The sequence below is a fragment of the Pogona vitticeps genome, chromosome 3 (assembly GCF_051106095.1).
Source record: "Pogona vitticeps strain Pit_001003342236 chromosome 3, PviZW2.1, whole genome shotgun sequence".
Classification (NCBI taxonomy): Eukaryota; Metazoa; Chordata; class Lepidosauria; order Squamata; family Agamidae; genus Pogona; species Pogona vitticeps.
Genome location: NC_135785.1, coordinates 11,976,196 through 12,120,374, shown reverse-complemented (window position 1 = coordinate 12,120,374; position 144,179 = coordinate 11,976,196). Strand labels below are relative to the sequence as shown.

The 144,179-nt window shown below is 41.5% G+C and overlaps 2 protein-coding genes across 2 annotated transcripts; one reads left to right on the top strand and one right to left on the bottom strand.

The window, feature by feature from the left end:
* Positions 1–49,920: 49,920 nt before the first annotated feature.
* ZMAT3 (zinc finger matrin-type 3) lies at positions 49,921–74,915 on the bottom strand. The gene is made up of 6 exons (XM_020799044.3): positions 74,627–74,915; positions 72,039–72,369; positions 66,810–66,929; positions 60,032–60,198; positions 59,824–59,927; positions 49,921–51,773 (listed from the first exon to the last, which is right to left on the bottom strand). Exons 2-6 carry the CDS (start codon positions 72,312–72,314, stop codon positions 51,562–51,564), a joined length of 879 nt encoding a protein of 292 aa, XP_020654703.3. The 5' UTR covers positions 72,315–72,369; positions 74,627–74,915; the 3' UTR covers positions 49,921–51,561.
* A 6,820-nt stretch (positions 74,916–81,735) lies between these two features.
* On the top strand, positions 81,736–142,971 carry PIK3CA (phosphatidylinositol-4,5-bisphosphate 3-kinase catalytic subunit alpha). The gene is made up of 22 exons (XM_020799047.3): positions 81,736–82,010; positions 97,595–97,890; positions 103,391–103,811; positions 111,753–111,962; positions 112,600–112,850; positions 117,412–117,657; positions 118,581–118,666; positions 121,401–121,506; positions 121,737–121,889; positions 122,183–122,317; positions 126,033–126,157; positions 126,667–126,748; positions 127,639–127,803; positions 129,550–129,653; positions 131,540–131,711; positions 131,955–132,061; positions 132,432–132,553; positions 132,745–132,823; positions 133,495–133,665; positions 137,092–137,209; positions 137,857–138,008; positions 140,378–142,971. Exons 3-22 carry the CDS (start codon positions 103,460–103,462, stop codon positions 140,646–140,648), a joined length of 3,207 nt encoding a protein of 1,068 aa, XP_020654706.3. The 5' UTR covers positions 81,736–82,010; positions 97,595–97,890; positions 103,391–103,459; the 3' UTR covers positions 140,649–142,971.
* The last annotated feature ends 1,208 nt before the right edge of the window (positions 142,972–144,179 follow it).

Here is a 144,179-nt window from a genome sequence, read left to right as displayed (position 1 = left end):
GAATTTTGAGGCAAAATTGGAAATAAATGTTCACATTTAAATCCCACATAGTCTTGCTGTCCCCCATTTAGCAGTGCAAAATGTCCAGCCTGCTCATAAACATTAGCCAGTATCCTGTTGATCATCCTCTGAGCATAAAGTCCCATCAGCTCTGTAATGACCATATCTTGATGGGGGGGGCCCTCCCTACTCTTGTCCACGCGCTCGTAATCTCGAGATTAAACCATTGTAATGCACTCTATGTGGGGCTGTCTTTGGTATTGATGTGGAAACTTCAAATGGTGCAAAATGCGGCAGCCAGGCTCCTTAGTGGGGTGAGGAAATATCAGCATATCTCCCCCACCCTGGCTGCTTTGCATTGGTTGCCCATTCGTTTCTGTATTGATTTCAAAGTTTTAATGATGATGTATAAAGCCCTAAACGGTTTGGGACCTCGATACCTGGCAGATCGCCTTCTCCCACCCAGGTCTACTCAAATCATGCAACAAAGCCAGCAGGGACGGCTGAGGGCCTTACGCCGAGAAAGCCCCGGAAAGAAAGAACCAGAAACTGGGCCTTCTCGGCAGTGGCCCCTCGGCTGTGGAATAATCTACCAACGAAAATCCGCCTGGCTCCCTCGCCGGGTGTTTTTAAAAGCCATTTAAAACCTTGGCTCTTTAGGCAGGCCTTCTCTCCAGTCAATTAACAGTTTCGTTTCTTTAATTTCCCATCTTGATAATGTATATATCCACTAGTTAATTGTTGTATTATTAGGTTTTAGTAATTATATTATTCTATTGTATTTTATCATTTTTTTGTAAGCCGCCCCGAGAAGACTTGGTCTAGAGGGGCAGGGTATAAATCTAAATAAAGTAAAAGTAAAGTAATGTGGGATAACACCACTTCTGGAAAACATTGCCATTGCAGAAATAAAGGTGGATTTTTTTTTCATAGACATCATTGTGTGCACAGTAGCAAATAACCATGTCTTATGGTCACATAGAGTGGGCTGCTGTCTAGCAACCTAGCTCTTATCCGACTGGCAAGTTCTGAGAACTTCTCCGAGCTGGGCAATTTTTGTAGGCTGCCCACTGAAGTGACTGTTCCACAAAGGAGGCAATTTTGCCAGATGAGAAAATGAACAATGGCCTGCCTGAGAGGTTCTAAGAGCCCAGTGTTTAGAAAACAACTCCAGACAGCTGACCAACACAGTGGCAGTTCTCCAGAGTCACCGCTCTTGGTGTTCCCTTGCCTAGGAAAGCCACCTCAGTTTGGCTAATGGCACAGCCAGCACTGAGAGCAGCTAACACTAAATAATTTTTGTAGTCCTTAAGGTTCCACAAAACTCTTTGTTACAAATCCCAGGGATTCTCTAGAATAATACCATGACATTTATTTATATTTATTTATTTATTTATTTATTGGACTTATATACCGCCCCATAGCGCTACAAGCACTCTCCGGGCGGTTTACAATTTTTAATTATACAGGCTACACATTGCCCCCCCAGCAAGCTGGGTACTCATTTTACCGACCTCGGAAGGATGGAAGGCTGAGTCAACCTTGAGCCGGCTACCCGGGATTTGAACCCCAGGTCGTGAGCACAGTTTTAGCTGCAGTACAGCGTTTTAACCACTGCGCCACGAGGCTCATTTAGTGGTATCGAACTGCCATAGCCATTTGGTATAGATATGTACATTTGATGTATGAAAGAATGTCCTCAGAAGCAGCAAGTGGAATATTCCTGGACCTTTGATTCTTAAATTGCAAATGTGCATGCAAGTTTTAAGCTTAAAATTTGCATGCACATTCGCAATTTGAGAATCAAATTGTCTGTTATGATGGCGGATGGACAAATTGTCTATTATGATAGACAAATCAGTTTGTCTGTTATGATGTCAGACAGAAAATGGATGGATAAATACTGCCTTCACGAGGTGTTCTGTAAAGATATTTTCCTCAAAGAACTCAAAAGGGGAGCCCGTTCTCTGCATGCAGTGCTGAAGGTGGGTGTCTGGGAAATGCCACCTCTGAACTGGTAATTTTTCATTGTGATTTTTCATGTTTCAGGCTTTCTGTATTATAGATACCAAGAAGCACTGGGAGAGAATCCGTCCACAAGCATTTGGCTTAACTTCTTAATCCTCATTCCCAAAACAGCAGCAAAGCTTATTGGGTTTGTAACTGCATTTGTCCCAAAGGATGGCCTGAAGATGCAGCCACGTGTCTGAAAAGATGAAGAGATGTTCTTTATTTTGTTTTTCAGTTCTGAAATTCTGTGATTGAATACCCAGTGCAGCATAGTGGATCTAGGGATGCACTAGGTCTGGGTTCAGATCCATGATCTGCCATGGAAACTCGCTGGAGGTTTGAAACTGGTAAAACCACTCCTTAAATATCTCACTTATCTTGAAAGCCCTATTACGGCTGCTATAAGTCGGTTTTGCCTTGACAGCACATAACAACAACAATTCTATGATTAACTGTCTCATTTTGCAAGCATAGCAGAGATGCTGACAGGACTGGAGGCATCAATCAAGTAACCAGTGCAAGAAAAAGCCAACTTATTAATCTTCATGCTTGACGATTAAGAGGGTGACCTTTCATTGACTCTTTTAATTAGCAATCAACACAAGAGCTCTGCTCAATCAGTCTTAAGAGCCAAATGCTTACTCAGTGGCCTTTGAGGAGGTGCAGGATTGATGGTCAGGTCAGGCAGCCAACCATGGGCCTCCAAATCCACTCTCCAGGAGTAGTTGGTGTGGCGTTCGCCCTCGTGGCCCCTGGTTGTCTCCCCAAACACAGAGCTCACGAAGGTAAACCAAAACCTCTCTTCACGCTGCCACCAGTTGATCTCTTTGTCAACTTATTTTACTTAGCAAAGATGAAGGTCCATTCAGTACTGACTTATTAATAAAACAGGTTTATTGATTACAGATGATTTCTAGCATATTCTTTCAGTTTCACCAAGCATCAATATTAATCTTCTATATTAAATATCACAGGTTACTAATCACTCCTCAGACCCCAAACCATCCTTCTCTCCCTGATTCCAGACACAGACTCTACTGAACTGACTTCAGCTAACTTCCTTAGACTTCCAGGCTCCGCCTTTTAACATCTCTTGTGGCCCCCACCTCTCAACCACATTAGCATATATCTCATGAATATTACAGTAAATATCTTCTTGCATAACTTAGGGTGAACGCTACAGTTGGTTATAGGAATCACCCCCTGGACAGCTCAGCTGGTAGTTTCACTTTTGGAAGGGCCAGCATGAGAAGACGCTTAGCTAGCTTGTCCTCTTCCCATGTCTGCCCTCTTACTGTTCCCTCCCCAATCCATCTCATGATGAGCAGCACCCTGTCTCATGTTCCCACAAATGAGACACTCATTTAGCCAGCCACTAAAGATCACTCTCAGGGACCTGTTTGGGGGACTATAACTCTGATGTCTCAAATCCAATCTTCACCAAATTTGAAGGGGGTGGGGAGGAGAGTGAGTTGAAGACAGGCTGCAAGGTTGGCACCTCTAACTCTGTTCTACTGCTCCAGGAAATCCTAAATCACACAAACCACAAAATGGTTCCTTTCATCAGAAAGCTCGCGAACGTCTGCGGTTCATGAACAGCAATTAACAACGAACCGTCACGAATCGACATTTCCCCAGTTCTTGCCTATCTGTAATCTGCAGCTAACTAGTCTTTTCTGGGCTGTGTTTAAAGCAGGGGTGTCCAACCTTTCACCTTCCCTGGGCCACATTAGATGATGAAAATTTGGTTTGGGTCGCACATGCATTTGGTTTGGGCCACATGGGGGGGGCAGCCCTAGCCTTCCTCCGCAGCCCCACTCCAAGTGCGCTTACCGGCAGCTGCGATCTCAGACAGCAGAGGCTGTCAGCTTGAATCCGGCGGCTTTATGGGGCCGAGAAGGGGGTCCACCTATTGATGGGGATGGCACAATGCAGTCACGCAGCCCCCCTGTCCCCTCCCCTCCCACTCCTTCTTTCCTTCCCTCTCTCCCCCTCTACTGTTGTGACATGCCCCGGCCACATTCCGGCCGCAAGTGCTGGCAGTGTAACTTGAAACTTTGGAATTTCTTTAAAAATAAAAAATTGCACTGGGCCGCATTACGAGCTGACCGGGGCCGCATGCGGCCCTCGGGCCGCAGGTTGGACAAGCCTGGTTTAAAGGATTCTCCTCCTGAGGTTTTTTTTTCCTAAGCCTTCTTGTTTAACTTCCATGAATTTTGGGGTTCCTGCAAGCTTCTGGGTTGTGAAAACAGCACCGTTCTAAGAAGCCTCACAGGAAAACCATAGGGACTAGAACTCAAAGAAGGAGTTCCTTGACAACATATGGCAACCTTCTCCAAACTGGTTATCTCTAGATGTTTTGGGATTTCAACTTTCATGTCCTCTTGTGGAAGGTCGAGTCAAAAACACCTGGAAAGCAACACTATTAATGGCCCAAAGCTTGAGGGGGGGGGAATCGGGTCTGCTACCTTTGGTGACTAAGAAAGCAAAAAGAAGTGATCGCTGCCCCTGGCATTTCATACTACTTAAAAATAACAGCATTAAGAATTGAGACTGGTCCTTAGATGTCATTTGCTAGCTGTCAAAAAAAACAGTGCCACAGCATCTATTAACAAGTACAGTGGTGCCTCGCTTAACAAGCGCACCGTTTAACGACGAATCTGCATAGCAATGCGGATTTTGGGATCATTTTTGTGATCGCATTGCAATGTTTTAATAGGTAAAACATCACACTGCGATGATCGATAAGCATTTCGCTTACCGATCTTCGCATTGCGATGTTTGGGAAACAGCTGATCGGCGGTTCCAAAATGGCCACTGGATCAACAAAATGGCTGCCCACAGCGTTTTCGCGCCAATTCCTCGCTTACCGAGGTGGCGAAAATGGTGGCCCTATGGAGGATTCCCGCGTAGCGGTGAGTTTATCCCCCATAGGAACGCATTAAATGGAGTTTAATTCATTCCTATGGGGTTTTTCTTTCCGTATAGCGATGTTTCCGGATAGCGACAATATATCCAGAACGGATTATCGTCACTATGCGGGGCACCACTGTACCAACTTCCAAGTCTAAGACCTGGTATTTTAATTGCCTGTCCGTCTAACAGTAGGCAAGTAACTTTGGTTCCAGTTGCTTGGGTCTCACTGTCTGCCATTCTTGCTTCAGTGGGTATATTTGATGCTCTGATAGCATCTTGGCTGCCTGATTGCCTTCCATATGTTCACAGATTTGAGTGGCAGGCGGCCAGCAGTTCTTACAGGGAGATCACTTTCTCCCCCTGTGGTTGAAAGGAAAGGTGAAGATAACATTGTTGATGCCCAACCTGCCTGTGAGAGATCTCTAGTGGTACAAGCTCTGTGTGATTGTACTACTTGGATTTCAGAAAAGGTCCCGCTCCTTTCTGGCACAGCACTAGGGAAGCAAATTTATTCAGCACAATTCAGAGTGCTCCAAATTATCTCATTGCGTAGCCTGTGTGGTTGGTTAATCTGTTCCAAATAGAGTGGTGAGCAGTGCTCTCTGTGGTGACCACCTTGTGGCTTGTGGCTTTAAAAAGGATGATGGAGAAACCCCTTTCTCTGTTTTTGTCTTCTCTGACTTATAGCTTTAATATTCCCCTAACTGAGACAGCACAATTCAAGAAACACTGGAGAGGTCCTTTGTTGGAAAATGAAATCCATAAACATCAGCAGAGCTTCAACAAAAAAGAAGAAAGTCTGAAACTGAACAAGGCCTGGCTCCCAGCACTGGAAAATATAGCCTGCAGAAGGTCAACGAACTCTACCCAGCCACAAGGACCAGGGATCATGGCACAAAAAAGACCTGCTAAAGACACCCATCAACCACAGTGACAGGTAATCTCTCCCACTTATCACAACAATACATTCACAACAAAAACACGCTGATCACCCTATCTCCTGAAAAGGACAAAAGGTGTTCCCACAACTATAAATACTCATCTATCCAACAAACAGCAACAGAGCATGGACAGATTTCCTACTCCAGTCCTCTGAAGATGCCGGCCACAGAGGCTGGCAAAACGTCAGGAAGAACAACCTTCAGAACACGGCCAAAGAGCCCGAAAAACCCACAACAACCATGAGATCCCGGCCATGAAAGCCTTTGAGAATACACTATGAGTTTATCCTATTCAACATGTGTTTTACATGGTAAACATTATTTACTGTTTTTAATAAAGACCAAGTGATCATTTTATTTATTTTCAGCTGCTGGCACAAGCACTCACAAGGGTAAATACAATTTTTACTTTCCATGAGCTTGTTTTGTTTTGTTTTGTTTATCATAATGGCTGAAACTGCTTTGGGCAAACTCTGTCAGTTACTTTTTATATTATTTTAAAACCTGACCAACAGAAGGTTACACTAGCCCAAATCAACAAAAAACCTTCAGTACTTATCTTGTATTTGTTGGGAAGAACTTTTTTTAAAGGGGGGGGAGTCGCCACAGCTGGTGGGCAACAATAGGCAGGAAAGGGAGTGAAAAGGATTTAGTGGTAAATTTTCACATGAAGGGGCACCTCATGAGAATCCCCAGAGCTATACCCCACATTGCTCCACAAACCAGTCCCAGAAGTCTTCCTGTCCAACAGGAGATCTTTTGTTAAGCTCATGTATCTTAATTCCCCATAAAAAAAAGGTAAAGGTTCCCCTTGACAATTTTTGTCAAGTCATGTTTGACTCTAGGGGGCGGTGCTCATCCCCGTTTCCAAGCCATAGAGCCAGCGTTTTGTCCGAAGACAATCTTCCGTGGTCACATGGCCAGTGCGACTTAGACACGGAACGCTGTTACCTTCCCACCGAGGTGGTCCCTATTTATCTACTTGCATTTTGCATGCTTTCAAACCGCTAGGTTGGCGGGAGCTGGGACAAGCGACGGGAGCTCACTCCATCGCGTGGATTTGATCTTACGACTGCTGGTCTTCTGACCCTGCAGCACAGGCTTCTGCGGTTTAGCCCGCAGCGCCACCACGTCCCTCATGGATCTTAATTCCCCATTCAAGTCCAAAAATCCTTCGTCCATCACCACCTCAAAAAAGAGACTTTGAATACTAACAAATGGGAGGTACACCCCCAGTTGGTGTGTGAAGATGGCAAGGGAACAGGGAAGAGCATGGAAGATTGGCAGACGACCTCCATGTCCCTGATAATCAAAATCATTGTCCTTGCTCATCGAAAAGTCATGGGTCTTCTCCCGGCGAGCCCTTCGTACACCGCATGAGTCCAGCTGGTAGCAGCCGTGACAGAGGGGGTCGCGGGCACTCAGCCAGATCTGGAAGCTGCTCCTTTAATTTCCCACAATCCCATTCCACACAGAACAGATGATCATTCCGGAGCACTGTTAGAAAGAGGATCCCAAACCAGTATCATTCATGGGCTCTTCTGAAAGACTTATATCCTGCCAGTTGCCCCAGGCTGTCTCCTGGCTTACTCAGATATATCCACCATGACATATCAAAGCTTCTGCTGCATAAGAGAAACCCATCCTGGAAAAGTGATTGGGAGGGATAACAACCCCCCAGAATCTCCCAGAGCGAGGGCTGGAGATGTCTGAGAAATGCAATAAACTTTCCCAGCTCTGCACCAGCTACATCTCTGCTCCATGTTGCCGGATGTGTGATTTCACATATACTTTCCCTTAGGAAGCCTCCATGAAAGTGAAATGTCTTTTAAAAACTGAAATGAAACCAATGTCTGTATCTTCCTACCCTTGTGAACAGAAACTCCTGGGAGAACTAAGAGAGGTTATTAAAGGAACAATGAAGAAGCTCTTTGTCACTAATCTCCTACATACACTCATCAAAAAATAAGTCCCCAAAGGGGGGGGGAACACCCCTTGATTTAAAGCCAAAATGTTATGGGTGAAGCAGTGTTCCCCCAAAGGTAAAGCAATCTGGAAAACCAGAAATCACACACATACATGCTTATCTCTCAACAAATGGACACATGAATCTACATTCTGAATGTCCCTACATTTGGTGGGACCAACGTCAACTCCTGCTTTAAACCAGTGGTTCTTAACCTTTGTTACTCAGGTGTTTTTGAACTGCAACTCCCAGAAACCTCAGCCAGTAGAGCTGATGGTGAAGGCTTCTGGGAGTTGCAGTCCAAAAACATCTGAGTAATAAAGGTTAAGAACCAGTGCTTTAAACCAAAGGTGTGCTTAGGATATCCTTCCCTCTTTTTTTGATATTTTCCTGCCTTTTAAAAACATGGGGACATATAGATATTAAAGAAAGTCTAGCTTGACCGAACAATTATAGGTGTTTTAAGCCACTATCAATTACAGTACGGGTGTTTTTAAGCCACTATCTAAAAATAAATAAATAAGTGAACAGTCAACAGCAAAGCACCGGTTTCCATCCCCGCCCCCAACCACCTGCATTGCTAAGGAAGCCAAAACATCCACCAGCTAAGCAGATGGAGTTCGTATTTATGTTTCTTTTTTCAAACAGACTCATCCAAACATACTACAAGGTATTACTCAGAGGGTGTTACTCAGAGTCCTTCCCCCTCCAGAAACACATTCCAGAATCAGGTACGTCTACTAAAACTGAGTCCCACTCAAGGATGTGGAAAGCCAGCATTCTGTTCTAAATTGTCCATTTGGGTGAAAGAAACAAATAAAGACTTCAAGAATTCAAAATACGGCAGAACTAGGGGGTGAAGAGATGGGATGGTTGGGCAGAGGACGAGATGGTTGGACAGCGTCATCGAAGCAACCAACATGAATTTGACACAACTCTGGGAGGCAGTGGAAGACAGGAGGGCCTGGCATGCTCTGATTCACTCATCCACTGCCTGAAAATACTAAATAAAAATGCCCAGAAATACATACTTATACAGTATGCATTTTTTTAATTGTGGTGCTGGAGGAGACTCTTGAGAGTCCCCTGGACTGCAAAGAGAACAAACCTATCCATTTTGGAAGAAATCAACCCTGAGTTGTCCTGGAAGGACAGATCCTGAAGCTGAGGCTCCAATACTTTGGCCATCTCATGAGAAGAGAAGACTCCCTGGAAAAGACCCTGATGTTGGGAAAGTGTGACGGCAAGAGGAGAAGGGGACGACAAAGGACGAGGTGGTTGGACAGCGTCATCGAAGCAACCAACATGAATTTGACATAACTCCGGAAGGCAGTGGAAGACAGGAGGGCCTGGCATGCTCTGGTCCATGGGGTCATGAAGAGTCGGACACGACTAAATGACGACGAGGGGGTGAAACTCCAGCATCCATAACAAAAAGGCTTCCAAAGACAGGTTGTCCACCCTCAGTTTTTGTCAGTGTGACAAGATGGAAACCTCTCGTCAGCTGCAACTGCATGATGGATAGAGCCACTATATGATACAATGAGCACATCCCAAAGACCACGAGCCACGCTGGAGAGTGAACATTTCATTGATGGCATTGACTTATTTACAAACCACTAACCATTCCAGAAGGATCTGTCTCTGCCCCGGCCATCTTGTACACTTGTCTGCTGTTTGTGGAGCAGCAATGTCTCAGCGGAGCTAATGGGTTTGAGAACAGAAGTTTCGAGGGACCATGTGGGAAAGTTATAGGAAGAGGAGAAAGAGAGGAAAAGAAGAAGAAAAGGTCAAGTGAATCACTAGAGGTGCAGCGTCAATAAAATTAATTGATGTACAATTATAATTGTACAGAAATAGTAATAGCTGTGCTAGTGCTGCTTCATTCCTCCAAGAGAAAGGTGCCACTGAAAGCATCTTTTCAACGGTCCCAGAATATCTTAGAAACCACACTGTGGGGATATATACAGTATCAAATTAATAGCAACTGATGACTATGCAGATGAAGATAACACTATCTTGATTAGAAGAACGTTGTGTTTCTGCAGATCCCACCTATAATTTCTTGCTGTCCATGTTTTATATCAGTTTCTGACACTATGAATGTGTGTATGTAAGTATGTTTTCCTGTATGGACATTCATGCCTATTTAAGCAAGCATTTTTATTTAATATAAGTACTTTTTAAAGGTGTTTCTGTAGCATACAAATGTTCTCATGCATTGCCCTGCTCAGAAATTGTTGGTGAGCTTGCCTGAAAGCCATGCCTTTCAAGCTGTGCACATTTATTTATTTGCATATCTCACAAATGGGTGAGGTAGAGCAGGAGGATCTGCTATTTGAAGTTTCTTCTCTGCTACAGGAAGCCTGCAGATATGCATGTACTTTCATCTGTAAGTATCAAGATTGGATAAATTCCATCTAAAGCGAAATAAAAGAACAAAGAAAAAGTTGGTGCAATGTTCATCATGAAGAAGTAGATTTTTGCTTTTGCATTGCATAAAAGCAGGGGGAAAAACATTCGATTTTCCAGGCAAAAAATTCTCAGGATTGACATGCATAATAACCCAAATGCTTGCTGCCTTGACAGAATAGAACAGACCATTTCCTAGGTAAGGAATGATTCGACCTCCCTTCCCGGATCATCTGCTGCTGCAGACTTAACAGCCAACAAGCGCCAGCTCCTCTGTGTTGTGGAGGAGATTAGCTGCATCATTGTACGCTAGCAAGAAGTCCTTCACGGAGGAAACGAAATCAATGCACCTCAGGCGGCTTCTCCAAAAAGTGCTCAAGTGTTTGGGTCATTAGGCAGCAATGAGTGAGTAATGAAGGAACATGTCCTCACGTAGTTAGAAACAGAGTCTTTGACAAGAACTTCATTTCAGTTTTAATACTGTAATTGCAGATCCAAGAGAAACCGTTGTGACGATCAGCAGCTTCCTAGGGATTTTGTTGTTGTTGTTGCTCCTGGCCTCTGAGAAGGCAAAAAGAATGTAACTTTAAAGCAGGGATGTGCAGGGATGCGAAATGTGTGCACTCACACACACACACACACACACACACACAAAGGTGTTCTGACTGCAACTCCCATCAGCCATAGCCAGTGTTGCAATTTGTGAAGAATTCTGGGATATATAGTCTGCTGACATCTGGATCTTAAGAGAGCCATTCTTGAGGCTCACATTCCCAGAAATATTTTCTTATGAAATGACATTTTACAGTCATAACAGCCATCTTATGCCCTCTAGTGGCCAAAAAAATTAATTTTAATTTTAATTTTTTATTTATTTGGAACATGTGGGAAGCAGGGGAGAAAATATGAAGATATGGAGGATCTGACCTGGATTAGGAGCACAGCAGAAACAAAAGTTTAAAAGCCCCTTGCACCACCACGCACGTATACCTCCAATTGTTGCGTGACATAAGAATCGAACTAGGTTCCATCCAGTGTCACAGATACTTCTACTGTTAGACAGATTGGAGCAGCTTTCTCAGGCAGCTGTGGTGTCCCTTAACTAGCCCATCCTGCATCCCCTAAGATAACCCTGGGTATGGTAGAAGATTTAGCCAGTTAGCTACAGTACGTGGAGCAGGGAACAGTATTTTGTTCTTTGCCTCGGGCAGCCAATTACCTTGGGTGGTGCAGCATTATAACAATACACTCTGCAACCTGATTCCCCAGCCAGAGCAGCTTCTTTGAGGGGAAGCCAGCTTCTGCTTGCCTCTATGCCCACTAGTATCCCTATATTCATTTCCCCAGACCTTGCTTTGCCTCCAGATAGCCAACCCTGGCGTTCAGAGTGATGAAAGAGTTAACTTGAACGGGCTTGGGATATTTAATTTAAAAGAAGCCTAAAAACCTGTCATGGAGTAATTACAGCCTTGATACCAGAGAAAGCATATTTGATCTTTTCTGGAGATCACATGACACGCCAGCCCTGCAACAGCTGTGCTTGTAATTTCACTGATGTTTGCTTTGCATAATATGTGTGGCTGGGTTGTTTTGAAAAGCAAGGGTGGACAGGAATAATTATAGGAAGGAAGGGAGAAGAGGAAGATTTTGCACCCGTTTTAAAGAAAAATAGGTGCTTTCAAACCCAGGCCCTTCTTAAACACACACACACACACACACACACACACACACACACACACACACACACACACACACACACACACACACACACACACACACACACACACACACACACACACACGTAATCCTTACACATGATACCTTTAGTAGATCAGTAGAAATAAAAAAAATTAAATTGCTAGCTTTTGAATTTTGATATGATTGTCAATGATCATTTGGTTTCCTTCTGGAATTAGCCCTCTTTTGGATAAATGCCAGCGGTGATGAACACAGGCATCTGATTTTTCCCCGAGAGGTCTCCAAAATTTTGTCGATCTCTTACTGGTCTGTTCAGGCATCAGCTTATCTCACCTGACAAATGTCTGCCAGGGAGTCAGTATTTTCCCGATTGCCTTCTTTTGGAACTCATGCTTCCTATTTGGCCATGGAACGAGGTGACACAGAAATGTGGCAAACGCCCCTGTCAGAGAATTGGAATAAAATTCAGTCGACCCAATAGGTGAAGCCAATTGCAGCCAAATTAATAGCATTGCCTGCTGGTGGAGAGGTTTTCTTCAGTTTGCTGTCCTGCTTGGCTGATGTTCACTATCCATCTGGTCTTCTAGATCAGTGGTTCTTAACGTGGGCGATAATGCCCCCCAGGGGGCGATTTCATTTTTCAGGGGGGCGGTAGAACGAAAAGGGGCAGCGTGGGACCGCTGGAGCAGAAGGGGGCGGTAGGGGGGCACTGGAGCAAGCCAAACCTGTGAAGATGGCTGCAGCCTTTTTACAATGTGCATGAATATATATTTTCCTCCAATCTTAATTTAGTTTCGAAGTTTTCGTCTTGAATTTTTTAGTTCCTGCATTGCGGTTTGTTTTTATGCCCTTTTTATATTTCTTTTTGAGTCTTAAAATTCGCTTGCAACTAAATCATTAAATGTTACTTTTGGGGGTCATTTCATTTTCTTGGAATTGAATTTTGTTTTCAGGGGTCATTGGATTTAAGTGTCTCAAATAAATAAATAAATAAATAAATAAATAAATAAATAAATAAATAAATAAATAAATAAATAAATAAATAAATAAATAAATAAATAAATAAGATATCATCACTGTGGGGAGGGGGGCGATGATAACTTCCTCAATGGCTCAAGGGGGCGTTTCTTACAAAAAGGTTAAGAACCACTGTTCTAGATGATGCTCTGGGCAGCTATTCGGGGTATCCTCCACAGTCTAGAAAAAACAAACAAACAAGGTGGTCCATCTAAAACCACACAAAGGGGAGAATGGCCTTTCTGTTATTGTCCAAGCAGGAGAAACCTGAGAGTTAAGAAATCAATGTCCCACCTTTCTCTTTTGCACCCTCTCTTCCTTTATTCTTTCATGATCCTATGCGCAAAAATAGACGAACTGCACGGACCATTATTTTGTGGTCCGATTTATTCCGTTTTGTCCACTCTCAAAGTTCCTGCAGCATTCACACAGGCAGGGAAAGTATCCAACAGCAGCAGGGAAATACATCCAGATGAAAATAAATAATTCTTCTCTCACCAAGGTGGCTACAGGTTACATCTTTTAGCATTCTTTAACTAAAGATAGTCAGCAAGGAGAGAGAGAAAGCCCTCCCGCTTCTTTTTATTCCACTTAAAAACTAGCACTATTTATTTCTTACCCACCTTCAGGGATTTCTCTCCCTGCTGAACAGTGGTTCCCTGAACTTTGATACCTGGAGGATCTGTGTGGTTGTGTTTTAATGCACTCTGGCTTAATTTTTCATTCTTTAATGTTTTAAAACATTTTTAGTGCTACTTTGGATGAGATTTCCATGAGAGAGCTTCCACTGTGAAGTTGTCTTCAGCCCAGACACAATGATCTCCTCTCAGACCAAACTGCAAACTTTGTATTCATATATATCTTTCTCTTTCCTCATCGTGTGCATGTGCATTTATGTTTACACTCACAAATTCACCCAGGCTTTGGGAGGCATTCCTTTCACAAATGCAGAGAGATTCCCAGCTTGCTCTCAATGATAACTCCCATCAGCTGACATGCTGGGGTGGATCAGCACATGGCTGTAGTCCATCACTCTTAGCAGTGATGGGCAGGCAGCCTCCTTGAAACTCTCAGATCCTCTGCTGTTCTCAGCACCATGAATATAGCAACTACAGTAGGACCCCTTTATCTACAGAATCAGTATCTGCTGATTCACTTATCCACTGCCTGAAAATACTAAATAAAAATGCCCAGAAATACATATACAGTGGTGCCTCGCAAGACGAGCGCTTCGTTTTACGACAAAATCACATAACAATGAAGTTTTTGCGATCGCAAAAGAGATCATAAAACGATGTTTCCTATGGGTTTTTTTCGCTTTGCGATGATCAGTTCCCTGCTTCGCTAACCGGTTATCACAAAATGACTATTTTCGCACAGCTGATTGGCAGTTTGAAAATGGCCGTCGGGTAAAAAAAATGGCCACCCGCTGTTTTCTGGGACGGATTCCTCGCTGCATGGGCAGCGAAAATGGTCGCACTATGGAGGAACTTCGCTGGACGGTGAGTTTCAAGCCCATAGGAACGCATTAATCGGGTTTTATGGGCTTTTAAAAATCGCTTTACGATGTTTTCGTTCTACAGTGATTTCGCTGGAATGAATTAATATCATAATGCGAGGCACCACTGTACAGTATGCATTTTTGAACTGCGGTGCTGGAGGAGACTCTTGAGAGTCCCCTGGACTGCAAAGAGAACAAACCTATCCATTTTGAAAGAAATCAACCCTGAGTGCTCACTGGAAGGACAGATCCTGAAACTGAGGCTCCAATACATTGCCCATCTCATGAGAAGAGAAGACTCCCTGGAAAATACGCTGATGTTAGGAAAGTGATGTTAGGCAAGATGTTAGGCAAGAGGAGAAGGGGGCGACAGAGGACGAGATGGTTGGACAGTGTCATCGAAGCGACCAACATGACTTTGACCCAACTCTGGGAGGCAGTGGAAGACAGAAGGGCCTGGCGTGCTTTGGTCCATGGGGTCACGAAGAGTCGGACACGACTTAATGACTAAACAACAGTATGCATTTCCAGGGTGTATTTAACAAAACTAATCACTAGAGGAAGTCAGAAACCATGAATGTAAAGTATAGCATTCCATAGGCCTGTGTTTTTCAGCCCCCGTGGGGAGGGCTTGGAACCGATGCCCCACGGATCCTGCAGTCTTACTGTAGTTAAGAACTTCCCTTGGTTTCCAAAGGGCCTCATGCCCTGCTTGTTGTTTTTGTTTTTATTTTTTTTTTAATTCACTGTTTATCCAGGCTCCCTTCAAGGTAAAGGCCTGGTCTCCTTTATCCACTATCTTTGTTTTTATTTTAAAAAGATTTTCTCATTACAGCTGCCTTAAGAAGTAATGGGTTGGTGGTTGGGTTGGTTGGTTGAAATATTTTTGTCCTGCCTTTCTCCTGAAAGAAAAGGAATAAAAGCTAAAAACAGTAAATTTTTCAAATGTTTGAAAAGAATTAATAGCATACGTATTGACAATGTTATGTAAAAGTGCAACAAAAAAAAAACCAAAACAGATTTACAAGCATCAAAGTATTAATCATCCCATTTATTGTCTCCTAGACAGTCAATCACTAAGGAAAAGCCTTTGTCTCCTTGCAGAAAAAAATATATTTATATCTTATGCATGTTTAATTTAAAATGGAAGAATAGTGGGGAATGTGAGCAAAATTCCCCCTCCAAGGTAGCCTCTGTACCTGACGTTATTTCCTTGAAATGAGAGGACGGTCTGCAGAGGAAAGTTTCTGTGACCTGCAGAGTTTTTCTGTGCATTTGGGGATCTGGAAATTTGGAGTCCCTGATTGTGTGGAAAAGCTCCCCGCGTAGCACAGCCGCCTCCTCAGACTGCTCTTCTGCATGTGGAGATGCCGACAAGCCGGAGTCCCACTCTGTCCCTGCTCCTGCATTCAAGGTGACCCTTTTCGGATCACCTGCATGGAGTTAGAGTGAAACCAGCCCCACTCAGCTCTTGCAAACGCAACCCTGTGGTTTCCTCTAAGACTGAATCCATCTCATATTCGGTCTTCCTCTCGTCCTTCCGGAAGCTCATGCGATTGGGATGGAACCTTGCCTTGATTCCTCAGCTGAACGCCGTAAACTGGGGACAATCCTGCTGTGAGCAGGTGTGCCCAGCACCACTCCCTACTGCTGGGAGTTGTTATTTACCCACAGCCTGAGCTGGACTGCCAGCTGCCAGTGTTTTAAAGAGAATGAAGAATACAACAGATACAATATAAATATAAATTTATCCGTGTATGCAATAAGGGACTGAAGATAGAAATATAAAGATAATTAGAAGGCTGAGTTGCATCTCTGTGTTGATAAAGGATTCCATAAGATCTGTCCAAGATCTACCAGGTCTAATTGTCTTATGAGGGTCTCAGGAGAAAGTAAGCTTGCTACACTAATTTTCTTTCTAACTTTACCACAACATTTGACAACATGGAAGCCAATAGGGCATTATGCAAGCCGGCTTCATATCGAAGTACAGTGGTGCCTCGCTTAACGAGCGCCTCGCTGAGCGATGAAATCCCTTAACGAGGCGCTCTGGGCCATCGCTGGAGCATTCGCTCAGCGATGGCCCCTATGGGGATTTTTCGCTTTGCGATATTCGCTAAGCGATTCGCTTAGCAAATATCGCATAACGAAGCTGGGGAGAACAGCTGATCGGCGGTTCCAAAATGGCCGCCGGAAGGTCCGCGCCGCATTTTCGCGCCCTGCCCTCGCTTACCGAGGGCGCGAAAATGGCGGCGCTATGGCAGAACATCGCTTAACGGTGAGTTTTCAAGCCATAGGAACACATTGAACGAAGTTCAATGCGTTTCTATGGCTTTTTTTATTCCGTTTAGCGATGTTTCGCTATAGCGAAGGTTAATCCGGAACGGATTAACCTCGCTATGCGAGGCACCACTGTATTAGATAATTCATTATTTGGTTCATCATACAAGTAAAGGCCTTTTTAGCAGGAGTTATGGAGGTGCCGGATAAATTCTGCTCTTAATTGTGTTCATTAGGAATAATTTTTAAAGATCCTACAATGCATTGTGACTTGCTACGGTTGCAATGCACTTTGCTTGCATCCCATTAAAGTAGGCTGGTTTGTGTGGCAAAATGGGACCAATGAATCTATAATTCCTAAATGTTGTGCCTCATATTCCTGGCACAGATGTTGTTATGGACCGTCAAGGCATCTCGGACGTACGGTCATTCTATGACTGAGAGATCTCCTGTCCTCAACAGCCCCGCTCAGCTCTTGCAAACTCAAACCTGTGGCTTCTTTTAAGACTGAATCCATCTCATATTTGGTCTTCCTCTTTCCCTGCTGCCTTCAACCTTCCCCAGTATTATTGTCTTTCCTTTCCATGTAGAGCGTTATTCCTTTCCCCACTCTGCTCCAGACTATACGATGCCTTTTATGTGAACTATATAACATTTATTGGTGCTGTTCCATGTATTTATCTCATTCTTATATCCACATTTGTCCTAGAGGGGTGCATAAGGAGAGTTCCAAAACTGTTCTCAGAACCCTGCATTTGGCTCAAATGCTCACAAACCCGAAAGGAAAACTGAGATGCCTTGTCTTTGAAGCCAATATACTCAACATGAGTATCACAAATACATATTTTATATCACAGATTCAATATGAATAAGTCAAAGATGTATAAAATATACTTTGACAGTTTTGGCCTCAAAATGTAAATAACATTCCTTTCGCCCAGAAGGGTATGTTTGGACTGCCTTCTTGACGGCCAGAAAGACTGTTGGCCTTTTGTGTTTTTTATCTACGAAGAAATTTCCTCCATCCCACCTCTTCACTACCAGTGGTACCTAGTCTCATTAAAGACAAAGCAAAGTGTGCTTCTTATATACCACCCCATAGTACTTAAAGCTCTTTCTGGGCAGTTTGCAATTTAATTATGCAGGCTACACATTGCCCCAATCCCCAGCAAGCTGGGTACTCAATTTATTGACCTTGGAAGGACGGAAGATTGAGTCATGCTGAGCCAGCTCAGGTCGAACTTAGATCACGAGCAGAGTCTTCACTGCAATATTGCAGTTTAACCACTGTACCAGAAGGCTCTAAAATAAACCACCAGGCATTTAGGAGTTCATCTAAGGGCACAGATACATTTCTTAAACTGCTGCTTAGCTTGTGTGTTACGTTTTGTCAACAAGAACATGAGTTGGACAAATAGCCAGCTTAGATCCTGAAAAGCTGGCAGATCATAGATATCGGGAACCAATATGAATCATGATGATGGGAACCAGAAGTTAAACTGCAGTTTTCTCTCCTTGACAACTTTCTGAAGCTTCTGTCAGACATTCTGCAGCTCCCTTGGAAATTTCGGTCACCTGAGACATTGGCAGGCATGAACAATGACCTCACCAGATGGTGGCTATTGAGCTGGACTTCTCGTTAGGTTTGGAAAAACTACAAAATCTGGTGTTTGTTAGCTTGTGTGTTTTCCTTATCTGAAGTAGTGCTTCTTTCTTTCCCTGCTTCCCTGCGAAACCAGTTCTGGGCCATTGGTAAAAGAAAAGTAAACAATGCAAGGAAAACAGTCGTTAAAGCCACACACCATTTCTGCCTTGACGGGGAAAATCTGAATTAGGACATTTGCAGAAAGGCTGTGTCTTGACTATAGTTTGTTTTCAAAAGTCATGAAACTCTCCAGAGCCCTAAATAAACATTTTTTTTTTGATCCTAAAATCTGAAAGGTGGTTTCACACTGACAAGGGTAATCGCTTGACTCAGGTTATGTGGGTGGCGTTTCACAAAATGACATCCATAACGAGCACTGTCTACCCTAGATATTTTTTTATTTGCATGGATGGTTAATTTGCATTTCTACTCTTTTTAAAATCATGGGTTTGCAAATGCACACATTGGCATCTTTGTATAGGCCATTCTGCACCAATCCAGACCCGTTGAATGGGCAATGCCTTATGTGGTGTCCTTCTCCTCTACTAGCAGGTAATTCACAGCCACCTGTGATCTTCCTTGCCACCAGTATTGGGGTGAAATTGAACATGAAGCCTTCCAACCATCTACTCACGCCCATTATCCTTTCCTTACACTATGCACGAAGATGGTGTATGCATCCTCACAGTTACCAAAAAGAACCCACAGCATCTAGGATATCAAGAGTAAATACATAGTAACATTGGGAGGAGGAGAATCACATTGGGGGGGAACAGTGTGATGTGATGCAAGGTTGTGACTGATAGGTATTCATGTTGTATGAAACACACTGAGTGAAGCTGATGCAGTGATTATTTGTCTCGTTTGTGTAGATTTATTTATTTATTTATTTATTTATTTATTTATTTATTTATTTATTTATTTATTTATATCCCGTCTATCTGGTCGGTTAAGACCACTCTTAGATCCAGCCCAAACATAGAAGCTGACTGAAATAGGGGTAATTGCTGCAACACGAACAGGAAGTGATAATATAGGCTAACCCTACAAACAGGAAGCTTTTGATTAAAGACACAGTAGCCCATGAGAGCCTCAATAGGTTGTGTTGCCTGTTCACACCCGCATTGCAATTGCATTTTAATTAAAAGAAGTGCCACAAATCAGATCTGAAAGGGCAGGAAAGGAGAGGACAGACTCTGGAGGGCAACTGATTCACAATAACAACATCTGACTTCTCCTTTAAAAGGGAACGACTTAAGAATATTCCAGAGCAATACATAATGGTCCACTCCTTTTTCTTTTTCTTTTTGTTTCTCTTTCCAAACTTCCTCTCCCTGCTTTGCTTAGTCTTATGCAACAATCTTTCACCTGCTTTTGAAAGCTAATCCTGCCGCCTTCGATTACCACATAATCCTTAAGCATCTCTCCCCTCTCATTATTCTCCTTTCCTTTAGAGGATTGTGGGCTATTTTTAACAACACAGCTTCTTACAATAAGAACCTTTAATTACAAGATAAAATGTGGCTGTGGAAGACAGCAGGGACCCCTTTTTGGTAAGGAAAAAGAAGGAGGGTCTTTGAACAGCAGTGCATTATGGGGTAGCTGTGCTTAAGCTATAAATGGCTCCCCATTTATGGTAGACATGGGCTATTCGTATTCATATCCCTGGGGAGACAACTATGAATCGTGGCACTACACGGAGGTTAATTCCCTCCCCCCTCAGAACCAGCCAGTCCACTCACTGGTCACCACCTGGCACTCAGGTCCTTCATTGTCACACCAATTCAGGAAGGAAGGTTCCCCACATGAGGAGGTAGGATGAGGCAGCGTGAGGAGGTGGGGAAGAGGCAGCTTGGTTCCTTCCTGGGTTGGCATGACGACGACAATGAAGGATCCCCGGCGCTGAGTGAGTGGACTAGCCAGTTCGGGGGGGGGGGGCAGGAATGGGCCACTATGGGTAGGGTTGCAGATACATGGGTACTAAAAGGAGGACATAGAAAGACAAAAAGGAGGACAAAGGAGGACATATTGAATGTTTCATTTGAATCATTCCAGATTAAACCCACAATCAATACAATTTTATTACAGTAGCTGCCAATAAATGTCTCTTAGTGAACCGACCAAGAAGCAGTCATGTTAAAAAATAAAAATAAATTCAATGGAGGCTTTTTTTCAAAATACCGGGGTGGGTGCGTAGGTGGGGGCAGGGAAAGCCAGGGGAAAGGGGGTCCTTCCACCTCTCCCCCTCCCATCCAAAATTATAACATAAAATATGCAAAAGCCTGACATTTTAAATGTTTTTATCTTTGCCTGCCTGACAGAGGACATTAAGCTAAAAAGGAGGACATGTCCTCCTTTTGCCTGACATCTGGCAACCCTAACTATGGGACCTGTGGTGCCACGATTCGTATTTGCATCCCTATGTATACAAATATGAATAGCCCATGTTTATTCCTTAATCATTAATAATTACATGCAGATTTCTAAACTAACACAAGGTCTGCCTACATTGAAAACAAAGAGTACAGTGGTGCCTCGCTTAACGATTTTAATTGGTTCCAAAAAAAACATTGCTATGTGAAAACATCATTAGGCGAAACACCATTTCCCATAGAGATGCATTGAAAACCAGATAATCCGTTCCAATTGGAACGGATTACCATCCTTAAGTGAAAATCTCCATAGGAAAAAACGTTAAGCGAAACCCATTGAAATGCATTGAAGCCTATTTCAGTGGGGGAATAAAATTCACAAAAAAATTCAAAAAGACTCAGAACAAAGCCAAATTAAGTTAACGAAGGTTTTATTAGGTGTACGAACGATTCCAAGCAGTTTAAACATTTTTAAACATTTTTGAATATTTTAAAAATAGCAAAAATGGGGCTGTAAAAAAAAACGTTAAGCGAAACAAGGAGACCTAAAACTGTCATCGTTAAGTGAAGCATGGTCCCGAAATCGTTAAGCGAAAATTGCCCATAGGGAAAATCGTTAAGTGAAGCACAAGATCACTCTGAAAAAGCCATTGTTAAGTGAATTTTTCGTTGTACGAAGCAATCGTTAAGCGAGGCACCACTGTATATGGATTCCTAGCAATTTCCTCCAAAGAAAGCCAGTACAGCAGTGAGGTGTAAATTAAAGAAGTGAGTTGGTTATAAAACCACTCAAGAACTGAACTTATTTAAAATCTCTACACAACTCAAGTTTTTATTTTTATTTTTTCCATTTGACAAGGTACTCCCTGCAGTCCCCAAGTCCACCTGGTTTTTAGAACCATCAAGTGCCTTAAAGTATACTGAAATTAAGCAGGAATAGTCCAGGAGCCTAATGATGCAGTGGTTAAACTGCAGTACTGCAGTGAAGACTTTGCTCACAACCTGTGTTTGATCACAGTGGATTTAGGTAGCTGGCTCAAGGTTGACTCAGCCTTCCATCCTTCTGAGGTCGATAAAATGAGTACCCAGCTCGCTGTGGGGGCAATGTGTAACCCACATAATTAAACTGCAAACCATCCAGAGAGTGCTTTAAATGCTATGGGTGGTATATAAGCAGCAAACTTTTTGCTTAGTCTAGTGCCATGGTTCCCAACCTTGGGTCCCGAGATGTTCTTGGACTACAAATTCCAGAAGTCTTCACCACCGGCCAGGATTTCTGGGATTTGTATTTCATGAACATCTGAAGACCTAAGATTGGGAATCACTGGTATAGTGCAACGGGGATTTTATTGGTGCATAAAATAGCATGGCATTACATTCCTTGACTTTTTAAAAGCATGCCATCATAGTCATTATACTGTTGCTCCATAGGGATGGGACATTTGCATTTTTAGGATTTATGGTTTCAGAACTCACCCAAAATTTACCCCCACCCACTCGCCCCTGTTGGGTTGGAACTAAAAAGGATTAGACCAGCCCTTCCTATCTCCGTGCTCTTCACACACCTTTTCTGCTTCAAAGCACAAGAAAACTGCCCACTGCACTGTGGGAGTCGCAAGATTTTCCGCAACTTGTAAAGAGATGTGGGAAGGCTGGATTAGTGCTATGCATGGGGGGTGGTCTCCAACGACTGAACCTGCATGTTTCAGGGACTGCCAAAATGTCAGTTGTATGTGTTCCCTTATTCCTGCGTTGTAGGAAGGAAGATATTCTTTTGAAAAGGAACTTCTGTGTCTGGAGGATTCTGAGCATTGTAGTCCAAAAGAGTGATGTCTCTAGGACCTGTTCCACAGAGTATTCCCACTTTGGCTTCTTTGCCGTTTATGGGAGAAGCAGAGAGCCCACAGTTTTTTCACTAATCAGTGCTAAGGTAATTTCCCATCAGATCCAACAAGGCAGAAGTGCATGGAAAACAATAACCATTCTCGCTAGCTGAGGAAGGAGGAAATAGTAACTTGCTGGCGGGAATAGAGGGGGCCAGAATTTGTCACAAAAGCAGAGCCCTCACAGTCCTAGTCTTCTTCATAAGGACCACTTTTTGGCCTCTCTAATTGCAACTTTCCAAATAGGCCTTTTTGTTGTTGTTCTTGTTAAGTCGTTAAGTCATGTCCGACTCTTCGTGACCCCATGGACCAAAGCACGCCAGACCCTCCTGTCTTCCACTGCCTCCCAGAGTTGGGTCAAATTCATGTTGGTTGCTTCAATGACCCTGTCCAACCCTCTCATCCTCTGTCGTCCCCTTCTCCTCTTGCCCTCACACTTTCCCAACATCAGGGTCTTTTCCAGGGAGGCTTCTCTTCTCATAAGAGGGCAAAAGTATTGGAGCCTCAGCTTCAGGATCTGTCCTTCCAGTGAGCACTCAGGGTTGATTTCCTTAAGAAGGGATAGGTTTGTTCTCTTTGCAGTCCAGGGGACTCTCAAGAGTCTCCTCCAGCACCACTTAGGGAAGTCACTTAGGGATCCATAATTTTTTTTAAAAAAGAATATCTGACAGTAATAAACACAATTCAATTTTAACACGGACTGGAAGTTAAAATATGCTACTTGTTTCAGAACGTACAGGGGAAATGGTTCCCAAAAATAAGTGAGAAGGGAAGAAAACAACAGAAATAAAATGATGATTCATGTCCCAGTCCCCCCAATTTTTCATTCTATTTAAGATGTAAACAGGAAGGAAAAATTCACAGCTATATATTCAGCAGAAGTAGCTGTGAATTAAGATTAATCTTCTTCAGTTACATTTAAGAAAACCCAACTCCGAAACTGCTTAACTGTCCCTGATTCTAATTTTGCAGGCAACACATATATTCTAGAGTAAACTTTCTGAGAGTAAATTTGAATTAGGCTATGTTACATACAGCACTGATGTTACCTGTCTGTCATGGGTTTGGAGGGAAAGTTCCATCCTATGGGGAGTGGAAGGCGGGACATCAGGAGGAGGGGCTGTACTGTATAAATATGTGATGCCTGTGTGGTGAAGGGGAGATGCTGAGATGCTGGGAGACACTGGGGTGTGACGAAGCAGCAGCTGGGAAGAAGAAGCTGTTGTGGGAGTCTGTGTGTCAGACAGGGTACTTCTGTGTGTCAGAGTACCAACCTGATAGGTTCAGGTGTCTGTTGGTTAGCCAGAACTGATAGGTTCAGGGTCTGTGCTTTAAGTTAAGGGTTCTGGGTGAACCAAACTGTATGCTTGTATGAGTGAGAATAAGCCACGTTATTTTATCCTATTCACCTGATTGTTTATTTTTCCCTGTGTGTATTTAAAATAAACCTTATTCTTTTTATTGTTTAAAAATCCATCCCTGGTCTGTGTGACTTCTTATAGGGAATGGTTGGTGGCAGCTTAGTGTAACTGTGTGACATATCCCAGTAGGTCTGGGTTTGTCACATTGATTGGTGTCCAGCGTGTGGGATACGACTGGTCCAGTTGTCCAGCGGTCCAGCAAAGCCTTGGCAAGTGTGCCCAGAGCAAGGGGGGTCTAGTCAGGGACAGTCTGAGGCGCGTAGGTAATCTTCTAGGTGTACCTCACGGGGAGGTGCGCTAGTAGAAGAACGTGCCAACTGGGGAGACTTAGATTAAGGTGCTCTGAGGCAGCCTAGTTTTGGCGGGAAAAAGCTGAGGCAAAACTGCGTAGTAACAGTGAGCTAGCTTGCCAGCTGAGAGGCCCAGCAGAGGGGGGTAGGCTCTGACTCGATACTGTTGCAAATTTAGTGCTGAAGGACAGCAGCAATCTCTAGGGAAAGCTGGTTCTGAGGCAAGAAGGAAAAAAGTGGTCGTTTTATTTTGAGGCTTGACTTTTAAAGCAGCCTGTTCTGAGGGGGGATTATGCCCTTGACTCGAAGCCAGATGGCCGAAATGAGTGAAGTGAAAGACCCCCAGATTGACCAAGGTTCTGAGGATGAATTTGGCTCAGTGCAGGGTGACAGCACAGGAGAGCAGAACCCAGAACTTAGAAAATTGCTCATAGCCCAACAGCATGAACTGAGGATGAGGCAATTTGAAGTGGAGGAAAGATTAGAGAGAGAAAGAAGGGAGGAAAGGGAAAGGCAAATTGAAATGGAGGAAAGGGAAAGAGAGAAACAAAGGCAATTTGAATTAGAGAGAGAGAGAATGGAGAGGGAAGAAAGAATGGAGAGAGAGAAAATTGCTCTGGAAAAAGAAAGGATGGCGTATGAGTTAAGAAAATTGGAAATGATGAACCAGAACAATAATAATAATAGGGATTCTGAGGGAGGCCAACTGTCTAAGGCTGACCTGAAGAAATTCCCTGTGTACCACAAGGGAGATTGTCCTGAGGTGTTCTTTTCCCTAGTGGAAAGAGCGTTTGTGGACTTCTCAGTGAGGGAAACTGAGAAGATGACCATCATGCGATCTTTAATCAGTGGTAGCCTGGCTGAGGTTTATGCCGAGATGCCTGAGGAACTGATGAAAGATTTTGCAGAGTTTAAGAAACTGGTGTTTGCCAGACATGGGATAAATGCAGAGCAGCTGAGACAAAGATTCAGGTCCCTCACCAAAAAACCAGAACAGACCTTTACCCAAGTGGGGGCCCAATTGGTGAGGCTGCTTGAGAAATGGCTATCGCAGGAAGGGACAGAGACCTATGAGCAGCTTAAAGACTTGATAGCACTGGAACAGTTCTATTCAGTCCTGCATGGGGAATTGAAATTCCAGGTGAGGGAAAGGAAACCGAAGTCTGTGGCAGCAGCCGCAGAGATCGCAGATTTTATTTCCCAAATAAGAAAGCCCTTGGGTGAGGGGAAATCTGTAGGTAAACCCAAAGAAACCTACAGCAAGTACTCTCAGGGACCAGGGAAAAGCCAGCAAGGGGGAGGGGCCCATGGTGAAGGGAAGCCCTCAGACATGAAACTAAGACCTCAGATTTTGGAGGGAAAACCAAAACAAGATGAGAGAGAATCAAAATACACCAGAAAATGTTATTTCTGTCAGGGAAAGGGTCATCTAATCTCAGAGTGTGAGATATTAAAGCAGCTAAAAGGAATGGTGCCTCAGGAGTCTAGTGGGACCAAGCCAAAAGCTGTGTTCTGTGTCCAGAAAGAGCAAGGCTCAGTCTCACTGAGGGAGCCTGTTGCCATGGCTACTCAGTCTGGAACAGCTACCTCGGCTGATCAGGCTGAGGAAAATGGTCCTCTTGTGGAGGTAAAGCGCTGCTTGCTGGTGAAAACAGATTCTCAATTGTTTGAGACAGCCGGGGTGGACGTAGGAATACTTGACCGTCAGTATAGGGGGCTGCGGGACACTTGTTCCCAGGTAACCCTGTGCCATCCAGATATTATTCCTAGGGAGTTTATAATCCCAAATGAGAGCATAAAGGTGGCAGGGATTGAGGGGCAGGTAATCTCTCTGCCAGTAGCAGAGGTACCTGTCAACTTTCAAGGCTGGAGGGGCGTTTGGCGGCTAGCGATTTCATCGACTCTGCCAGCAGCCGTGCTCGTGGGAAATGACCTGGCTGAACATGTGAAACGGGTGCTAGTGATTACATGCTCACAAGCCACCACAGGGACAGTTCAGGGGGGTAATGATGAGCCAGAGACGGAAGCAGAGGGGAGTTCAGAAGCTGTGGTGGAAACCTTAACCACAGACAGCAGATTTGGACAGGAGCAAAAGGCAGACGCCACTCTCCAAAAGTGTTTTGAACAGGTGACTGACGCCCAGCTAACACCTGAAACCCCAGTGAGATTTCTGGAGGAAAAGGGGATTTTATATAGAGAAACCCTGAGGGATATCTCAAAAGGGGGAGATGGGATCAGAAGTCAGCTGGTGGTACCTGAAAAGTATCGCCCCATGATCTTACAAAGGGGTCACTCTGACATGTTTGCTGCACACTTAGGGGTGAAAGACCCCCTTGATTTGATCAAACAAAATTGGGAGCAGATCACCCAGGATGACCCACAAGACGTTGTGACATACATAGACACCTTGATGAATGACCTAAGGAGAAATCTAGAGCTGGCAGCAGAAAACCTGCAAGCTCAGAAGGTCAGACAGAAAACATGGTATGACCACAAAGCTAGAGAGAGGCACTTTGACCCAGGGGAGGAAGTGCTTTGGCTTAGGCCCTGCAGAGAGAATAAACTGCAGCTCAAATGGGCAGGACCATATAGGGTCATTTCCAAGATGTCAGACCTGAACTACCTAATAGAGCAGGAGGAGAACCAAGCAAGGAGGGTGGTTCATGTGAATGCCCTAAAACCCTACTACAGAGGGGAACAGAGGGTTTTATTCGCGATAAAAGCAGCTGAGAGTGAGGAAGCGGAATTACCCTTCTGGGAGGGTAGAGGGGAAGTAAAATACAACCCAGAGGAGGTAAAGATCAGTCCTGCACTCACCCAAGACCAGCAGCAAGAACTAAAAATGCTGCTTAGTAAATATCAACAGGTGTTTTCCAACAAGCCGGGGATAGTGAAGGGAGTGATGCATCGGATCCACACAGGGGATGCACCCCCGCAGGCAGTATCCCCATACCGAGTAACGGGACCCTATAGGGACAAGGTGCGGAAGGAGCTGGACGAGATGCTTAGGGAGAACATAATCGTCCCCTCTTCTAGTCCTTGGTCCTCTCCGATAGTCCTTGTGGACAAGCCTGATGGGAGCATTAGGTTTTGTGTCGATTACAGGAAATTAAACCGTGTAACCACTCCTGATGCCTACCCAATGCCCAGGCTAGACAACCTGATTGAAACCATAGGGGGTTGTCGGTTCATCTCATCATTGGACCTGGTAAAGGGATATTGGCAATTAAGAATTGATCCCAGGGATCAAGAAAAGACTGCCTTTTGCAGCCCTTTTGGTCTCTATGAGTTTCGAGTCCTGAGCTTTGGTCTCAGAAATGCACCAGCCACATTCCAAAGGCTGATGGACCAGACCTTGGCAGGGCTCAGTGACTTTACAGTGGCCTACATTGACGACATAGGGATCTTCAGTAATACCTGGGAAGATCACCTGATACACCTGGAGTTAGTGCTGCAGAGGTTAAGTGCAGCAGGGCTAACAGTAAAGGCCAGCAAGTGTCAGCTGGGTAGCCCAGAAATAAAATACTTGGGTCACATGGTAGGGGGAGGAATGATAAAACCCCTGGAGGCCAAAATAGAAGCTGTTCGTGATTGGCCTAGACCCAACACCAAGAAAAAAGTCAAATCATTTCTTGGGTTGGTGGGCTACTACAGAAAGTTCATCCCGAGGTTTGGCGAGATTGCGGCTCCGCTGACCGATCTGACGAGGAAGAAGACTGATGACCGCATCCCGTGGACCAGCGACTGTGAGGCGGCGTTCCAGAGGTTGAAGCAGGCACTCATCAACTATCCAGTGCTGCGGGCTCCAGACTTCGACCGGGAGTTCATCATCTACACCGATGCGTCTAACAGCGGGGTAGGAGCAGTTCTGTGCCAGGAGGATGAGAATGGTGACCAGCATCCGGTGTCCTACCTGAGTAGGAAACTTCAAAAAGGTGAGAGACATTTGGCAACCGTGGAGAAGGAGTGTTTGGCCATAGTCTACGCAATCCAGAAGGCCAAGCCTTACATCTGGGGAAGACATTTTATTCTGTGTACTGACCATTCACCATTGCAATGGTTAAAGACAATGAAAACCCACAATAGCAAACTTATGAGGTGGGCTTTAAACCTACAGGACTATGACTTTGAAGTGAAGGTGGTCAGAGGGTCAGTGAACTGTGTTGCTGACGCCTTATCAAGAAGACCTGAAGATTGAAGACGGCGAAAGAACATGGACTATGTGTATATAATGATAACAAAAAGTTAATGTACCTGTTTTCTGAATTTGGTTTGTATGAATAAAGGTAAATTGATGTAATGTATATGGTAAATGTTTAAATGCATAATTGCTATGGTTAACTTAGAGTGTAAGTATGAGTAAGTATGATATGGTATGTATAACTGTTGTTGTATATTTTATCCAGGTTGTTTTTTTGGTGAAAAGCACGTTAGCTTTCCCCCTACAAAACAACTTATAAAGAGGGGAGGTGTTACATACAGCACTGATGTTACCTGTCTGTCATGGGTTTGGAGGGAAAGTTCCATCCTATGGGGAGTGGAAGGCGGGACATCAGGAGGAGGGGCTGTACTGTATAAATATGTGATGCCTGTGTGGTGAAGGGGAGATGCTGAGATGCTGGGAGACACTGGGGTGTGACGAAGCAGCAGCTGGGAAGAAGAAGCTGTTGTGGGAGTCTGTGTGTCAGACAGGGTACTTCTGTGTGTCAGAGTACCAACCTGATAGGTTCAGGTGTCTGTTGGTTAGCCAGAACTGATAGGTTCAGGGTCTGTGCTTTAAGTTAAGGGTTCTGGGTGAACCAAACTGTATGCTTGTATGAGTGAGAATAAGCCACGTTATTTTATCCTATTCACCTGATTGTTTATTTTTCCCTGTGTGTATTTAAAATCAATCAATGTGACAAACCCAGACCTACTGGGATCTGCCACACAGTTACACTAAGCTGCCACCAACCATTCCCTTTAAGAAGTCACACAGACCAGGGATGGATTTTTAAACAATAAAAAGAATAAGGTTTATTTTAAATACACACAGGGAAAATAAACAATCAGGTGAATAGGATAAAGTAACGTGGCTTATTCTCACTCATACAAGCATACAGTTTGGTTCACCCAGAACCTTAACTTGAAGCACAGACCCTGAACCCATCAGTTCTGGCTAACCAACAGACACCTGAACCTATCAGGTTGGTACTCTGACACACAGAAGTACCCTGTCTGACACACAGACTCCCACAACAGCTTCTTCTTCCCAGCTGCTGCTTCGTCACAACCCAGTGTCTCTCAGCGTCTCCTCTCACCACACAGGCATCACATATTTATACAGTACAGCCCCTCCTCCTGATGTCCCGCCTTCCACTCCCCATAGGATGGAACTTTCCCTCCAAACCCATGACAGACAGGTAACATCAGTGCTGTATGTAACAGGCTACAGCTGAGCAAATTTGAATTAGGCTACATTATATACAGCTGAGTGTTCAGCTGTATATAATGGAAATGAATGGGAACTAGTTTTTTGTAAAGGCCTGTTTACAGATGCCTGCTTCTTGGGAGGAAAGCAATGACAAACCTGGACAGCATCTTAAAAAGCAGAGACATCACCTTGCTGACAAAGGCCCGCATAAAGCTATGGTTTTTTCAGTAGCGATGTATGGAAGTGAGAGCTGGACCATAAGGAAAGCTGACCACCGAAGAATTGATGCTTTTGAATTGTGGTGCTGGAGGAGACTCTTGAGGGTCCCCTGGACTGCACGGAGAACAAGCCTATCCACTCTGAAGGACCCATCTTGATAGATAAGGGTTTCGATGTGTAAGCAAGAAATGTCCTGTAAAATGAATAAGCAAAATGCATGGGATTGTGAATGATGAACAAGGGCCGAAGTCCTGTTGATTGACGTAGTAAGTCAGAAATAGAGCAGGCCTATTGAATGAGGAGTTGACTCTCCAATGATTTGGAGAGTCAACTCCTCCATAAATTCCATTGATTCAAATTCTTCTACTCTAGTTGTGACTTGCTGTGCTAAGCAACAGGATTTCAGCCATCTTTTTAAATATTCACTTGGAAATGTGCATTTTTGTCCTCGATAGAGAATATTCATTGTTGCATGTAGATACCATTAATCCTTCCTGTTTTAATTGTCGCAGCATGTCCCACTGCTATTTTTTAGTACACATTAGCACAGTTGGGAGATCCAAGTTCCATAATAGGACAATTAATTGCAATGGTTTGTTTGGTTAAGCAATAAATCCTACTGCAAATGGTTGGCAGATAAGCTCCTATATCCGGAGCATATTCATTTAATAACCAGCCACCTGGATGTATAAGAATCAGGTAAATATAGTTGGAAAGTATCAGGCGACAACAGCCTCCATGTGGGCACAGCTGCAATATGGATTGAATCCACCCACATACTGACACACTAAAAAGGTTGAATGAATCATCCCTAATTCTAACATGGCATGCTCTGGAGGATTCATAAATTGTGATGTATGGCTGGCGGAATCAACAAAGGAATTGGATTTTGTTTAGGAAGAAAGAGAGAGAGATTGAGAAAGAGAGAGAAAAAGACAGAGACAGAGAGCGATGTTCTGAGATTGGGCAATATTTCAAATTCTTAGAATCTGGCCTTGCACAGCACCAAAATAACTCTTCATCAAAGACTGTGCCTGACTCCTCATATGTAAACTTCATGCTGTTTACAAGGAGATATGCATTCTGTGTATTTCAACTTTTCTCCAGGAAACAGAAAGCAGTACAGTACACCTTGTTCTCAACCATCTTGTCAACAGTTCTATGAAATAGGTAAGGCTAAGGGAACATGACCAGTTCGTGGTAATCCAGTGAAGTGAAAATATCAAAAATAAGCAGTGATTCAAACCTATGTCTTTCCAGTTCTAGTCAAACGTTTACAACTAGATTCCAGCATCAAATTTCTATATACATAAACTACCAGGGACACAAGATTTTTATAGGCTGAATACTTAAGAATTTTTTAAAAATCAAATTATACCAGAAATAAATCAAATCAAATGCTTTTATGTATATACAGTGGTGCCTCGCTAGACGATGATAATCCGTTCCACTGAAATAGCGGTTTAGCGAAATCATCGTCTAGCGAAAAGCATTTCCCCATTGGAATGCATTGAAACCTGTTTAATGCATTCCAATGGGGAAGAATCGTCATTGTCTAGCGAAGATTGGCCATAAGAAAGCCGCTTTGTGAACCGCTGATCAGCTGTTTAAATCGCTGTCTTGTGAAGCTTAGGTCCCAAAAACACCTGTTTTGCGAGCGCAGAGGGAGCTGTCAAAATCGTCGTCTAGTGAAAATTGGTTTGTGAACCACAGACCAAACATTGTCCAGCGAAATTCCCCCATAGGAATCACTGTTTTGCGAATCACTATAGTGATTGCAAAAAGTCGATGTCTAGCGAAAAAAATGTCATGCAGGGTAACTGTCTAGCGAGGCACCACTGTATTTACACCAGGCCTTCAGTTGCTAGATGGGTTCTAAAACAAATCAAGCCTGAACTACTAGAAGAGAAATTATGTCATTGTACTGTGGTCATATCAAGAGAAGATAAGACTCACTGGGAAAGACAATAATGCTGGGAAGAATTGAAGGGAGCAGGAAAAGATGAAGACCGGACATGAGATGGACTGATAAAAGAAATCACAATCTTGAGTTTGCCAAAGGTCAGCAGGCCTGTTAATTATACGACTTCTCAGATGACACTCATTAAAGAATCCGTTGTAAGTCAGAAGCAACATGAGCACAACAACAACTTTTTAAAAATCCTCTGATGTGAATGGAGCACATATAGTAGATGTTTAAAAGGTTTATATTGTTTCCATTCCAAAGCTCAGGTGTTTCAGTTTCGGAGGAAGAAAGATTAAGTCTTGCCCTCAGTTCCCCCGACATCTGTTCAGCAACTTCCCCACAATAATGCTAGGAAATGTTGAAGATGAAAGGAAAAAAGGAAGACAGAACATGAGATGAATTAACACAATAAAGCAAGCCGTGACCCTCAGCCGGGATGGAGACTTGTGATTTGCTGTCGAGTCCAACTTAAGTCACTCTGGTGACTCAACTTCGACTTAACTTGTTCTTTTTTTTTTTCACTAACTCAAACTCAATCCACAACTCAGACCCATTTTTCCAAGTTGCATTTTTGAGTCAGGGGTCCTTTCCTCTCTGGCCTCCCTCCCAGTCCCCAGAAGAACACACCTTCACCCCCAAAGGCACAATGGGAGGGCAGCTTCCCCTGTAGCAAGAGGCAGCCTTTGATGGAGCTGAAGCCCTACTTCCATCTGGAACAATTAAAAGGAGGGACAGGATGAGGTATTTTGGGGGGGAGGGGCAGTTGCTGAAGAGGTTCTGCTCCCATCCCCTGGTTCCCTTCTCTTCTAGGAACTGCAGATTGGTACCTTTAACTCTTCATTACCATAAAGTTTCCCTTGAGTTCCCAAAAGAAGCATGCCTTGCACCGGCTTGAGTTATGGCTTCTTGGGTGCTGGGATCCCTCTTCTCCCTCCTAGCTTTGAGCCCAGAAATCCCTTTTTAATACGGACTTGAGACTTGGATTCAAAGCTTGGGACTTGAGACTTGGACTCAAAGACTCGGACTCAGGCTTGGGAATTGGACCCAAAGATCTGGATTCAGATTTGGGATTCAGACTTGCCAACATTCCTGACCCTCAGCTTGCATGAGCTGAGCAGGACTGTTATTGACAGGAACTTTCCAAGGTCATTAATGCATAAGGTTGCCATAATTTGGAAGCGACAGGTTGGCACATAATGCTGACACAGACTCCGTCCTACTCTTTGGCCTTTGGCATCACCTGCCACAGCAATGGAGCCCCCAAGAGCTTGTCCGAAAATGAAACCAGCCTGCAAACGTGGGGTGGGGAAACCACTATTGGTCCATTGCCCTGTAAACAGGACTGTTGGATCTTCATGTGGGAGGTGTCCCCATAGCAAACTGAGTCTCGGTGTACTTCCAGTCTCTGATGCCTAGACAGGGATCAGCAAGGAAGATGTAGGGAGAAGCACAGAAGAATGGATCATCATGGCTGTTGTCTGTACTCATGTATCCCAATTAGCTCCTACCAGTTGTTGTTGAAACTAACACAATCCATCATACGAGCTCACAAATGAATTGCGACAATTAACTTCTACATGTTGTCAATCAACCAGATTGCACAGTCAACTGTTCTTCCCCATTTGGCACCCTGTTTAATTCCCGGTATTTAACCAATATGTTCTCTGATGTTGTAAATAAATCCATTCTACCCACCACTTCTAATATCTAACTTCCCTTCTGACAGTCTGAATGCTTCTTAATAGTACAACTAAAAGATTATTCCATAATCTATACTGAATCATATTGAATCATATCATGTGTTACTCTCAGTACTTCTGCTGTTATTATCTTCCATTAATAACCCACCAGGAGCATTAAGAGATGCATCAAGATATAAATCTATATTATTCTGAAGTACCGGATGAGCCAGAATTAAAGATCAGATGCGGGAAATTAATAAAATGAGGATTAAGATTTGCATGTGGTTGATGGGCATTTGAAGACATAAAAGTATTTCGGCAAAGCAGATTGCAAAGATAACACTGAGCAGAATCTCGTTCATTCCTTCTCATGTGCAATGGGTTGTTGAGAGAGATTGTGCAAAGATGTATCCAGTAATACTTCCTTGCCCAAGCCTGGAAATTGCCCAGCTGGTTGGACAATTGACCACTATGCACATTGAAGGAACAGACAGGATTCTGCCTACTAAGTGAGATAGATGCCAGGTCAGTAACATTCCATTTCCTGAGATTTCAGGGATAAAACATAAAACTAAGGTTTAAGTCATCACCCTGGTGTGGCAGGTAAAGGTTGGGAGTAGAGTTCAAAACTGTGCAGCCAAGTACAAAGAAATCCAGGTAAATGGCCAGAAAAACGTCTAAACCTCCACTAATCAGGAATCAGTGTAAAGTCTCACTAAACATGCAATTCATGGCAGATGAGACTTGGGAAAGGATCCAAGATTCACCCCAGGCCATGGAAAGCTTTGTTCTAAGTTTTTTTGCTGCTGCAACCAAAGAAGCACAGCAGTTCCCTGAAACATTAGCCGGCATCCTGAAACCTTATTATTGAGCATGCAGTGTTATAGGAACCTCTCCCCCAAAGAACTGCTATTGTTAATTAGGACCCAAAAAGGTTGTTTAGGGTGGTCATGGAAATAGTGCTCTGTCCAGCTGCTATCAAATAGCCAAACATGGACAGGAGGTGTAATCCAGGTGTTGAGATTCTGCATGCAAATATCCTAGTGTCAAGGTCTGATATTTCCATTCTCAGGTAGCCAGCATGGGAGCAGAGAGACCCTTCCACTGAAAACAGTCAACCGTGGCCTCTGTGGATCATTGGTCTGAATAAGGATAAGGCCCTTCAGATCTGCACATTGCACTTTACTAGACACTTTGCAGAACATTCATGGTTGACGCCCCTATCTGTGATGGCCTTTTCTCACTAATTCCATATTGTGTGTGCTGTGTCTCACTTGAGGGTTTGGTCTTCTGGAACTAATTAAACCGTGTGGCACTGTTAAGTCAGATGCACTTTGATGGCACACAGCAAGCAAATACACATGTATGTATTTTGGATTATTCAGATTTATTTATTTATTTATTTATTTATTTATTCATTCATTCATTCATTCATTCATTCATTCATTCATTCATTCATTCATTCATTTATTTATTGTATTTATACCCCGCCTATCTAGTCATTTTGACCACTCTAGGCGGCTTACAACATAAGGATAACAAGTTCTAAAAAAATTTATAACAATTAATTAATTAAATGATTCTATAAGATGGGAAAAATAAAAATATATCAAATAAAGAGAGAAAAAAAGGAAAGAGGACAGCACAGCAACCGCTGTTGTTTTTAAAGACGAGGTCTATGACAAACTGCATCAATTCCTATGTTCGTGGGCTGTAACTCCCAAGCATTCCTCGCCACTGGCAAGTTGTGGCATAGGCAGATATGCCACAACTTGCCATTCAAGAATATCTGGACGGCTGAGGTGTTTATTCATAGATTCATAGAATAATTGAGTTGGAAGGGCCTATAAGGCCACCGAGCCCTATCCCCTTCTCAGTGCAAGAATCCACACCAAAGCAGATCTGACAGATGATTGTCCAATTTTCTCTTGAATGCCTCATGTTGGAGCACTCACCACCTCCTGAGGTAACTCAGGAGCTATACTACTCCGACAGTTGCTATACTACTCCGACAGTTAAGACGTTTTCCCTCAGCCTAAATCTGGCTTCCTGTGCTTGAGCCCATTATTACGTGTTCTGCATTCTGGGATGATCAAGAACAGATCCTGCTCCTCCTCTGACTATCAAGTATTTGAAGAGTGCTATCATATTTCCCCTCAGTCTTCTTTTCTCAAGGCTGAACATGCCAGTCTTTCCTCATAGGGCTTGGTTTCCAGCCCCCTGATCATTCTCTGAACTTGTTCCAATTTGTTAGCATCCTTCTTGAAGTGTGGTGTCCAGAATTGGACACAGTACTCTACTCGATGAGGCCTAACCAGTGCTGAATAGAGGAAGATAAGTACCTCACAGGATGAAGCATTTATTTATTATGTTTTCGCACTGGCCCTCCCAATTTAGCAAAGCTCCACTACTCTGGACAGTTATATAAACAGAAGTCAACCCCTCATACTCCCACCAAGAAGGCCCATTTCTAGTGGAAGCCCTCTTGCCCTCTCTCAGCACGTCCACCTGTGACAAGGTGGTCTGGGAGGACTGAGGGAAACAACCAGCAATTCTTTGAGAGAGATGCTCCAACAGGTAACGAGGCACCAGTCTTTTACTGTATATGTTAATACCAGCAGCTTGAACCTGGCACAGAAAGGAACTGGTAACCAACGCTGATAGGCTAGGACTGGAAAAGCCACAGTGTTGGGTTAAGGCTGAAGCATTGCCAAAATCTAACAGTCTTCTGCCATTATTCTAACCCACCCCTGCCCTGTGATTCCACTAGCAGGCAGGAACCTGAGTAAAGCCATGTTAATATGGATAGATTTTGGCAGCTGCTATTTGTGCTAAGGATTTAGTCCTCAGTGGAGCTCCTAGTCATCATCCTAGTATCTCAGGGGATCAGGCGCTCATTTCCCTTGATTGTATTTTTAATGAAAATGGGAAGAATCCCATTTTCAAGAGATAATTCAAAGGCAACTAAAATGACAAGATTGCTCTAGAAGGGGTCACAATCTAACCAGAATTATTTAAGATGTTAATTAAACAGCAGCTATTCTTGGAATGCTGGGTTATTTTTATTAATTCACTGAAAAGACATTGAAACTGCTGCTCTTCCAGATGCTGCTTGCTTCCAGGTTCTGGCAGTTGTGGAAATGGTCAATGGGTAGCCACCTAAATGTTTATTTTAAAACTGTCTATTCCTCTACATGCCCAGATGACTCTTGGTGTATGACGAAGGGAAGGCTGGGAGACCCTGTTAAAAAAAGAACCTTTCAGATGAAATCTATTAGACACGAATCAAGGCAGTACCGAAATCAACAAACGCATAATACTGACCTTTCGATAATCAAATGTAGGTTTATGATTACAACTAGTATAGTAACAGGGTGGGTTTTAGTTTACATTTTAAATTCAAAAAATTTGGTTTTTTATGATTTAATTTTTTAAAATGTTTTTTTATTTAAATTAATTTGATTATTTTTTTAAATCATTGTTTTTTTTCTCCACTCTGTAAAGTAATTCTAATTCTTGTTTCAAGGCCACTAAGGTAGATAGTTACTATCACACTGACATACCTGTGAAGATTCTCAGTCATCCAAGTATAGTTATCTGGAAGTTGAGTCATGGCAACTGGATATATTTCAACCTAACAAGAAATAAGCCAAGTTACCATGATTCAGCTTCAAGATATCAAAGTGACAGTTCTTGAAAGGTAATTCTCTACTTTCCCATTTTTCAAACATAATAACAAATTTTACTTTTGCATAAATTTTTTTTTAAAAAAAAAAGTTCTGGATGCCACAAGAAACTGGCCTGTGGTGCAAAACACATACTCCTCCCATCTACTTGTTTGTTGACTGAACACTCACAAAAGTACAATGAGGTGGCAGCACAAGGCACTTCAGTCATCCAATATTTGTACTCTGTCATTTGAGAGGTCATGTAAATACAGCAGGACCTCTTATCTGCAGGATCAGTATCCACTGATTAACTTATCCATTGTCTGAAAAATATCAAAAATATTAAAAGAAAAATCCCAAAGATATATATTTCTAAAAATGAAGTTACCAGAACTAGGCACTAGAGAATGCCAGAAAACATGCCATGTATAGCATTCACTAGAGAAATGTTACTTTCTTGGGCTCTATGATCACTGCAGATGGGGACAGCAGCCACGAAATTAAAAGAACCCTGCTTCTTGGGAATAAAGCGATGACAAACCTCGACAGCATCTTAAAAAGCAGATACATCACCTTGCCAACAAAAGTCTGAATAGTCAAAGCTATGGTTTTCCCTGTAGTGATGTATGGAAGTGAGAGCTGGACCATAAAGAAAGCTGACCGCCGAAGAATTGATGCCTTTGAATTGTGGTGCTGGAGGAGGCTCTTGAGAGTCCCCTGGACTGCAAAGAGAACAAACCTATCCATTCTGAAGGAAATCAACCCCGAGTGCTCACTGGAAGGACAGATCCTGAAGCTGAGGATCCAGTACTTTGGCCATCTCATGAGAAGAGAAGACTTCCTGGAAAAGACCCTGATGTTGGGAAAGTGTGAGGGCAAGAGGAGAAGAGGACGACAGAGGATGAGATGGTTGGACAGTGTCATCAAAGCGACCAACATGAATTTGACCCAACTCCGGGAGGTAGTGGAAGACAGGAGGGCCTGGCGTGCTCTGGTCCATGGGGTCACGAAGAGTCAGACACGACTTAACGACTAAGCAACAACAACAAGAGAAATATATTTGTATGATGTCATTACCAGATCTGGGGTCTAGAGAGAGTCAAAGACCATGTCATATGAATAGTTGGAACAATACTGATAATAACATTAGCACTGAACTTGCTACAGAGAACGAATCTTTGATCTGGAAAAACCCTTAGCCTAGCGAGGACCTGCAGGCCATCATCTCATAGGTTCAAGGCTAGTAATGCAGTTATCCAATACCAGTTTCTAAGTGAAGGTGTCAAGTGACAATGTGCTACGTAAAAGATCTCATAATCAAGAAGTAGAAATGAACGAGAATAGGAACAGGTCATGTTTCAATATGGAACCATAAAATAATTGAGTTGGAAGGAGTCTATGAGGCCATTCAGTCCAACTCTCTCCTCAAGGCATGAATCCAAAGCAAAGGAAAATTGACATATGGTTGTCTAATTTTCTCTTGAACGCCTCCAGCATTGGAGCACTCATCACCTCCCAAGGTATTTGGTTCCATTGTCGTACTGCTCTAACAGTTAAGAAGTATGAGCAGTTCCAGATGGGATTTTTAGGAATCTCCCCGGGAATTCCCCAGGGGCAGCAAATTCATTCCCTGTGGCCAGCACTTCCTCATGTATGCAATTTTAAAAGCTTCTGAAGGCCTAAATTTTAAAAGAGATCCATTTCTGAGTGAAGGCCTGGAGCAGCTGGCCACACTTTTCTTCTGCGCATACACAGCACAAAAGCCGAGCCTCAAAGACACTCTGTCCTTTGACCAATATTTGGCTCGAGGGTTTTTTTGTGTGTGTTGTACTTTTTCCCTTTGCTAATTTGATTAGAAGGATTATCTCTTTTATCTTGTTTACTTAGGACAAGAAGGGTTTTTTTAAAAGCTGACACTAATAAGCCTAATTAGCAAAAGGGGCTTTTATTAGTTTGCTTAATATCTTATTTGATTGATTTAGAACCTGTTTACTTAGGAAAAACAACATGTTGTAATTAGATTATTTTTTAAAAAAAGACCTTTTCTAGCTGTCTAAAAAGGCTGAGAGGAGAATCAATAGAGGTTAAATTTGGGAAAAGAGAATTAATGCCAGACCATATTGTCTGCATAAGAAAAACAGGAGGCTAAATTAAAGAAATTTCACTTGGCTGATTTAACAGATACATTGAGAATTATATGTTAAAACTCCACTCGGGATAAAGACCGGGAGGGGAAGGGTTTGTATTCATGTGTGTGATAAGTATAAGTGATAGAACATTGTCCATAGTTATATAAGAGGAAACTGAAGAATGAGACCAGGGGTTACAGTGTCACATTGCAATCGTTAATTTTATGTGAAAGAACTATATTATACTTATTGGGGAGGGAGACATCCATAAGATGCTATTTATAAATTAACAGCCACTGAAACATTATTAACCTAGAATATGTTGATATGTGCCATCAATTTAGAACTTACAGTTACTTAATAGGGTTTTCAAGGTGAGTGAGGTATTTAAGGAGTGGTTTTACCAGTTCCACACACACCCCCAAAGTGCGTTCCCATGGAAGAGCCAGGGAATCAAACCCATGTCTCTTGTGGCATGGCATCTGAGTGCGATCTTAAGGGCAGACTCAAATGGGATAAGAGCCATGTAACCTCTCTGCCAACGCCATAGCCTTGCCTCTGCTGGTCACTTCCTCTTTTACAAGTTTGCAGCTAGGTGCCATGGCAACATAGGGTAGTAAAACATATTTTGTCTTTCCTTGGTCTTCTCTAAGACCAAGGCCAGACCAAGCACTTCTGCTGCCAGAGGCGAAGACCAAGAAAGTGTTCCAATGACAAAAGTGAACTGGGTGGGTAGCTTGCTGGCCAACTCAATTAGTCTCTGATCGGAGAGCCACCCAGAGCCATTTCTGACCTTTGTTGGGCTACATCCATTCTTACTCCCTTTCCCCCTGGTTTTTTCTCCCCTTACAAATGGGGCTTTTTAAACTAGAAAAAAAGTGAAAAGCTCTCTTCTGCCCTCCAAGGGCCAAAAATGATTTTTAAAAAAACTTAAAAGTTGGGAGGCTGGGAGAGAAGATGCTTTTCCAAAGGAGCATAATATGGGTATCATAAGCATGTTGAGGGGTTAATAAGCTCCCAGCAGTACTTACAAGGTTTCAGTTTCTGTGTATTAATTTGAAAGGGGTGTGTAACATGATAAATGCATGTATGAGGTAGAGATCAATAGACGGGATTTATTTTGTTCTGCACAGTATTTGTTGTCACAGTGAAAAACTTAGTGATCTTTCATGTATTTTATGTATTTTCTTTACAGGCAAACTGCAAAGTATTTAAAAGTAGTAGTAATTGGACTACTACATGTCCAACTCTTCGTGACCCCATGGACCAGGGCATGCCAGGCCCTCCTGTCTTCCACTGCCTCCCAGAGTTGGGTCAAATTCATGCTGGTAGCTTCGATGACACTGTCCAACCATCTCGTCCTCTGTCGTCCCCTTCTCCTTTTGCCCTCACTCTTTCCCAACATCAGGTTCTTTTCCAGGGAGTCTTCTCTTCTCATGAGATGGCCAAAGTATTGAAGCCTCAGCAATGGAGAATATATTTATGTAAAAAAAACCCAATCTTCTTGGGTGACTATAGCCCTAAATGTTGTTGTTATGCGCCTTCAAGTCAGAACCTGAAGGTGACCCTCATGGGGCTTTCAAGGTAAGTGAGTAGTCTTACCAGTGAGTTTCCACAACTGATTGGGGAACTGAATCTGGTCCTTCTGAGTCCTAGTCTATCACTCTACCCACTATACCACACTGGGTATCACTAAAGTAAATAAGTTGGTGTATGCTTTCTTTTTAAGAGATCTCAATGCCAGACTTGTGGAAGGGATAGAAGGGAATGGTTGGAGTTTAAGCAGAAAGTAAGAGGAATAGTAAGGGCTGGCCAGAAAAGCACAGCTGTTCCCTGAGGCTGTAGTCCCAGCATCCTTTGCAAATCACATCCTATCCTTTCTAGACATACATGTTTGCTCCTCTACACGTGAGCATAGGAATGGCTTCTCTGATGGCTGAAATGTCGAAACAACCACAGCAACACAGATATAACAAAAGAATATATAGAGAATTAGCCAAATGTATCAATGCAAAAACATGAATCTGAAGAAGAACACACACAAGAGATGGTTGTTGTGGATTTTTTGGGCTCTTTGGCCGTATTCTGAAAGTTCTTCAGAACATGGCCAAAGAGCTCGAAAAACCCACAACAACCATGAGATCCTGGCTGTGAAAGCCTTCGAGAATACACACAAGAGAGTTTATTATTGTACAATAGAGAAAGTTATCTGACTGAAGAATTCAGTGCTATTTTTTTAAAGCAAAGAGGAGAAAGATGCTCGGTTCAAAGCCCCACTTGTACAGAAGGCACCACCAGAAAGTCATTTTCCTCAGTACACACACACACACACACACACACACACAGAGAGAGAGAGAGAGAGAGAGAGAGAGAGAGAGAGAGAGAGAGAGAGAGAGAGAGTAGCCCAAAGTAGAAGTGGTTCTACAGTGTATTTCCTATTTGTATAATATTTATAAAACTTCTTTTCATTTCATTCCCTGTATACATTTCTGATTTTTTTTTTTAAACACTGATTTGGATGCTACTGTTAACATGAACACGTGATTACTTTTGGTTCGACAACTCTGGATGCTGAGAAGGTTTAAAAAAAAAACAACAATTTCCAGCTTGCCCCAGAAATCTATGGTCCTCTAATGTTGCTGAGCTCTTGTTCCCATCAGCCCTAGCCAGCCTGGTCAGAGTTGAGGCATGATGGGAGAAATAGTTTGTCTACATCTGGAACCCTGTGGGTCTCCTATCTGGCCTCACGTGTTTTTCACTTTCCTAGAGAACTGATGCTTTTGAAACCTTAGATCCATTTACCTTTTATGAATTTGACTTGCATTCACTGTGGATAAAAGGGCATCGCTCTAAACCCACCACCTTTTTTGCCCTTTCTCCCCACTCTTTTAAACGAGGAGGGTGACAATTCTGATGTGAAGATCATCTGCTCTGTCTAGGCACTCTCCATGTGAGCAGAGGTCCTTATTTTCTAGAGTCCCAATTAGTGGTAGGCACAAACCACTGGTCGGAAAGTTTGTGCAGGTTTGGCTGATGGCCACACAGCTGTTCTGCAGTGCGGCACCCTGCCTCCTCCAGCAGCCACCCATTCAGAGGCAGTGCCTGGAGGAAGTGGGGTAGGGAAGACAGAGTGCTACCTCTGAGCGGGAACCCGCCAGATGGTGCAAAGCACCATACCACAGAACAGCTGTGTGGCTTTTGGCTGAACCAGCATGAACTGGCGGTGCGTGCCCATCTTTAGCCACAATCCATGAGAAAAGTATTTACAGATAGCAGCATTCTTTTTCCTTCAGATTCATCACCCTCCATCAGCAGAAGAAAGATGAAACTGGACATGGAGGAGAAGGGATTATATAATTCTCCTCTCTATCCATAGTGAGTGCACGCTAAATGCTGAAACACTCAGATAGACTTCAGGTAGCATATTCACAGAGAAGGTGTATTTATTTATTTTTCTTATTTATAAGCTACCTTTCTCCCAATCAAGGAACTCAAGACAGCTCATGGTATTAAAAAAAACAGAATTGAAAACACAGTAAATTAGACATTAACAAACAACTAAACTATAAAGCTGATTAAAATACATTGAATGGTTAAAATCATGTGAAACATTTAAAATGATCTTAACTAAGAAATGGCATTCAGGGACGCAGCCTGCCTCAAAAGATGGGTCTTCAACCATTGATGGAGGGATAAAAGGGAGGGAGCCAATGTGACCTCCCAAGGGAGAGCATTCCATTCCATAGCCTGGGAGCTGCCACCGATAAGGCCCTCTCTTGTGTCCCCATCAACCGTGCCTGCACTGGCCACAGGATCAAGAGGAGGACCTCCTCTGATGATTCAAAGTTGTGAGAAGCCTCATAAGGGGAAGCTTCTCCCCTTACAGTCCTCCAGGTGGCCTGGACCCAAATTGTATAGGGCTTTCTATTTACTTGGCTCTGCACAGTTATCATTGCAGGTAGAAGTTCATACAGCGCACTACTTTTCAAAAATACTGAAAACACACAGAAAATTAACAATATCTGGAAGAAAATGAGAAGAATTCACAAATTGTAGCTTTCTATCACCGTAAAAATTTTAATGGAGAAATAATCATCTCTTGAAGCTCCATTTTGAAGTGGTACAGTCCAGACACACGGTCACCATCGTATCTGCCATTTTATACTAGGAAGCAACTCACATACAGTACTTTATTTTTGCACCAGGAGCGTGTTAATGACATGCTGTCAAATAAAAATCTCTGGTTGTTTTCAGCTTGCTACAAGTTTTCAGTGTAAGCAAGAGCAGTTCTGTCAGAATCTTGACTTTTGCTCTTGATACATACAACTAATTTGTGCAGGTTGAAATTTATTTTACCTCAATTCCACTGGTAAAAAAAAAAAGGTGTACTCCTGATCAAAGTGTCCCTGTGCATGGAAACAAACACAAAGACCTGCATGTGGGAAAGGCAGCATTAGAACACTTATTATAGCTTAGTTAACAGAAAGACGAAAACATTATTTATTTAAAAAGGCAGACATAGCATACACGCAAAAGTACCAACGTATATGACAAGCAATCTGTTTTACCTAGCCAAAACCATCACAGAACACATCCTATATTTATCACTAAGCAGCATTTGTCTTGTTATTCTTCACAGTGTATTTATCTCATAACTGGAGACCACTTCTGAGTAAAGTCTCTCCAAAATGAAAACAAGGCAAGAGGGATAAGCGAGAATATTACATTTTAAAGGTCCTAGAAGAACTGTTATGAACTTGTCATGGAAGGGAAGAGGCAAGAGAAATCTAGCATTCTCCAGAAATTCATGGTTTCCGCTCAAGGTCATGGTTTCCACTCAAGAGGGCATTCAGTGTGATACACTCACTGATTAAAATAATAAATACATTTGGAAGTAAAGTGTAATCTGGATTCCCACACTCCAATCAATGAATCATAGTATCAGTGCTTGGACAAAGCTACTTTTCTGGATTTCAACCCTAGGATTCTGGAAACTGACATTCAAAAAGTAACATTTGCTTAAGCTGCAGACTGTTCTACATAAATAGCGAACAAATACTAAGCCTCTTGAGAATCCCCTGGACTGCAAGGAGAACAAACCTATCCATTCTGAAGAAAATCAACCCTGAGTGCTTACTGGAAGGATGGATCCTGAAGTTGAGGCTCCAATACTTTGGCCATCTCATGAGAAGAGAAGACTCCCTGGAAAAGACCCTGATGTTGGGAAAGTGTGAAGGCAAGAGGAGAAGGGGACGACAGAGGACGAGATGGTTGGACAGTGTCATTGAAGCTACCAACATGACTTTGACCCAACTCTGGGAGGCAGTGGAAGACAGGAGGACCTGGCGTGCTCTGGTCCATGGGGTCATGAAGAGTCGGACATGACTTAACAACTAAGCCTAACAGAATGCAGCAGCAGCAACTACTATGCAAATAATAATTGTGCACCATCAAGTCAAAATTGACATATGGTGATTCTTTCTAGGGTTTTCCAGGTAGAGGATACCCAGAAGTAGCATCTCATTCCCTTCTTCTGGGGACATCCTGGGACTGTGGAGTTTGTCCATGATTACACAGGCTGGTTCTACTCACGGGAGGCACAGAAGGGAATCAAACTCCCAACATAATGGATTTTTCAGCGACATGGAAAGCACTTCTAATTGGCGTTCGACTGCTTCATCCATCAACACCATTTTAGGAAGGCATGACACGTCCCTTTATTTATCGTGCCTTTTAGAAATATGTATAGGGAGAGATGTTTAATGGTTTGTTTTACCTGGCATTTTTTCATTGGTTTTTAGCAGCCTCCTAGGCTGGAATTTTTAAACTGCCTGTTCTAGCACAGGTCCACATTCATGTTTTGTGAATTATTGTTGTTATCTGTACGTGTTGGAACTTGCCTCGGGAGGGTTTTCACCCTTAAAAAGTGGCACCTATAGCATTTTAATATATAAATTTAAAAATAAATGTCACTGGCTATGTGGCTGTGCACACTCTGTGGCAAGTTACCCTGTGGTAAATACCCATTTGTATCCATCCTGCGTACAATGCATAGAGAATGACATAGAAGAAGGGCAGGTAATGTGGTAAAGCAGATGCCTGGAGATACTTAACCTCTGCAAGTGATAACAGGTCAGCAATTGATACAGTAAATCATAATAGCTTTGAGTTAAGGCAGAAGCAGGAGAGACCTGAGATGGATGGCACTATTTCTACAATCTCAATTGACTTTCCTTTGTTTACATTGGTGCAATCATGGCTTACTAATATCCCATATGCTATTGCCCTTAAGATGACCGACCTGGTGCCACCTCCACATATACCATATATAAATCTGAGGCCCAGATGTTGTGCTTCATATGCCTGAAGAAGTGGACTGTAACCTGTAAAGGCTCGCACTGAAATAAACTCGTTCATCTGAAAGAAGCCACAATGTTTTAGTTTTTATTTTATTTTATTTTTGCTGCTGCTGCTGCTGAACTAAGATGGCTGCCTCTCTGAAAGCTATCTCAAGAGGGACTTCTGAAAGTCAAATACATCGGAGACAATTCATACAGTATATTCTTTGTTTGTTGATCATAGCTTTTGGTGACAAGGTGGGATTTATTAATCACGATGTAAAGAGCATTCACATCCGCAGTATCAAGTCAAAACCTAGTACTGTTCTATGGACACTCCTTCACAGGTACATGTGGAAACTAGCAATAGGTAGGCATGTGTGAACAACTCCTCAGTGTGGAAAGGAAGAAATATTTATCCTGATAAATAATGAATCACTGCAGACAGAAGTGCAGGATCATTCCTGTAGCTTTTGTCAAATTTTAGTAAAGCGCAGCATTTAACTTTCAGGACAATCCAAATGGTATACGTTTAATTATAATGTTGTACCTTTTTTAAAAAAAAACCCTGCAAAAAATAATTTATTTTGTCCTTGGTGTGGGTCACTGACATTAAAGACAGGAATTGTGATTTAAAGACTGAGAGGAAAACTCTGAAACCATTTATTTAACATAAAGACCAAAAGGAAGAGGCAATGTTGGTGAAGCAGTTCGAAGTCACTGAAATTAATATTCTATAAAGGTCAACCAAGGTGCCTGTTTAACCAAAAAAAATGAGATTGCAGTGTGATTAATATGGCTGCTGAGGGGGGAAAAATGAAACCAAAGTTGGACTGAGTCGAAACCGGTTCCAAGTTTGTTAGCTGTAATTTCCAGATAGCCAGCACTATATCGGCAGCAGCTTTTGCTAGCCCTGGAATGTGTATGCATGTCAACATTAATATGTGCCATTTCAGTCCTGCTGACCAGCCAAAAGCATGACAAAAAGAAACCTACAAAATGGATCTTGGATGAGGGGAGATCAGGAAAGGCCAAATCAATATATGACCTGCAGTTGTTAGGGTTAAAAATAGGCATTTACAGAAAAACATAAAACAGTGAGGTTGTAATAAGACTTCTACATTGTCATAAGGCGACCACAGTTCAGGATGAGGATGGTACAACTTATAACATTATAAGCAGTCTCCAGTCACAATCAATAACATTACCAATGCCCTGAACAAATGACTGATGTTGCCAGGGAATGTTTGGTTGATAACTGTGTTCATGTTTCCAGATGCTCACCTCATCCTTTTCAGTGTTCATTTTTGCATAATCTTGTTATCAAAGGTTCCACTATATGAAGTGCTCATTTTATATTTAAAGACCAAAACAACACAGGTATGGCAAGGGGGAAGGGGTTCCAAAAGAGACACACTTCAACAAACAGAATAAATAATAAGACCTGAACTGCTTTTTAAAAAAAAGGAATGATGTGGATATTTTCAGGGTTAAAGAAGCAAACATTAAAATGAAACAAACAGAATCATACCTTAAATATTTATAAGCTCATTAGTGCTATGCATGATGGAAACAAATACAGAAATACACAGATTAAATAGCAGCCCCCCAAAAAAACCCCATCAAGTCTACTGGCCAATGTGTCACTGATAAGTATTTTGATTACTCCTCCATTTCTTCCCTGCCTTCAGGCACAACAACCAATCATCAAGATGATGATCTTCAACATATCATGTGCAAAAGATACCAATGCACTATTCTCAGTAGCTACAGTGTGCATCATAACCCACACGTTTCTAAATAAAAATCAGATACTCTAAATTAAAGGTATCCCTTGAGTTATAGCTCAAAAATAGGCAGCCTATGGTACATGTGCTCTGCCATACAAAGGGATATCAAGTTTGGTCAGAAACAGGAAAGGTTGGGTGGTGATTTACTCCATCTCCCAGAATTCCATGCGGTTTTGGTGTTAAAGTCCAAAAGACTCAAAAATCTCCTATCTGTAGTCTTGGCTTCTTTGTATTCCAATGTGTTCTGCCATCAGGTTTAGTCTTTTTCCTATCCTCAGGCAGAATCCATTCTGGAATTTCTCCTAATGAGAAAGGAAATTTTCTCCTCCTCAGTAGCAATACCTTATGTCATTTGCAAAATATCACTTGAAAAATGGGACACCTGATGACCCACTGGGGTAAAGAACAGGGTGAGAGGATGGCTCTCACCAATATCAAGCCAGAGATTACAATGCCATACTTTTTTCCAGCTTGCTGCCCTGAAATTCATTTCAAATCAAGAGGAGCATTGATAGAGGATGGACAGACTTTGGAATTTCCAAAGTCTAGTCAGGCACAAACACTCTAAAGCTATAATCCTCTGCATGTTTACTTGCGAGTAAAACTGTTGAACCCATTGAGATTTGCTTCTGAATTAACACAGATAGGATTCAGCTGCTGAGTGCCCTTGACTGAATTGATATTGGCAAGCGTTTATGACTTTTGCATTGAAAATAATGGGATTTTAAAATGACATCCGGCTGCAACTTGATCCTCTCTTTCTCACCCACACCGTTTCAAATTTCCTTATATGTAATAACAGAATGAAAATAGTACTGCACCTGTTTCATAGTGCTAGTATAGGCATAATAGAATCTAGAAAACACTGTTACATGCCATAGTCCTGACCTCGCTGGAAGGAACATAAGCACTTTCCTCCAATCCATAAACCAACACTGCGAAACTCATGGCCCTTCAGATGTTTGGGATCACACTTGTTTTGCCATTGGCCATTCTGGCTAGAACCTCAGGAAGGCCAAAACATCTGGATAGCCAAATGTTGCCTGTCCCTTTCTTATTCTTGACATCCACCACCTGCCAGATGTTTGGGTTTGCATGCTTGTTTTCTTTTGTTTAAAGTGGGGGAGCAATCAAGCAGGCAGTCCTTGAACACAGTCTGAAGGTGTATCCTATTATTTTCTTTCAGGCAATGTGTAGGTCTGCATTCAGACTCTTGAGGTCTACATTTTTTTTTAGTTTAGAGAGATGAAAGAGAGAGGAGGATAAATGGAATGAAAAATCAATTGATAAATCACTTCAACCATGTGTCGGTAAGAAGAACAGCAGCTCAAAACTGACAGATATCATTGATTGATCTGAACCTTGTAAGAGATACAGCTTACCAGGACTGAATTCTCCAGGCCCTGTCCTCAAACTAAGTTTCACTTATTTATGACAACTGGGTTGGATTTGTCTGTTCTCCCATAAGGGAACTGGTACCCAACCCCAGCTAGTAACATATCAAAAAGGGAACATTAACTAGGCTAAACAGTTGGACATCTTTAGAAAAATGATACGTGGAAGCATGCCTGGAATGAGAAAATCTGTCCAGCTATCATCATGACACTCTCAGCCAAGGAAAGATACTTCCAGATGAGCGCAGATTCACCTGGACTGAGTTTGTAGCACATCAGGGGCTCTGGCAAAAAGTTTCAATCAGCTAATCAGAAAAATCAGTACTCTGTCTCATATGTTAGAAATTTGTCCATCACTGGCCTTACAATGAAACAACAGCTAAAAATGGCAATTTTCCTGCCTTTCTGGGGTGTATGGTTTTAATCATGCCCAATCCAAAATAAACTATTCTAAATAATTTCCCAGTTCAGGTATAAGAATGTCCAATTTTTGAAAAGCAATTAAGAGTACAGTGGTGCCTCGCATTACAACATTAATTCATTCCAGCGAAATTGCTGTAGAATGAAAACGTCGTAATGCGAAAATAAAAAGCCCATTGAAACGCATTGAAACCCCTTCAATGTGTTCCAAGGGGCTGGAAACTCATCGTCCAGCGAAGATCCTCCATAGGGCGGCCATTTTTGGTGCCTGTGCAGCGAGGAATCCGTCCCAGAAAACAGCGGAGAGCCATTTTATTTACCCGGTGGCCATTTTGAAACCGCCGATCAGCTGGAGGAAAATCGTCGTTTTGCGAAGAATCGGTTCCCGAAGCAGGGAACCGATCATCGCAAAGTGAAAAACCCCATTCAGACCAATGTTTTGCGATCGCAATTGCGATCGCAAAAAGATCATCATAATGCGGTTTTGTCATAATGCAGGGCAATCGTAAAGCGAGGCACCACTGTAGGGCAAAATAATTTCATATGAAAACATGGGGTTAAATCCAACTCTTAGTCTCAGCTAGAGTAAATCTACTGAGTGAATAGGACTTGCATTTCTTTTTTGACTGGCCTACGATGCCTGCCCTGATGTGTTGTTTTTAACTGCATCTTTCATTGTTTTTAACACAGTTGACCTTAATAGGTTAAGGGTGAAGTAGTTTACCTGATCCTATGATTGTTCAGTTAGATTTGGGTTTCTGTTTTTGTTATTTTAAGAAGATTGTAAGCCATCCTGAATGCTATTTTTAGTGTAAAGGCATGGTGTAAATGTAATAAATAAATAAATAAATACAATAAATACATACGTGCTGCTTGAACAAGTCCCACTCTATGAGTGGATTTACTCAGGTTCGGGCTAAAAATTGGATTTGGCCCACTAAGTGTGTCTAAAAGGGCGGGATAGAAACCTAATAAATAAATAAATAAATAAATAAATAAAATAAGTTGGAGGAGAGGAAAAAGACACCTGAAGTTACAGAAATGCAGTGCATTCATAAGAGAACTGCTGCTGTTCAACTGTATGTACATGAGTGACAAGGATCTTTTTCTCACATGTAATCTGAAGAAGTCATTGAGAACTAATCAGGATCTTGAAATGATAAGCTTCAAAATATACACCCCAGATTCTGCAAATCGAACAGCTGAGATTTGCAGCAAATTTTATACTGATGTTGGTTCTGCAAAAAAAAAAAAAAACCACAAAGTCAAATGTTAGGAACTCCCCAAATTCACCCTTTTACAGTAGTAACAACCAGAAACAACCTTGTAGGATGGCAGGTCAGGAGGTCATAAGGGGAAAGGAACCTAAACACCATGAGGACAGGAGACTTCAGTCTTTATTTGTGTAGAGAAAAAACACTTCTTAAACTCCTAGAATATCTATCCAGGTTCCATGGATACATTGCTGAGACCTACCTCCAACAGGTGGCTCCTAACTAGAGCAGGTCCATGGAATCAATGTGTTTACATATGTATTGACTTACTACTCAAAAAGTGATTCAGTGGGTCTACTCTAGTTGACAGTAGCAACTGGATGTAGGCCTCCACAGTTATCCCATCTGCCTGCAGGATGCTTGGTTTGGCTTCCCTTTCTACAGCATCCTCTACCAACCTGTGTTGGACTACAACTTCCATCATCCCCAGCTAACAGGGCCATTTTAATTTTTTCCTCTTTCTGGAGAGACAGGGTAAAGGTGGCAATAGGCAAGGCTACCAAAAAAAGTGAAGGAGGCAGAGGAGAAGGAGGACCTTGTCCTGCCTCTGTGGAGTTGAGGGACTGCTCAAGCTAAGCTCACTCATGCAGAAGGGAGGGAAGGGAGAAGGGAGAAGAGGAAGGAGGCAGGGTCTCCTCTGAAGGCAGTGAAGAGACTCAGCGAATGAATTGACAGAACAAGAACACCTGGCACACCACAGCAGGTCCTCCAGGGCCAAGTGGGAGCAAAAGAAGACCTCCCAACGTCACCTACTCGCCATCAGGTTTTGGTGGGTTGTTAAGAACACAGAGAGAGCTGGGGAGCACTTTTCCTAAGGCACGGAGCACAAAAGCAGGGTGCACGGTAAGCAGCAGGTGAGGAAGCTGCTCCTTCTCAGGAGAGGCGCAGGGAAAGAGCGGCCAGCAGGAATCCCGTCTCATTGCACATAGCCAAGGTTCTCCATCTCGTTCTTATACCGCTGCTCGGACACTTTGCTCTTGTGCTGTTTGCTTTCCAAGTGCTGCCGGAACTCCATCTCCTCGCTGGCGCCCGCGTTGCACATGGAGCAGTAGAACTGGCCACTGGGGGTGACGCACATGGCAAGGTCGCGGGGAATCCGCTGGCGGGAGCGTGGGTTGAAATAAGGACCTACGGGAAGGAGAACGAGAAGTATGTAGAGTTCATGCCCAGAATGCAACCCTACAGCAGTCATTCATGCAACTTCCACATGGATGCAACTTCTACATTGCTGCAGAACTAAAGGATGCAACTTCTACATTACTGCACAACTAAAGAATGCAACTTCTACATTACTGCACAACTAAAGGATGCAACTTCTACATTACTGCACAACGAAAGCACCATTTTGGGGTGGGGATGCTGTGCAAATAACAGGCACCAGTCCAGACCTATGGGAAGGGGTCATCCTTCAGAGACAGTTCTTCCACATACTTCCTACCTTTCTGCAAGTCCACACGTCTCTCCCCACTCTTGAACTGCATGGTGTCCATTTAACCATGAGCCTCCATAAGCTAGGAGACCATTAAGCCTCCCATCAGCATGCATCATGCCTACAGAGGCAGCAAAGGGCCACAAACCAGAAGGGAGCAGGAAAAAGCTCGGGCATGATGTCTGCAGAGCAAGCTATCACCAGCGGCACCAGCAAGGAATGACAGCCAAGTCACCCCCGAGGACAGAAGGAAAACAGCAGAAATTGTTTCCCTGCCTGAAATAAAGTATTACACCCACGCACTGGCTGAAATCCAGCCGTAAGTTACAACTGAAGTAGGCCCATTGAGTCAGCAGAATTTACATACATGTTGACCCACCAAACTCCACAGATTTAGTAGGCCTGGTCTAGTTACAATTTATTACTGAATTTCAACCTCTACAGTGGTGCCTCGTTAGACAGTTACCTCGCATGACAGTTTTTTCGCTAGACATTGACTTTTTGTGATCGCTATAGCGATTCGCAAAACAGTGATTCCTATGGGGGAATTTCGCTGGACAATGTTTGGTCCCTGCTTCGGAAACTGATTTTCGCTAGATAACCATTTTGACAGCTCCCTCTGCGCTCGCAAAATGGGTGTTTTCGGGACCTAAGCTTCGCAAGACAGCGATTTAAACAGCTGATCGGCGGTTCGCAAAGCAGCTTTCCTATGGCTGATCTTCGCTAGACAACAATGATTCTTCCCCATTGGAATGCATTAAACAGGTTTCAATGCATTCCAATACGGAAATGCTTTTCGCTAGACGATGATTTCGCTAAACAGCAATTTCAGTGGAACAGATTATCGTCATCTAGCGAGGCACCACTGTATTTCTATAAATCCTGCTACAATACCAGACGCCTCCAAAGAAAAGGTTCTGCTCAGGTGGTAAGTCCGTCTGCCATATTTATGCAGCTCATAAAAGATAGGTTCCTCTTGGGTGTCACTTGCAAAGGAGGAACCTCTATATCAGGTTGAGCCACCTAAGTGGAATCCTCCTAGAGCAGTGGGTCCCAGCCTTGGGTCCCCAGATGTTCCTGGACTGCAACTCCCAGAAGCCTCCACTGCTAGCTGTGCTGGCAATGGCTTCTATAAGTTGCAGTCCAAGAACATTTGGGGACCCAAGGTTGTGAACCACTGTTCTGAAAAACATACGTATTTGGACTGCAAATCTCAACTTTCCCCATGCTGTCTTGGAGATTCTGGGAATTCAGTTAAAAAGCAGCTTTTCCATGCACTACTTTATACGGTTATACCGGCTCAGTAGACTGGAACACAGGTATCCCGCTGGATCACAGCTATGCAACATATGCCCATCAATTCCAAAGTTGCAGGATAAACAGATTGTGTGGTTTGACCTAAGTGGAGTGAATTTTATGTAGACCTTCAGGAAGTTACTTTTTGTTTTTACTACACCTTCCAAAATCTTCTAGCCAATGTGGTCAAGGGGAGTTAGCCAGGTTAAGGAGGGGGTTATGGACTTGTAATCCCCATGCTACATCCAGGAGACTTTTTGAGCAAAATAATAATAATAAAGTTTTCTAAAATGAGGAGGGGGAAGGGTGAGCAAAGGGGCTCTATGATGACCTTTGGGACTCTGAGGGATCATTTTTGACCCATGGGTCACGTTCTTGCAGTCTTTGTTTGTTTTTGGGGGGGTTGTTTCCCCTATTTCCGATGGATCTTGCGGGGTTTATTTGCTTTTTGGTTTTTCCCCCCATTTCCGATGGGTCTTGCAGGGTTTGTTTGCTTTTTGGCCGTCCCCCCACCCCATTTCCAATGCTTCTTGCATGGTTTGTTTGCTTTTCTTTTCTTTTTTCTTTTCCCTTCGGCCGGAATGGATTTATCGTGTTTCCGATGGGTCCTGCAGTGGCTTTTTGACTTATGACCATTTCGAGTTATGAACGGAGTTCCAGAACCAATTAAGTTCATATGTCGAGGCACCACTGTAGTGGCATTGCTTTCACAGGGTTGGGGGGGAGGTTTCTGAAGATATTTCAGTGAATGTTTGGGGAAGAAAAAAACCCAAGTACCTCTTGATCCATCCAAAAACAAGACAGCAGGCTAGCTGTCTACTGAATTGTTAAAATGCAGTATTTCAAATGCCTGGGGGGAAAAGATCAGGACCCTCACAACAGATGGCTTTGTAGAGTGGCTAACCTGCTCTGTCATTCCAGATAACAACAAGGTGAAGAGGTTTTGGGAGTCGTATAGGCAAGAGTCACAAATGACCTGGCCTTGCGCCAAGGAAAAAGAGCAGAAAATCGCCCCTGCTCAGAGCCGTGGCAGAGCAGGGCAGATGGCCAGGTGAGAAACTGAGGCTAACCAAGAGGTAAACAAAGTCTGGCAACTTTGAATTGGATGCTGAAAGGACAAAGGCAGACAGATAGATAGGGGCTGGTCAAAACTGGACAAAAATTGTATTTTCTGCTGTTAGTACTTGCTTTCTACAGTGGGGCTGGGGGACTTCTTGTCCTCTTTAAGTTTCATATCTTATTGTAGATTTTTCCCCCTTGCTTCACGTCTTAATTTGTCATTATTATTGAATGTTAGCTTATGTGGTTGATGCTCTCATTGTAAGCTGCCCAGAGTAGTGGCCTGGCCACTAGAGGGGTGGGGTAGGAACTGAATTAAATAAATAAATGAATGAGTAACTTTGAGCCATAAAACTTCACACAACCATAAACCACCAAATATTAAGCACAAAAGCAATATCAAACTGGACCAGTGGTTTTTCCTATTTCCTAAATAGCTCCTTTGCTTTCTCCAGTTTACCATCCATTCCCACTGCAGTTACTATTTCCACTAACCCTGTTTACTTTAAAAATACTTTAATAATAATAATAATAATAATAATAATAATAATAATAATAATAATAATAATGATGATGATGATGATGATGATGATGATGATGATGATGATGATGATGATGATGCCAGAACTTCTTTCCACAATGTCAGCTATCCAACCCACCAGATTTTTTTTGGGGGGGGGGGTTCATAAGTCATTTACAAGAGGCCAGGCCTTCTTCATGGCGGCACCCACTTTGTGAACCAGCTCCCACTTTGAGAACTATACCTGGCCCCCTCCCTGTTAATATTCAGAAGGCAACTTAGAACACTGCTTCTCAGAGGGTGCTTCCACACCAGCCCTAAGTAATTTATGCCTCTAGTCTTGCTGTTTTATTTATTTGTTGTTACTTAAATGTGTTTTTATTTGCTTAGGAAGGAAGGAAGGAAGGAAGGAAGGAAGGAAGGAAGGAAGGAAGGAAGGAAGGAAGGAAGGAAGGAAGGAAGGAAGGAAATGGTTTTCCCTGGCCAGCACTCTGCTGCTATTCCATTTCTTATAAAGCAAAGCAAAGTGTGCTGCTTATATACCGCCCCATAGTGCTTCAAGCACTCTCTGGGCGGTTTACAAGTTAATTATGCAGGCTACACATTGCCCCCCACCCAGCAAGCTGGGTACTCATTTTACCGACCTCGGAAGCATAGAAGGCTGAGTCAACCTTGAGCCAGCTACCTGGGATTGAACCCCAGGTCGTGAGCACAGTTTTGGCTGCAGTACAGAAGTTTAACCACTTCGCCATGAGGCTCAGTTTAACACCACTTCCTTTTATTTTAAATTTTGCAACTTGGATCCTTTTAAAACAATTATTATTTCCTACCCTTCTCTTCTTCCTGCTTTGCACTGGCTTCCATTTCCCTATAGCAGGACTTCCCTACAGGTTGAGCCTCCTGATGATGTTCAACTCCAACTCCTGCCAGTTCTGGCCAGAGCTGTCAGTGGTTAGAGGATTATGGGAGCAACATCTTCAGGACACACATTCCCCCTTCCCGATCCTTGAGAACTGAATGTTTGTTTTATTTGCCTCATAAACACCTGCTTGGTCAGGGACCTCTTATCTTTTTCCTGCCTTATCAGTTGGATGTTCCTTCTTACTCTTTATCTTTCCGTTGTCCTTCACTTCTTCTTAGACCCCAGATTTCATCTGTTATCTCTCACTTATACCCCTGCTGTTCTTCCTCTTTGGCATGTCCTGCCTTTTAATATTAGAATATTTCCATGCATTATTTTTAGCTAACTGAATAGCTCAATGGTTTAGGTATCTGGCTGCAAAACCAGAGGATGAGAGTTCTGTTCCCCACTCCCGTGAATACAGCCATCCTGTGTGGCCTTGGGCGAGCTGCACAGTCCCAGGACGTCCCTAGACGAAAGGAACGGGAAACCACTTCTGAGAACTCTATACCTGGAAAACCTTGAAAAGGGTCACCGTAACTCAGAACTGACTTGACAGCACAAGATTATTATATTATTTTAAGCACTATCGTAAGTCACATTTTTGTTATCCCTGACTTCTACTCATTATTTACATGCTCCCCTTTATTTGCATTCCTGTCGTGTTACTTCCCACTTTCCTTGTTTGCCCATTTGATTATAACTAGTGAAGATGTTTCTTAAATTTCTGCCCTTTCTCTAAGCAATTCAGAGCACTATGTGCAATCCTCCTCCTTCTTTGTCTTCACCACAGCCCTGTGAGGTAGGCAAGGCTGAGAGGCCACAATTATTTCCAAATCGTCCAGTACAGCATCAAAACACTAGGCGCTGTTCCAAGTCCTACGTACAGAGCACGTTACCATAGTCTCCTGAGACTGAAGGATGCCTATGATGATGATGATGATGAAGTGAAGATTTGAACCTGGCTGTCTCCAGCCCTAATTTGACATTCTAATGATTACTCCAGACACTTAGAATTTAATTTGAAAATGCTTTAGAAATACATTTGCAACCTCTCTACCTGATGCTTTCTAGGCTCCAAATTCAGTTTTCAATCGAAACATTAACACTAGTAATTCAGGAACTAGAGATTCTCATGTTCAAAGATAATCCTGGCATCCAAAATGTTAAGAGTTTTTACAACCTCACATGCTGCCTGTAGTAAATCTGGTTGAGAGAGACCTTTCTTGGTTGTCAATCTATCAAGCATTAACCAATACTTCCTTCCTGCCTTTAAATGTAAAAGGAGTCCTGACTCTCTGCTCTGCTTTTTCCCTCTGTTTCGTCTGTTGGAGTTGTCTGTTTGCTGTGAATCTGTTCATAATTATTAATAATGAAATGTTTTCATTCTTTCTCCTATAAATGTCTACGAGTGAATTATTGAGACTGTCATAAGTAGGCATCCTTCAGACTCGAGAGACTATAGTAACGTGCTCTGAAAAGAGGACTTGGAACAGCATCTAGTGTGGCTGAGAAGGCCAATTCAAGAGTGACAATCCCTTCCATTGTGAGGACAAATACAATATGTCCCCTGTCCAGCTCCCTGGTTTTGCTCGTTTTGGGATTGCCTCTTTGCCTTGGCCTGCTGAACAAGTGTCTCTTCAAATTGGGAGAGGCCATGCTGTAATGCCTGCCTCCAGGCTGAATGCTTAGATGTCAACATTTCTCATCTGTTGAGGTCCATTCTTAAGGCTTTCAGATCCCACTTGCAGATATCCTTGTATCATACCTGTGGTCTTAATCTGGGGCGCTTTCTTTGTACTAATTCTCCATACAGTTTTTTGGTGTGTTTTTTTTTAATCCAACCATCAGCCATTCTCACGACATGCCCGAGCCAACGTAGACATCACTGTTTCAGGAATGTATACATGCTAAAAACCAGCTCATTCTAGGACTACTCTATTTGGAATTTTGTCCTCCCAGGTGACACCAAAAAATGTGTCGGAGGCAACACATATGGAAGGTGTTCAGCTTCCTCTCCTGCCATGCACAAAGGGTCCAGGATTCACTGCAGTACAGGAGTGTGCTCAGAACACAGGCTCTATAGACCTGGATCTTGGCATATGCCACCAGCTTCTTATTAAGCCATACTCTCTTTGTGAGTCTAGAGAACATGGTAGGTAGCTGCTTTGCCAATGCGTTTATCCAGCTCGACATCTAGAGAGAGAGTGTCAGAGATGGTTGAGCCAAGGTACACAAAGTCATGAACAACCTCCAATTCTTGTGTAGAGACGGTAATAGAGGGAGGTGAGTTTACACCCTGGCCCATGACTTGTGTTTTCTTCAGGCTGATTGTTAATCCAAAATCTTGACAGGCCTTGCTAAAATGATTAATGAGTTGTTGGAGGTCTTCAGCAGAGTGGGCAACAATGGCTGCATCATCAGTGAACAGGAAGTCCTGTATGCATTTCAGTTGGACTTTGGTTCTCGCTCTCGATCTAGAGATTAAAGAGCTTTCCATCTGATCTTGTCCAGAGATAGACATCTTCTGTTGCAGTTCGAAAAGTGTGCTTCAGCATAACAGCAAAAAAGATCCCAAACAGAGTCAGCGCAAGGATACAGCCCTGTTTCACTCCGCTTCGGATGTCAAAGGGATCTGATGTCGAGCCATCAAAAACTACAGTGCCCTTCATTTCCTCATGAAGGGACCTGATGATGTTATGGAGTTGAGGTGGACATCCAATCTTCGGAAGGATTTTAAAAAGGCCATCCCTGCTAACCAAATCAAAGGCCTTTGTAAGATCTATGAAGTCCACAAAGAGTGGCTGTTGTTGTTCCCTGCATTTCTCCTGCAACTGTTTGAGGGATAATACCATGTCAGTAGTGGATCTATTAGCTTGAAATCCACACTGTAAGTGCCAGTTAATGAGAAAGGAACAGACTTTGGAGGACTTGTAGCTATTCTTTTTTGCAAGTCTCTCTACTTCTACTGCGAGCACAAGGAATTTTTACCAGGAATTCAAAGCTGTGCAACACAAAAGAAGCTTAGTGTAACCAGTAAGGTTTCCAACTGGGGCTTCACTGTCCTATTGGTTAAGCTTGAGTAATGAGAGCTTGGCATGCACGAGGAGATGACAAAAGAAAGCAGTTGAACTCCTATATTTGAGCATTACATATTCACAGTTGGGGGTAGAATTGTTGTATTTTCAGGGTCACATATACCATCATTCTCCATTCTGGGAGTTCTGCCTACTTGGCAAGCACCTGACAAACATCTCAATGTGGCTCACCTGGGGGAAAAAAGCTTACATTACAAGGCTTTGAGGCTTAGCCGAGCTGAGGAAGCCCCATGCTTCCTGTCCCTACCCCACTGCTAACTGGGAGCTTTCTTTCTGAGAAGAACACTTGGGTGGAAGGGCCCAACTAAGCCTCAAAGTTGTCTAATTGAGGCCCATCTCCCAGGTGCATCACATTGAGTTGTTTGTCAGGTGCATGCAAAGTAGACAGAGCTCCAAGAATGGAGAATGATGGTATCTGTGGTCCAGAAAATTTAAAAAATCCATCCCTGGACAAAGTAGTCTGGTGCCCCATCTACCTATTTGATGGGAGGGGTGTTTCTACATGAGAAGGAATGGCTAGAGACAGTGTACAGGAAAGAAAGGTTTATGCCTTTCTGGCCGCAGATACCAACATGCAGGTTTGTGCCCTGCTCAAAACAAACTCTTAAACCCTTTAAATCAGTGGTCTCCAACCTTGGGCCTCCGCATGTTCTTGGACTACAACTCCCAGAAGCCTTCACCATCACCTCTGCTGGCCAGGATTTCTGGGAGTTGAAGTCCAAGAACATCTGGAGGCCCAAGGTTGGGGACCACTGATCTAAATGTTGGCGCCCTGGGTCAAAATCCCAATCTGTCCCCCACAATTCCAGCTCTGCTCAAACTACAGATATACATGAACCTCTCCACACACCACACACATATGCAAAAAGAACTACCTGTGTTATTCTGGACAGCACTAATGTTTCTTCTGTTCTGCATCATCTTGTATTCATTCCCTTCTTTCCGCAGCTTCCTTTTGCCCGCCACGTCTGGTGTCTCCCTGGGGAAGGGGAGGGGAGGGAAGAGAAGACATTTTACTGCCCTCATAGCAGAAGGTGTCAGAATCGCTGCCATGCACACTTGAGAAAGTTCAGCAATACCTACGAGAATGCGTGGTTCTGTGCTTCTGCCAGTCGCAACCTCTTTGCGTGATTCTTCCCTTGATAGTGAGCCTGGGCCACAGCCGGTGAGCTAAAGGAAGCATCACACAATTTACAGTAGTCATTCTCTGTAGCCAAGATCACTCGCCCTCCTGGTTTTGGAGACGCCCCCTGGACGGAAAGGAAAAGCGATGAACACATGGAGATTCATTCGTCCTCTGAGATGTTCTGTTTTGATGCGATCTGTGTGCCTGCAAAAGCCTAAAAGATTTGGGAGCTTGATTGTCCAAAGCATTGCATCTTCCAGTTTGCACCAAACTGGAAGATACGAGATCAGCCTCAGAGGGCATTCCTAAAGTCGAAAATGCAGTACTGGATAGCTTGGGGGAGGGACCTTTTTTAGGATCACACTCTGGCTTTTTTAAACTACTGCTCAGGAATTCCCGGTAAGCATGCCTGCAGTCCCTATTGTCTGGAGATTCTGGGATTTGTAAGCCAACAAAGTAACTTTTCCATAAAGTTACGTTCTGTTTTGTGGCCTTTTGTGTATCAACAAAAAACCTTTCGATTTTCCTCAATTCTTTTTTAAAACCTCTCAAAATAAGTTTAAAATTAAGAGTCTTAAAGGACCCAAGGGAAATAAACAGTTATTTTTCTCCTGGCAATCAGAAGGCCACAAAACAAAACTTGAAAAAGTTGCCTTTTCAACTACAGCTCCCAGAATTCCAAAGCCAATATTTTCTGCTTCATAGTTTACTCTTGCATTTTTTTGTTTCTCTGTTATTGAAATTCTTGCAGAAAACATTCTTATTGGGTGGTACAAAAATATGATTAATAATAACGCATTTCTTTTCTATCCTGGGCTCTTTTTCCTAAAAATGGTTAATTAAAACATTCTTCACCTTATGAAAGGTAATGATTATTTATTGTGACAGCCTCCTCTCACATCACAAAGGAGCTGCCACGTCACTCTCACACCTTCACATGAGACTCACACCTCATTCACTCCCCCTTAAATACCCTAGCTCCACCCTCTTATGTCCCACCTCCCGTCACGCTATTGGCAGATGACATACAGCCACAGCACTGACGGGCAGATGACATCACCGCTACTGTAATAGTTCCGTTCACCCTGAATGCTTCTGCTAAGCCTTTTTTTTTTCAGATGTCAAATGAAACCCTACCAAGACACCAGGCAGCTGTTTGCTCACCTTGCAAAAGAGGTGGCTCCAGCTTTCATGGGGCCCATCCAAAGACCACACTCTGAAGCAGCTTCAGATATCCGTTTCAGAAGCAGGACTCCAGACTGGTTTTGACTACATGGATCCTACCATCAATTAGCTCATATCGCTTAGCCTAACTGGTTCCCAAAGCTATAAAAGACATTCACAATAGCGACTTATGACATATTGGCTGAAATCAGGGAGCTGGACAGGGGACAGATTGTATTTGCCTTCAGTGTGAAAGGGATGGTCACTCTCGGATTGGCCTTCTCAGCCACACTAGGCGCTGTTCCAAGACCTCTATTCAGAGCACGTTACCATAATCTCTCAAGACTGAAGGATGCCTACTGAACATTGGCTGAAATCCTGTTGTTACACAAAAGGTAAAGGCAAAGGTTCCCCTTGACAATTTTTGTCCAGTCGTGTTCGACTCTAGGGGGCGGTGCTCATCCCCGTTTCCAAGCCATAGAGCCAGCGTTTTGTCTGAAGACAATCTTCTGTGGTCACATGGCCAGTGCGACTTAGACACGGAATGCTGTTACCTTCCCACCGAGCTGGTCCCTATTTATCTATTCGCATTTGCATGCTTTCGAACCGCTAGGCTGGCGGGAGCTGGGACAAGCGACGGGCGCTCACTCCATCGCGTGGATTCGATCTTATGACTGCTGGTCTTCTGACCCTGCAGCACAGGCTTCTGCGGTTTAGCCCGCAGCGCCACCACGTCCCTGGTAGTTGTTACACAAGTGGAAGGCAAAAGGCATAAGAACATAAAAAGAGCCCTGCTGGATCAGGCCAAGGACCCATCTAGTCCAGCTTCCTCTATCTCACAGAGACCCCACCAGATGGCTCTGGGAGCACACGAGACAACAAGAGACCTGCCTCCTGATGCCCCTCCCCTGCATCTGGCATTTTGTGGTACCTTCCTTTTAGGCCTGGAGATTATACATCCCCATCATGGTTTGTAACTCGTGATGGAGTTTTCCTCCAGGAATCTGTCCAATCCTCTTTTAAAGGCATCTAGGCCAGATGCCATCACCACATCCTGTAGCAAGGAATTCCACATAATATTCATTTGCTTCTAGCTAGCAATTAATGAGTTGTGGCTACAATTCTTGGTATGTGCTCGAGAATCCCAGCAGGGACTGTTTAGCTGCTGGCTAGAAGCAAGTGAATGTTACGTCTTTTGCCTTCACCTGCATAACCAAGCAGTATTTGTTCAGCCATTATATCATATTTCCTCAAACACCTGACAAACGAATGCAGGTACAGCTCTTCCATCACAACAGCCATGAACTCATCTCAGAGCTTAGAACAGTCGCTTGCTTGGAAGACAGATCATGCTGATAGAGAATTCTGGGAGCTGTAGTCTAAAGAGGCAACTTTTCAATGCTTTGACATAAACTACATTCACAGCTTTGCTAGGGGGAGGTTAATGAAACGAGGTCACTAGGGGCACCTGCTCAGAGTTCAGTTTCCAGGCACAAGTCCAGCCAAAGCTAAGCCACTGGCCTGTGAGCAAGACCCTTGGCACTTCGGATGAAACCCTGCCTCTATGATCTTTTAAAGTGCCACAGCAAACTAACCCAGTGACTGTTGTAGAGTTAATCACTGAAATCTCACTGAGCAGTCAATCTCATAGATTTCAGTAGGAAAAAATCAAAGCATGCCCTTGACTCTTTTCCCAGATCATCATTGAGGCCTTCCAAGTGTTTACCTCTAGCTGGATCAGATACCAGTACAGGCAACAAAGCAGACACTTAGCTGGAGGACACAATGCATCACAAACATTTCCCATACAAAGGCAAAAATGGTGTCCATTCATTTCAGTGAACTGTGGCCACTGCAAGTACAATTGACCTCCTAACACCCAATGAGTCATCTTGGGACTAATAAATGACAGCAATGGTTACACCTCTGGAGAATCTGAACCACCTGTTTGCGCCTTCATCTGGATAGTGGCTCAGATGCTAGAAAAATCCCACTGAATTGAGATTTAAAGAGAATCTTTTTTAAAAAAAACATTTTATTAGTTTTTCATTCTATCTACATTATTTTATGCTTGTCAGACGTGTTACATATTTTGCTTACAATTATTTGTTTTTTACATCTCACTATCAAGAGGCAAAACTATCTAATCAACATCAGAAGGACTATAGTCTGCAAGCAACAGGGAGCAACAAAGAAGGAAATGGGAATACAGTGGTGCCTCGCATAACGATGTTAATTGGTTCCATTAAAAACACTGTTATGTGAAAACATCGTTAAGCGAAACACCATTTCCCATAGGAATGCATTGAAAACCGGTTAATCCGTTCCAATAGGAGCCTATTCAATATATTTCAATGGTGAAAAAAAATCACCAAAAATTCAAAAAGACTCAGAACAAAGCCAAATTACTTTAACAAAGGTTTTATTAGGTGCACTAACGATTCTAAGCATTTTAAACATTTTTAAACCTTTTAGAATATTTTTAAAATAGCGAAAACAGGGCTGTAAAAAAAAAACGTTAAGCGAAACAGGAGACCTAAAACTGTCATCGTTAAGTGAAGCAAGGTCCCAAACATCGTTATGCGAAAATCCCCCATAGGAAACATCGTTAGGTGAGGCAGCCAAATTTCCAGCAAAGGCCATCGTTCTGCGAATTCATTGTTGAGCGAGGCACTCGTTAAGCGAGGCACCACTGTATCTCAGATGAGGCATCCCAATCAAAACAGCAGCTTGAGAAAATTAATCTAAGAGAAACATCAGTCTTGGACCAGAGAGGAGTACCAGGGGAAGACAAAGGGAAAAAAACAGCAAAATTAACCACAAAAAGCCTGGAAGACTCATTGAAGATAGACCAAGTACATAAAGAGTTAGTGGACATAAATCAGACCTACAAAATGGTTTCAGAGGACATGAAAGATGACAGAATGCTTAGAGACACAGTAATATTAAATGAGAAAGAAATTAGAGAGGGAATTACCTAGAAATGTGAAAAAAAGGGAAAACAAGGAAGGGCCCCTTAATATTGAAAACATGTTTATATTTATCATCTGGATTTGTAAAAGGGTATATTCTGTATATTAAAAAGGAGAACTAAATTGAAATAAGGGAGGCCTAATCAGAGTAAAGATGTAATATGGTGATTTTTTATTTTAGGTAAACTAAATTAGATCTAAAGCTGGGTTGTGGATCTGGAAACACCTTTAATAATAATGTAATTAGAAGACTGTTAATAGAAGAATTATTAGAAGAATTTTATATAATATGAGAGTAATATTATGATAGTGGTCATATTGTGTATTAAAATCTGTTTATGAATGGTTGGAATGCTTGAAAGATGTTTGGAATTGGGGGGGATAACCAGGAAGAGAATTTTTTTTTAAGTGCATACAGAGAGGGGTACTGGTTGGATAGCTCAGCAGTTTAGGTTTCTGGCTGCAGAGCCAGAGGTTGGGAGTTTGATTCCTCACTGTACCTCCAGGGAGAAGAGCCAGCCTGTGTAGCCTTAGGCAAGCTGCACAGTCCCAGGAAGCCCCCAGAAAAAGGGAATGGGAAACCACTTCTGAATACTCTCTACCTAGGCAACCCTGAAAAGGGTTACCATAAGTCAGAATTGACTTGATGGCAAATTGTTGTATTTGGTGGTAGTGATGGTTGTTATAGAGGGGGCTCAGAGAGAGAGAGAGACAGACAGACAGACAGACAGACAGACAGAGAGCAGATGCCCTCACTGCAACATTTTTCTAGTACAGCGGGGGGGTTTTTTTTACTTCTAAAACTTGAATAGCATCCAGTCACTTGAGCGTAAGAAAGGGTTGCATTCGGAGACATCTCCCTGTTTTAAAGCAGAATAATCCATTTTAAAAAGAAATTGTCTCCCCCTAGTGGCCGAACTCATCAGATACTGTATTCCAATTTTCATTTAAACCTAAGGTATTTTCTTTTAGTCCAGGTGATGGGAGATCTGTGTGCTTTTTCAAGAACAGATTGATGTGGCGCTCTCACACTCAGTTCTGTGATGTCACCACATTGTAAGTGTCCTCACTCCTGCATTGCTGGCAGCTCTTAGGAAAGGTGGGGAAACGTTATGATGGCATGGTGTGCAATAAGACTTAGCACCTGATTCTTTTTTTTTCTTTTTGGTATAATTTTAATTCAGACAATTCCATGTCTTCCTTGCACTCTGATGCACATCCAAAATTTTCTGTTTTAGGGGGCTTTCCCTCCTTCATGACTTCACACAAGCCTTTCATTTAATATGCCTCATTTTGTGGTCTAAATTAGGAGCTTATGCCTGCTCTAAATTAAAAGGGAAAATCTTTTTAGAAGCAGGAATTCCATATACATTCCAGAGTTCATAGAAGGAACAAAAAGCTAGTACCACATAGTGGCTAAAACCTTGTTGCGCAGCTCCATGTACGCAACGGCATTCACAGTAGAAGCAGGAGCAAACCGTGCCGATTAAAAGGCAATTTTGGGGTACACACAACTGGTAAACAATGCAACGAAGTCAGATGCACCCAACCAAGCTCAGGGAAGCAAAGAATAGATGCTGCTGTGATAACCTCCTTCCAATGTCTGAAGGGTTGCCATGCAAAAGATGGAATAAACTTGGTTACTGCAGCTCCAAAGGGAAGGGGCCAAACTAATGGTTTCCAATGATGAGAAAGGAGATTTTGATTAAATAAGAGAGAGGACTTCCTGACAGTAATAGCTGTTAAACAGTGGAACAGCCTGCCTCAGGACATGTAGAATTCTCCTTCATTTAAGGTTTCTAAACAAGGATTGGATGGCTTTCTGTGGACTTCCTGCTTTAGACTTGATCATCCTTCCAGCTCTAGAATTCTATGAAACTATACAATACATTAAGTGTAGGTATGTGTTAATGTGTCTGATTTTGTGATTTAAATAGCAACTACAAACTGGTGACCAGGACCACACTATCTAGAAAAGGTGGTCAACCTTCACACTATCTCCTAATGACCGTCCTCACACATATACAGTTAATAACTTACCTGGAGCAATGCTTATATTGATATCAGATATCCTAGGACATGTAGCAGTGGCGTGGAGCAATGGTGCAATTTTCATCAAAACAAGTTACCCACCCTCCGTATAATCCCCTGGGTTACTTTTCAAACAACTACAAAACAATAACTAGACCTGTGAAAATATCAATCTGTTCCATGTATCATCTCATTTTGTCCATAAATTTATAACCTGGCATTCTGCAAGCCAAACAAAGCAGCTGACAATAAGGCAAAGTGAGGAATATATCTGAAAAAAAAATACATCAAAGCTGAATAAAAGAAAATTAATATCATCATCTTAGAACTGCAGACCTGGAAGGGACCCTAGGGATCATCAAGTCCAGCCCCTTCAACGAGGCAAAGTGGAGATTCGAACTCCCATTGCCTAAATGCTATGCAATATCCTTTCTCTGAAAAGGAGACATGAACATGCTTACCTTTGGACACATACCTGGGAACAGATCCCAACCAACTTAAGGAGGCACACTTCTGAGCAAACATACCTACAATTCCACTGCGGGACTTCAATTTTAAGCACACTCACCTGGGGTGGAAGGGAAATTACTGGAGACGTAGCTGGCTCAAGTGAGTTACTCATCCTGGCAGAAATGGGGCAGCTATTGGCAGCATAGTAATTCCGGAGCTTCTTACTGTGGTTTTTACCCTACAAAGAGAACTTTCATTAAAAACAGTCACAGGCAGCCACGTCTGTATATGAAGAACTGCTGGGGAGGTTTACTCTGAAGGCTGATGCAATACTTTGCCATTGATGTTAAGGTTATATGATGCATTTAGTGCTGAGGTAGGCAAAGTGTAGCCCATGGCAGTACCTCAATGCCCTCCCCATTTTTTCCCTTTTAAAAAAACTGCAGTTACAGTTTGCCACTTCAACTCAGCAGCAAACCAGTAAACGGGCTACTTACTTCAATAAACCAGTAGTGACCGAAATGGTCCTCATTATTTACTGGAAGAGGAAACTTTTAGTTACCCTTAACTACAACCCTTTCCCCCCAGGTGGCTCTCAGTCTTTGTCTTTCTTCTTCAAATACCTTTTTTTTATTTAAGCCTTTGCAAGCATCTGTTATGTCAGAAGCTCCTGCAGTTTTCTTCTTGAGCAGTAGCCTTACTTTATGTGAATGGTGATTTTAAAAGTATTTAAATTTACACTAAAGGTAAAGGTTCCCCTTGACAATTTTTGTCCAGTCGTGTTCGACTCTAGGGGGCGGTGCTCATCCCCGTTTCCAAGCCATAGAGCCAGCGTTTGTCCGAAGACAATCTTCCGTGGTCACATGGCCAGTGCGACTTAGACACGGAGCACTGTTTACCTTCCCACCGAAGTGGTCCCTATTGATCTACTTGCATTTGCATGCTTTCGAACCGCTAGGTTGGCGGGAGCTGGGGCAAGTGATGGGAGCTCACTCCATCGCGTGGATTCGATCTTACGACTGCTTGGTCTTCTGACCCTGCAGCACAGGCTTCTGCGGTTTAGCCCGCAGCGCCACCACGTCCTTTTACTCTATGAAGAATTAAATGTAACTGGAGATGGGAGTATTCGTATTCATATACAAATGCGTGTACCCCCCCCGCACAGGTGGATCTGACGAGGGTCACATCCACATCCATTCACCCATCCGCCACAGGCTCCATTCTCCCTTCCAATCGCTCCAGAGCTCCCAGTCAGCTATCCACTCATCAGCCTGACAGGGAGACTCGCCTTCCCTCCTCCTGCCAGGAGTAGATAGTTGATCAGGATCTCCGGATCGATTGGAAGGGAGAGAGGAGCCAGAGGCAGACAGGTGAGTGGATGGTTGCGTTTACCTGTGCCGTTACATCCACCTCTGCGATGGTATTCATATTTGTAGATGAATATGAATATCCCCATCTCTAAATGTAACCTTAAATTAATACTAATTTATCTTAAATATCAATGGGTTCAAGAAAGAACTAAAGAACTAATCTGTAATGAATTCAAACCAATTTTAAAAAATTATATAAACTTCCTGAATATTAAGAACTCCCCCAAACCTACTGAAATTTAAATTATCAATGTGTTTCTTAATATAAGGAACGTTCAAATTCAAAATGTACACATATATGAATGTATACATATCCATGTCTGTCTGTGTGTTTCTGTCTAGCTAAACATCTGCACATATAGATTTCAAAGCATGAAACAACATTGTTCTGGATTCCAGACGAATGCAGTTAATAACTTTGAAATACACATTTATTAGAATGTCTAACAAATCATGTTAGAATGACTAACAAATCAGCCTCTTCATGGATTGCTGCCTTGTCGTGCCGAAGAGGCTTAAGTAACTCAGAGAAGTTCTGGGCTATGCCGTGCAGGGACACCCAAGATGGGCAGGACATAGTGGACAGTTCTGACTAAACGTGATCCACCTGAAGGAGGAATTGGCAATTCCACTCCAGTATCTTTGCCAAGAATGCCCCATGATCAGAAACAAACTGCTAAAAGATATGACGCTGGAAGATGTACCCCTCAGGTCGGAAGGCATCCAACATGTGACTGAGGAAGAGTGGAGGGCAAGTACAAGTAGTTCCAGAGCTAATGAAGTGGTTGGGCCAAAGCCGAAAGGACGCTCAGCTGCGGACACACCTGGAAGTGAAAGGGAAGTCCGATGCTGCAAAGAAAAATACTGCATAGGAACCTGGAATGTAAAATCTATGAATCTTGGTAAGCAGGATGTGGTCAAAGAGGAGATGGCAAGAATAAACATTGACATCCTGGGCGTCAGTGAACTAAAATGGATGGGAATTGGCAAATTCAATTCAGATTATTATCATATCCATTATTGTGGGCAAGAAGCCCGTAGAAGGAATGGAGTAGCCTTCATAGTCAACAAAAGAGTGGGAAAAGCTGTACTGGGATATAATCTCAAAAATGACAGAATTATTTCAATACAAATCCAAGGCAGACCTTTCAACATCACAGTAATCCAAGTTTATGCACCAACCACCAATGCTGAAGAGGCTTCAGCAGTATGTGGACTGAGAACTTTTTGTCTAGATGGGTGGGATAGAAATCCAATAAATAAATAAATAAACTCCCAGAAGAACAAGATGGATTTTGAAGGGCAGAGGAACTAGAAACCAAATTGCTAACATGAGCTAGATTATGGAGAAAGCTAGAGAGTTCCAGAAAAACATCTACTTCTGCTTCATTGACTATGCAAAAGCCTTTGACTGTGTGGACCACAGCAAACTATAGCATCTCCTTAAAGAAATAGGAGTGCCTGACCACCTTATCTATCTCCTGAGAAATCTATACGTGGGACAGGAATCAACAGTTAAAACTAGATATGAAACAACTGATTGGTTCAAAATTGGGAAAGGAGTATGACAAGGTTGTATATTGTCCCCCTGCTTATTCAACTTATATGCAGAATACATCATGCGAAAGGCTGGACTGGAGGAATCCCAAGTTGGAATTAAGATTGCCAGAAGAAATATCGACAACCTCAGATATGCAGATGATCCCACTCTGATGGCAGAAAGGAGGAGGAATTAAAGAACCTTGTAATGAGGGTGAAAGACGAGTGTGCAAAAAACGGTCTGAAACTCAACATCAAAAAAACTAAGATCATGGCCACTGGTCCCATCACCTCCTGGGAAATAGAAAGGGAAGATATGGCGGCAGTGACAGATTTTACTTTTTTGGGCTCCATGATCACTGCAGATGGGGATAGCAACCACGAAATTAAAAGACGCCTGCTTCTTGGGAGGAAAGTGATGACAAACCTAGACAGCATCTTAAAAAGCAGAGATATCACCTTGCCGACAAAAGTCTGCATAGTCAAAGCTATGGTTTTCCAATAGCGATGTACGGAACTGAGAGCTGGACCATAAAGAAGGCTGACCACCGAAGAACTGATGCTTTTGAATTGTGGTGCTGGAGGAGACTCTTGAGAGTCCCCTGGAATGCAAGGAGAACAAACCTATCAATTCTAAAGGAAATCAACCCTGAGTGCTCACTGGAAGGACAGATCCTGAAGCTGAGGCTCCAATACTTTGGCCATCTCTTGAGAAGACTCCCTGGAAAAGCCCCCGATGTTAGGAAAGTGTGAAGGCAAGAGGGGAAGGGGATGACAGAGGATGAGATGGTTGGACAGTGTAATCAAAGCTACCAACATGAATTTGACCAAACTCTGGGAGGCAGCGGAAGACAGGAGGACCTGGCGTGCTCTGGTCCATGGGGTCATGAAGAGTCGTACATGACTTAACGACAAAACAACAACAAAACAAATCATAGCAAGATATTTCAGGTTTCACCTTCATCAGGTGCTCTGAATAAGTGTGCTGTATCCAATAAAATACACAATCGTAATACTGTAAAATAATATAATAATATAATAAAAACCATATAACTATCTATTGGCATGAAAACAGAGAGTGCCAGAGCAATGTTGACACTAAGAGAAAGATAAAACACGAAAATACAAGTAAATGGAACAGTTAGTGGATGGAGCTCAACTGGGGTTGAGATGGAAAGCATCCATAGAAAGCCATTTCTTCAATTGCCTCTTAAATGTCAGCAGAGAGGAAGAGGTAAATAGGGAGGGAGACGAGGCAAAGCTCCTCCAGGAGCTGATTCCTCAAAGATGGAGCCACCACAAAGAAGGCCATACCTCTTGTAGAATAGGACTCCTTCGGGGTGCTACTTGGAGGAGCCCATATCACTTATGCTCAAAGGAGAGAAGGGGAGGAGGAGGAGAAAGGCATTCATCCCTCAGCTAAGGGCAGCTTTGAAGTTCCAACTGCCATGGCTGCCTTTTCCTCCTGCGCCAGCAACAATGGGATGTGGTTGTGAGGAGACACCATGGAGACACCACATTGAGGTGGATGGAGATGCTGGAGGTAGTGGCCTGGCATTCTGCAGCAGGCAGTGGGGTGGGCTGCTTCTGTTGTGTGTTTTTTATGACAAATGTTTGAACATCTTTGGAGAACTTCCTCTACTTGGGATGTTGCTATTCCTATTCCACACCAGCCACTCTAATTACATGCCACACACTGGGCTTGCTTTTTCTTGTATTCGATGGACACAAATGCTTTTCTGAACAGCTGTCAAACCTACAGTTCAATGCATTCCAATGGGGGGGGGAATTCACCAAAAATTAACGAAGACTCAGAATAAAGCCAAATTAAGTTTGCAAAGGTTTTACAGGGTGCACTAACGATTCCAAGCATTTTAAACTGTTTTTGAACATTTTAAGACACTTTAAAAAAAGCGAAAAATGGACCTGTCAAAACCATTGAAATGCATTGAAACCTATTCAATGCATTCCAACGGGGGAACCGCGTTTTGCTTAGCAATGTTTCCTATGGCGATTTTCGCTTAAGGATGGTAATCCGTTCCCATTGGAACGGATTATCCGGTTTTCAATGCATTCCTATGGGAAATGGTGTTTCGCTTAGCGATGTTTTCCCATAGCGATGTTTTTTTTTGAACCAATTAACATCGTTAAGCGAGGCACCACTCTACACAGGCTATTCATGACCATTGATAAGCACCGAGAAGACTATTTTCTAGTTGAACCCATCAATGTGTTTCCCCCATGCTTTACTCCCCATGCTTTCATGTGTCCGTTTGCTGCAATCACACTTCAGGCATCTGAAGTGGTCTTCCAGATGGCATAAAACTCTTTGCTGTCTCAGGGAAATTCACACCTCCATGCATGCCCTTTTAGGAACAACCAGCAGCCCTCAGACCCTGGAATTCTATGCTTCATATTTTTCACACCTTTTTTCATACCTGGTAATGGGCCTGGGCTTGCTGAGCAGAATTCAAGGTGACGTTACAAAGCTTGCAGCACAAAGGCTTACACAGTTCCTCCAGGACCGGATCCTGCTCCACCCCTGCCCCGAGTTCCTCATCTTGTGCAAGTGGCAGGGATGGCCCCAGTCCAAGTGGCTTCTGTGGAGAGAGTAGCAAATTGGCTGTGGGCCTGGTGGCCACTGACATAGGAAGAGATGGAAGCTTCTCAGGAGGAGGAGGAGGAGGAAGGCCACCTTGTTGCAAGATGATCATTGGCTGAGAGGCCTTCTGGCATGCTTCCTCTGAAGACACAAGACCAACTTGGGATCTGGACCAGGAAAAAAAACAGAAATTCAGCTGAAGAGGGTTTTTAAAGAGCAAATTTCAGAAGTACAAGGATGTTGGGAATCTTGCAGGCCAAGTTCTGGTTTATTAGTCCTAAGGACCCCATTGTGATGGACAGCACTGGAACCTATTCTCCTTTGGATGCACCTATCATAGTTTTCAGAAGGAGGTAAAAGCTGGATTAGCTACTAGAGAAAGCTCAATGCTAGCAAAGAATTGGAAAAGTGAAGCATGATTTTCAGTTAAGCGATTGGTATAAAGAAGTTTGGAATAGCATAGCTATTAATGATAAGTTATCTTGTGGTATTAAGGTTCAAAAGGGATTAATTAATAAGAATAACTGCAGTAATATTTGGGAAGTTTTTGTTATATACAGTATTAATAAAAGGAAAGGTTTGTGCACTATCACAAGACTCAGTGCAGTTTTGGAAGGGTAGTGGAGGTTCCTAAATGAAAAAAATTATTAATTTGTCTCCAGTGGTCTGAGTGGAGAAGTGCACTGTATATGTATATGTATAGTTTAAGTGGTTTTTGCTTTGTATTTATTAACTTTTCTTATTACTTTAGTAGAATTTTTTGTATTGTGGTTTAATGTTCTGTGTTTAGTATCTTTTTTTTCTTTATTTTATATATTAAAAAGAGAGAGATTGTGGTGGGTTGGAGGAAAGAAAGAAAAATAGATAGTTGAGTAGTATGGTGTAAATGGAGCAGTTAAAATCCAGGGAAAGGAGAGAAAAAGATAATTATATTTTAAAAAAAGCAAATGTTTGAGACTTAGCTGCCCCCTCCAGCGCTGTTAATGTTGAGTCTTGAAAAAGAACTTTGACTGTATCATTGTTTAATCACTACTGCCTCAGTCTCTTTGTTTAGTGTAGCTACTGGACTCCAGTCACATACTAATAGAAAATGCACAACCCTACTTTTTGATAGAATTCTCTAATTCCTTATAGATTCCTAGGGTGGGTTCTGAAAAACAGAAATTGAGATCACCTATACCAGTGGTCCCCAATCTCGGGCCTCCAGATGTTCTTGGACTACAACTCCCTGAAATCCTGGCCAGCAGAGGTAGTGGTGAAGGCTTCTGGGAGTTGTAGTCCAAGAACATCTGGTGGCCCAAGGTTGGGGACCACTGACCTATACTATGGTATTCCCAGTTAACTACATACAAATGGAAAAAATGGATAATGAAGAAAGCTGACATGAAAAAAAATAGATCCATTCAAAGTGCGATGTTGGATGAAAGCTTTACAGACAGTGTGAACCACCAGAAAGACAAATAAGTGAGTTTTAGGTTAAATCAAGCTGGATAGCTCGGTGGTTTAGGTATCTGGCTGTGGAGGCGAAGGTTAGGATTTCAACTCCTCACTGTGCCTCCTGAGATTAGGGTCAGTCTGGGTGGCCTTGGGTAAGCTGCACAGTCCCAGCGCCCCCCCCGACTCTGTCTAGAAAACTCTGAAAAAGGTCACCATAAATCAGAATTGACTTGGAGGCACATAATTATTGACTAGCTTGAATTCTCACTAGAAGCTAAAATGACTAAATTGAGGCAATTGTACTTTTGACATAGCATGAAAAGGGAAGCCTCACTGGAAGAGACCACAATGCTGGGGGGGGGAGAGGCAATAGGAGTAGAAGAAGACTTTATTTAAATGAGATGGACTGACTCAAGAAAAGTTGACTTTTGATCTGGGTTGCCAGTTCAGAAGTGCTGCTCTCTTACCCTTGATTCTCCCACGGCAAAATGCAAGGAGTACAATCGTGGGAGGTGAAAACACTGTAAATTGCCCAGCTTAGTAAAATGCTATGTGCACCTCTTATCAGTGGCACTTTCCCACGTTCCTAATGGCAGCTCAAAGGGGAACCTCCCTCTTTAGAGGTGGCTCCTGCTCCGGACGACCATGTCCCACTTAAGGGCTTCTCTGCCCAGTCTCACACTGTGGCAAACACAGACTAGTGGGCGATGATGTGCCCATCCATGCACACCATACCGCACAGCATCCAGGCAACAGCATCCAGCGCATTGCACTGCAAGGAAAACAAGGACCCTTTGAAAAAACAAATCTACAAAATAATCTCAACGTGAGTCCACGGAACCCCTGAAGGAGAAACAGCAGCTCGCCTGCAAAGAAATCCCTTTAACGGGCTTGACACTCATCTACCACCACCCCCTACAGAAGAGCACAACATCGCTTGATGCCGGCTGTCAGACGAGCACATTGCAAGCAACATCATGGACTTACCGGCTTCCCAAAGACAGGAGAGAAGCGGGGAGGGGAGGGAGAAAGAAAGAGCGAGCTCACGAAATGATTTCTGCAAGGATCCCCTTGGAATCCGAAATCTTCACTCCTTCCTCCCCTACTCTCCTTAGCTGACCCTTTAAAAAAAAACACTGATGGCTTTCAGCCGGCTTCTGTCTAGAAGGGTTATAGAGGAGATGGACGGGGGAGGCGATCAGCATCACCGGACGCTGCTAGAAACAGCTGCAGGAAGTGACTGCGGAGCAGGGAGGAGACTCGGGGGGGAAACTGCCCTGTCACGGCGCGCCCAGGGCGCATGAGTCTTCGGTGCGCAGCGTCCTGATCCTCGAGGATGCTGTCTTCCCTCGGACGGAGGATGCTGTTGGGAAGAGCAGACTCGTGGTCAGAAAGGGAGCGATCGCTGGTCCTCGGACCTTGATCCTGGCTCTGAGCGCTCCCTCTCCTTAAGCGCCGTGGTGCGGTAGGCAGTTAGGACGGCGCAGGTGACCATCCTGGCAATGGCCATTAAGGAAGCGCAGCCTGCTGAACTGGTGTGTCGACCATTGAGCAGCAGGGCTTTTGCAAAATAAATGGCTTTTATTTGCCTGTTCACCAGATGCATCTGTGAGGATGCTCCTTCTGTAGTTGGGGCTATGGTATCACCTGTCATCACCATGAGCTGGTGATGACAGGGGATGCCATAGTGCCAACTATAGAAGGAGCATCCTCACAGATGCATCTGGTGGGGACACAGGAGAGGGGCTTCTCTGTGGCTGCTCCCAGACTCTGGAACTCCCTCCCACTGGAGGCTGGGCTGGCCCCATCTTCGCTGTCCTTCTGCAAGCAGGCAAAGATCTTTTCAGGCAGGCCTTTCCTTAGTGACGGATTGTTTCGGAGAGGTTTTTTTAAATGGATTGTTGAGTCTTGTTGTATTAAAATGTTTTTCTAGTATTGATTTTATTTGCCATTAAAAATGCAAAATTTGTTTAGTTGTTTAAAAATATTTGTGTACTTACTGTTCTTGCTTTTAAATGTTGTCTTTTTAATGGTGTAAGCTGCCTTGGGTCCTTTTTAAGGAGAAAGGCAGAGTAAAAATAGTTTAAATAAATAAATGTCATTTATGGTTGTTGTAGGTTTTTCAGGCTGTTTGGCCATGTTCCGGAGGTTTTTCGTCCTAATGTTTTGCCAGTCTCCATGGCTGGCACCTTCAGACAGGAGTTAGAACTTTGTCTGTGTTCTGGTATAGTGTGTGGGATAATTGAGTCATGCCATGGACATAGTCCCTCAGAGCACTGGATCTGCTATTTCACTGATCCCCATAATCACCTCCCCTTCTGTAAGGATAGTGTAAAAAAGGCAAGTGGCAGGGGAGGTTCATATAAACAAAATGAGGAGATTGTATTTGTAATGTTGATGTCTTTTGCTTGTCAAATCAAGAACAAACCATCTTAAAACACTTTGTGTTGCAATAGGGATAGCTTGCAACTGTTTTGAAGGAGAAAAGCTTCAAATGGCACAACATCCATACCTTTATTAGGTGGAATTGCAATCCCTGTTTTTTGTGTTTCATAGAAAACTTCTTTAGGGAAAAAAGCCATGCCCTATCCTTTCTTCTCAAGAAAGTTTTCCCTCCCAAGCATTAATCCTGAACAAGACTACTTTGCTTCTTTATATTTTGTTTTAATAAATGGATTATTCTATTTGCATCTAATTCAGTTGTTCTGCTTTACCACCACATTCTTGTTCCTCTCCTATCAAAGGCTGGATCCATCATGGTTCCTTGAACTTTGGATGAAATAGGGCAACACAATGATGCTATGCTGCAGCCAAACCAGTTTCCTAAGTTCTTTAGCCAATATTTTTCTTCCTGCACTTTTTCCAATGAATGAATAGTTGTAACAACCTCTCCTTCCTGTTTCTAGTATGTGATCCAAGTATTATAGTGTTCTGCATTTTATGTGTTTATTATATATTCTTGGTCTTGACTCATTCATTTCAGTACTTCTTTGTTGGCCAGCCAATTGATTGAAGAAATTCCTATCACCCTATTATGAATCCACATTTCAAATGCTTCTCTCTTTTTAATATAGCTACCTGTATTAAAATCCGTACTTCTGTGTCATGAAGTAAAACTGAGAATATTATCATAGTTCTATTTAATCCCAGAAAAAAAGCTGAATTGCAGCAGCCCATTTCCACCCATAACAGGCTGGAAGAAATTTGACATAGTCAAAGATGTGCATTTTTAAAAGGCCGAAAGAAGAAACCTGTTTCCTTCTTTTTATCATTATGGCTATAGTAAAGCCCTCTAACTTTTAAAGGTGAGCCCATTGAATAGGGGAGAGTAAAGATGGTAAATTAAAGACGTTTAATCTTGTAGGGGTTAGGATCTGAACAAATGTTCATGAACAAGATTTCCTTGGGGGGGGGGGTCTACAAGAGAAGCCACAACTTTCTTGCTTTAAAAGACTTTGTGAGGCCACTGTACATTGACAGAACTGAAGCAGCAGCATCTTTGGCTCAATGTAACCATTCATTTATAACATGTGGAGTTCATTGCAATGTTTGGTCTTGAAAGATATTTACTGTAACAATAGTGGACGTAGAATAGAGGCGGTTAAATGGGTGTGAGCACACATAACTGAGAGTGAAGAATGAACCAAGATAGCTGCACATCAATGTCAATACCCCTACAAGATTAAACGTCTTTAAATAATCTGTCATGCTTTGAACCTTTCTGTTTCACATCATTGGCCATTTAACAATTATGCTGGCCTCCTTAATAACAGAGTTCTAACAGTTATTGAGAAAACACAGAGTACTCAAGATAGTTAAAACACTTTTTTATTCTCTACACTAGCACTACACTACACTTTCTGCTGTTGTTTCCTTTAATAAATAAATTGATCAGTTTTTCTTTTCAGAATCAATCTTCAAAAGAACCGAGTACAAAAGAGGTGTCATAAATCGTTACTAGATGTGAAAAACACCTCATCATCACTGTCCCTATAGAGTCTTGCCTAAATATTTTACCATGCTATCTCAGACTGATATTTAACAAAGTGGGCATGTTTCATGAAAGCTTACAGTAAAATACTATATAGCAGTTTTTCTTTCAGATGCCATAACGTCTTTATTTGTGTTTGTTTTGTTTTGTGTTTCTTGTTTAAATGCTTGGTATTTACATAGCCATTCTCACTATTTCCAGTGTCCTTGCTCTGCAATTCAACAATTTCACACTACTCTGAAAGCACAACCCTAGGGACTATAGAAAGTATCCTGAAGTGCATCACTAGATGGCAGCAATCAATTAGAAATGGAAAGGCAAAGAACCTCCCACTGTAGCAAAGACATCTTGCAAGATTTATTTCCAGAGAAAGATCCATGTGGTGATGATAATGGATTCTTGAGGAGTTACAAAGGGACTTAGATTTTATTTACATTTTCTTTTAAGCAGACACAGAGGAAATGATTAACCTCTAATTTCACGCTAGGCTGCTGCTGAATGTAACAGGGAGGCATACAAATTAAATTTTGTCATATGCCAGGTGACACTTAAGTGTCACAAAGATGACCCCCAATTGGAATCATCCAGAGATTATCTCTACTGAAATGTCATCATCCTCAGTATCGAAAATCACAATGGGTACAGTATTTTCAATTGGCAATATTATTCAGTGAGATATTAAAGCATATTTAATGCAATACAACACAATGAATGCTAGCCACAGACTTAAATATCTGCCTACAGATAATATGCTTCATTAATCAAACAGAATTTTGGACATTAGTCAAACACTCCATCACCAAATAGCTAATTTTCTCTGTGTGTGCGTGCGTGCGTATGTATGTACATATTTATTTATTTGATTTACTGCCCTTTAGTGGAAACACTACTCTGAGCAGTTTAAAATTAAAACTTAGAACTCCACATGACCCCCACATGCCAACACAATAATATGGTGGCTCACCAATGTAAATCTAAAACTAATAGAAAAAGAACAAAATAAAAAATAATATCATCCAGGAGATAGGTTACTGGAGGCAGCTTTGTATAATTCTGTTTTCGCTAATTTCCTGACTATCAGGAGGGTAGTGTTTATTTGCACTTCACTATTTTAGCTTTCAATACCTCTATCGTCATGGGTCCATCTTGCAGAATCCTAAAATTTGTGCTTCAATGAGCTATTTAGGGTTCTGTGCTAAAGAACTTGAATATTGTCGTTGGGGGAAGGTCAGTGGAGCCCTCTAGTTGAGAATGCTGAGTACTTCCCCAAACTACAAATCCCAGAATTCCATATACTGTAACAGAGACATGGCAGTTGCTCTTATATGCTGTCAAGTCACTTTCATTTTATGGTGACCCTATGAATTAGTGACTTTCTAAAAGTGATGTTGTCAACTGCCCTGCTCAGCTTTGTAAACTCAGGGCCATGTCTTCCTTTATTGAGGCAATTGATTTCTTGATCTTCCTCTTTTTCAGTTGCCTTCAACTTTTTTCAGCATTATTGCCTTTTCCAATGACTCATGTCTTCTCTTAATGTGCCCGAAGTATGATAGTACTGCAATTAAAAAGCATCAAACAGCTGCAACACTGGAGTATTATATTCACAACTTCCTCATAACTCATTTTACTACATGGCCATTGGTCTTTAGGAAACAACTTCCCAGAATTAGCTCTTCCATTATTCAACTATCATTACACTTGCTTAGATAAGTTTTAAGAATATTGAATAAACACATGTACAATGGTTATATCAACAGTGATTTTCTACAACCTGAACTAGGAAGTTATTTTCTGGTTGGAAGAGCTGGGAATTATAGTGCAAAACAGTAACTTATTACTGGTAGGGTCTCAGACAGTTTAAGTGGAAAATCAATTATTTGAGGCAATATACCTGAACATTACATGGTGAGGACAAATAACAGGCTGCAACTTTCATGTGTGTTTTCAAAGTCATTTGTTATGTTCTTCAACTAATAATCCTTAAGGAGCAGAAATAATCCTGCCCGGATCAAGGACTGATCTAGTCCAAAATCTTATTTTCAACAGATGCTAGATGGCTCCATACACAGATCTTTGCTGTTGGGCCCCCAGCATCTGGTATTTCAAGGGATGTTGTACCTGAACAAAAGAGAATCAGAAGCTTAGATAAACGTCATTCATTCTTTGACTCAGTATGTCTACCCTCTCTGTTACACATCCGAATCATGCTCAAACAACTGACAAATTGCATCCTTCAGACCTGTCTTTTAAGGAACTGTCCCTAAACTAACCTCTAGATCTTAAACTTCTAGAAGATGAACAGCCCCAATATTTTCAGGCTGTGTAGTAACTGAGTTTTTGTTTGTTTGTTTGTTTTGTAAGCCTTGTCAATTTCTATAAAAGTATTTTCAGGCTGTGCTGTAAGTCTTTTGTAATTTTTGTACAGTAATTACAAAAGCCTGGTCTTTTGTAATTTTCCAGGATTAGATGCCCACTCGATACACATGACTAACAGTCATATATTTTATTACCTGATGGCATCTGTCATGAGATGGTATAATTATTCTCCTAAACTTGGCCTTGCCGGACACACACACAGATATATAAAAATGTTGTGAAATAATGGGCAATGACTCTTGGCGACTCAGCACAAGATGACTAGTACTATTTTCATGATATCAAAACTTGTCTGGCATTAAGCATAGCCATACGTGGAGAGAAGCAGCACATTAAAAGAAACTGTCTCTGGAAATTTATTAAATATAGAAGTATCCTTGCTTGGAATATTTTCTGCCTCCCTTTAGCATGTATGTGTGGTAGGCAAAATTTTAACAATGCGCCTTCTCCTAGGATAGCTCCGTGGTCCAGTAGCTCAATTAAAATAAATTAATTAAAAAGCAGTTAAGTGCTGGTGCACCGAACAGTAAGAAAAAAAGATGGGAAAGGAGCCTGTTCCAGCCCTTTGGGATTCTTGCATGGAGAAACAGAGGTGTGGAGCACTCCAGCTGTTGAATTTCTACCTGCCAGTAACCCTGCAAGGCACAAAAAATTGCCAAGATTACTACATTTTACTGAGGGGGGTTTGAGGGGGTTACGACTGTTGTTATCCTGGCAATAACCCAAGAAGACCCTCTCCCAGGGATGTTGACAAGTGTTTCGGAGGCAGTCCCAAGTCTGAATCTGAGTCCTTGGTCCCAAGTCTGAATCCGAGTCTTTGGTCCCAAGTCCCAAGTTCGAGTCCCTATGAAAAGCAAGCTTCCCCTCCAGAAAAAAAAGGAGGGGTGGGTGGTTTCCGAGTTCATATTATTTTTTTTTAAAAATGGGTCGACTCAAGTCCCTGTTGACCGCTGGTCCCCGCCACTCAAGTCCCCACCCCTGACATATCCTCACGTTCCCCCGGCCTCGCGCCTCCCCCGCTTTCCTCACAACGGCTGGCAGGGGGGTGGGGCACGCGGAGCTCGCGCTCCAAACGGAATCTTTTCCTTCCCTCCCTTCCTCGCCACCGGGGCGTCCCCGGCGCATGCGTAGTTCGGAGCAGGTCCTTGTTTATGTCTGTCTGGGCGCCTGTGTAATTTCCCTGCCTTTTCCCTTCTTCCGTCTCAGGCGGGCCGGTCTACATCCGGGGTTACCGTTGTTTTTTTTTTCTTTTTTTTCCTTGCTTCCTGTTCTGGGTGTGTGTGTGTTGTGTGTGTTTGTATATATATATATGTGTGTGTGTATCTATATCTCTATATTGTTTGTTTGGGTGCTGTTTGGTGGGTAGGTGGAGGAAGGAAGGAAAGAAAAAGAGGGGGGGAAGGGACGAGCGAGTGAGCGGGTGAAGTTAAGTCACTGAGGGGGGTTGTTGTGGGGAGAGGGGTGTTGTGGGGGGGAGGTAGGGAGAGAGAGGGGGGCCCGAATGGGCGACCCCAGGGCCTGGGTGGGCGCCCGCGGGCGCGCGCCGCGACGAATCCCGCGCGGCTCCGTCAGCTGAAGGGAAAGAGAACGAACCCGGAGCGCAAGTTCTTTCCCACCACCACCCTCTCTCTCTCTCTCTCTCTCTCTCTCTCTCTCTCTCTCTCTCTCTCACACACACACACACACACACACACACACACACACACACACACACACACACACACACCCTCTCTTGCTGTCAAACGCGGAGAGAGCGAGGAACGGGGGCGCGCCGACGAACGACCCGCCGCTAGGATCTTCGGGGGGCGGCGGCGGCGACTGAGGGGGGGACCGAAGCGAAGAGCGGCCGCCAAGGAAGAAAAGTCCTGTTCCCCGCCTTCCTCCTCCTCCTCCTGCTGCTGCTCCTCTTCGTCTCTCGGCGGCTGGGGTGTCTCCGGTCCCCTCATTCGCCCCTCGACACAGACAGACACACACACACCCCTCGGATCCCGTCCAGAGGCAGAGGTACAAAATAAGCATTTATTCTTCCCCTCTTTCTTCCCTCCCCCGTTTTCGGTTATTTAAAGGTGTGGTGTGTTTTTTTCGGCGGGGGGGGGTTGGATTTTGGTCCTGGGACAAGAGAGTGGCGGAGAAAGAACCGGCTCGGATGAGGAAACTCGCACTTGTGGAGTCGTTGCCTCCTCGACAAGCGCCCCCCCCATACACACTCCACGGTTGGGCATTTGATGGCTTGAGAGGAAATTTGCGGGGGGGGGCGGGGTAGAGAGTGGTGTTTACTCGCGAGTAAACACTGGGTCCGCCGACCACGCTTGCCGAGTGGGTTTGCGCAGCAAGCCGAAACATGTGCGCGCGCCCTCCCCCCCCCCCTTTTTTTGAGTTGGGTGTAATTTAATTCCACACGTTAAGGGAAGGGTGGCTTCCTCTGATATCTTACACACATTTCCCAAAGAGGGAATCCCATTGACCGTAATGGTTTTACGCTTGTTTGTGTGAGGAGGCATTTCGTTTGTTTTCCCCTCGGTTTTACACGCCCACGAGCAGGCTCTCTGAGCTTTGCTGGAAGGACTTCACTTGTTCCCTCTTCCCCTTCTGCCTTCCCTTCATGGTAGGGCTTTTTGCGGTTAACGTGCTGCCCTTCTCTGCTCCCACTCCTCTGGTTACTCGTTGTATTTATTACATTTTTCTCATACCCTTTTCCCAAGGAGCTCAGGGAGGTGCAGATGTCCCTCACCCTGGTTCCCTTTCTTCACACCTGGGGAGGTGCTTTCTTCTCTCTCGCTCTCTTTCTCAAAGAAGTTGTCTTTCACTGACTTCTTTCTTGCACTCTCGTAAGTGTGCACAGGATAAGATATGACAGTTTTCTGGCACAGTTGAAGACAAATACACATATTGTGAATTTAGCTTGCATGAATCACAGGATGCCTGTGAAGGGTCCTGCCTTAGACGTGGTGACTCAGAAGTGAATCTTGCTGTGTTATACTGAAAGGTGATAAAAATTAAGGTCAAAAAGATCCACTTGCCCTACCTGTATATCCCATTTCCTGTCCTTTATTCTGTTTGTTCCTTTGATTCATTCATGCTCTCCTGTCCAGCTTTGGGATAACTTGTATGAGGAAGGTTTTTCTGTTCTCTCTCCACACCCTGGGTTTGTCCTGGGTTTCCTTTCCTCTTTTCTACCTTGTGATTAAGGGCTTCCTTGTTTTTCTGTTTCCTCTCTACCTGTGGACTGTTTCTGCTTCCTGCCCATGGCCCTTCCTGTGCTTTGCCTCCTTCCTTTCTCTCCCATTCACATCCTCTCTTCCTCATCTGCATTCTCATCCAGTGGCCCTTTGTGTTTTTCCCCACAAGCTACACCTGGTGAATGAGGGAGATGGGAATGTGGTTCCATGGGATGGATCTCCACTTTCCCTGTTCCCTGGTGATGTGAGATATTTACCTGAATTCCTGTGCAGTAGGATTGGAAAAAAATAATACAAATATACAGTCAATGGTTTGCAAACAGCTGTGTTTGTGAACAACTGTCTTTCCTGCCACCACCCTTGCCTTGCTATTTGGACTGTGTGTTTAAATATGTGTGAAGCAACCAGAGCAATTTTAGTAAGGAATCAAGTACATGAGGGGTTGTGGTTGATGATATCTTACAACGTTTATTGTTATAGTTGTCTGGCAGTCAGTGTCATGATTAAAACAGGATGAGAGGCTGTTCATGTAAAAAGTTGGGAAGACCAGTGAGTGCATTCACCTTTACAATGGGGTTGTTGTTTTCACAATAGGCATAAATGAATGTGTTTGTATATAGCTTTAGGCCACACCACTTCCTGGTTTTAAATTGTGTATCTGATTACCCATGCAATCTGAAAAACAAATTACATAATTTCAGTAAAGTTATTCTTTGAGGATTTTGTCAGAAGGCTCCAAAACCAGTAGCAGGGCTGTAACTAAGAGGAGAAATCCCTTTAAAGCTGTTTCATAACCATGCTTTAGGTTTTACAAAGTGTGCTTTTTCAGCATTTTTAAGGGAATGATTATAGCTTTCAAGTAGAACAGTTACATCAAAAAAATCTGCCTGGTTCATAGTGATCCTTCTGTGTAAGGGCTGTGTAGACTGGCATTATTTAACTTGCTGTCTTGGAGCTTTAATGTCTGTTGATCTGTAGTTAATGTAAATGCCACCCTTTTAAACAAACAGCAGCTACAAAGAGTGACTTAATATTCAAGATAATAGTGCATACATGCAAAGGTTTGAGTAACTAGCAACTTGAGTAAGTTTCTGTTCATCTCTAAGGAAGCTCTCTTGGTTCTAAACCAGTGCTTTGTGTCAGTAGTGGACTGGATGGAGGCAAACAACTTGAAACTTAATTTAGATGTGACAAAGGTGCTTCTGGTCAGTCAAAAGGCGAGGGAATAGGAACTCAACTTGTCTGCACGTTGAATATACTCATTCCTGAGCTTGGAGGACCAGGTTTCAGTGGTGGCCAGGAATTCATTTTTGGACAACTAAAGTGGATGGGCCAGCTACACCCATTGCTTGAGATGTCCAGTTTGGCTACACTGGAACATGCCACCATATGAGCCGTCCTGGCTTCTAAGATCTTCGGGGAGGCCTTTCTCTTGATCCAGTTGCTTCTCTGTGGCTGCTCACAGATTATTGAATGCCCTCCCTTTGGAGGCTGACCCTGTCCCATTTATCTTTTTGATTGCATTCAAAGATCTGCCTTTTTAGTCAAGCTTTTAATAACTAAATTGGGCAAGATTAGCCCCTTCCAGATGCTGGTTGTATGTTCCTTTTAAGTGTGTTTTTAAAGCTTTTAAAGTTGAATAACTTTAAGCTTACTATTATATGTTTAATTGTGTTGTAACTTTGTAATTTACTGTGCTTTTAGTCTAATTTATTTTAATCATTGTGAGCTGCATAAGTGTCTCACCCCCAAAAAAAGTCTAGAAATGAAACAAATAAGTAAATTTTGGATTGTAGTCCATTTCTCAAGACTCCATCATTCTAGGTGTCAGTTTCATCTGCATGAATAGTGATGTACTTTTCTGAGTTCCCCTGGCATTATGTCAATTAATGGTGTTTCTTTTTTTTCTTTTTTTTTTTAGTTTGTTTAAAATTCAGTATATCACAAGAAAAATTATTCCATGAAATAAGTAAGGTTCTATTGTTAAAGGGGGAGGGGGTATTCTTTTGTATGTATATCTTGAAATCTTCAGCTGTGTATTTAATGCAGTGGCACTTGATCTAGGGCAAAGGTATGAATGTTTTGTAAGCTGAGGGAGAAAGAGATTATGTTAAAACATTCAATTACAGAAGAAGGGTCAGAAGCTTTGGCTTGTGTCCTTAGTTCCAAACAGAATTGCATTTTATGTCTGGTAGGAAATAAGTTCTGAAACTTACTGCATCCTTCAGGATTTTCAGTCTCTAGCTTGCTTCTGTTCTGCAGCGAGTGAACTTCTGATTGAGGACAAAAGCTTAAAAGAGGTTAAGAGGAGGGAATATTAAGCAGATGTTTAAGAGAAAAGAGTACTGTAATGTTTCCCTGACCATCAGAGTTGTATAGACATTGTGAACAATTTGGAAACTGTCAATAATGTTCTTGAAGTGATAAGAGTGATTCATATATTATATATCAGAACCTGTAATAATTAATAAAAGTATTATATGAATTAGAAGGCACAAATTTAGCTTGCAAAGTTCTCTAGGCAACCCAGAGGTATTATTAATTTATGTGACAGTGTTATTGATTGTTTGCTATGAGTAGTCTCTGGAAATTCCGGCTGTTACTGTTGAATGACTAAAAAGACAATTATAAAATTATGTGAGAAATGGCAAGTGAATACGTTTTACCAATCATCATACTAAAACTCAAATGTACGCAGTGCATTGATTGGCAATAGATTCAGAGCAGACAAACAAAATTTTTGTCAAATTATTGACCACATGGTGATCACTATCACTAGCTACAGTGATGGCCACAGACGGTTTTTGAAAGGATTCAGGAGTTTATTGCAAGGCAAGTGTGTGTTTTTACATTGCTAGCTAAATAAAATTGTGACATTGAAAGGCAATGTGCTCTGATACCCAGTTTGTAGAAAGTAAACATAGGAGCGAGATATTGCCCTCATGCTGTGTTGTGGCATCATCTATTTGGCTACTGTCAGATAGAGGATCTTGGAATGAATGCTTCATCTGATCTAGCAGGATGCTTCATATATTTCTAGATTATTTTCAGCCACAAAAGTATAGAGTTCTTCCTTAGAAGTAAGACATTCCTCCTGCATATTTATTCTGTGTAGAAACACAAAAAGGGATGACAGTTCCACAGCTGGAAATTAGGTAAAATAACAGTTGACTGACTGCAAAAAAGAAGGATCAGCAAGAAGTAATCTTTATAGGCAGTGTATAAAGAATTTAAAAATGTACTCCCTGCCTGCAGTGTTATAGTGTAGTAGACAAAATAAAGAAGATGAGAGGGGATAGAGCAAAAAAGCAACCACATCTGGGCAAAAATTCTTCATAAAATAGGATCCAGTTGTATCCTGAATCAAACCATCTGTGAAATGACTTCTCTACTATTTATTTCATTGTCATTTCATATACTTTTAGTAGGGTGTCTGAAGCATGAAGAATTCCCTCAATTTTAGTCTTGGGTACTGGTGGATCCTGCTGATTTTCTAACTTGTTTAAGGCATTTCCTTGCATCATACTGGAAATAAATATCCATAAATAGGAATATACTTTTTAAACTTGCTAACAGAAACAATTGCCTATATAGATAATCATACAGTATTTCTTTTCTAAAATGTTTTTCATTGTTTTAATTTAGGAGTTCCTTGGTGTTCGTATTGCTTGTTTAATTGTATTTTAATATTGTAACTATTTTTTAAATCATTTTGTAAGCCCCTTTGGATCCTTGCATTGGGATAAAGATGGGAAAATAAATTCAGCTAGTATCTTTCTTTCCATCAGTTTTTTAAAAGAAAGCACAGTATTGATGTGAAAATAGAAATGTCTTTAACAAGTTTGTTTCACATAAACTTTTATAGACTGTCATCCGCACCTTCAGTTGGACCATCAAATAAGCAACAATCCGTGAAAGTCTATGGCAAAAAACCTCCAGATTTCTCCACCTTATAGCTGCAACAAGACTTGGCTACTGTGGGATTTCTCAACTAGGGTATTATTATGGGAAGCACTTTGTTCTTAAATGGTGAAGTCCTAACTGCTCTAGATATATTCAGATTACCTCCATATTCATTCAGTGTCAAATACAGTACAGTAGTTTAATCAATATGCTGTGCTAACAAAGTGGGTGAGTCCATAAGCTATGGCTCACCTTGATTCCTAGCTTTAGTGCCATTGACCTCTCCCATTTTCAGGAGCTCTGGCACTGTGGTTTTCAACCAGCTCTTTATATATTTGCATCCTGCCAGTTACTCTGTCAAAGAACCTGAGACCCACTGTAATAGGAACAAAAGGCACACTTTATCAGAAAAGGACATTTTATATGCTTGCAGACATCCCTGATTATATTGTTAATGAGAAATCGGTGGGCAGTTTGAACAGAGGATTAGGTGTCTGACGGTGTCCAAAGTTACTGCTATCAGGCCAAAAGGTCATAAATAAATAATCTATGGCAGGTGGGATATTTAGGAGACATTATCATATTCATCAGAGGACATGAGTGCTGAGGGAGAGTGAATTCTTAGTAACTGTTATGAACTACTAGGACTACACTTATGTCCATCAGTGGTACATATGCTACTGGTTGAAAGACGCTGCTCTAAATATGCATAGAAAACTCAAGGAATAGGTAGAATCTTTCACATCAGGCTGGAAAATCAGACCTTGGCAGTCAAGCATAATGAGACTTGCAGGCAGTGCTGGCTGTTGATTATTGGAGTAGGGGTATTGAACTTTTGCCCCCAGCTGTTTGAAGGTGATGCTGATAACATCACTTTAGACTTTAGAACTATGTGGCCTACCAAACCAAGTGCAAACTATGTTTTAAGAGGGAAACTAAGCTATAAATCAAGAAACAGGATACCTTTAAGACGACGGCTGAAATCTTGTCCATGTTTGCGTAAGTTTTGCATAACTTGGCATGGCTGCTTAAAAAGGGCCTGTGGCACATGCCATTTGTGCAATTGGGTGCACTGCAGCACCTCATGCATTAGCTACAATTAGCTGCAGCAAGTTATGTAAACCTTAGGTGACTATGCCTAACTTCCTATTCAGAAGGGAAGCTCCCACCAACCAGGGCAGGACCTGGAAGCTTAGGCAGTGCTGAGCACTTAAGCAGAATTGGGCCATCCTAAGCCTCAAAGCCTTCCAGTTTAGGCCTTTCTCCCAGGTGAGCCACATTTAGGTGCTGTAATACGACTGTCAGGTAGAATTCCCTGAAAGCATAATTATGGAATTTATAGTCCCAAGAGATCTGAAAAGCCTATCCCTAGGTATGGCTTTCCATTCCAAATAAATACAAAAAGTAAGCTCCACTCTTTGATTCAATAAAGATGTCAACATTACAGATTCACATCACACTTCCACCTACTGTCACACAAAATTCATTTGGGGGGAAGAAATCTGGTTGTGTTTAATGGGCTTACTCCTAAATGAAGAGAGGTATTTTCTCTCTTCATTTAGGAGTAAGCCCATTAAACACAACCAGATTTCTTCCCCCCAAATGAATTTTGTGTGACAGTAGGTGGAAGTGTGATGTGAATCTGTAATGTTGACATTTCATTGCAATGTTTCTACTTCACTAGTGATGTGTTATATAGGGGATAGGGTGGCTAGTAGAACTATACCGTAGTATTTACTCAGAGTAGAAATGAGGATGCATTCTTATGCCTATGTTCTGAGGGAGTGTTGATCTGGTCTGAATTTTCTTCTCTTGGGGGTGTGGACATAGCTTCAACTATAACTTTTGCTTTATCCTTGCTTTACCTTTGGGAATTTTTCTGTAGGAACACAGAGATAGAAATATTGGGAAAAGAAAGTCTGTCTTTATTGAACGACTTAAGGGTTAAGATTTTTTTTAAAAAAGCCACTGTACAAATAAACAAAGTAAAGGGTCAACACCAACAAAGCTTGACTTATCAACTCCTCTAACATCAGTTGGATTCCTAAGAAAACCAGATCCACTCACAAAGGAAACTTGCCCCTTCAAGTTTTTCGTTTTAAAGGGGTCGGTCTTACATACTGTAACTGTTACTTGTAGTAGTTGTGTTGCTCAAAATTTTCCTTGAGGAAGTTTCCAAGAGGATGTTACCTCTCTGCAGGATGAGGGTTATAAAATCACAATTGTAACTTCATAATTGCCCTCCAAATTGTCCATTTGGGTAAAAGGCTTTCAGAAGCTGACAGAATTGAGAGGTAGCATTAATAGAGCAGTTGTTGGCTAAAAACCTTACTTATACGGTTGCCAAAAGGTTAGAGAAGCACACCATTAGTTTCTGTTTGAAATACAGAATGGAAACCTCGCTTCAACCATAACTACGTGGTGACTACAGCCACCATAAAATTCAGAGTCAGAACTTTTGCTTTTCTTCTGGAAATCAACCAAAGATTTATAAGTGGATCCCTATAGAATTTCTGTCCACAGAGCTGAGGAATATATTTTCTTATAGAACATTATCTTTTTACAATGGAGACACTTATTATTACAAATGTTGTAGGACTAAGAAGAGCATTATAAAAAAACTGAAAGATGGATTGGCATCTTATTTTTAAACATTATTTTTCTCATTTTAGTGTCCAGCTTTCAGAGTAGATGTCAAAAGCTACAAGCAAGTGAACATTTAAAGAGGTTTCATTCATAATGATTTCAGTCAGTTTGCATTGTTCCCCACAATTTTAGAGTTGCCAACTAATTGGGAACTACACCTTGAACGTACCATGCCACTGATTAATGAATGGATATGTAGAAACAGTTTGTAAATAATCAGCAGTTTTCACTTTTTAAAAATCTTTTGGGTTCTAGTGATGTGTTGTTGGCTTTTAAAAAAACCACACTCTTGTATTGGGATGTCTCCCATTGATTGGAGAAAACAAAAATATAGAGCTTAAAGAAATATAGGGTTGAAAAACCAAGTATTTGTGTTTCGATAAAAATCCAACACAGAAATATGAAGATGAGTTATCTAGTCCTTGTTTTTTTAAATGTGTGTTTAATGGGGAGAATTTTAAATGTGTATTTAATGGGGAGAATAGTTTATTTCTTCAAACATATTGAAATATAGCTATAAGTAAAAAAGAACAAATGTGAGAGCTGTTTCCTTCTGCACTGTTAACTGTTGAGAAACAGTTGTGACTGAATTGTGGAACTGTTGGTATTTTAAGATGCTGATGGTTTTCCAATCAGGAAAAGCAGCACACAGAATCATCAAGTTTCTAAAGCAGAGCCATTGTCACTGCGCAACGGATTTGAACAGCCATAAAAGCAGGCAGGCTAGCAGCCCTGCCAGTTCTTGCTCTGCATTCTGAAGTGACAGTCATGTTTAAGGCAAAACAAAAACATTGTGTTCTTTCTTCTTCTACAGTTTGGGAATTCTAGGCTGAAATGTTGGCATCCAGGGACAATAGCTTTACTTAGAGAAGTATTTTTACCCCCTGGGAAAGTGACTCATGTACTTCCCAGGACTTTGGCTTTGAAGAGATGTTCTTGAGTCTAGTGACAAGTTGATGTTGAAAATACATCAGTGGGAAATGAGAAGCAAGAAAGAGACAAATACAGTGGTGCCTCGCATAGCGACGATAATCGGTGCAGCAAAAATCTCTGCAAAGCAATTTTGTCGCTATGCAATATTAAAAAGCCCATAGGAATGCATTGAAACCCCTTCAATGCGTTCCTCTGGGCTTCAGACTCACCTTTAAGCGAAAATCCTCCATACGGCGGCCATTTTCGCTGCCTAGTAAGCGAGGAATCCGTCCCAGAAAACAGCGGGCAGCCATTTTTTTTACCCAGTGGCCATTTTGGAACCGCCGATCAGCTGTTAAAAATCATCACTCTGATCATCGCAAAGCGATTTTTCCCCATTTAAAACATCGCAGTGCGATCGCAAAAAGTTAATCGCTTTGCGATTTCGTCGTTAAACAGGGCGCCCGTTAAGCGAGGCACCACTGTATAAGAAAAGCTACTTCTGGCCATTGTGCAAGTTCCATTGCCATGTGGGGAATGGTCATTGCTTGAATGAGGGGGTTTGGGGATATCTTTCTATTCCTTTTGATGTTGAAAATTTGCTTCCTTTATGTAAATTCCCAAATGGAAAATAAAGGTGACCATTTGCTGACTCCAGAGAAGTGTGGAGTAGCTGGAAAAAAGAGACAATTTAAAAAATCCTGTGGACTAAGGACAGATGAAGCATATTGTACATTTTAAGATGCGGTGAGCAAAGTAGATACCTTCAGATTTTATTTGACAATGCCTTCCAGCACCCCTTTCCTTAGGTTATGCTGGCTAGGACTGAGTCCAAGAGCACTACTGACCTTCTGTTTAATAGAAAGTTTTGCTAAAGAAAAGTTTAAAGAATAAAGAAAGTAGCCTAATGTGCAGAGAAAAATATTATAGAGAGAGAATAATACCACAGTTTTGCAACAGCCCTGTATAGATGATGAAATTAGGTCCTTGAGATCCTTTGTGATAAAGAAAAGCCAGATAAAGCCTTGCTGGTTCATTAGGAAAAATAAAATTCACTGTTGGGCAGTAGTTTATAAGGTCCAATCAAAATGAAAGACAAGCATACAAACACTTCAGAACTGTTCATTGGTCTGGGCAGTATACATTTATGAGATGTAGGAGGAAATGTGTGTAGGCATCTTTCAGTCTTGAGAGACTGCTCTGAACAGAGGTCTTGGAACATGCTCTGAACAGAGGTCTTGGAACAGTGTCTAGTGTGGCTGAGAAGGCCAATTTGAGAGGGACAATCCCTTCTGCACTGAAGACAAATACAATCTGTCCCCTGTCCAGCTCCCTGATTTGGCTGGTTTCGGGACTGCCTCTTTGCCTCGGCCTGCTGAACAAGTGTCTCTTCAAATTGGGAGAGGCCATGTTGTAATGCCTGCCTCCAGGCTGAACGCTCAGATGTCAACATTTCTCATCTGTTGAGGTCCATTCCTAAGGCCTTCAGATCCTGCTTGCAGATACCGTATCCTTGTATCACAGCTGTGGTCTCCCTCTGGGGCGCTTTCCCTGCACTAATTCTCCATACAGGAGATCTTTTGGAATCCTACCATCAACCATTCTCACGACATGCCCAAGCCAATGTACTGTTTCAGGAATATCTACATGCTAAAAATTCTAGCTCGTTCTAGGACTATTCTTTTTGGAACTTTGTCCTGCCAAATGACATCAAAAACGTGTTGGAGGCAACACATATGGAACATGTTCAACTTCCTCTCCTGCCATGCACAAAGGGTCCAGGACTCACTGCAATACAGGAGTGTGCTCAGGACACAGGCTCTATAGACCTGGATCTTGGTACAGTATATGCCGTCAGCTTTTTATTAAGCCATACTCTCTTTGTGAGTCTAGAGAACATGGTAGCTGCTTTGCCAATGCATTTATCCAGCTGGACATCTAGAGAGAGAGTCAGAGATCGTTGAGCCAAGGTACATGACGTCATGAACAACCTCCAGTTCTTGTGTAGAGATGGTAATGGAAGGAGGTGAGTCCACGCACTGGAGGAAATACAGTACCAAAGCCTTAAAATTGTTGTGGCCCTGAGGTTTTCAGTTAGACTTAGTTTCTAGATGGAGATTGCAAATGAAATGAATCACTGGCAGGTATGCAGGTATCAGATTACACTGGGTGATAGGGATAAAGAAGCAATGACTGGTCTCCCTTTCTGCTTTGATACAAAGAGGTATGCAGCTCCAATCAAGTGCTAAAACACGAAGCATACAGTATTGTAAATACATATTTACAATTAAATATACTGACTTGGATCCCAAAATAACTTACCTGGAGGAAGTTCGTGGAAGGAAACTTTCCTTCCTTCTGCCTCAGCCTTGTGTCCAGGTGTCATCTGTCTTTACCCTTGAGAATGCTTTTCCAGATAGTTGTGAGTGAGTCTGTCTTTGTGAACACTTTGGGATGGGACGTGGGGAGTTGCCAAGAAGGATGAATCGTCTAGTAAGTGGTCCCTAACCTTTTTGGGACAGCGGACTGGCGGAGCCTCTGAGGAAGGTGGGGCACCACTACCCCCGCACTCACACGGGCACATGCTCAGGAGCACCTCCATGCATTCTAGTCTGTCCTCCCAAGAAGCAAGCATTTTTTAATTTTTGTGGCTGCTGTCACCATCTGCAATGATCATGGAGCCCAAGAAAGTAAAATCTGTCACTGCCTCCGTATCTTCCCCTTCTAGCATGTTGAACACCTTCCGACCTGAGGGGCTCATCTTCCAGCGTCATATCTTTTAGCCTTTTGTTTCTGTTCATGGGGCGTTCTTGGCAGAGATACTGGAGTGGCTTGCCAGTTCCTGCTCCAGGTGGATCACGTTTAGTTGGAACTCTCCACTATGACCTGTCCGTCTTGGGTGTCCCTGCACAGCATAGCCCATAGCTTCTCTGAATTACTTAAGCTCCTTCGCCACAACAAGGCAGCAATCCGTGAAGGGGCCTTATGCATTAATTCTCTCCAAATGCCATATCAATAACAACCCTCCTAAGATACAAGAAATACAATACAGAAAGATACATATTGTTTAACTTCTTGGTTAAACTGTTGCCATGCCCACTCCACCAAATGCAGACTAGAAAGCTCTTCCAGTTTCCAAACATTTTCCTTTGGATAGGCAACCTAAGGAAGAATAGCTATATAGACCCAAAAGCTCAATGAACATGTTGTATGTATGTTCTCCAAAATATGTCTGTCACCTTTTGAAATAAAAAAGGAAGAGCTGTGAGTTAGCAAAGGTTGTGACTGTCATAATCATTCATATAATGTGAAAGAAAGACAGGGAGGAACATTAACTAATTTGAAATGTGATGTTGGAGAACAGCCTTAGATGCACCACAAACGGCCAGAAAGGCAGAAAAGTGGTTGCTCAGTCAAGTCAAGCCTTAATTCTCACTAGAACAAAAATGAGAAAAACCAAAGCTATCCTACCATGCATATATAATGAAAATACAGAGCTGACTAGAAAGGACAATATACCTGGGGAAAGGGATGGGTGAAGAGACAGTAGGAGGAGAGAAATACCTAATATCATACATATTGTCTCAATTAAGTTATTACCACAGCTATTAGTTCGCAAGACCTGAGCAGAACCTACTGGAAAAAACAATATTGCTAGGAAGGGGAGGGAGTAAGAAGAGAGAACAACCTAATATAATATGCTGTTGGTTTGCAAGATCTGAGTAGAGCTTCTAATCATATGACATTTTGGAGGTCCTTCATATAGTCACCACGCTTCAGAAGTAACTTGATGGCACATAGCATCTTTGGAGTTTTTTTCTTAATTACCAGACAATTGTATAGCAACAATATGGGCGTAATGGTTGAAACTATTACCAGATACTGTATAGGCACCAAAGTTTGGCTAACATTGAATAAGACCATCCTCAGCCACAAAGCGAAAAACAATTATTTCATAGCTTAAGTGAGTGTGCTTCTGCATATTGGTTCTCTTTTCTAATTTAATATCTTTAAAAATATTTATTTATTTATTTAATTTATATCCCGCCCATCTGGTATATCATACCACTCTGGGCGGCTAACAGCAAGGATATACAATTAAAATAAAATCCATAAACATAATAAATGATAGATAGAAAAAAGAAGAAAATTAAGTCAAATTAAATGCTGGCAGGAGGGAAGGCCTGGGTGTAGAGCCATGTTTTTAATTGTGTTTTAAATGTACCCAGCGTAGGGGCCGCACGAATCACAGGAGGGAGATTGTTCCAAAGGCGAGGAGCCACCGCTGAGAAGGCCCGGTTTCGCGTCTTTTCCCACTGGGCCTCCCTCGGCGTCAGGCTCCTCAGCCTCACCTCCTGGCTCGCGTGGGTGATCCGGGTAGATCGTGGTGGGAGCACGATCTTCTGTGCTGCAGACACAGAATCCCTTTCCTAGTACCAATGTCTTTTTGGACAGGAAATAGTTAAAAAGTTCTCTTGTGACTCAGTTAATTGGGTCCTGACTGACAGAGTCAAAAGTTCAGTTTGCCCCAGACCTAGAGCTTGTTTCTCTTTTGAAGACTTGTGTCAGGAGTCCGATCTCAGGAATCCTGAGACAATGTTTACTGAAAGCACTCAGGGCTGGGACAAATGCAACTTCAGTGTGCTTTTGTAATACAGAAATACTTTGAATCTGCCTTACAAAATTATATGTTATCCCTGGGGGTGCATAGCAAAATGATGGTTTCTGGAGCACTGTTATTCTGGTATTTTATTTCAAGCAAGACTAGGGTTGGTGGCTTTTTTGCTTCCTTTTTCACTCCTTCTCGACCATTCATTGCCTTCCAAAATATCTTCCTTCCAGGGCCACAAATGTATCTACTTTGGAATATGCATGCTCAGTTAAAGTGACTGCTTTACCTTTTTGAAAGGCTTTTTTGAGGACCAATGTTTCAGCCCCTTTAGCCTGGATTCCTTCCAAATGTAATGCAGAAATTACTTTGAATATTCCCTAACAAAATTGTATGCTAATTCCCTGGAGATACATGGCAAAATGTCGCTTTATAGAGAACTGTCACTCCATTGTGTACTTTAAAGCAAGCCTGCTTCCCCCCCCCCAAAAAAAAAGAAACTAACCTGTGTTTTGACTGTTTCTGTGACCTTTCACTGCCCTCCAAACATCTCCCTTCTAGGACATTTAGGTCTCTTGTTTCTGCACAGGGGGGAATAGTTTTACATTTAAAAATCACTGTATTTGAAAACTCTTTGCCCAAATGTTCCCAAATTTGGTGCAGAACAAGAGCAGACTACATCTGTTTACATCTGTGCCAGATTTGGTGGTGATCCAGAATCCAGTTTCAAAGTTATAACTTTTTGTTTGGGCTGCCCCCATTTTTAGAATTGCCGTGTTGAATGTTGATTCACTGTGCTGCACAATAACATCACTGTATTCTTGTGTAGTGATAATTTATATGCAGACTTTTTCCTGTAGGGAACACAAGGCAGTTCACAAACTATTAAGCCTATAGGATGATCACAATTAAAACACCATACAAACTTCTAATAAGAACTATTAAATATTTATCAATATTTACAATTAATATATTGGTGGCATAAGAGCAATTCTTGCTTAGTTTCTTCCTGTGCTACAAAGGTAATGTAAAAAGCTTCCCATCCCATCATAGTCCCACTTTGTGGGAGAGATGGGAAGATGGCATAGAGAGCCACTGCAGTCTTTAGCGCTTGTATGATTCAGGGCTGCTCTCATGTTGATCTTCCTGTGTTGGTGGAAGAATAATGACACAACATTATTAGGAGTTTTAGATATAAAGGGTCAACTTTTGCTTATTATAGTAATAATTGGAGACTTCTTTGGGAGCAGAAATGTGTGTTGTTTATATATATATATAAAATCAGATTTTTTAAAAAATTTTAAATTTAACATTAAAATTGATGTGTACTTTTGTTTTCTTATGTTGCCCATGATATGATGGTGTGCATTACTTATTTTCATGTATAAGTACTGGACATAACTTTCTATAGTTAGAGCATGCATATAAAGTGTGATTGAAATAAGGAATGGATAAAAGTATATCTGATTCCTGGATACTTAAACAGAGACAAAAAGAAATAGTGGATCAACTTTTTAAATGTTATGTAGTTTTTGCCTTGTAATTAATGAGAAGACAGTATTTTTAATTGGGCAGTTCAACTACTACAGCTTTCACAGACTGGTAGAGGGAAGGAAATTTTAATTAGCTCAAATTCAGAGGCCAGTTTTTTTAAGTTTTTTAATCAGTTCTTATGAATTATAATAAATTAAAGCAAAATATATGATTACTTAGCCTTTAAGTTTTTACTTTTGTTTACACAGTTGTAAGTGACATAAGTTACTTCCGTCACTTCAATAAGACATATTTAAGAAGGTTTCAGTAATGTGTGTATTTATTTTCAATCAAATTAGTCAGTCAATAAGTGAAAACAGATAAGCAGTGTTCCCTCTAATTTTCAGCCCCACTGGGCAGGGCTTCATTGCAACTGGAAAGAATTGCTGTGAGTGCATGGAGGAAGAGGAAAACTGCTCAGAGGGGGCAGAGTCACACTTCCTTGCACAGTCACATGCTTAGAGGGAACGTTGCAGGGAAGTTAATGAACTAACATCTTCATGATTGTCAGTCTATACCATATGTGCCTGTTTTTGATAGTTCTGTCACACATCTACTGTTGCATTCATAAGGTAAACAAGAGTAAGGTAAACAAAGTAGAGTTGGGTTGGTGTTCTGATGCATGGGTTGCATGCAGAAATCATCATCCTCTGAATTCAACCCTTCGGATGCAGCCCCATGAGCCAAAATAAGAGGAGAACAAATGCACTGTGTTCTTTCATTCTTCATTCCCTCCAGTACATTTTTTCAGTGTGTCTCATCCTGGAATACATCTGTTGATATAATTTTTTCTCTTGTTTCCCCAGATTTGGTCACCTTGATCAAACCCAAGCATCTTATTTCTCCTATCTGCAATTCTTGGAAATATGTTGCATCTCATTGTAGTACGGATACTGCAGTACAGATTCAAATAATATGGCTTTTCAGGGTTGAAAAAAAAAGTTTGTATGAAGACTGTAGCAATGTTTCTGGATTATATCAAAGATCTGCATCTTTATATTGTACAACATGTAACTAATGCGACACTTTTAATAAAGTGACCATCATGTGAATTTGGGAGCCCTGTGGGATCTTCCTGATCCAAAAGGACAAGAGAAAGCGGGTATGTAGAAGTTATTTTATCTGTATTTTTTTTGTTTGCATGGCATAGGGCTCAGCAGAAGATTATTTACCTTGGAGACAAAACCCTGGATTCAGAAACTTTATTTGTATTTCTCCTTGGTCCAAGGTGAAGGGAACTTCAAGGATTCCTTCCGTGAATATAGTAGAGTGAGGAGGAATGTTTTCAGATTCAAAAAATTGCTTCATCCCAATTTAAAGTATGGGGGGGGGGTTAGTTTCTAAGAAATCCTTGAAACCTTGATGCCATGACAACTTGTTGACATTAGCCATTAACGAATGACAAAAGTAAAGCTGCAGTTACTATGTGGTTCTAATACATCAAAGCTTATTCTCTTTGACACTTGTTATTCAGGCAGAGTTTGGAAGCAATGTGTTACCAGTAAAGGTACCATGTTTCCCCAAAAATACGACAGGGTCTTATATTAATTTTTGCTCCAAAAATGCACTAGGGCTTATTTTCAGGGGATATTTTAATTTTTTTTCACGTAAAGCAATCTACATTTATTGAAATACAGTCATGTCATCTTTTTCTGGTTGCTGCACAGTGGTGGGGGGTGGGGTTTCACTTCCCAGGGCTTATTTTTTGGGTACAGCTTATATTACGAGCATCCTGAAAAATCATACTAGGGCTTATTTTCAGATTAGGTCTTATTTTCGGGAAAACAGGGTATTACCTGTAACACATTGTTCACTGGGGCAATAAGGGAGTAACACTATTCCTTTTGAAAGTAAAGTAATTACTAGTAATGTTACTTTTTTCCACAGTTGTTACTTTCATCTGTTTAATATTTTTTTCAGAGAACAAATGATTGGGCAGGATTTTCCAAATTTTAAGCTGTTCTTTGGAATAATGAAAAATTAAGTAATACAATTACTGTAGCACCTTAAAACTTTCTTGTACAAATTGTAACAAATAATTTTAATTTGTTACATTTAAAACTACAGCAAGTAGTAGTAATGATTCATTTTAAAAAATAACTTTCAACCTCCACATTTAGACACCATCCAGGAACATATTTGATTCTGCTTTTCTTTTTGTTTAGAAATGAAGAAATATCTGGCATATTTATGAAATTCACATATACAGTACGACCCCATATCCGCTGGAGATTGTTTCCAAGCCCTCCCTGGATACTGAAAACTGCAGAGATATATATAGTGTTTGTTGTACACAGAGAGAGGGGGGAGGGAGACAGAGAGATACATACAGAGAGAAAGAGAGAGATGGTTGTTGTAGGTTTTTTGGCTGTTTGGCAATGTTCTCAAGGTTTTTCTTCCTAATGTTTCGCCAGTCTCTGTGGCGGGGATCTTCAGAGGACAGGAGTTAGGACTCTATGTTCTGGTGTAGTGTGTGGGGTAGTTGAATATTTGTAGCTATGGGATCAGCTTTTTGTTCTTTTCAGGAGATTGGGTGATTATGGTGATCAGGGTGGTTTTTTGTTTGTTTGTTTGTTAGTTTGTTTTGTTATGCATGTATTGTTGTGATAAGGGGGGAGATGATCTGTCAATGTGATGGGTGTTGTTAGCTAGTCTTTTGTGTGCAGTGATCTCTGGTCCTTGTGGCTGGGTAGAGTTCGTTGACCTTTTTGCAGGCTGTATTTTTCAGTGCTTTGGCTTTGTTGAGTTTTAGACTTTCTTCCTTTTTGTTGAAGCTGTGCTGATGTTTGTGGATTTCAGTGGCTTCCCTGTATAGTCTAACATAATGATTGCTGGTGTTGTCCAGTACTTTTTTTGAAATAGGATTTCATGTCCAGCTTGTTTCAGGGCATGTTCATCTACTGCCATTTTTTCTGGTTGTTTTAGACTGCAATGTCTTTCATGTTCTTTGATTCTGGTGTGGATGCTGCATTTTGTGGTCCTAATATATACCTGTCCAGATAGTGCAAAGTATCTGGTTTGCCGCAGTGGTGAGGGGGTCCCTTTTGTCCTTTGCTGACAGTAACATTTATTATATTTTTGTGGTGGGCCTGACTACTGTTTGTAGGTTGTGTTTTTTCAAAAGTTTCCCCATGTGGTCCATGAACCCTTTGATGTATGGCAGAAATACTTTATTTGTGGGTGGCTGTTTTTCTTCTTCAGTTCGATGTTGTTTTCTCAGTTTAATGGCTCTTGTGATTTCATTCTTGGAATAGCCATTTGCCTGTAGGGCCAAATTCAGATGGTTGGATTCGTTGCTGAGAAATTGAGCTTCACAGTTCCGATTCTCACGGTCTACTAGTGTTTTGGTTATGCCTCTTTTTTGTTTTGGGTGGTGGTTGGAGTTTTCATGTAAGTACTGGTCTGTGTGGGTGGGTTTTCTGTAGACCTTGTGTCCCAATAGGAGGTCAGGTTTGTGTATGACCATGACATCTAAGAGAGGGAGTTGGCCCTCTATTTCTTTTTCCATGGTGAATTGTATACAGTATTTGGGTGGATGCTATTGAGATGGTTTAGAGATTCGAGAATACAAAGAGAGAAAGCTTAATTCTTAGAGATAATAATGAATCTCTTGAACACCTTTTGTTATCTTTTTTCATTCTGAATGATGGCATAGATGTTGCCACATTTCCTAACTGACATGCACATGCAACTGGGTTGTGTATACATGAAACACATGTATATGGGGAACTTTTAAAAAGGTATAATTTGTAGCTGGTGACTTTATGCACTATTCTTTTGCTCATAGTGGAATAATTACTTCTAATTTGAGGAATAACTGCCTTGAGTACACTTGTTTGAGGTGCAAAAGCATAGACTTTATTTTTAGAGATTTTTGTTCTCAGATACATACATAAGCATCTGTTGTAGAAAAGAACAACATCTTGGTTAGTGTGCTCATCTGGGTTTGTTTCCCAGGGACATGGGTTTGTTTCCAGGTCTAATAGACTTTAACCATTGTTGCTATGTGCCGTAATTAGATAAGAAGACATTTGTGAAATCACTGTTTTCCAGATGAGAAGGTGAAAGATTAAGGATATGACAGAGCAAGAAATTTGAAGGTTGCTTGACCAAAAGAGTCTCACTGCTGGTTAAATGGTAGACTTATGAGATGGTAATAATGGTGGAAATTAACAGATTTATGAGGAAAATAATTTAAGCAGTAGCAACTAAATTTATCTTATTCAAATGAAGGAGAACCTTAGAATTTACTTCCTGGTTGGATATCAAAAGTTTGAAAATCAAATTACCTTCAAATACTGTACTGTACCTCAGGTTTAGTTATACTGCAGTTCAAAAACGGGTTGATAGCCCTGAGCCACATAACAGATAGCTACCTAATCCACACAGTCCATAAACATCTAATGAAATCCAAGCTATTATCATGGGTTCTGGAGCCACATAACATTTAGATGGGAAGTCTTGGCAAATGGGTCTTTACTTTTAGTTTCCAAGACAGTTGAAAGACTGAGCATTCACTTGAGACTTCTTGTTAGCCGTTTCCCAGTACCTTAAGTCGACCCTCCCTAAATTTGTGCCTTTTATAATCTAGAAGTTTTACATATCAACATCCGTGATTATTCATCATCTGACTTGGGCTGAGGGAAACTGCACTGAAAAAGCATGTCTGGAGTACCTCTGAAATGTAGTTTCTTTACTATGAGAGATGTTAAGTTTATAGCCAGGCAGCTAGCTGCTGCGTGTCTGACATTTTGTGTAATAAAATATTTGTAGATGTATTGTAATTTTTCTTTATCTCAATAAAAATTAATGTTTATAGGCATTCTTCAGTTTACCAAACCCATAATCCCTTCTGTTAAACAGCTCTGTCTGCCAATTGTATTTTAAAACAGCAGTGTTTTTATATTCCCTCTTTCCAAAATTCCAACTTCTGGAGGTGTACATCCATGTGTCAGCAAAATAAATGTATACACATTCGAAGTATGGAGAATCTTTTGCCAGTCCCTGAAGGAGAAAAACATAAATGCCAGCTGCTACTTTGATCTAACTGCTCTAAAATGGGATACTTCATTTTACCTCTCTTTTTTTTCAAATAAAGGGGAAGCAAAATAGCTTTCTTGATGTATCAATGCACTGCTATTTTAAATTGCCAAGGAAAACATTCTCACAATTCAATTTTCAGAAAAAGATATATCTACTGTCTTACCCTGACACCAAATTGTATGTGAATTTAGTAATAAATTCCTTAGAATTGGTTTTGAAGGTAGGATGAGGTGTAAGAACAAAAAATAATACAATGTACAGAAAGTTAAATAGCTACAAAGAGAAATAGATTCAATGAAAAGCAATTAAAATGTGGTGGGCAGTATACATTCTTTTTCTTGCGCCTATTAACGGTTCACCTCCGGGTTTTATTTTGTGTTTTGATATCAGTGCTGAAATTTTGTTGGTAGAGCTGTGCCATGTAACAAGGGTGAAGTCATTGGCCATAGCCATGCTGCAAGTGTTTCAGAGCAATAAAAATGTCTTAAAAGTTGTCTCTTCCCCACCTTCCACCTCCATGAAGGGCATCCTCATTACAAGGCACAACTCCACTGATCTGTGGTTCTGGAAAATGGCCTTCTTGTTCCCATGAACTTTGTTACTGGAAAGACAAGTATTTTGATCGGAAGAGTCACTTTGAGACTAGCTGCACAAAATCTCTTGCAATGTACAAGTTTTTCTATTGACAAGAGGAGCAAAGTTTAGAGGCTTAGAGGATCTGGATGTCACACACATTTGAGCAATTTTTCAGGTAGCAGAACACAAAACAAACAAAACACAACAAAGTTTTTGTGTGACTTGCATTGTACGTAATTTAGTGTGAGTGCTCCCAAATAGGGTTCACGTTGCTGCATTTTGAATGGTTTCAAAATGCTTCATTTCATATGAAATGGTTGTTCATATAACTATAGAAGAACTTTTGCAAATAATGTTAGGCAGGACTTGGGAAGAAAACATTTCTACTCAGTCAGCAGAGTTGTTTTGTTTTGTATTTGGCAGATTGAAGGGAAGAATAATCTGGGGAGGGGGAATGATAACAATTGGCAATCCGGCTGTGTCACAACCTTTGTTCCAGGCATGCAGCATCATGGCCAGAACCACATTGCTTCTTGCCTCTGGCAAGAATCCTGCATACCTGGCAGCCTTCTCTTTTTCTTCTGGTAAACTCTCTCTGTAACATCCAGCTAAGCTTGATGGCTGCTGCTGTTTCTGTTTCCTCTCTTGCTTTTTTCTCATTTTTCTTCCAAATGCTCTGTAGCTATGGGGCCAATGTTGTTGTTTTTAAGTATTTGTCAGGCATGCTTAGCACTCTAGTATTTATTGCTGTAAATATGCTTCTGGTCCAAGCTATTTTACCATATGGCTGCTCACTTTCTGTTGAGCCACAGTTGCTGCGATAATTTGTAGATGATGCAGAAGAGGGAACATTAAACTCTTCACATTCTGTTTCTGCCATGCAAAGTGAATAAAATGCAACCGCACAGGAAAGACCATGGAAATGAGACTTGATTTTGTTAACCAACTATTTGCAGCTTAAATGCTATTTTGTTTTTCTTTAGGATTTCCTGCAGGAATTTACAAACTTGTTTTTTATATATATATAACATTAAGAGAAGATAACTAAGAAAATGCCTCCACGGCCATCATCTGGAGAATTGTGGGGCATCCACTTAATGCCACCAAGAATCTTAGTGGAATGTCTTCTACCTAATGGTATGATAGTGACTTTAGAATGCCTCCGTGAGGCCACACTGTTAAATATTAAACATGAACTCTTTAAAGAAGCTAGAAAATACCCTCTCTATCAGCTCCTTCAAGATGAGTCATCTTACATTTTCGTAAGTGTTACACAAGAAGCCGAAAGAGAAGAATTTTTTGATGAAACACGGAGATTGTGTGACTTGCGGCTCTTCCAGCCTTTCCTAAAAGTCATAGAGCCAGTAGGCAACAGAGAAGAGAAGATTCTTAATCGAGAAATTGGTGAGACTTGCAGTGTTCATTTATTACCAGTACTGATAAGCATGTTAGTACAAAGATGTTCAGAATGCTATGTAATTGAACATAAGTTATTTACAGCTTTCTCCCTCCAGAATGAAGACCTGCTAGCCAGATTCATATTGGTGTTCCATAAGGTTTGTGTAACTTGTTATGGCTAATGGTGGCTAACATGCCCAGCACATGACTTGCTCATGTACATTGTCATATACCCAGTGGCACAACTTGGATGTGTCTCATCACCTCACCAATTAGCCATAATTAGTTGTGGCAAGTTTTGTTAATTTTACATGAATACCAATATATATACATGGGATTTTTGTAAAAAAAAAAAATTTAAAAAATTCCACTACAGCTACCACAAGTCACCAGAAACCTTCCCCCAGCCAGAATTCTGGCAGCTGTAGCCAAAAAATCCAAGTCCTAAGAGGAGATCAGCACATACACTAGTGGCCCAACATATTCTTCTCTACAGCCATTGCGGAGGGAGAGTGGGTATGACTTGCTAAGCTCCGTGGGAACTCTAAGTGATTGTCTTTTTTTTTTTTTTTACAACCACCATGTACAGAGACAGACGAGTAGAGAAACTACCAGTCTCCCAATCCCTTGCACTTCCAATGGAGTTCAGCAATTCCTGGTGAATTATGGTAGATGTGGTGAAAAAAATCCCAAAATTCCCTGCCTACAAATCATGTGCCAATAAATACCCCTCCCCTTCCCAGACACATTGCACAGGGTGGCAGAGTATAGAATTGTTTGGTTTGGTTTGTTCTGGCTAGCTGTGTTTTGTTAGCTGAAATCCTGTTGCTTAACGTTGTAAGTCACATTAGAGTACGTCCATTAAGTTAGTGGGGATTTGGGGAGTCAACTTTTTCATAAGGTCCATTGATTCAAATTAGCCCATTTTAGCATAGTAAGTCAGAACTAAAGTAGATCCATTTGAATAAATAGAACTTACAGAGAGGTTGGTTCACCAAATCTCTGCTGATTCAGTGGGATTAATCTAGTGTGACTTAACTACATTAAGCAACAGGATTTTAGCCATTATGTTATCTGGATTGTCAGAAGAGCAGTTCCTGTTAACTGTGATTCATTTCAAACAAGGCAACTTCAAAGGATGGTTTCTGAAGTTGGCCAGTTAAAATTATATGTAGTTAACATTGACTGTAATTCTGGAACCAGGCAACAACAAAATGTAGCTAGCCAAATGTTAAAGCTTCTAAACTTCACTACAATTGAGGAAGGGAGAATATTCAGGCCCAGAGTTTACCCTGACTCCTTGTATGAATGTGTTATATTAAAATGTGTTATAGCATAATATATAAACATGTCCATTATGTTGAAAATAGCATGCTGTTGCATGAAGACATACTCATTGAGGGGTGCTTTTTGTTTGTTTGTTTGTTTTTGGTTCATTTGAAAACATACCATAATTTTGCTATCGGGTAAAATTAAGTTATCTTTTCAAATAAAAAATACACATGGATACACAGTGTGATGTAGTAGATAGAGTGACAGAGTAGGACTCAGGAAGCTTGGCTTCAAATCCCCACTCAGCCATGGAAACTCACTGGGAGAGTGGGACTGTGTTCTGTCAAGTTATTCCTGATGTATGCCAGCCCTTTTCAGGGTTTTTTTATGTAGAGAATACTCAGAAGTGATTTACCATTCCCTTCTTCTTGGGGCATCCTGGGACTGTGCAGCTTGCCATAGTTTACACTGGCTGGCTTTTCTCTAATGAATCCCAGTGGGGAATTGAACTCCCAACTTCTGATTACACAGCCAGATTCCTAAATCACTGAGCTATCTAGCCATCTGGAACTGGTAAAAACCACTCCTTAAATATCTCACATACCTTGAGCCGTATTAGTGTTTTTATAAGTCACTTCTGATTTGATAGCACATGATAACAACAAACCATACACATAAAGTTTGATCATATCTGGAGTTGCAGATGAGCACGTAATTTCCATACATTTCAGAGCAGTCCAGTGATAAAGCTGTTCAAAAATCTCATAATTTGTAATCTAGCACTAATAGGATATAAAATGCCTAAACATATATTGTGTGTCCTACTTGAGTATATTGGGATATTCTGTCCTTATTTCTGTCCTTATTTCTGTTCTTGGAGACCATGGCCTTCTTGAACATGTCCCAACATGTCAACGGCCCCACACACGTGGGTGGTCATACACTAGACCTGGTCTTTTCCACCAATGGGAGCGAGAGTGATCCGATGGTGACTGACCTTGAGTCGGTACCCTTGTCATGGTCGGATCACCACCTAATAAAATGCACCCTTAAAATGGCTCTCCCCCCTCGCAGGGAGCAGGGACCTATTGTTATGGTCCGCCCTCGAAGGCTACTGGATCCGGTTGGATTCCAGGAAGCCATGAGACGGGTTACGGCTGACCTGGCTGGCGCTCCTGTCGAGGCTCTGGTCGACGGCTGGTTTACCACCGCGACTAGTGCTGTAGACACGATCGCTCCTGAACGCCCTCTCCGCCGCAGAGATCGCCCGGCGCCCTGGTATAACCAGGATCTCCGGACATCGAAGCGGGTCAGGAGACGGCTAGAGCGCAAGTGGAGAAAGGCCCCGACGGATTTCAATTGTATAGCTGTTAAGGTCGCTACTAACCTTTACCTAGCGAAGGTAAAGGCTGCTACTCGAACATATCTCGCTAACCGGATAAGCGAGGCTGCTAACCAGCAGGCGGAATTATTCCGTATAGTACGCGACCTATCCGGAATTGGTCCGAGTGATGGGCCTCCCCCTAGTTTTTCACCGGACCAATTTGCAGCATTTTTTAAATCAAAAGTGGAGGCCATCCGCCGGGACCTCTCTCCTTTTTTGAATACAGTGAGTCGAGCAGAGATGTCCAGCGCTCCGTCTTGCCCGGTGACCTTTGACTCCTTTCAGCCTGTCACACCCGACACTGTGGCCAGGGCACTTGACCGCTGTCGTGCCACCACCTCCTCCTTGGACCCTTGCCCGGCCTGGCTAATCAAGGCAGCCAGGCCTTCAACAACGGAATGGGCTACTGTAATAATTAATGGGTCTTTCCTTGAGGGCAGATTTCCTTCTGCCCTCAAGGACACACTCATTAGGCCCATTAGAAAGAAACCTAGTTTGGCGGCGGATGAAATTGGCAACTACAGGCCCGTCGCCAATGTTTCCTTCTTAAGCAAGGTAGTCGAGAGGGTGGTGGCCGATCAGCTTCAGGCGCTCCTGGATGAAACAGATGCCCTGGATCCATTCCAGTCGGGCTTCAGGCCGCGCCACGGTACAGAAACGGCATTGGTCGCCCTGTGTGATGACCTATTGAGGGAGGCCGACAGGGGCAAAATGTCTCTGCTGGTCCTCCTCGATATCTCAGCGGCCTTTGATACCATTGACCACGGTATCCTCCTGGGGAGGCTCTCTGAGTTAGGAATAGGAGGCCGGGCTTTGGCCTGGCTCCGTTCCTTCTTGGAGGACCGCCCCCAGAGAGTACAGCTTGGGGAGAGTGTCTCGGCCCCGTGGAGCCTCAATTGTGGGGTTCCACAGGGGTCGATTATCTCCCCAATGCTGTTTAATATCTATATGAGGCCGCTGGGTGGGGTCATCAGGGGGTGTGGAGCACAGTGCCATCAGTATGCGGATGACACGCAGCTCTACATCTCCTTTTCACCTACCGCAGGAGATGCCGTTCTGTCCCTTCAGCGCTACCTGGAGACCGTACTGGAATGGATGCAGGAGAATGGGTTGAGGCTGAACCCGGACAAGACGGAGGTACTAAGGGTGGGCGCCCCCACAGTAGGGGATTTGGGAAACTCCCTCACTTTTGGGGGGGTGACCCTGCCCGCCAGGGACGGGGTCCGCAGCTTGGGGATCCATCTAGACCCGGCGCTCACTATGGAATCCCAGGTGGCGTCCGTGGTCCGCACCGCCTTTTTCCACCTTAGGCGGATAGCCCAGCTGCGATCCTACCTTGATGTCGGGGCCCTCACCACCTTGGTGCATGCGCTCGTAATCTCAAGATTAGACCACTGTAATGCGCTCTACGTGGGGCTACCTTTGGGACTGCTGCGGAAACTACAGGTGGTGCAGAATGCGGCGGCCAGATTACTCAGTGGAGTGAGAAGATACCAACATATCTCCCCCACTCTGGCTGCTTTGCATTGGCTGCCCATCCGTTTCCGCATCAACTTCAAAGTGTTGATGCTTGTGTATAAAGCCCTAAACGGTTTAGGACCTCGATACTTGGCGGAACGCCTCCTCCCACCAAGATCTACCCGTGTCACTCGTGCGAGCCAGGAGGTGAGACTGAGGAGCCTAACGCCGAAGGAGGCCCGGAAGGAAAAGACTAGAAATCGGGCCTTCTCGGCGGTGGCTCCTCGTCTCTGGAACGACTTACCCCCTGAGATTCGCGCGGCTCCCTCGCTGGGTATTTTTAAAAAACAATTAAAAACTTGGATGTTTAGGCAGGCCTTCCCAACAGATAATTCCTGACGATTTCTCTCTACCCTACAGCTCTCCTATCCTGTTTAATAATTTTTTTTATTTTTTTTTTGTTAAGTAATATGGTTATATGTATTTTTATTGTTTATTCTTATGTTGTTAGCCGCCTAGAGTGGTCCTCACACGACCAGATAGGCGGGATATAAATAAAATAAATAAATAAATAAATAAATAAATGATGTTCCTATCTCATAAGTGTTTAATAATAGAATTTTAACAATAATAGTTGTTAATATTCTTTTTGCTAAAAAAAATCTATATTTCGATTTCCATGTATAAGTATTTGCCATGTTGAATCTCTTTCTCTTCTGTCTGATGAAGTGGACTTGTTCACAAAAGCTCACATTAAAAAAAATATAAAAATTAGTCTTTAAGGTGCCACTGTGTTTTGTCTTTTTTTTACTTTTTAATTTCTGTTTTGCTTTTATTTTAAAAAAACAAAAAAGTTTGTCACCACGTTTAGATTGGCCTTATAGACTCTAGAATGTTGCTGTTGTATAAATGGAACAGGCACATGGAACCTGTTTTTTAAAAAGTCAAAAATGAGAAGGACAAGGAAAATGGTTATGCCACTCTTCACAAATGTGCACAACCAGTTACACTATACGGCCTCACGGAGCTAACATGCAGCTCTTCTGTCTGAGCTGAAGGTACCAGACATAAATAAGCACCTGAATCTCTCTGGCCCAGAACGACTGCAGAGCGTTCCTCAAGATCACTTTCTCTGAGCAAAGTTCACTGCTATCACTCCTCAGAGTTAGCCTTTGTGGGCTGGAAGCAGACATCATGCTATACAACCTATTAGAAGCTGAACTTTCATAGAAAGTTTGCATTCATTTTTGGCCCTCAGTACATGGCAGAACGCCTGTACACAACAGGGACTGCCCATCCCACATGCATTTCGCAGGCTGACAAGCTGAGGGTACTGATCCCAAGGGAGAGTCAGAAAGACAGAACAAGAAAACAAGCCTTCTCTGTGGTCACTCCCTGCCTTTCGAATAATTTACCATCTGAAATCCGCCTTGTCCCCTCCCTGATGTCCTTTAAAAACTCTTTAAAACATTATTATTTTGCTAGGCCTTTCAGAATGTGCCAAATTAATCCTGATTTGGATAACTGACACCCCCCTCGAGTCCCACAAATATTTATAGACCTCCCAGACAAAGAGAACAGATTCTATGATTCATCATAGCTGACATTATCCCAGTAAAGGGTTAATATCCTAATGAAACCAAATAATCAGTCACAATAGCATCTCCAAATTCATCTGGGTATCTCATTATTGGTGACTTCATTGTTACAGTAATTCCAGGCCACTCCAGAACTTGTTAATTCTATAAAAATTCAATTTATTTACATTATTTCTAGGTTCCATGCTTAAAGTAGTAAATTAAAGAGGAAAGAACTGTAAGCACATATGCTTAAATCCAAAAGTCATACAGACATGCAAAATAGTAAGCATAAAATACTGTAGGCTTATTTAAAATACATCCATGCAACTTGTAAAAAAAGATTGAAACTTAGGTTCTCGTTCGTTCGTTTAGTCGTGTCCGACTCTTCGTGACCCCATGGAACAGAGCACGCCAGGCCCTCCTATCTTCCACTGCCTCCCGGAGTTGGGTCAGATTCATGTTGGTTGCTTCGCAGACACTGTCCAGCCATCTCATCCTTGGTTGTCCCCTTCTTCTCTTGCCGTCACACTTTCCCAACATTAAGGTCTTTTCTAGGGAGTCCTCTCTTCTCATGAGATGACCAAAGTATTGGAGCCTCAGCTTCAGGATCTGTCCTTCCAGTGAGCACTCAGGGTTGATTTCCTTTAGAATTGATAGGTTTGTTCTCCTTGCAGTCCAGGGGATTCTCAAGAGCCTCCTCCAGCACCACAATTCAAAGGCATCAGTTCTTCGGCGGTCAGTTTTCTTTATGGTCCAGCTCTCACTTCCATACATCACTACAGGAAAAACCATAGCTTTGACTATTCGGACTTTTGTTGGCAAGGTGATATCTCTGCTTTTTAAAATTCTGTCAAGGTTTGTCATCGCTTTCCTCCCAAGAAACAGGCGTCTTTTAATTTCGTGGCTGCTGTCTCCATCTGCAGTGATTATGGAGCCCAAGAAAGTAAAATCTGTCACTGCCTCCATATCTTCCCCTTCTATTTGCCAGGATGTGATGGGGCCAGTGGCCATGACCTTAGTTTTTTTGATATTGAGTTTCAGGCCATTTTTTGCACTCTCGTCTTTCACCCACATTACAAGTTTCTTTAGTTCCTCCTCACTTTCTGCCATCAGAGTGGTATCATCTGCATATCTGAGGTTGTTGATATTTCTTCCGGCAATCTTAATTCCAGTTTGGGATTCCTCCAGTCCAGCCTTCCGCATGATGTAAAACTTGTAAAAAAAAGATATAAGTATTGAAACTTAGGTTCTAGGCATAATTTAAGCCACGTATGAATCAAATTATAACATTATTAAAACACCGGAGCTCATTGCCTATAAAGGCAGAGAATGCATCTCTAAAACACCTCAGAGTTCTTAAGAATAAAATCATAGAAAGCAAAAAGTCTTATAGTATTCAGTTATAGGCATGAAGAAGTGTTTAGACTTTTAAAAGTAGAAATATACAAAATCAAAAGCATTACTCAACTCTAAACATGTTATTAACAGAGAAAAATATTTTTCTCACCAAACCTTTAGCTATGTTATTCCCATGACTATCTCCTGGCCACTTTCAATCCTTTTGTGTCTTCTGTTTCCCACTCCAAGCAGAGATTTCTCCCCCTTGTTTGCAAAAGCAAGGCTTCTGTATCCTTTGAGATGTGCTTAAACATGATAGAAATCTTGTTAATATACCTTTTGATCTTACACTTAGTCAAAACATTCTGACATGGGACTTTAGCTTTCCTGTGGATAAGTGATGCCCTGATGGAACAATCTGCTATCTAAGCGATGAGCTGGGGTGGTAATCAGCTAGGTTAACTGGGCTCTATAGTAGCCCCCTCTTCTGGAGTACAGTGTGCTTGGTGGTGTAATTTCCTAACATCATATTTGGACAATATAATACATTTTGAATGTCTCTTACAATTTTCATGTTTAAAATGTTCACCACTTAAGTTTCTTCTTCCTCTGCCATACATTTTAATCAAAGCATATAATTGACAATGTCTTGTTTTATTATTTAATTTAACTTGTTATTTATTTTATGTTTTCACTGATTATGTAAAATTTGTTGTTATGCTCTTATTATTCATGTTAACTGTGCAGAGTAACCACTGGGTTAGATGGGCAGAATAAAAATCAAATAAATAAATAACAAATATATCCAGTTTGCACGTGTGGGAATGGAACCTCTTTCTCAGGGTTTGTACTGTTTCACTATATATCGAACATTACTGTGCTCTCTCACTCTGTCCCCCACTTTTCTTTTGTTAGGTTTTGCTATTGGCATGCCTGTCTGTGAATTTGACTTGGTTAAGGATCCAGAAGTTCAGGACTTCAGAAGAAACATTCTCAATGTTTGTAAAGAAGCAGTGGATCTGCGAGATGCTAATGCACCCCATAGTAGAGCATTGTATGTGTGTCCCCCAAACATAGAATCTTCGCCTGAGTTGCCCAAGCATATATATAATAAACTTGATAAAGGTAAAAGGAAAAAGGGGGTGCTGAAGTAGTTCAATGAATTTGACAGTGGGAACCTGGAAGAATAGTGAAATGTGACCATTTTAACATTTTAACACATGTGACCTTGTTAGACACACTTCCCTTAAGTCAAGGTGGTATCCTCAGCATAGATTTTTTTTAAAAGCCAGGTCATACTTTGTTTTGATGTAAGTTTTTATTTCTTAATTAAGCAACATTACAATATTTTATTCCCAGATATATCATTATTATAGCTACATAATCAATTACAACTGCAGCACTCTTATTCAAGTGTTCTGGAATAAATTAGAATCCAGAATTGGAATTGGGATAGATGCCAAGACAATTTAAAATCACATTTGTATTTATTATATAGGTATTAGTAGCTGCATCAACCATGGGCAGGTTCAATCTTGTTTTCATTTCACACTATTTTAAAACCTAATCTGGTGGAGAAATACAGCTGAATCCATAGCTTGTCACATCTGCTTTAAGGCACATATCCTGTGTAGAATTATGTTTGGGATCTGTTAATTTTCATTTCTCTCAGGAAACGGAGGGGCAGGTAGAGGCCGGATGTTCTCTTTTCTGCCTTTGGTTGTTTTATTCTGCAACCTGACCTACTTTCCTTCTGTTCTAGGACAAATAATAGTGGTGATATGGGTTATAGTCTCCCCCAACAATGACAAGCAGAAGTATACCTTAAAAATCAATCATGATTATGTGCCAGAGCAAGTGATTGCGGAAGCAATTAGGAAGAAAACACGAAGTATGTTGTTGTCATCGGAGCAACTAAAACTCTGCGTATTGGAGTACCAGGGGAAGTATATTCTAAAAGTCTGCGGTTGTGATGAATATTTGCTAGAAAAACACCCCCTGAGTCAGTATAAGGTGAGTAAATATATTTTGTAATGTCATGCTGCTTCCTATTTTGGAAGGTAATGCTGTTGTGAGAATCATTTAGCGTTTTGAGTATAAAGAAGGAAATGGATAAATTAGAGTGTGAAAGAGGAAGTAGTAAAGCCAGCTGGCAATTTTTATATGCAAAAGAAAAAAAGCAAAGACAGACAGGCATTTGGCACAGTTTACTAGGAAGTGTTAAAGTTTTTGGTACTTTTGCTATGGTCTGCATAATGATGGCTGGCAAGCTGTACATTTAATTACATCGTTTTCCATTTCAGACAGGTCAGTCAGTTTCTGTAACTACTGAGGTGTATTCAAGTGCTTGTAAGGAGTAGAGTTTTAGATAACTTATGTAAGGCATTCAGAATAGAGCTGAGCTTCTGCAGAATCTCAGATGAATTGGGCCAAATCTGAGGGACAGAAGCCCTTCTAGTAGTGCTAGGAATGTACTACGGGACATGATCCCCGTGCTCTAGTGCTCCTCTGTACCAACCCAAATTTTTTTTCATGTTTTTTATTCATTTTTGGTAGGAGTAGGGGTTGGGGTGTGGATACAGGGAATAAAGAAGGGATTATTAAGGATGGGGAAATGATAAAATTCCAGAGAGCAAAAGAGTATTCTTACATTCACATACTGTACAGTATTTAGTTATGCTAAAAAGGGAAATCACATAAGTAAACAATCTAACAGTTTTTCCAGAATATCATTACTACTCTCTCCATTCCTTTCAACCTTCTCATACTTCTTTTATCTATACTTTCCAGTCATATTTTGGATCCAGTTATAAAACTGTTCCCATTTTTGAGTCCTTTTTGAGATTACCTTTCACTTAATGCTTCTGTTAGTACATCCATCTCCGCCACTTCCAGTATCTTTTCTATCCATTCCTCAAGAGATGATACCTCTTCTTTCTTCCAATATTTTCCATATAATTTCCTCGCTGCCGTAATTACATGTATTATTAAATATCTCATTTCTTTATCTACAATTTCATTCATAATATTCAATAGAAATAATTCTGGTTTAAATGGTATCACATAAGAGGACTTTTTGTAACATTTCATGTATTGATCTCCAATAATATTTTGCTTCCCTGCATATCCAAAAAGTACCCTCCTGCATTTTTCATTTCCAACATTTGTTAGAGGTATTTTTGTACATTTTAGACGATCTAGTTGGAGTCATGTGCCATCTATAAAATATATATTTTTTCTTTAAAATTTACTGACTTTGTAAGTTTAATATTATTCTGCCAAATTTGTGCCCAGTGTTCTAAGTCAATATTAGGAATAACATTTTGTGCCCATTTTATCATACAGACTTTCACCACTTCATCTTCCATTTTCATATTTAAGAGATATTCATATATTCTTTTATTTTATCATTTGCCTCTAACAGTAGTTTATCAAATGTTATTTGTTCTTCATAAAAACCCATTATTTTATCTTTTGCATACCTGGTGTCCAATTGTAGTCTCGTCCACCAATCTAAAAAAAAAAATTCTGCTCCTCTAACTCCTCTCTAGTCTTTAACACCCCCTCTTTCTTAAGCAAGTCCCTGTATCAGTTTTTTATTTACAGTCCTTAGATCTATCATGCAGAGAAATGGACAACCCAGTCTCTGGAATACATAAAAACATCAAACATAGAAATAAAACAAACAATTATACAATCAATTCAAAACCTCCATACCAATACCAAAGTCAAGTAAGAGGAAATTTCTGAAACTTGAGAATCGCCAGACAGAACCCAGCTATCCCTGTCTGAGAGCAGATACTCAAGTCTAGTTTTCTCTGATTGGCCAGGGATGTTTTCAATCAATGGGGTAATAATCTGATTTTGTGCTACTGCATAATGCAGGCAGCAGAAAAACGTGCTCCATGGACTTGACCTCGCCAAAGAAACAGAAACATAGCCTCTCAGCAAGTGGGACATTCCTATACTTCCCTTCAAGTATAGCAGAGGGGAGGGCAGCACACCTTGCCAGAGTAAAAGTTGTCCTAAACCCTTTTGCTTCCAGTGATGTTAGATAATTAGCTGGTTCTATAACATTTTTAATATAGGCCCTTGCCATAGTGTTTTGTAGGCTGGAAAGATCTGATTGGTGTTCAATATCCTCAGTTCTCTGTTTAACATGTTTTTTATTTTGTCTGGTCTAATCCATATAATAAAAGGGCATAGAGCTGGACACCAATATAGCTCTGAACAGATATGTCCTAATTCAATTGTAAGTTATCAGTGAATATCAGGGGAAGCAGCCCTTGTGGGATAAGATAGTCCTTTAACCAAGTGTTTATAGAGAGGATGCTAATCCAGGCTTCTACCTTTAGACATCCTGTCTCCAGTCTTATTCTGGCATTTGAGACACATCTGGGGACCTGTAAAACGGTTCTTAAAAATTTGGATTGTTCCCTTTCCTGAGGTGCAAAATGTGTGCTGACTGGCCCTAGAAGTGACCCATATAACAATTGAGATAATATCTTGGCCTTATAGAGTTTTAGTGTTGCTGGAACAAACGCACCCCCTTAAGAGTAGTGAAATTTTACTATGCTGTTTGCTGACCTTTCTCCTTGGTCTGGAGCATATTTGCTGTATTGAAGTCTAGCGCCCAAAGCTTGTAGAACTACCCCAAGATATTTAAAGGTTTTTACAGGCTCAATGTGCTACACTCAATATGCCAGCAAGTTTGAAAAACTCAACAGTGGCCAAAGGACTGGAAAAGATCAGTCTACATTCCAATCCCAAAGAAGGGCAGTGCCAAAGAATGCTACAACTACCGTACAATTGCACTCATTTTACACGCTAGTAAGGTTATGCTCAAAATCCTGCAAGGTAGGCTTCAGCAGTATATGGACCGAGAACTTCCAGAAGTACAAGCTGGATTTTGAAGGGGCAGAGGAACTAGAGACCAAGCCGGAGAGTTCCAGAAAGACATTTACTTCTGCTTCATTGACTATGCAAAAGCCTTTGACTATGTGGACCTCAGCAAACTATGGCAAATCCTTAAAGAAATGGGAGTGCTGACCACCTTATCTATCTTCTGAGAAACCTATTCGTGGGACAGGAAGCAACAGTTAGAACTGGATATGGAACAACTGACTGGTTCAAAATTGGGAAAGGAGTACAACAAAGCTGTATATCGTCCCCCGGCTTATTTAACTTATATGCAGAATACATCATGCGAAAGGCCGGACTGGAGGAATCCCAAGCCAGAATTAAGATTGCTGGAAGACATATCAACAACCTCCAATATGCAGATGATACCACTCTGATGGCAGAAAGTGAGGAGGAATTAAAGAACCTCATAATGAGGGTGAAAGAGGAGAGTGCAAAAAATGGTCTGAAAGGTTCCTCCTTTCTCTTTCTCCCAATCAAGCCTTCAAGCAGAGGTGGGGGAGGCTCGCTCTACTGCATCTCACCAGGTATAGGTCTAATGGCTTTCACTTTCTCTGACATCCACTCTCTTCTGTATCATTATTTAGGTCCTTAAAGCTTCCATATACGAAACAAACATCTTAACTTACTTAGACTTCTGGTCAGCAATATTTTCCAAAATCCTTCTATAATCCTCCACTCTCTGCAAGGGGCGTTCCCAGCTGTTTACCCCGAATGGCTCCCTCCTCAGTCCATGCATTCAGATTTGAAAGAGAAGAAAAACAAGCTTCCACCAATTCTTCTTCCCCTTTGGTCACCACTTATCCTAATGGCAGTTCTTTCCCCTCCAAATCTGGGGGGTCCCAAACCGAAGGGTTGCAGTCCATTTCAAGAGCTTTCCTGAAACCAGACCGGTCTGGCCGCAGTGAAGCCCCACTTCTCCATACTAACCCAAAATATTAATGTCACATTAAGGATATGGCCAATATTGGTCCAAAGGCCTTCAGTGGTAATTTACTAGAATGATGAGGATTTAAGACTGTAATACAAAGTAAAGTGAATCACTGAACACAGTGGACTTAGAGCCTGTGAGGAAGAGACCGTGAATCTGAAGCTGTTGTTCATAATTAGATCTTGCTTTAACAGAAGAAATGAAATGTTTGTGCTAAGGTGCTGCATGTCGGTTCACAAGAGTTTTCTGAAATAAGGTTTTGAGGCAATGTCTTTATACTGCTGAGTAGAGTTCATGCAGAACTACGAGCAGCACGAGATGTACATGCAGAAGTTTGTAGCAGCTTCACTGCCAAAAAATTCCATCGTAACTTCTTCCTCCCCTTGACACTCTCCCCATCCTACTTTCTTTCTTTGTCTGCCTAAAGAAGGAACAGGGAATGTGAATAGCTTGTTGTTAATAAGGAAACCATTTGTGTGAATATTTTCCTTACATGCTAAGTTACAGTACAAAAAAAAAAAACAGTCTTGAGGCTTCTATGGTATTCCTTTAGAGTACCTTAAAATAAGCTGCCGTGACTGCAAAATTTGCAGGCTGCTTTGATCAGAAGTTTAGGCTATAATGTATACTTGGGCCTGAGTGTCAAAATACTAACAATGATGGCATTGCTATTATTGCAGTTAACAGCCAGTACATTAATTGTTTTTCCCACACCTATTTCAGTACATCCGGAGCTGTATCATGCTTGGTCGAATGCCCAACTTGATGCTGATGACTAAGGAAAGCCTTTATGAGCAGCTACCACTGGATACCTTCACAATGCCATCTTATTCTAGACGTATTTCTACAGCTACACCATATATGAATGGAGAAGCTTCTGTTAAATCCCTCTGGCAGATTAACAGCAATCTCAGAATAAAGATACTCTGTGCAACCTATGTAAATGTAAATATTCGAGATATTGACAAGGTAAAAAAATGCTTTTCAAGATACGACTTGAGCATGTGCACATGATGCTAATGAATGAGTCTTAAATATGCTGTGATTTCAGAATTTCTGCATTGCAAGCTGGGGCCCCATAATCTTGAACAGTATCTGGCTATGCTCTGGACATGACAGTCTGGTCAAAAAGCCTGCCCCCCAAAAAAAATGAATTTGGCCCACAAGTTTTTGACATCAGAGAAAGAAGCATGTATATGTGGTAGTGGTTCAAGGCCACAATACGGAGTGCCACGCACTGGTTGTTACCTGGTTAGACAATACCCTTCTTTGACAGAGTCTCTAAAGAGTAAGCATATTTCAGACCTGTTACGTCTTTTGAGCTGGCTTTCAGTGGATAGCATTAATCTTTTAGTAGGTGTTATAAGCCAGAAAAATAAGAATAGGCATTTTTTTGCATGTTATTACTTGCTCTCAGCAGTCAAATGTATTCAGCTGCAAAGAACAATGGGATTCTTCTTTTCTTTTCCTGTCCTGTTGTATATAAAGAGTATTTTTGCTGTAAATTTCAACAGTGCTATTATCAGTTCTTTCTTGTAGGCTAAAGTCTACATGAAAGTAGACATAGTCTAGAGGGGCGGGGTAAAAATCTAATAAATAAATGAATAAATGAATGAATGAATGAATGAATGAATGAATAAATAAATAAATAAATAAATAAATAAATAAATAAATAAATAAATAAATAAATAAATAAATAAATAAATAAATAAGATCATTTTCCTTATTGAGACTTCCATGCATTTGGAGCAAAACTGCAGTAAAAAACCTCATTGGAGTCTCTGTTAGACATGGTAATAAATTATGTCCTGGTGCTTGTGAAATTGCTACTTAACTTGGAACTCCTGTTTTAACTTCTAATATAGTTATGGTTATAAATGTACTGTTTTCAGATCTATGTTCGAACTGGTATCTACCATGGGGGAGAACCATTATGTGATAATGTGAATACTCAGAGAGTTCCTTGTTCCAACCCCAGGTAAGGAGCAGCAGCCCAAACTTTAGAGCAAACCATGTTTGAAACAGTCACGTTGTGGGATAGACTCACACAATTTAAGATCATTTGATATTTATTATAAAGCCCGCTCTGATTCAACACTGAACTTTTTTTAGATGATAACATTAAAGTAATGAAATTTTCCTTGTGAATTGGTAGCTGAAAAAAAAAAACTAGAAATTTTGTCTTAGGTCATCTTCCCCTGCTCTCATGTTTAGTAAAGAATTGGCTATCAAATAATATAATAGTTGGATAGCTACCCTGAAGATCATTCTTTGATTTAAAGGCCAACAAATAAAAATGTAATTTTTAAAAGACTATTTAAATGCTACTTGTTGAACATGCCATTGTAATGAAGTACAAATCTATTGCAGTAATTGTCTCTTCTCCAGAAGCCTGGTTAGAAACCTAGAAATAGTTTTAATTAATACAGTGGAGCCTCGACTTACAGACGTGCCTACCTATGAAAATTTTGAGTTACGAAAAGTTCAGGCTCAATTTTGCTTTGACTTTTGGCCAGAGCTTCCACTTACAAAAAGAAACAGGCAGGGGAAAGGGGCGAGAAATTCAAACTGTTGGTGGCGAAGAGGCTGCTTCTTTGCCCTAACGGTTAGGAAAAGGGAAGCTCAGCCTCCCGGGCTTCCAACACCACCCTGACTGCCGTGCGGAGTGCTGGTGCTTTGGAAGCCTGGGAAGCTGGCACCTAGCAAGGAGGTTGGGGCGGCTTTCGGCTTCCCAGGCTTCTAAAGCCACCCCCGCTGCCCTCTGCCTCCTATCCCCGCTGTCTCCACCGCTGCAGGAGGCGAGCCATCAGACCATGCTGGTCGGGCTCTGCCTCGCATCCCTGCTGCCCTCTGCCTCTCGTCCCTGCTGCCTCCTGCAGCAGGGATGGGAGGCATGCCCCGGACAGCATGGTTCGCCGACTGGCCTCCCGGTGGCGGTGGAGGCAGCAGGGTAAGGTGTTGCTTTTTGCTTTTTAAAAACAGTAAATTTTTTACAGTACAGTACAGTATTTTATTTTATTTTTTTATTTTTGGTATTTTTTTCTTCGGCCAGAATGGATTAATCGGTTTTCAATGCATTTCTATGGGAAATGGTGCTTTGATTTACGAAAATTTTGATTTACAGCCACCATTCCAATACGGATTAATTTTGTAAATCAAGGCACCACTATATTAAAAAACAGAAAACACCAGGATTAGTTCTGAATTAGAAAATACTCTTGATGGTAGCAGATTTAAACTGTGGAGCAAGCATCAAGTGTATTTTGTATTCAGAGTGTGTAAAGTCAGTGGGGAAAGCTGTCACTAACAAAACTGTCAAATATTTGACAACCGTAAAAGCTTTTCTGCAGTCAGACAGTGAACCTTATCTTCACAGATGGCAGTGTGGAGACTGTGGGTGGCGAGGAGGTAGACAGAGATCCTAGTTTTATTTCAAATCACACCCAGATAGTTGTCCCACTTTACATATGTAAACATAAGATTAAAAAAGGCCAGCAAGGTCAGATTAAAGTCCCTTCTAGTCTAGTTTTTGGTTGCTTAGAAGAGTCAGACTTATGCTTCTGGAAAGTTCAGAAGCAGAATCTAAAAGCAGTAGATCCCATTCAGCTGCTATTAAGCAGCTGATATTTAAGTGTATATAATATCAGTGAATCTAAAGATTCTATTTAGTTCTCAAGACTACTAATGCACCTTGCTTTAACTCATCTGACTAACCATCTTTTAATGTTTTCTAAGATAATTGGGAGGTGTTTTTTTTTTTTTGGCACTGTGCCCATATTAGGATGATCCTTCAGGAGATATAACATGGCCTCTAGCAGCACTCTCTTGCATGTGGTACAAATATACTCTACACTCAGCTATTTATTCTGAATCCTTAGGTCTACAAGTCTGCTGTGTGTAATAGCTTTTCCTGTTAGGCACAGATAAGGAAATAGTGATCTACTAATCTCCAAACTCATTTTTTTTATAATGGGATGGAAGATCCTGGCCAGAATTGCCACTGCTGCATTCAAAATAAAAGGTTCCTTGAGGGAGCCCAATCTTCTATTTAGTCTACCATTGTAGTGGGTGGGAAGAAACATAAGCACTGCCTTATTAGATTGTGCCAAGAGTCTGAACATGACCTTAAACCAGGAGTAAAATGTGACCCTCCAGATGTTACTAGACTGTACCTCCTAGCATTCCTTATGAGTGGCTATGCTGTCTGGGGTAAGATCCACATCTGGAGGGCCACACTTTGCCTATCCTGTCTTAGAGTAAATAGTCCATTACAGTGTCTGAGAGGCTTTTGTTAAGATAACAGAGTAAATCCACTTGTTAGTCCCAGACTGAGTATACCTGTTTAAAGAATGGGATTTAGCATAATACTAGAGTGGGTCCCATGGGTCATCTTTAGCTGGGACTGAAAAATGGGACTTAAACCAAATGTTATATGCTAGTATGTTTTGCATTATTGCTTTTCTCCTTGAATTAACTGGTGTTTGGATTTTTGGATTATGTCTGTACTGAATTCCATTTTGATATATCATTATTCAAGAAGTAATGCAGTACTGAAACAAGAACATAATACTGAAGAAGTAATTTAAACTACAGACTTCATCCCTTACTCAAAATTGTTTTAATAATTTTGAACGTATCCTATTATATTAAAGGCATTTTAACATGACCTTTTATTAAATTCTGGGGTAAACCTATTACTGTATCTCTTCCAGGTGGAATGAATGGCTGCAGTATGAGATGCATGTTCTTGATCTTCCACGGGCTGCTCGGCTTTGCCTTTCAATCTGCTCTGTTAAAGGCAGAAAGGGTGCAAAGGAGGTAGGGTTTCTGTTACTAGCTTACAAATGTTTGAAAGAGAGCAGATACTTTGAAATTATTCTTCAGTCTTATACTGTGTTGCTTTCTAAGCTGTTAGGAACAGTTACAATGTGCTTTGTGATTTTATTGAAATTTCCCATTCCACTTTAAATTCCATTGAATCTGAGCTTGCACCATACAGTGTGTTACTAACAGCTGAGACTAAACAGTGATTATTTGCTCTTTTTAAGGAGCACTGCCCATTGGCGTGGGGGAATATTAACATGTTTGATTACACAGACACTCTTGTTTCTGGCAAAATGGCTCTGAATCTGTGGCCTGTACCTCATGGGTTGGAAGACCTGCTAAATGCTATTGGTGTCACTGGATCAAATCCAAATAAGGTACGTAGATTATGATTATGCTGATGGAAAAAGAAGTAAATAATTGATATGATGCCAGTTTCTTGGAGTATTTACAACCAGTTTGGCTGAGTTAAATGTGGGGATGGGGAAGAGGATGCCAAGTGAATCCTTGTTGTTCCTTCAGCATGAATATAGTCATAGGGTCAGTCTTTAAGGATCAGCTATGCCATAACAACTACTACTGCCTATTAAATTCCATCTAATATATGTAGAATGATGTTCTGTAATTATCAGTGTACCTAATCTTAGCCACACAAACTTTTATCTCCCAGGAAACTCCATGTTTGGAGCTGGAATTCGATTGGTTTAGCAGCCCTGTCAAGTTTCCTGATATGTCAGTGATTGAAGACCATGCGAATCGGACTATATCTCGAGAACTAGGATTTAACTATGGTCATGCAGGGCTGGTAAGGAAATTTGTCTCTTGATTATGTTGTAGGGAAGCACAGAACTTACGTGCCAGTGGACATTTTACTTTCACGATGAGTAACCTAATAAATTTCTGAGTGACATAATATTCTGACATATACATATATGTCAGAGATAATTATTTTTTCTTTACTATACTGTAAATAACTGTTTTTTGGGCTACTGAGAAAAAGAATATTAGCTTGTAGAAAGTTTATTAAGGTACAATAGAAATGTAGCAGTGATAGTATGAACACATTACTATAACCTGATGTGCAGCAATAGAGGAGCATAGGATAGTTGAAGGGTTCTTCAGTGAAGTGGTGCCAGGGACTTCTTTTGGCCATTGTGAAGCGGGTGGAAGTATGGATCTTAGAAGTGACTGCCCACCGGATGTCACTACCATCCTATGTCACCAAAACACACACACAATAAATAATAAAGTAGGAAAAGTAAGGGAAAACTGTGCTCTACCTGCCTTGCACAGGATACTTCTGTATCTCTTACAAACAGGCTAAGTTGCCAATTAGTTTCTCTAGTAATGCATTATACCTTTGTGTATCTCTATGATCTGCACCTATCAGTAACACTATTTCTTTAGGCCAACTTGCATTTGTGGAATCAAAGTGTTGGAAGGGCTCAAAGGTTGTCTGTCTAAATCTGCTGCTGCATCATCCTTTATAGGTAGCCGGCCAGTCAAGGGATGGAATGGAATTGCTCTCAATTCATATGCTGATGAGAATATATCTATATTGATCGATCTATAGATACAGATCGATCTGTATCTAAAGGGATGTGGTGGCGCTGTGGGCTAAATCGCAGAAGCCTGTGCTGCAGGGTCAGAAGACCAGCAGTCGTAAGATCGAATCCACACGACGGAGTGAGCGCCCGTTGCTTGTCCCAGCTCCCGCCAACTTGGCGGTTTGAAAGCATGCAAATGCAAGTAGATAAATAGGGACCACCTTGGTGGGAAGGTAACAGTGTTCCATGTCTAAGTCGCACTGGCCATGTGACCACGGAAGATTATCTTCGGACAAAACGCTGGCTCTATGGCTTGGAAACGGGGATGAGCACCGCCCCCTAGAGTCGAACACGACTGGACAAAAATTGTCAAGGGGAACCCTTTACCTTTATAGATACAGATATAGATACATTTTCACTTCTTATCATTTGAGTGTAGTTCTCCAGATAAAGAATGCGTACAAAAAGTATTTGCTCCAGTATAAAATAATTTGACTAGAACATTAAGTACCATTGCAGATGTGGTAAATTTGATGTGAGATTATTCATATCATCTGGGGCTGTTCAAGTGTACAGGCACACAGGAATCATGTTTTTTGAGGGGAGATGAATAAAATGAATGATGAGGATTCACTTTGAATATATATACTTCAGTAAATGTGTTTAATCCAGAAATTATTAGGCATAGATTAAAAAGAATTCCAAGAATATGTGAGGGACCTTCTTCCATTCAGTCACTCGGGATATAATATGCCTTCCATGTAAAGATGAAATGCCCTATTTAGAATGGCTAAGTATTCCTAAATAAAACATGGATTTTTCCTTGGCAAGTTATAACGTTCTTCACATTAATTTATTTGAGGCAGATACATTTGATAAATACAAGATGCTGTCCCATAATAGTGTTAGGATGAAGTCTGTTTTGCATGCCCTTTTCCAGCAGCTTTCACCAAGGGACTAGAAAAGATCTGTTCTATTATTCAGTCCCTTCCTGATGGCCCTTCTGAGTCTTTTGTGATTATTGGTTGCTGTGGGTTTTTCGGGCTCTTTGGCCATGTTCTGAAGGTTGTTCTTCCTAACATTTTGCCAGTCTCTGTGGCCGGCATCTTCAGAGGACAGCACTCTGTGCTCAGGTGTGACACCAGAGCATAGAGTACTGTCCTCTGAAGATGCCAGCCACAGAGACTGGCAAAACGTTAGGAAGAACAACCTTCAGAACTCAGCCAAAGAGCCCGAAAAACCCACAACAACCATTAGATCCCGGCCGTGAAAGCCTTCATGAATACTTTTGTGATTACATTGTTTCAGAGCTCTAACAAGTCAGTTACGGAACTAGTGAGGTTTTTGAACATTGCTGTTAACTCTTGATGACATGTGAATGTTTGAATTTTTAAGTACTTTTTAATATAACAGTATCTTCAGTGTATCAGTAGCAAAAATTCTATTGCTTAGCTTAAGAAAATTTGTAAATTTCAGTCTTTTTCTAGTTGGCAAATAAACGTTCCTGCTGTGATTCTCAAGTGAGGATGTGTGTGCACATACTGGCTTGGTAAATGTACATGCATCCCCAAGGATCATAAGCATGGACTTATAATTTGCAGGTTAAGAACAGATGGAGAATTTTGAATATTTTTATGCTAAGCAACAGGACTTCAGCCAACGTGTCCTTTCTTGAATGATATAATACTGTACCCTGTTTCCCCAAAAATAAGACAGGGTCTTATATTAATTTTTGCTCCAAAAATATCAGGGTATGTCTTATTTTTTTTTCATGTACAACAATCTACATTGATTCAAATACAGTCTTGTCATCTTGTTCTGGTTGCTGCACAATGGTGGAGGGCGGGGTTTCACTCAACTGGGGCTTATTTTTCGGGTAGGTCTTATATTACGAGCATCCTGAAAAATCATACTAGGGCTTATTTTCAAGTTAGTTTTTATTTTCGGGGAAACAGGGTAATCTGTTGGCTGCATATAGTGGCAATCATAATGGTGGTGTTTAATAACACTACTGATATTTCAGACATATACCAGATACATGTACTTGCTGATCTGTTGGTGGTTACAAAGACTGGTCTGATAAATACTGAGAATCATTAAATATTCTAAGTACCAAGTAATTGGTATTGAAGTATTACAGCTGGGCTGTGTGGTTATTTGTAGGAAATGATGCTTAGAAGAAAAGGTCTAAGAATTTTTTTCTTTAAACTTTTTTCTTTTCTATTTATTAGACTTTGAAACAACATATTTCGGTTAAAATATGTATATGAGTATATGGGAGTCTGTTATGTATTGCTTTCAAGAGAGTTTATACATTTTTTTATTTTGTTAGCAACTAAAATTTTAAAAAATGTGAAACACACATATTATGGGAAAATTCACAGAAATACACAGTCATTCAAAAATGAACACAAAACCATTATAAGAGAAAGTGGCTTGCAAAAAAAATTATTCATTTGGCAAAAATGTCTAAAAATGTGCCTATTAGGAGAAATATGCACATAAATACATTGTCATTTTTCTGTAGATTTCTAAAGAAAGGGAGAAACTAAGATTGAAATTGAGTGGACTGAATTAGAAAAATGAGAAACAAGGAAACTGAAATTGATAGGTTTATAATATTTTTCAAGAGCTATTGGAGTGGAGTGATGTTGGACCAGATACTATACTCAGGGTGTATAGGCTCAAACCCCAGTTCAGCCATGGAAACTCACTAGATGGTGGCAATCATTCCTTGAACATTTCACATATCTTGGCAACATCATTAAGGTTGCATAAGTCCAAAGTGACCTGAAGATGCATAATAATAAACAACATAATATTAACAGCTATATAATGCTGTGGCAATTTCTTTGAAGTCATGATTAGTAACCTGTTCTGAAATCAAATAGAAAACTCCCTGAGTAGCCTAACAGTAGCGATGGATAGTATACTCGATGTATGAGTGACTTGGTATATTTTCTTGTTTTACAGAGCAATAGACTAGCTAGAGATAATGAATTGAGAGAGAGTGACAAAGAGCAGCTCCGTGCAATCTGCACTCGAGACCCCCTCTCTGAAATAACTGAACAAGAAAAGGACTTCCTTTGGAGCCACAGGTATGGCAACTCGAGCTATAGCCTTCTACATGGTAATACTATACAGATAGATTGGCAAAAAGTAGAGCAGATAACCAGAATATAACAAATTCAGTGTCATGAGAACTACCTTCTCTAGGAAGCACAGAGAACAAGTTGACCATAGATTTCCCTAAATGCAAATCATTGCCCCAGACACTTAAATAGGACCGTTTTTAAAATTTATCTTCCATCAAGCTTTTATCTTTGTTGTTGTTACCTGTTAATTCTTACTTTTTTTAAAAAAATGCTACTTTCAGCTTAACTATGTTTAGTTTTGATTTTAGTGTTGTGGTTTATTGTTTTTATCTTTGGCTAGGTTTTTCCGTCACTCAGGAGTGGCTTTCTTAGGGAAGGTGACTGGAGTAGAAATCTTAGAATAAATGAATGCATTTATTTAAATGCAGATGGTTTGGTTTGATGACCAATAAGCTAAATAACCTTGAATAGTGTGAAAATTACACCATGAATGCCTTTGTTTCTTTTTGCAGGCACTACTGTGTAAATATGCCAGAAATCTTACCCAAGCTACTCTTGTCAGTTAAATGGAATTCCAGGGATGAAGTATCACAGGTAATATTACCCATTACCGAACAAATGTTCAGATAATCTCTCTCTTTATAATTATTGTTTTTAATACGACTGTGGTTTGGATTTTCTTATACTGTATTTCATTTCTTCCTAGCTAATTAAAAATACTTGTAAGGATAATCTTTTAAGCTCTCCTCAGAACTTCACAGAGATAGTATTACTGGCCACAATTTCTTCTTCATAGCCTCATGGCCTGTGATTCACATTTTAAAGAACTTCTGGATTTATTTATTTATTTATTTATTTATTTTGTATTTATTTATTGAGCTTCTAGACTGCCTGACTTAGTGAGATACTATTTGGGATGGTTTATATAATTAAGCAAAACATACAAAGTAAAATATAATAAAAGAATGTGTAGATAATACCACAAATAAATGGTGGGGGGGGAATGAAAGGCAACCAAGGATTGCCACTTGGTGGCTTAAGTGAAGCAAATTATATAAACCATAACATAATAAAACAAAATGTCCAGCAATATATTAAAATAATCAAGAACTGAAATACAATACAGGTCCCCAAAATTAACCTAGGATATTGCCAAAGGCCTCCTCAAATAATTCTTTTTTTACTGGTCTTCAAAAGATCTGTAGGGAGGGGGCCTGCAGGTTACTGCAGGCAAACGCGTGGGTTACTGTTATCCATATTAATTGGATGGAAATTCAGTGTTCAGAGGATGCCAGTTCTCAATGGAGATACTTTACTGAAGGCTAAATAACAAAACCATCATCTCATACCTTACTTTGGAGTTCTCTGCCTGATGTTGGAAGGAGAGCATAGGGCTAGGTAGAATTTGATCTGATTCAGCAGGGCCATACTTATATTTTCGTGGCTGTATCAGTGATAGAAATCCATTATTCTCTGCTGCACAGATGTACTGCTTGATAAAAGATTGGCCTTATATCAAGCCTGAACAAGCCATGGAGCTTCTGGACTGCAATTACCCAGATCCAATGGTGCGAGCATTTGCCATCAGATGTCTGGAAAAATATCTGACGGATGACAAACTCTCTCAGTATTTGATTCAATTGGTGCAGGTATTGATTTTTTTTTCTGTTATCGGTAACATCTTCATTGTATATGCTAGTGTTTGAAAATTACATATTTAAGCTATATACGCTGAGGAAGAAGGAAAAAAATGGTACACTGATATCTGATTCTGATGACCAAGGTATTCTCAAAAGATTGAAGTTGACCTGTACTGCAGAACACAATAAAGGTAGTAATAAGGACAATCAAAATGCCCCAAAGTCTGAACACGTTTGCGTTCTCTAGATCTCTTCATCAGCTTAGCTGTAACAAAAAAAAATCAGAAATGAAGAAAGAGATGGGGGAATCCACCATACAGGCCAAACGTTGTAACCTGAATTCTGTGGTAATATTCAGTCTCAGTTGGAGAGTTCAGAGTGTATGAGTCACAAATGTTATATGCAGGTATATTATTATACCTAAAAATGCGTACCAGTGAGAAAGAGTCATGATAGGTCTCTACTTCTATCTGGAAGTTCAGTCAGGGCAACTGGACTTCTTATTAGGTTGAAACGTTTCGCTACTCATCCAAGTAGCTTCTTCAGTCTGAAGAAGAAGAGGAGTAGCAAAACGTTTCAGCCTAATAAGAAAGAAGTCCAGTTGTCATGACTCAACTTTCCAGTTAACCCAGCCTGGACGACAGAGAATCTTTACAGATATGTCTGTACTAGAGATGGGGGTATTCGTATATGAATGCCCCCGCACAGGTAGACATAACTAGGGTCCCGCCCCCTAGGGCCGGACTGTCTGCTCACCTTCCGCTGTTGCCGCAAGATCCGCGATCCTTTCCTCTCGCTCCGGAGCTCACGGTCTGCAAGCTGCTCTTCGACTTTGCAGCAAGGCTTGTCCTCCCGTTTCCTGCCAGGAGTAGCTTCTGGACCTAGAAGATTAAGAAAGAATAAGAAAATTGAAAAGAAAGGGGGGAAATCTATTTCTACTTGCTGTGGCTTTCCAATAATTAAGTCTCACTATTTACTCCTAATTGTGTTAATTAAAAACACAGTTTTCTGACTTGGATCGATGTCAGGGTAAGTGCAGATGAAAATGAAGGGAGTGTTACATTTCAGATAGGATGCAGTTTCATATCTATATACTTAGATGAACAGCCAATCACAAGAGTCTCTTTAGAACCTGTACATGAACAGAGATCTGGAAATAAATTTCATTCCAAGAGTCTTTTTCCACCTCATCCCAAGAGTATAAAAGAATAGTGGCCAAAATTCTATTAACTGTAGTTATGTTCACCAACATAAATTGCAGCAGCAAGGTGAAGTCAGCACTGTATTGCTTGGCACATACCAGTTGTGTAACTTGGCATGTAGTGCGAAGTACAAGCATTGATTTCAGCAGCAGCATTTTAGATCATTTGACTTAATGCCAGCATTCGTGAGTAATTCAAAAGTGTAAAGTTAGTAGAGGTTATCAAATTGGGAGTTTGTTAGATGGAAATCATAGCAACAAAGCAGCAACACTATAAAACAAAGTAGATGAAAAAGTAACAGTTCATATACTGCATCAATAGTAATAGCTCATTCAACTTTTATGGCTTGGATTTATTTTTCTTTCTAAAAGCCTAGATGCTCCTGAAGGATAGGCTGTGAGGTAGTGATGCGGATCAATCTGGGTGATGTGTAAGAGGCAGTTTTGAAGCTTTGGATCACTATTGTTGACATGAAGTAATGGCAAGACCTTAATGTTTGCTTCAGAAATGTTGCTAAATGCCAGTTACTGTTCATTGCTCTTGTTGCATCTAGGTTCTGAAATATGAGCAGTACTTGGATAATCTACTGGTGAGGTTTTTACTTAAGAAAGCATTGACCAATCAGAGGATAGGGCACTTCTTCTTCTGGCATCTAAAGTAAGTTTATAATTCTACTTCAATCTGCATTCTGTTCTTATAAAGGCATGAAGTCTTAGTTTACACACCTTATATATAAGCAGGTCTTGAAGTATTAATTAACTCTTTTAAGAAGCTCTTATGTTTTAAGTACTTTAAAGTACTTGTTTCACATCACTGGGAATTGCCCTGAATGTTAAGAAATACAGTAGGACCCCCGTATGCATGAGGGATTGGTTCCAAGCCACCACCACCCATGCTGAAAATCACAGATAATAGTGGATGCTGTACATAGAATAGTAAAAGAAAAAAATTCAGAAAAAAGTATTTTCATCATGTATTACTAGCAGTGGCCATGAGAGTGAGCCGGAAACCATTCTTCAACATCAAGAATACATAACATGGTTTCATGCTCCTTCTAGTGGCCAGTTCTGGTAAATACATTATGAAAATACTTATACAGTTGTGCCTCGCTTTACGATTGCTCCATATAACGACGAATCCGCTTAACGTTGCCTTTTTTGCGATCGAAAAACAATGCTTCCTATGGGCAAAATCCGCTGTGTGATGATCAGTTCCCTGCTTCGGGAACCGATTTTTCGCATTACGATTATCAGCGAACAGCTGATCGTCGGGTTCCAAAATGGCCAACGGCTGAAGAAAATCCCCCCCCACTGTTTTCTAGGACAGATTCCTGGCTAGACAGGCACCGAAAATGGCCGCCGTATGGAGGATCTTCGCTGGACAGTGAATTTTTAGCCCATTGGAACGCATTAACCGGGTTTTAATATGTTTCAATGGGTTTTTTATTTTCGCTTTACGATGTTTTCACTCTACAGTGATTTCGCTGGAACAAATTAACATTGTTAAGCAAGGCACCACTGTACAGTTGTGCGCTGCTTGACGACTACCCTGCATTATGACGAATCCACTTCACGACAATATTTTTGCGAGCACAATTGCGATCACAAAATGATGTTTTAAATGGGTTTTTTTTGCTTTGCGAAGATCGGTTCCCTGCTTCAGGAACCCATTCTTCACATTACGATGATCAAAACATCTGATCATCGGGTTTTCAAAATGGCCATCGGGTGCTCAAAATGGCTCCCCGCTGTGCTTAGGGATGGATTCCTCGCTATACAGGCACCGACAATGGCCACCATATGGAGGATCTTCACTGGATGGTGCGTTTTTAGCCCATTGGAGCGCCTTAACTGGGTTTTAATGCATTTCAATGGGGTTTTTATTTTTGCTTTATGACGTTTTCACTCTACAGCAATTTCGCTGGAACAAATTAACATCGTTAAGCGAGGCACCACTGTAAAATATTTTCAGACTGCAGATCAGTGAAACGGCTGGTGCCAGTCCTGTGGATACCAGGGCCCTACTATATGTTTTCATTGTACCTTCGACTTTTAGCCATTCCAGTGCCTTAATTACTAAGAGCAAAATTGTAATGCAGAATACTGATTTTGGTTTTTACTATGATGCTTTAGGCCAGTGGTTCTTAACCTTTGTTACTTGGATGCTTTTGAACTGCAACTCCCAGAAACCCCAGTCAGGACAGCTGGTGGTGAAGGCTTCTGGGAGTTGCAGTCCAAAACTCCTGAGTAACCCAAGGTTAAGAACCATTGCTTTAGGCATTTGTATAAAGTAAATTATAGTTGCATAGAAAGCCCCATGTTGATGTTCATACTGAAATTATTTTGTTCTTGAGTAAATGAGCTGTATTTAAGACCTGTATCTCATCCCCATATAGAAAGTATGTTGACTTTCTGTGGTCACATGTGGAGTTCAGTTTCATTCTGCTGATGGACATTCTTTTAATCAGCTTAAACATGAGTAGCTAATTTTTGTTTTTCGTGACAATGGCTTTGCTAAAAATTGCTATAAATAATCATGTTTAGGTCTGAGATGCACAATAAGAATGTGAGCCAAAGGTTTGGTCTGCTTTTGGAATCCTACTGCCGAGCATGTGGGATGTACCTAAAACATCTGAGCAGGCAGGTGGAAGCTATGGAAAAACTGATTAACCTCACAGACATGCTTAAACAGGAGAAAAAGGATGAAACACAGAAGGTAGGTGCATGTCCTGAACAATACAGGGTATAACATTGAAAGACATTCCTTAGTGAAAATTTAAAAAGCAAAATTTGTTGAACAAGTTTTATTGTTTGACGCTCTTCCTTGAAATGTTCTGTTTTAAAATTTCTTTTGGACACTGTGGCTATTTATGCTTAAAAACTGAAAATTGTCATAAATAATTGTGTTCTCTGGCATGTGACTGAGGGTATAAATATTTGGATGCTGTTAACCCATCAGGTACAGATGAAATTCCTTGTAGAGCAAATGAGGCGGCCAGACTTCATGGATGCACTGCAAGGCTTTATATCCCCTCTCAATCCTGCTCATCAACTTGGAAATCTTAGGTATCATTTTCTTCCTCAGAATGTATCACAATTAAGAAAGTATCTGGACCATTAAAAAGAGAAACTTATTGCTATCAGGGTCTTTATAATAACTAGTCTTTTTGTTGTAAAACTATGTAAGCCAGTGATTTCAGGCCAAGATGCTAGTTGTTGCTGTTATCAGGCCAGTGCTAGGCTAAGAATATTTCGTCTTGATAAAACTACATCACAGTGGAGCATTTTTATTTGTAGTTGCATCTTAATTGGAGAATGCTCTTAGGCTTTAGTACTATATTAGCCAGTCTTTGTTAACAGAAATGCTATTATTTGTATCTTTTTATGATATTAACTAAAATGCATTTGCTAAAGTAGCCATCTTATCCTTTCATAGGCTTGAAGAATGTAGAATTATGTCATCTGCTAAAAGACCATTATGGCTTAATTGGGAAAACCCAGATATTATGTCAGAGCTGCTGTTCCAGAATAATGAGGTCATCTTTAAAAACGGGGATGGTAAGAACGAATACTGTGTTGTGACATGCGTATTTTTCCATGCTTTTAAAAGTTGCAAGGATGCGTTTTAAGTCATTGTGGGTTATAAGGAAACACTGTGGTGTGTTCTGCATATCTTTAAAAGGACTTCTAAAAACAGCTTTTCACTTTCTACTTGTCCATGACACTTATATTCACTTATATGTTTTCAGATCTCCGTCAGGATATGCTCACACTTCAAATAATTCGAATTATGGAGAACATTTGGCAAAACCAAGGCCTTGATCTTAGGCAAGTATTCATAGAATGTGCTAATGGTCCAGCCTGTGTCTGTGTTTGCTATTTCTGCTTGATTAAGAACATATGCGAATCAGGAATTTGTACACTTTAAACCATATAATAATAGATTAATTTCCCTACTTTACAAATATGTTACTTTTTCCCCTGTATCTTTTGAATCAGTTGCATTGCAACTTAGCTGTGCAGTGAAGGTGCAAGGGGGCTCAAAACTATTAGAATCAATGTAAATGCTACAGTAACTTCCATGAGGATGGTTGCACTAGCCTGAACTAATTTGTGTCTCCTTGTGATGAACCCATCCTGGTTCTAGGTATACCTGGTGGGATGTTTTCTGTTGAATAGCAGACCACATTTCATGCACAAACAGCATTCCATACTGCCTTTCTGTTTCAAAAATGGTTTCTGTGGTTTAAAAAATTGTTGCTTCAGAAATGTAAGTCCTTTTCTTTCCCCTTGGTGGCTTGGAACGACTTGTGGAATTCTTTGGTTGTTTATCCAAATGGCTTTATATTTCCCCACCTTTCCAGTAGGAAAGCAAAACTTGACTTGTTACACAGATGGAGACTTTGCCACCTCTGTATTTTGTTCATTGACCATATTATTTTCTTCAAGTGTGCACATTATATTGGGGGGGGAAATAACCTCTTGTGTTTCTCTTCTAGGATGCTGCCTTATGGTTGTTTATCTATTGGTGACTGTGTGGGGCTCATTGAGGTTGTGAGGAATTCACACACAATCATGCAGATCCAATGCAAAGGTGGTCTTAAAGGCGCACTGCAATTTAACAGTCATACTTTACATCAGTGGCTCAAAGACAAGAATAAAGGAGAAATGTAAGTTACAGTTTTACTTGTCTCCACCCTGCACACATGATTTAGTAGATTCTTTCCTTGACAGAAGTTATGGAACCTGCATTCTTCCTCAGCTATACTTTTTGTAGCTGTTTTATACATCATGACCACAATCCAGACATCCGTTTCAGCCCTGTATTTACGGTATGTCTAGTGAGGGATTTAAATTTTTTCTTGGAACAGAATCTAGTATGTCACAAAGTGCTTTTGAAAGTCTCAGCAGTTTGTGTTGTGGACTATTGAGAAGACAACGCGTTTCTTGACTAAGTTCATAATGAATGTCACAGGTAAGTGATCTAGTTACCTCGTGTTGTGGTTTGGGGCTGATAGGTTCGGTTGTGATTTTTCAGATTTGTTGGAAGCCCAAGAACTGCCGTCCAATGCGGAAAGCCTAACAGTTGTGTGATGGCAAAGTGATAAGAGAGTTTGAAGGGTAGCTGTTGCAGTTATGTTCGGGAAAGCATGCACATGAGGCCTGTTTTCAAAGGTTGATTTTCACGGGGCAACACACAGTAGAGTGCTTCAAGTCCACCAGTAACTCAGAACAAATGAGACTATGACTCAGATTTCTGCAAACAGAAATTAGTGTCCAGTAGCTGATACCCATTAAGATATCAGAAGTTATCAGTGCCCATTTAAGAAGATTCTTCATTATGATCTTTATGCATTCACACTGATTGGTCAACATCTGCACAGAGCTACCACATTTGGAATCTGTCAGACTGAAAGCTTTTGACCATTAGTCCCCTCCCATCTTCTCACATTCCACTGCTCCTTCCTCAGTTTTGTTTCATCAACCACAGTGGCTACACCCTGAGTTACTCTCTTCTGACAGCTATCACTTCACAGTTTACAGCATTTAACAGCAACAGTTATTACCTGGAAAGAATAAAATTTACATTTTTTCTCCCTCAACAGCCCCAGATATTTTCTTCAAGTTGTGTGTGGAGTGTCATAGGAAAATCCCATTTCTAGTCTATAAGAAATAGATTTGTTTAGATTTTGCTTCTTAAACTTGAAGATAGTGCTTGGGAAAAGTTTTATCTGTTTGAGAAGGACTCATCTATGGCTGTTAATATCTCAGGGGTCCACCAAGGAAGCTGTTTCTTGGTCACCTGAGGTTCTAAAAGGCCCTTCTGTTACTGGTTTCATCAGCCAAGGCTTTGTCTTTGACTACTTAGCCAGACTCAGCTTCATCACAGGATAAGGCTGGCTCAACATTAGTCATTTCAGCATGGAAGAAGAAGGTGGTTACATCAAGGAGAGACAACCTTTCTAATCAGTCAGCAAAAAAGTAGAGGAAAGGCACAGTTTGCAGCAATTTCTTCAATTGTTTGAAGAAGGCAGAAGAAGTTACTTCTGTAGCATCGGAGAAAATGTTTCAACAGTTAATGTTACACCCTCCAGCCATACCTGAATCTGTCTTAATAGTCCTTTCATGGAGGGTAAAATCAGAAAAGAAGCAGAGTTGGCCTTGCTGACCCAGCCAAATGCTGCTGAGCATGCAGGTGTCTTGGCATGCTTCAGTACACCAGTAAGGCCCTTGACATCATTGTCTTACTGCTCTTCTTCTAGGCCTACAGGGACAGCATCAAGTATATCATCCAACAACACTGTCATCAATTGAGGATCCTTATTACTGTCTCTATTGATGTTCACCATCTCCCAATTGGCATTTATTTATTTATTTATTTATTTATTTATTTATTTATTTATTTATTTATTTATTTATTTATTTATTTGATTTATATCCCACCCATCTGGTATATTATACCACTCTGGGCGGCTAACAGCAAACATGAATACAATTAAAATAATATAAATTCAAAAACATCATTACTAAAAATACATTCCAAAAAATAATAAATGATAGATAGACAAGAGAAAGAAAATTGAATTAAATGCTGGCAGGAGGGAAGGCCTGGATGTAAAGCCATGCTTTTAATTAGGTTTTAAATATACCCAGAGTAGGGGCGGCGCGAATCTCAGGAGGGAGATTGTTCCAAAGGTGAGGAGCCACCGCCGAGAAGGCCCGGTTTCGAGTCTTTTTCTTCCGGGCCTCCCTCGGCGTCAGGCTCCTCAGCCTCACCTCCTGGCATTGGTACCAGTCTCCTAAATTGGAACACTACCAACGTCCAACCAGCTGGTCTTACCATCAGTAACATAGGGAATGTGGAAGGCAATACATGTCATCTCAGCATTTGCTGCCTGTGACACCAGCATCAACATTGAGGTTGGCACCACCTTTGCCCATTGTTCTTGTCGACCTCCCATGCAAACTAGTTTCATTTTACAGTTGATTATGGTGCTGACAGCTGCTCTGCAGCTTTATAAGCTCTCTGAGTCACTTGGTATTAAAGTTTTTTTCTGCACTGTCAGAGAGAACTCTTCATATGCTCAGTGTATGGATGAATTTGGCCTTTTAAGATCAAAGGGCAGCTAAGTGTACATTGACTCCATGTATACTTTCATGGCAGACTGTGGGCATAAGAAGGGACAAACCACTTTTGCCCAGAGACTTGCAAAATGGCAGTTGTAATGGCTTATCAACTGGCTAATAAGTTTATTCCTGACACACCAAGGAGCTATTCCACTAGCGCTATGGCTCCTTTGACAGCATTCTTACAAGGGGTTTCCATATCAGAGTTAGGCAAAAGCGACCCACAAGGTCTCAGCCATCAACCTTTATACAGTACTACTGTTTGTATACCAGAACAAAGAGGGGCACTTCTTTCAGAAAGACTGACTTCAGTGATTGCAGATGCCAACCTAGCTGCTGCAGCCCTTCATGCTAGTGATAAGCTCACTAGGTTTCACCCACATCGCTGTGAATGCATGTAAACCATGCGGAGAAAAACACTTAATTTCTTGCAATATTTGGTCTTCAAGCAGTCTTCTGTTGCATTCATGGGATCACCATTCTCTCTTTTCTGATATATGAATGACAAGGGGATCTGTATCATTTCGAATTTGTTAACTGAAGAAGCACAGGAGTGTGTGTTATAGAGAAGAAGTGGGGAGCAGATGCTCTCACTTTCAAAGATTCCAAAAGGAGTAGATCTTTCACAGGTGCAGACTTGTAGTGTGAATGCATAAAAAACAAACATTGCAAGAAGCAGTCTGTTTGTCTCTTAACCATTTCGGCCTGTGAAAGGACACTTGCTCTTGGCTGAATAAGTTATTTATATACAAAGTACAAAACAGACATGGTACACTGCATGCAATTTCTGTGCCCCTAGCCTAATCCCAAGGGCAGGGGTTTGACTCTGGATTCTCCAGATTTGACCACCCCAGTTTATGAGGTAATTCAAACATATTGTTTGTCCAATGTCTTTTGTGACATAAGTAAAAAAAAAACAACAACAATGAAATACATAAAATTAAACATGCTGTGTCTCTTTCTGATAGGTATGATCCTGCTATTGATTTGTTTACACGTTCCTGTGCTGGCTATTGTGTAGCTACATTCATACTAGGAATAGGAGATCGTCATAATAGCAATATCATGGTGAAGGATGATGGGCAGGTAAAAATATATAGAATGTTTTCTTTATATTTATGTATGCAATCCAGTCATTTTGAAACTGTCCACTTCAAATAACACTCCCTATACCTGCTTGTCTAGTGATCAGCCTCTGAGTAGCTGAACATCCAGCTGAGAACTAGGCATTGTGGAGACATTTGGGTAGAGTAGAGAGTTATGCTGGGCACCATCCAGCTTTCTTGTGCATCGCTACCACCACTTGTATGAATTGAAAACTCTTTCGAGTGCATAGAAATGTTCCTCTGTGGATGAGTATATCAATGGCAAATTGGTAGTGGGGGATGAGCTGTGTTTTTAGATGTTTGTCTTCATAACCTGTTCTCTTAGGAACCTTTAACAAGCTGTTGCAAAAGTCTGGGGTTCCTGGAACAGTCTCAAGGCCCCAGATACAACAGATAAATAATTTATTTATACTGTATATTGGTGTTTGCATTGAGAAATTAGAGCAAAAATATAGATAGCCATTTTTTCCTCTTAGCTTTTCCAAGCCACGCGCTGGTTGGTGTCTTACCCTGCCCACCTAGTGGCGAGCCACTGTTCTGGGCAGCTACGAAATCAGTAATATAAATATGCAACCCGAGTGAAAACAAAACATAACCAACACTAAAACCACTATATTTTCTTCAAAGCTGTTTCACATTGATTTTGGACACTTCTTGGATCATAAAAAGAAGAAGTTTGGCTACAAACGAGAACGTGTGCCGTTTGTCTTGACACAAGATTTCTTAATTGTGATTAGTAAAGGAGCCCAAGAATGTACTAAAACAAGGGAGTTTGAAAGGTGAGCCCTCTCATAACTGAAATTTTAATTTTTATCAGCCAAGTCTAATCTAAAGAGACCTTTAGGTAGATTTTACTGCTTTGGCATGTTGCAGAAAACATTTCTTATTAAAAGAAAATTGTAACTGGCTTGCACTAATTTTTCGTGAAGACATATAAACAAAATGGTTCATCACTTTCATGCATAGTTTATTTTGCGAAGAATTATAGACTACAGTGGTACCTCGCTAGACGATGACCTCGCAAAATGACGAATCTGCATGATGATGATGTTTTGCAATTGCTATAGCTATTTGCAAAACAGTGATTCCAATGGCAATTTTCGCTGGACAATGATTTGGTCCGTGCTTCGCGGACCGTTTTTTCGCAAGATGACAATTTTTACAGCCGATTGGCGGCTTCGCAAAATGGCTTCCCTATATTTTTGGGACTGATGCTTCGCAGGACAGCCATTTTAACAGCTGATCAGTGCTTCGCAAAATGGCTGCCCTATGGACGATCTTCGCAAAACGACAATGATTTTTCCCCATTGGAATGCATTAAATGGGTTTCAATGTATTCCAATGGGGAAACGGTTTTCGCAAGACGATTTCGCTAAACAGCGATTTCAATGGGACAGATTATCGTCGTCATGCGGGGCACCACTGTATTCTAAAGAACTCATGGAATGAATTGAAATTCAGAGGGCTAAGAACCTTTTTTACAGTATGTGTGCATAGGAGCCTTTGAGGTACACACTCTTCATGGACACATACACCTTCTCCAAAAAGGTGTTTTTTGAATGTCAGCCCAGAGAAAGTTATACATTCGTTCTGCAAAAAAGGAAAATTGCCCCCATTTAGGATACTGCCATAATACTGGCTGAAATCCTGTTACTTTGCATTGTGAGTCACATCAAAAGCTGATGAATCAGTGAAATCTATGGAGGAGGTGATTCACCCACTGATTCATTGGGCCTACCCTAGTTGCAACTTAGTATGCTAGGTAACAGGATTTCAGGATTTCATGGAGGCCATTACTCTGTCTAGCCTAGTACTGTCAACAGTGATGAACAGGAGCTCTTCAATGTTTCAGGCAGGAATTTTTTCAGCCTCAACTGGAGATCCTGGGGACTGAACCAGGAACTTTTCTGCATTCAAAGCATGTGCTTTTCCACTGGTTTATAGCCCCTCCCTTCTCCTTGTATACACATATGCCTCCTATATGCAGTGTTTCCTGACTGATATCTAAAACACAGCATATAGGAGTTGTAGGGGTCTGTATCCTGCCCTAAAAAGCTTTGAACGGTTTTCACTTTGGAAGTTTAGAAAGACTTATTGCAGTTTTATAATGTTAATGTTTTTCCATTTAATATTGGAATATAGTAAGGTATATGTGTAGCACCATCTCAAGATGTTAGATGGATTTAAACATTTCATGCCTTGCACCCTGCAGAGGTGAAGCCAGGCTCTTCTTTGCTTTGCTTACATCAAGGTGAGAAACATCCAGAGTTCCAGATACCTTACACATACACCCTTGTGCCTTGGAGGGCAGCATATGATCCTTTGCCATCCACCCCAATCCAAAAAAATGTTCTTCCATTTGCAGGGGCTACAGAGTGACAGGCAGCATTTAGAGGGGCTACAGAGTCCAACTTTCCTATCTCTCCCTGTTGCTCCCTAAGCAACTCAGACTTTTGATGTTGAAAATAGTCCCCACCTTTTCTAAAACAGCTTATGAGGGAGGGCAAAACATGGCAGAATTGCCCCCATATCTCTTGAAGAGCACAAGGGGACTTTCTGAGCAAACAGTATATTTTGGGAAAATAAATATTTTTAGGGTGTAAGTGTTTTGGGGAACCACTGTCTGCCTACTCTTGCTTTGCATCATTGACATGAGAAAACATGCCTAGTAATGGCAAAGCCAAAGCTGTCAAAGGGCAAGGTATATCTCAGATTGAGGAGCTTGTAAATGGAGGCAAGTTAAAGCAGAGAACACGGATGGTCAGTCAGTTGCAGAGAGTACCAGTAGGCACACACCTGTATGATCTGATTTGGTTAAGTTTGGTGTGCCATATTTCTGGAGACTTTTACTTCTAAGGTATTTCTCAAGCAGTTTCCTTTTGGGAAAGATTGACGTATGACTGACAACATGTCTCTCCAGTAGAAAGCATCATGAAAGTCATTTTCTTTTTCTCTGTGGAAAGACTGTTTTCCTCAGTGCTGCATTAAAAAAATGAAGTTTGATAGCATTGTCGCCTTTTCCAGTGAAAATATTGGCTTCTGTTTTTAGGTACTCAAATTTCTGTTGCATTAATCTTCAAACATTTTTCTAGATCTTACAGAACTTGATTTCCAACAATTTCATTCTTCCTCCCTCATCCTTTTCAAGGTTCCAAGAAATGTGTTACAAGGCTTACCTAGCAATCCGGCAGCATGCCAATCTGTTCATAAATCTATTCTCCATGATGCTTGGTTCAGGAATGCCAGAACTACAGTCTTTTGATGATATTGCATATATTCGCAAGACTCTCGCATTGGACAAAACGGAGCAGGAAGCCCTTGAGTATTTCATGAAACAGATGAATGATGCTCATCATGGTGGCTGGACAACAAAAATGGACTGGATCTTCCACACAATCAAGCAACATGCCTTGAACTGAGACAAGAGTAAAGACATTGGAAAAAGGAGGGCCCGTTTTTGGATGTTCCACTGCACTGTTGACTATTTGGCAGTAAGAAGTAGATTGCATCATGATTGCACAAATCAAGGACAGCATTTGAACTTGTAGTAAAATGAAAAACTCAAAGCTACCTGGTTTTGGAACACGACGGATTGTGCATTTCAAAGCATAACTTTCTTGTATCTACAGTCGTGTTATGCCTTAAGTCTGGAAATATAAGGTTTAGAGACATTTATCTTGGTTTGTTTAAGTAGGAAACCTGCAGCAGCATTAAAACCAGTCTTTCACATGTTCTGATTGTACTGGTGGGAATTTAACTCATAGTGGTTGCAAAAGATTGAAAAAGAAGGAAAGCTTAGCAATAATTACAATTGCTCTTAGAAGGGTTTTCCACTCCCATGAACTCTGCTCAGTAAATTATAGGAGATGGTGCCTTTATCATGTCAGATGCACTTGGTGGAATTAAAGAGAAGCAATCTTTCCCAGTTTGATTGACCGTCTAGTTCAAACAGGTCCTTAAGAGTAGAGCTTAAGATTCTGCTGGACAGTATTAGTAGAATTAAGAAGTACCTCCCCACCACCTCAAAAATCTGGTTAGTGAGGAGGATTAGGTTTGGTGCAACACTTTGGACTTTTTTTTCTAACCTAAGCCTCAAAACATTTTTCACACATGCTTTCCAGAGCCTAAAATGAGGTGAGTTACTAGAATTAAAGATTATTTTTATAATGGTTATTTATATAACAGAAACTATTAATATATAATGTTTCTTTACATTGAGTTGTCCGCTTTCCAGTTGTTTTAATTCTGCAGACCACTTCTCTGTCTACCTGCCTGATTATAGAAGCCACTAAGCTCATTCAGTGACCTATGGGGTCACGCTGAAGTGTCCCTGTGCTGGTCAAGGCACAACATGGCAGTGTGTGCAGGGACCTGACGCGGGACGCTGTCCCACAGCTCCTCCTTAGTGTACTTTCCCTGTATCAAAGGCTTTGCCCAGCTTTAGCTTGGGTGGGGTGGGAGGGGTGTTATAGTGGCAGGTTGGGCAGAGCTACACAGCTGCTCCCACGTTGCATGTTAGGACACTACTTGTTTACAGCAGCACAAACTTCTTTTCCTGAAGTGACCCTCAAGAACCAGCCTGGAGTTCAAGCTTATTTGCTCAGAAAAAGGTTCTGTTGAATCCAGTGAGACTTGTTCCCATGTAAGTATATTTTATGATCAGTGTGTCTAGCTTGGTTTCCTGGAACAGCTTTCCCCAATGTCGTGTCCTCTGGATTTCTCGGACTACAACTTCTGCCATCTCCATCCAGCATGGCTGATGGTTGGTGCCGCCTGATATGTAACAAGGATGCTTATATTTCAATAGCGACTTTCAATCAAGCAACAAGCGCATGCTGAAAAAACATAGACTTGGATCAGATCAGTGGAGATACAAGCAAGAAGGTATCTCTGTCTTGCAAAGAAGTAGGCAGATCTTTGATTAGTTCTCAGTACTGCTGGTTTTTTTAAAAAATCAGAAGAGAAGGCTTCTGTGGATTGGGAACTGGGAGAAGGAGAAGAAGGAGACCAAGGCAGGTAGTAGAGCTCATGCTTCCACTGGTGATGGCTTGTTCCCCCCATAGGAAGATCTGCCTATAGAAATGCAAGCATGAAGATAAAGTGTAACTAATACTTCCAGTGTCAATGTGAGTTCTGGTGCATTAGGATGAAATGAGACCCTTCCGGTCTTCCTCCCAATAATCCCAGGCAATAGTCCTTAAATGATATTCTGAGTATTTTGTTGATTTTGACTTTGCAGCCCACTTCCGTCTTGGCCTTCTTTCTGCTTAATCATGGTAACTGACAAACTAGAAGATATTTTTTTCAGACTGATCGCTAAATAGTCCTTTGTACTGCAACAATCCCTAGCATGCAGAGCTAGCCAACCAATATTTTATAGTTGTTTGTGTGTGCGTGTGTGCATATATATCTGTATATCTCTGTATAACAACATGAAATTGATAAAATTGGCATCATGTAGCAGAAATCTTGGTACAATGTGTCCCCCCTCCCCCAAATTTATAACACCAAGTATTTTTATTCTCGGATACATGAAGTGCCATTTCTTCCACGTTAATATTGTTGTCTCACTTGACTCATAGAATTTGAGATGTTCCACAATTCTGGGTAACTGAATGCACTTGCCATTTCTTCTGTCCCTCAAACCGAGGTATTACTCAGAGTGCAATACCAATTTGAATATAATGTGCTGATACTAGGTATTAGAATATAAATATTATAAATAAATTTGTATAGAATATACATGGGTGAGAGACTACTTTTCTTGGTCAGGGTGAACTTGTGAGTGTGCTGTCTGTTACTGCAAAGCTTGAATTTATTTGAGTGAGATATAGAATTACTGTTCTTTAGGTAGCATGATTGAAATGTGGCTTACTGCAGTGACAGCATACTGATCTTGAATACTAAATACTGATGAAGGCAATGGCTTGATTTATAGGATCTTGTTTGAGGCAAGAGTTGTCCAAATAATTGGTCCCCTTGATTTGTATTTGTCTTCAGGTCCCTTTCTTGAGCTTTAAACATCCGTATGTGTACAGAATGTAAAGGGGGAAAAATCACCGGTTCCATGGGTTGGGCTTGTGTTTTCCAAACATCCTTCTCCAATCTCAAACCATGTTTGAAATTGAGGGAAGTTCCAAAATAAAATCTTGAATACACCATGTCTGAGTTGACATGGGAAGTCATGTTGGTCACAAATCACATTGGATATATTTAAAGTCACTCTCTAGAGTCCAGCCAGTGTCTTCTATTTTTCCCCCCCTTTAGGAAAGGGATTAAATTCCTCATATTTGTATTGGTTAACTGGTTAGCACAGTTTTACTGATTTTTTTTTTTTAAAGATTCTGTCCTTTAGTAAAAGCAAGGCATCTCCAAAGTATATTTTTTTCTGGGAATCATGGTGCACACCTTTAATGGAGCAGAGGGAACTATGTTAGATGGACCAACAGAGCAAGTCTGTTGGTCCATCTAACATAGTATTGTCTACAATGACAGGTAAACTCTTCAGGGTTTTCCTCATCTCTGCCTGGAGATGCCCAGGATGAAACTGGGACTTTCGCATGCCAAGCCATGTGTTCTGCTATGGAGCTCTGGCCTCTCCTGATTACAATCCACCTTGAAGCAGAGTCTTCACTTTTGAAGGAATACTCTTAGTGTGCTAGATTTCCAGCATCAGTGAGAAATTTTGCATGGCCACAGGAATCTGTGATATCTTTTGTAACAAATTTTCATGGTGTGGAATGGGAAGGACACTCTGTATTTGAAGGCTATGAAGGAAGATCAAGTTAAAAATGCATGTTACGTCTTCTAACAAGTATAAACCTTTATAAGACTTGCCAGAAAGTGATGCCCACCCAGTGCTTAGATTTTTGTTCATTAGAAAGCAAGTCTTTGAGAAGTGTGGCTAAAAAAGCAGACACCACTATTCAATGTTGACAGTCCACTGGACT

Bases quoted from the DNA above. Each gene is read 5' to 3' on its own strand.
- PIK3CA (XM_020799047.3), top strand. From the start codon at position 103,460: ATGCCTCCACGGCCATCATCTGGAGAATTGTGGGGCATCCACTTAATG. The intron at 112,851-117,411 runs GTGAGTAAATAT...CACCTATTTCAG, and splicing joins ACCCCCTGAGTCAGTATAAG to TACATCCGGAGCTGTATCAT. The intron at 138,009-140,377 runs GTGAGCCCTCTC...ATCCTTTTCAAG, and splicing joins AAAACAAGGGAGTTTGAAAG to GTTCCAAGAAATGTGTTACA.
- ZMAT3 (XM_020799044.3), bottom strand. From the start codon at position 72,314: ATGATCATCTTGCAACAAGGTGGCCTTCCTCCTCCTCCTCCTCCTGAG. The intron at 66,930-72,038 runs GTATGAAAAAAG...TTCTCTTTGTAG, and splicing joins AAGCCCAGGCCCATTACCAG to GGTAAAAACCACAGTAAGAA. The intron at 51,774-59,823 runs GTAGTTCTTTTT...TCCTTCCCGTAG, and splicing joins TGCTGTCCAGAATAACACAG to GTCCTTATTTCAACCCACGC.